The sequence below is a fragment of the Amborella trichopoda genome, chromosome 8 (genome assembly GCF_054954075.1).
Source record: "Amborella trichopoda isolate Santa Cruz 75 chromosome 8, AtrichopodaSantaCruz75HAP2 v2.0, whole genome shotgun sequence".
NCBI lineage: Eukaryota > Viridiplantae > Streptophyta > Magnoliopsida > Amborellales > Amborellaceae > Amborella > Amborella trichopoda.
In genome coordinates this window covers 29,939,107-30,049,303 of record NC_142343.1, presented here as the reverse complement: position 1 = coordinate 30,049,303, position 110,197 = coordinate 29,939,107, and the positions used below count along the sequence as shown (strand labels likewise).

The following is a 110,197-nucleotide window of genomic DNA, read 5'->3' as shown; positions in this document are numbered from 1 at the left end:
CCGGGAAAAAAGTGGTACGCTGTGGAGGATTTTATTAACCTCGCTTTTAGGGTCTTTCTAAAATAGTATTTCCAAAAAAGATAAAACGTAGAGGGAAAGGTTTCTGTACTTTCCCCACAGTAAAAGATACATGCGTCCTCTTCCCTCCAGTCGTTCAAATTAGATTAAATGAGCTACACACCGTTTGATCTAGATTCGACGTTTAAGAGTATTTGATTTTTAGTATTTTTCTATAAATTGTATGAATATGAAATTTGGTACGTATTATCTTCTCAATGGATTTCACTTAAGAAATAATATTTTTTTATATAAAATATAATAACTAAAATACCATTTGAATATTTTAGGGGTATTTTAGTCATTTTATTTTCTTGGTAATATATTTTACCCGTGCGAGTTTGAGAGAGGAGTGGGCACCAAAATTTTGGTATTAAAATAATTTCTAATAAAAAATAATGTTGAGACATGACATTGTGATGGAGGTCACCGCCTTCCATTCAAAATGGATAATGTAAGTTTTACGCTCTAAGGGAAGCATAGGGAGCTTGCCCAAAAGTAAAATGTGAGTTCTTAAACTCACAGACATACCATCCAAAGTTCACTGACCCTTCAATGATTTCATGCTTCTTAGAAACGTTCAGGAGTACTTATAGATTCTTCAGTGAAAATATCAATTATATGGTTAAATAAAATCACTCACATTCTTAGCAATTTAGCGACACTTTTAAAAAAAAAAAATTTATATATTTTTAATTTTATTAACTCAAGTGCCTCTTAGAAAATATGATAGAAACTTTTTGAATTGGCCTTCTTTATAATAGTGGGAACGATGAAGAAGTAGGGCATTTAGAATTTAGCCTCATTCACATGATTCGAGTCAAATGATGAAATGCTTTACTTGTTTAATTTAGGCAAGTTGAAAATACCTATGTTTACTTAGGATTAGCAAATGAAAAACTCTTAATTATAAAACCATTGTTCTATGAAGGTCTGCCAATGGGTGGGCCCCACCCCAATCAAGAATATTGAGGCTCGGCTAGGCCTAACCCAGCTCTATAGTATTAATCCTAAATAATCTGGGGTATTTTTATCATTTGGCTTAGATTAAAAAATACGATTGTTTATTCAACATTCTTAATTGTGAGCAATTTGGCAACTTTTTGTATATTCTTAAGGAGGTATAAATTCAAAAAATAATATTCTTAAAATTAAATGGGATGATTTGACTACCTTAATAATTTAATCAAGTACTTCATTGACTTCTTTAAAAAAAAAACAAATTTGAGGTTGGGCCTAGATGGAGAATGTCAGAAATAATATTCCACCGAGATAGAGTGAGAGGGAGTTACAAAATGATTTGACCATCTAAAATTGATATTATTATTTTTCTAATTAATTGAAGGATCTTATATCCCCAATCCAAACAATACTCCTGTATTAGGGGCCACAATGAGTGAAGGGAAGATGGGGAGCATGTAATGATATATTCTTCAGTACTCAAGTCCTGCTTTTCTCTCTCATTCGCGTATACATAAAACAAATTAAGCTTTAATCGGTAAACCGAGAAATGTTTATTATCTATTATCTGTCTATATCCATCTATACTATATTATATTATTAAAACATAGTTAAGGGGTGGACATACGTTACAAAAGTAAAAAAAAAAACTGCAATGAGAGATGATAGGGTAAGGAGTACTAGAATTAGGATGTGGAAAATATGTAGAGATATATCTATTACTTTAAATAATCTTCCAATACTTGCTCACTTAAATAAGGGATAAGGGATAGGCAAATGCAAGCCCCCCTATTCCTAAATGTATACGTGCAAGTCCGGGGCGCAAGTTCTCCGAAAATTATTTCCATATATTTTAAACGTATGAGAATAAGTCCATTTTTGCCTAAAATTTGGGCATGCAAATACTCCCCAAAATCTTTTTCCTATTTTTTTTGTTTTGAACCTCCTAAACTTTGAACCTACTAGATCTTGCTTGTGTTTTATCCCATCCTTGCCTCAAATTTATGGGTGCAAGTCCTCCCATTTCAAAAATTTGAACCATTTCTAAAATTTTGGGCGTACGAGTTCTCCCCAAAAAGTTTTCTTTTATGCATTAAACTTCCCAAAATAAACCCCAAATTTATGCGTATAAGTCCATCCCCAAATTTTTTTTTTCATAATTTTCTAGATATGAACCTTCCCTAAAATTTGGAAGTGCAGATCCTCCCAAAATTATTTCCTATTTTTCAATTCAAAACTCCAAATAAAATATGGAAGCGCATGGCCTCCAATATTATTTCCTATTTTTTTAGTTCAAACCTTCTAAAACTGATACCTACTTGATTTTGCCAATTTTTTAATTCTAAGATCAATCTATCATCTAGGTGAAGATTGTCTCTCTCACCCACAATCCCTACGTAGGATCTCTCTCTCTCTCACTTCGTGGGTGGAAAATTATAACTGTGTTATAATCACTTATGTATACTTATGCAATTATATTTTAGTAAGTATAAGATTACTACGGTGGGGTTTTCTTTATTATAATTATGATAGGATTTAAGGTTATAAAAGATTAAGTGAAATATTGATAATCTACATTGCAATATTACTTTCATAATTATAAAAATTTATATATAATTATCCATTTTTTACAATATAGCTCATCAATAACAATTAATTTATGAGGATTAATATATTTTATATTAAGCGTTAGTATTCATTTTTATGAGTTTTAGTAATAACTAATTTAAGAACTAAATATGCTTATAAGAGAAAGGTTCTATACTTCTCTTACAGCATAGAAGGTCTATGCTTCCCCTACCATCCATCTATCCAATTTTGATCAAGAGAGCCACTTACCGTTTGATCTTAGATTCGATGTCTCAAATTATTTTATTTTTATTTTTTTATACAAATTGTGTGGATATAAAATTTGGTACATGTCATCTTCTCATTGGCGCGCACCCATAAAAAAGATTAAAAATAGTTTTTTGATAAAATATAATGACCAAAATACCCTTTAAAACTTTCAAGGGTATTTTGATCATTTGATTTTATTGAAAATATTTTTTTTATATATTTTTCTCTAATACGAGTTTAATAGAGGTTGAACGTACAAAATTTGGTGCCAAAATAGTTCATAAAAAAACATTAAAAATAAAATAGCGTAGAGACGTGACATTATGACTGGGATAATCTTAGCCCTCCATTTAAAATGGACGGTTGGATAAAGGGGAAATATATAAGTTTTATGTTATAGAGGATGCATAGAAAGCTTGCCCATAAAGGGAAAGGTTTCTATGCTTCCCCTACACCATAGAAGTTCTATCCTCTCCCTACTATCCTACCATCCTATTTTGATCAAGAGAGCTACTCATCGTTTGATCTTAAATTCGATGTCTCAAATTATTTTATTTTTAATATTTTTTATACAAATTGTATGAATATGAAATTTGGTATGCGCCATCTTCTCATTGGGGTCCACCTATAAAAAATATTAAAAATAATTTTTTGATAAAATATAATAACCAAAATACCCCTTGAAGCTTTCAAGGGTATTTTGGTTATTTTATTTTATTGAAAATATTTTTTTTTATATTTTCCGCTAGTGCGAGTTTAATAGACGATTAGACGTCCAAAATTTGGTGTCAAAATAGTTTATAGAAAAAATTAAAAATAAAATAGTACCGAGACGTGACTTTGTGATTGGGACAATCTTAACCCTCCATTCAGAATGGACGGTTGGATAAAAGGGATGATAGAACTTCTATGCTGTAGGGAAACAGAAAAAGCTTGACCGTTTATAAAACTTATAAATCTCTCCTCTATATCTAAGCATGAGTGAAAAATCATTATTTTTTATTTTATGTAAAATTTATTTTAATCGTTTATAAATTTCATGACTTAGAGTTTGTAAATTTATTTTGGTAAAAAAATATCATTAACATAAATAGTACGTTATGCATGATGTTTAAATAACACATGCAATGCAGGTGCATGCTACTAGGAGTGAGTTATGTTCGGAACCACGTGTCCAACAAGTTTTGCTTCGTTGGTTCGACATCTACCCGAACCTAATATATTTTTGGTGTTCTCGTGGGTCTATGTATATTTCAATAAAAGTATTTTTAGGGGAGTTTTATTGAATCTATTTCGTGCTGCTGTTCAATTTATGAAAATTTGATGTATTACTGTGGCTTTTGGGACCTGCTTTAATGATAGGCTGTATGTACAATATGTGCCAACGGTCGTACCAAAACATCTCAATTTTTAGCAAAGCACGGGAAGTTTTCTGTCATCGAAATTTCATTGAAATTTTAGTAACAAAAGTTAAAAAAAGTTACGCATGCATAGCGATTTTCCCCTTATATAATATGGTATTATTATATTGTATTGTTATTATATATCATATTATATTATATCGAAAAAAAGCAAACAACCTCACGTGAGGCTCACAGGACGACCTCGTACTATTGTGTAATATTATATATTACATAATGGGTGCGGTTTATATAGAGCCGAGGCTCTAAACAATCAAAGTAAAGCCTACCTTTAAATAGTATTGAAAAATATGGTTTTTATACTAAAAATCTTTGTGATAGGCTTAAAATATATTTCTATATTTAATTATAAAATTTAAAGCTTCAAAAATAATAATGATCACATAGATCTATGAAAACTTGAAAATCTTGAAAATTGATGGTCAAAAAATATGTTGCAAGCTATATTATTCCAAAACTTGAAATCCATTTTTTTAATCATGTTAATGCATCTTGATGTCAAGATGATTAATTTGAGGATATTTGGGCATCAAACCAATCTCTTCTAGTAAAATTTTTGAGGTAGGCTATTTGATTGTTTAGAGCCTAGGCTCTATATAAACTTCTCCCTTATATAATATGCATTATATTATATAATATCATATAATATGATATTACATAATATGTATTATATAATAAAGTAATGATCCTATGAGACCCTCCCATACCCATGTGTGTAGGAATTCAAAAGATCACCAATAAATTTAGCATAGATCTCTAGAAAAGTTCTCATCGTAGGTGTAATATTTACTCTTCTAGAGATTGAGACAAAATTAATAGTGATCCTTTAAGGTCTTACATGTGTGGGAGGGTCTCACAAGGTCATTTCTCAATATAAAATTATATACATTGTATATAATGTATTTAATTTTATAAAATATCTTACTAATTTCATATTTTTCTAGAAAAAGATTTTGTTTTACAATATCCCTATTAATCAATAGAATTTTATAAAAAAAGGTATATTTCTAGAAATTTAAAATATTATTCGAATGATTTCAAAAATCAAAGTAGTATTACCAATCAATAGGCAAAACTAATTCTAAATCATAGTTATCTCCTAAATAGATGTTATATCTAAGAGTGCCAAATGTACAATGTGAACCTATTGGAGCACTCATTACTTAAGAAAAATTTTTGAAACTAAAATTTTAGGATCCAATTAAAATTCACCAATGAGTAATGCCTAACAAAATTTGGTTGGTCAAATCTAATACTATATTTTTGTCTTTTTTTTTTTTGAAATCACTATATTTTTGTCTTCTTTAATATAATACAATATAAAAGGACATTATATTATATAATATAGTATTAAGTCTATACTTGTCTAGGGAGCTATACAAATCGACATAAATCAAGTTAGGGTATTGGTTAGGGTTCTTGAATTTAGGGATGTCAAATGATACTAGAATTTATGTCTTAATTTATAAAGTGTCTTATTAATTTCATATTTTACTAGAAATAAGCTTTATTTCACTATACATATTTTAATAGACCAAATTTTATATAGAAAACTATACTATGAAAATCGAAAATATAATTAGAATAATTTTAATAATATGCAATATTATTAGTCAACATGAAAAATTAAATTCAAAATAAAATATCTCATAAATGGATTTTATATATAAGACTCTTAAAATAGTGCGTTTGGAGTTTAAATATCGGGTGCATTAGCAGTCGCCGCAACTCGTGTCAGCTCCATTCTCCTTATCGCCCCCATTGCTCTAAATCTCAGAGAAAGCCAGAGTAAGTCTTCTTTTTTTTATTTTTATTTTTTAGAGCTCAAAGAAGATAATTCCAGATCTAAATGATATATATATATATTTCTTTAAGCTCAAACAAGATGAACCCAAGTCAACAAAGAGCTTTTTATTTGATTTTTGGTTTCTTTTTTGTTTCCCCCCCTGGTTATGCTCAAAGAAGAAAACCCCCATATTCACGTAGTTTATTTATTTATTATTTATGTTTTTATTTTTCTGGTCAAGCTTAACAGAAGAAAACCCTTGGTTCATTGCTGTTTTCTTCTTCTTCTTCTTTTTTTTAACTGGTTATATATGTATTTTTTGTAGCTGGTTATATGAGTTTATTTATTTTATGGCTGGTTATACGAATTTATTTTTTTATTGCTATTTATACCACCAATAAATTTGATCACCGCGTAATTGGGCCGAGCTTCTGGATAAGGCATTCCCAATCGTGAGCAATATCTAGGTTTTTATCACCTCTCTCCCTTTCTAACATCTGTTTGTTCCAATTTTATTTCATGTTTTGATAAATGAGTCAATTGCTTGTTTCTCAGGTTCATGTCTTCATATTTTCAATATTGTTGCATCCATAATCTCTCTTTTGCATACTTTTTATTCAATCTTTAAATTTTCAGGCTAATCAGGAGCATTTTTCTGGCTAGATTTGGTGCTGATTGATGAAAGATTGATCAATTCACACACAAAAATATTAATGTACTTCAATAAAATATACTCATTTCAGATTATGTACTCTGTCCATTTATTCCTTTTCTCTTTAGTAACCTGTTTCTCTTGGGAATTAGAGCTTATGCTTCTTATTATAACCATTATATGATTTGGGCTTGTTGTCTCTTTGTTTTAATATCGAAATGATTATCATTGGGAGCATGATTGTCTCAGAGATTCAGAGAGAGAGAGAATAAAGAGAGAAAGCCATTGCTTCTCTTTGCTCCAATCCAAACATGTTGTCACAGGGGAGCCGAAAATTGGTTTTAGGGTTAGGGTTAAGGCAAACTCAAGCCCCTGTTGCAGGAGGAGCCCTGAGGCTCTATCATGAGAGGGTGGTGGATCATTACAATAACCCTCGCAACGTTGGATCCTTTGATAAGAATGATCCAACAGTGGGTACTGGACTTGTTGGTGCCCCTGCTTGTGGTGATGTGATGAAGTTGCAGATCAAGGTTGATGAGAGCACTGGAAAGATTGTTGATGCTTGCTTTAAGACCTTTGGTTGTGGCTCAGCTATTGCTTCTTCTTCTGTTGGTTAGTATGCTTTCTTTCTGTTTTTTTGCTCTTGTTTTTGCAAAATTTTCATGGGTTTTTGATGGTATATTGAAAGGAATTGCATAATATGGGGTTACTGAATTTGGTTTTGGGGGTATTATTAATTAGGTTGGGGATGGGTCAATGAGTGGATATTTGATTAAAGAATTCATGTATTTCAGTTTGGTTTGTATTGATATTCACACGCAAGGTTTCAAAAAACGCTAGGCGGCCCCTAAGCGGCCTGCCTGGCGCCCAGCGCCTAGGTGGGCGCCCTGCTGCTCAAATTCTTAGTTTTTTTTTATATATTTGTTATCCAAGTGCACATATATGCATATATTTATGTCAAAATTTGTAATTTATTCCAAAATTTGAACCATACAAAACATTTAAAAGTCTAATAAGCTACTGTAAGGTCTCCAACTCTCAAATTCAGAAATTCTCCATATTGGCATATTCCATATCCATAAAATAAACCATAGTAACATCCAAGATTCCAAGTCTTCAACTCTCCAAGTCATCAACAAATTGACTTCCAAAACTATAGAAAAACCAGTAAACCACACAACGAAATAGTCCAAAAAGGCAAAAAAATTACAAACCACATAACTAAATAAATATCGTTCAAACTCCAACTGTCTAAAGCCCAAACCAAGATGGTGCAATAAAGATTAAAGTTACTTCAAAAGAAGAGAGAAGACAATCAAGACATCAATAAGAATCAAAATCATCATCTTCATTGCCTTCCTCTGCATCAGAATTGAGGCTGTCATCATCAGAATCATCACCCTCTTGAACATATTCCTCTTCTTCTAGAGATTCTTCTGAATCTGTCTCCTCTTCATTTATCTCCCTCCGCGAAGTACCAGCAGAAGAAGTTGCTCGAGTGGCCCTTCTAGGATCAGAAGCTTGCCCTGAAGCCTCCTCGACCATTTCCCATGTCAAACCCTCCCCAGGGAAGACCTCCTCAGTACCAGGGTCACTAACTAGCCAATCTGAAGCATTCTCCATATCTTTCGAAGAGATAGGGTCCTTCTTTTGCTGGTTTTTTTTCTCCTTGAGCCTTTGATTCTCTCTAACAAAAACCAAGTCATTGAGCTTCCTTTGCTCAAGCTTATTTCTTCTCTTTGTATGCACCTATAAGGAAAAATAATGCATAAGTAACTATTATAGGTCTATGATCTTCTTACCTTTTATGAATCTATATTACAAAATGAATATGAACTTATAAACAAAAAAAGCATATAAAATTTTATTCCTTTAAAATAGTAAAATACCATCTCAAACGAACTCCAATTGCGCTCACAACTAGAAGAGGTAGTTGTCAAACTCAAGATCCGCATAGCCATCTTCTGGAGGTTTGGAGCGCTACTCCCATGTTGTCTCTACCATTGGGCTGCAATATGTGGGCAACCTTTATAAGTAATTTAGGTATTTAGCGTTATCAGAACTTGAAAGAAAATTATAAATTTATAAATTATCAATTTATATTTTATAAAAAAAAAGTACATAAGTCAAAGGAATATTACCTGGTTCGTCTTTGTTTCTTTGCCTTAATGCCATATCTTTCCCAAATGACATTAAAGAACACTTGTACGAAATTAGCTCTTCAATTGATATCTTATCTTGGATATTTGGATCGGGAACTAATTTCTCAAGGCACTCATTAAAGCCATCCATAATTACCCCTTTTGACTAAATATCTGCATCTGCATAAAAGAATTTGGAGTTCAAGTAGTACCCCGCTGCATGCAATGGTTTATGGAGCTGCCGATAATCCCATTTATCATCTATAATCTCCCAAATTGGGGCATACTTCACTGCATCATTGCCCACATTCTTTGCAATCTCATTCTTAGCCCTTTCCATTGCATCATATATAGAGCCCATGGAGGGCTTATCAGCATCAACCAAGCGCAAGACCTTCACCAAGGGAAGAAATACTAATATCGCATGCTTCACCCCACGCCAAAAATATTTCGAAAAACTAATATCTCGTGTCTTCTTTCCCTTGGCATCTCTAGACCACTTACACCTACTCCACTCCTCTGAAACAAATATAGACCTTAATGCGATCCTCCTGCGATCCTCCTCTTATACATGCTCTGTCGACTAAGGTAGGCGGTGGCAAATCTAGTGACCCCTGGCCTCACTTGCTCTCTCTTTTTTGTAAACTTGCGCATCATGCTAAGGGTAAGTATGTGACTGTATATGAAGATTGTAACCTCCTTAGCCTTAAAAATAATTCCTTTAATAGGAGGCAATTCACCAACTGCCTCAAGCATAAGATCTACGCAATGTACAGCGCAAGGAGTCCAAAATATGCGAGGCCTTCTTTGTCGAAGCAAATGACCTGTAGCTAGATTGGGAGCAGCATTATCTGTGACCACTTGAATTTCATGTTCCTCCCAACCTCCTCAATACCCTTATCAATGAAAGAAAATATATAATGCGCATCATGAACATCATTGGAAGCATCGATTGAGCGGAAAAAAATTGTACCCGGGGGACAATTTACTAATAAATTCATGTTACTCCTCCTCCTCCTATCACTCCACATATCTGTCATCAAAGAAATCCCAAATTTAGCCCATCTCTCCTTATGAGTATTGAGATATTCATTAGTATACTCGACTTCTTTCTTCAGTAGTGGCTCTCCAATCTCATAAGGAGTTGGAGCTTTCAAACCTAGCCCAAATTGTCCAATTGCTTCCAACATTGTATGGAATCTATTCAAACTAGCAATGTTAAAAGAAATGCCTGCATGATAAAACCACCGAGCAATATACTGAATCACTCTGGCTTTATCTTCCTTTTTAAACCTATTTTCAATTTGTCACCTGTTTTTTCCCTTGCTTTTCTCAATTACTGTCTCAGGGCTAAGTGTAAAGAAACTATCTATAGGCCTTCTCGTATGAGCCTTCTGAGACCCAAAAGCCCTCTTGGTCTTAGAGCTTTGAGTACCAACCAGGGCTACCTCTTCTTCCCCCTCTTCATCATCCTCTTCTTCAGTTTCAGTATTATCATCAAAAATATGAAACTGAAAAAGATCTAGGACTTTCTTACATGGGGCGACATCCTTTTTTTTTGCAATTTTTTTAGTCTTCTTCATCATCCTCTTCTTCAGTTTTAGTATTATCATAAAAAATTCTGCTATATTCTTTTTTTTTGTAATTTTTTTACTCTTTTCAGCTTCAATGTACTCCAAAATTTCTTTCTTTACAAGATCTGGGACTTTCTTGCATGGGGCGACATCACCTCTAATATCAGCAAGATGTTTCTTAAATCTATTTATGCCGGCATTAGAAACATGTCCACAAAAATTGCACATAATTTTATTTCTGTCATTCTTATCAGGGTTAACACAATATTTTCATCCCGGATCTCCACCCCTAGTAGACCCCGCAGAAGACATCTCAAATTGAAAAAATAAATCTCAAATAAAGATTATAGACTGACCTTTTTTACCCAATATCTGATCTTCAATGTTGGCTATCTCAGTCGAGCTACGAATCAACTTAAAAGTCTTCTAATACCACCAATAGCACCCTAAAAATAATTTCAATAAGAAAAACAAACATTTTCAATCCACAAGAAGTATTTTCAATTCTCAGCAATTGCTTTTGATTCTCATAAATAAGTTTAAGATTGAGTATTTCTTGTTTTTTTTTTCAGTTTGGGGTTGAAAATAAACCCCTAAACTTATTTTATACAAACTTGGTGGTCAAAATGACCTTTTTGCACTTTTAGGCGTAGTTATAAAAAAAAAAAAAAATCGTAAACTGTGCCGGGTGCCCGCCTAGGCACCCGCCCAGGTACAGCCGCTCGTGTTGGGGCGCCCAGGTCCAGGCGTGCGGAAAATTTTTTTTGGGCACCTAGGCGCCGGGGAGTCCCGTTTTTTAAACATTTTTCACACGTATTAGGTGTACGAAAGAAATTGACAAGAATTTGTTGTTGAATTTTTTGCATTTTTCCTTCTTATGTGATTAATTTATCATTTCATTTATTTTTCTCACGGTATTAATGTTTCTTTACCTTTTTTGTTTCAGTTCCTTATTAAAAGTTGATTTTGTTATAGAGTATTTTTCATTCATGTTATGTTATCCTTTTGATTTGTGGTTCAGGGTTAAGTATATGATATTAGTTTATTTTTTGTTTGTGTTTGGTTGGAATTTTTCTTTGCAAGCAGTGGTTTTTATTTTTCCCTCTCTTAATGGGCAATTTTGATTTATTTTTGCTGTTGATGTGGAAATCAAATTCCCATTTTCAACATGCCAGCCTTATAGAATTTGTTTTTTCTTTATTTTCTTGGGTTATTTGGTTTCGAGTTATGTTGTCAAGGTCTTGTGTTGGTGGAGTTGGAGCTGCTTATGCCGTGTCTAATTATTGAGACTAGTACTTTGATTAATTGAGCTCTCAGCTGGCTAGTCTTGAGTTGAGGCTACATCTGATATCAAAATACTTGCTTTTCAACTATTTGAGCACAATGAAAAAGCTAGTATCTGTGTTATCCCATGCATTTTCTTGTTGAAGTTTATTCCCTTTTCCCCCCATCTTCTCTGGACCGACAGAAAGTAATTGAAAACAAATGAACTTCTATGTAGTTTGCCTCATCTATAATTTCCTCGTATGCTTCCATGGTGTGGTTTGTGTTTTTTTTGCCCCTTTAATCACCTGTCTAAAAAGAGAAAGAACAAGGAAGTTCTTAGATATGTTACACAGATACAATCTTGTATTTGGAATCTTAGTTCTAAATGGACTAATATTTTTCCTTTCTATTTGTCATAAGGTGACTTTCTTTTTAACATATTTGTGGGTTGGACTCCCTTGATTATCAAAACTTGTTTTAAGCTGATAATTGTGATACTGTAAAAAGCGTATTTTGGGTTAAATTCTTATTTCTGTCTTGATGAGGTTTCTTGAGATATGGTGCTCCTAGGTGGAGTTTCATGTGATATTTTTGGGGAGTAACTGATATGCAATCTTCCTCTCTCTTCTTTATTTGGAGTTTTAGAAATTGGTTTACAGTATGTGCTTCTTTTGGTGTTTTTAAGTTCTGTCCCTACTAGTTTCAGATGGATGCTTATCATTTTATGATTATCAAAATTGTCATAGCTTTTTTTTTATCTATTCTTTTGTCTAACACCTCCACATGCTATCAGATTCATTCTTAGGTGGATTGTCTTAATTATACAGGGAATATATATTGGTTTAAATGGATATTTTTGTAATAAATTGATTGTTTCTGTTCAACATTTATGCTATTACAAGAAGAAGAAATATTCTCTTACACCATCTGGTAACGAGATAAGTATTTAATCGTCACAAAATTCTTAATGAGTAGAATGATGTATGGCTTTTGCCTTGGGAAACTGATTTAAAGGTTGATGTTTTGATAACTGTTTTGCAGCTACTGAATGGGTGAAGGGGAAGCCAATGGAGGAAGTATTATCAATCAAGAACACGTGAGTTCATGTTCTCCTATCTTTTATTAAATGTTAGACCTCTGAGATTTGCACTTGGAGAGAGTGATATGTAATTGCTAATTTCTTTATCCTTCTTAGGGAATGTGTGTGTGTGCACGCATGCGTGTGTGTGCGTGCATCTGTGGACACATCATGCGTATGTTATCCACTTTCTCACTGTTCTCTATGCTTTGTGGCATTGGTTATGTTTGTGATGTCTGTCTTCTATTATTTACACATGCAGATGTCTATAGAATTTCTGATTGTGTATCAACTTCCTACTTCAATGTCTTACTACTGATTTTAAGTTATGTGCCGGTGCTGGATCCTGGGCTAGTAGTTGCAATCTAGTATATGCGATTATTGTTCTGTTACATGCAATAGAAAGTTTTGGTACGTTTTATGTGGTGTTTTTTCTCACCGAGCATTAAGATCCTGTATATGCTCATTTAGTTGTCCAGTTACAATATCATTTAGCTGTCCTGTTAGAATATCATTTAGCTGATTTTGCATGGGGAACCTGCAAAATTGTAAATTTGCGGAAATTTTTGTATGATTAGCAAACAAATTTATTCCAATTTAGAGTTTGATTTAGTGGAGTATTTGTGGGCCATATTGTGTTTGAACCTTGTTATATACAAGATGAACTGTTCTGCAACAACATATACTAGAAAATCTAATTGAACATTCAAAAAACATTTATACAAGAAAACCTGAACCTTTTTTGCAATTGCATCGTGCAATTCTTTGGAATTAGAGTTGAGCTTTGCAGTAGTGCAAAATGCATTCAAGCTTTGCTGCAGTAAGGTGGGAATACTAGAGATCCTATCACGCATTGAAGGACGGGACAATTTTAAGGTGCTTGCAATTTGTTTAAAAATTGATTTCATTTCCCTGAAATCCTTAAAACTTGCGCTGGGCCATGAAGTCATTTTCTCAAATGCGCTGGAACTTGGAGGTGCTTTGTTTTTTTGACTTTGTGCTTTGTTTATTGTTAGGTGCTTTATTTAGTGTTATGTTGGTAATAACTGAATAAATTATGAACTTCAGATGCATATCTACTAAAATTAGCTTCGTATGCATATTGGTTTACCTAGTTTAGGTAATATTAATGACTTCTACCAAGTAAATATATTTATTAGATACAAAAAAAAAACACTTTTGCATGCATGGACAAGTTGACCTGCATACAATCACAATGAAGAATATACTGCTCTCATGTTTTCTTAGGATTATGATAACATATTTTTTTGTATCCTCCCATTTGTGAAGAAATGAACCTTTCTTTGGGATAGACATCCAGTTTAACTTTACATTTCATTGTAGTGGTAGGTATCCCAGTTTGTGTGAGGGAGGTCAAGAGTTTGAATTCTTGAAATGTGTCCCCAGAAAATCAAAACAAGCTTACTACTCCTATCATTTCTAAATTTACTCAAGAAAAGCCCTGTTTTCTTGTGATGGTAAGGAAATATTTCACACAAATCGTAGGTGTGATTTCTAAACTGCTGTGCTGGATAGTGGGTATTTCATGGCCTGAGTGACTACCATTGTCAATATAATGTTGGGAAAACAAAATAAAAGAAATAAGACATTCTCTTGAATTGGTACTTGATGGATAATAAATAGAATGTGGCTTGAAAAATAAATCATAAGTAATAAAGAAGGAGGGAAATGTAAGATAAGAATAATAAGGTGAGAGTGCTATAAATCCAATCACACATTGAAGAATGGGACAATTTTTGTACGGTCATGCAAGGTGATTGCAATTTGTTCAAAAATTGATTTCATTTCCTGTTTGGTGGGATTTGTGCCTGCGCTGGGGCATAAACTGACCCTTCTAAAATTCTGAATCAGATTCTCACTTTATGAAAGTATATTTGAAATAATTGCAAAAGTTTCAAATTCACTAATTTTGCAAAGTTTTATCTTTGTTAATGAATAAATTGCATCATCTTGTTGACTAGCAATGCTTTGATATTAGATAAATTCCTGTTTAGGAGTTTTGAGATAATAAAGAATTAATCTGTGGTTACAATTCTGGAAAATGCATCATCATCTTGTTGACTAGCAATGCTTTGATATTTGATAAATTCCTATTTTAGGAGTTTTGAGATAATAAATAATTAATCTGTGGTTACAATTCTGGAAAATTTAAACCAAGTGAGATTAACTATATTACTTATGAAAAAGAACTTCTAGCCATAAAAAATGGCTTAAAAAGATTTCATATTTTTCTTGCTCCTGAAAAATTTCTTATTAGAACCAATAATCACTCAGTAAAAGCTTTCTTAAAAATAAAAAAGGTGAAGAAAATCCCAGGAGAATCAGATGGTACAATTTTATATGTCAATATACCTTTGAAATTGAACATATTAAAGGTATCAACAATGTAATTGCTGATTTTCTTAGCAGGGAAAGTCCCTAAACAAAGAACTATGGGAGATAAAAGAAAGGGTAAACAACCCTTTCTACCTCCTCAGAAAAAAAGAAAAACTTTATGAAGGGATTCCTAAACCAGGGAACATTCAGTTTAGAGAGCCTAGACAAGCCTCTCAGCAGCATCAACATTTTGCTCAAATCTCAAATTCTCAACGGTTCTCTTTTAAAGATATTTTGAGATTACAAGAGCAATTATGCTTATCCCAAACTAAACAAGTTGCGGATTTTTATAGAAACCCAGATATCACTTCTGAGTTTTATCATGAATTAAATGCTCTATGGAAATCCCATATTTCACAAAATAAAACACAATTTAGAAAAAACATGGGAAAGTTTCTAAATTGTTAGCAAAACAATAAGTTAAAACCAGGAATTCGCAAAACCTATCTTTTCATATGATTAAACAAATGGACTGGGAAACAAAATTTTCTTATGAAATGATAAATAATTTTCTAATAATTTCAGAACAGCTGGATGGCCAATCCAGAGATTCTATTTTTGAAAGAATTAAAAGAATTTGCCTTTATGAAAAACTAAAACTCCCATATGACATCTTTCATGAGCATATTGAAATTAGGCTAAACAAGCCTGAAATAAATATTACTAGAATACTAACCAAGTATGATGGTAATCTTATTTATGAATCCAACAAAAACCCAAAAATTGTATTTTTCCTTAATCATGACGATTGGGAAATTGAACCAATTGAATGGGGACCTGTGGATAAAATCATTCTCGACCATCAAGATTCGATAAAATTTAAAAAATTTTCAAGGATGATCAAAACTATAATTTATGAAACTACCAAAAACTGGAAGTTTCATAATTATATTACTTTAAAAATTTACAGTTCAGTAGGCTGGACTAGCCAAGCAAAGTTTTTTCAACCCTATCAGATTTGGCTTTTGCGAAATGCCACAGATACTGATTTCTCTTTTTGCTCGACAAACTGGGACAAAGCCGATAAAATACTTTTTGATACAGAAAACTATTGTTTAAAAAACCTTGAGATCATAAAAAATAAAGCTCAACAGACAAAAAATTTACTTGAAAATGATGAAAGTTGGTTCAGTGTTGTAGACAGTAGAAGACTGTTCATAACAAATTTTGAAGTATCCTACAAAAGAACTAAACAACAATTGCCTGAAGTCTAATAGTTCTTGGACAATCGTATAAAACACCAATTGAACTTCCAACAATATCTAATTCCTTTTGATGAACCAGAAGGACCAAATAGTCCAATGCCAAGCTTCAGCTTCGGCAGTGTAGTCGAAGCCAATATACAAAATATGATGGAAGACTGACACACGTAAGCAAGATGGGACCCGAGATAAGATTAAACCAGTACATTCCGGATAAAGAAGACAGTATGCAAAGATTTTCTTTAATAAAACATATGCATGTAGTCTGCTTTGTGATGAGTGCTAAAAAAGCAAAAAAGGCCTACCTTGCAATGAATGCAAAAAACCATGAGTTTTTGCATAAAACTATTCAAAAGAAGAAATCTTTGATGAACCCTCTAAAAGACCACTATACAAGTGAGACTTACTGAATGATCATGAGATGGACGATCGACTGCAAACACTATTCAACACACGAATCCATAGGAATAGTATCGAATAGTAAAAATACTATTCTTTTGTGATGATTTACCTGACCAAATATTGTAGCTAACAATAACCATCTGAAGAAGCATCAAATTATCTGCAAAGCCCATCACCTTGGCGGAATTAAAACTTTTATTTTAAGTTCAGATCAAGACCTTCGCCTATAAATAGAGGATACCCCTCTCAGTAAGGGACCAGAGTCTCATTCTAGCTCTCTCTCTCTCTCTCTTTGCATTATTGCTTTATGAGAACCACTTCTCAGTAGTTTGTAAACCCATGTATTTAGTCTTTTTTTTTATTGAAGACCGATTGTTAGAAGCCATCTTATTAGTAATCCAAGTACCCGTATTTGGTGTTCCGCAGCCGATTGCGGAACGCTAAATATTTGGAAATTTGGTGTTCCTCAATTTCCAAATATGGGCATGATTAAAATTTCTATTGTAAAATAACGCAGTAGTGTAATTTTCAGGTAAAGAATATTGGGTTAGAGCCAATTCAAATACGGGTTATGCCCTTTGAATTATGCAATGCACCACAGTTTGAACTAAACCACTTTGATACCAATCGGTTGCGGAACACCAAATACGGGCACTTGGATTACTGATAAGATGGATTCTTACAATCCGTTTTACATAAAGAGAAAGACTAAATACATGGGTTTACAAACTACTGAGAAGTGGTTCTCATAAAGCAACAATGCAAAGAGAGAGAGAGATAGAGAGAGAGAGAGAGAGAGCTAAAATGAAACTCCGGTCCCTTACTGAGAGGGGTATCATCTATTTATAGGCGAAGGTCTTGATTCGGACGTAAAATAAAAGTTTTAATTCCACCAAGGTGATGGCCTTTGCAGATAATTTGATACTTCTTCAGTTGGCTACAGTATTTGGTCAGGTGAATCATCACAAAAGAATACTGTTTTTACTATTCGATACAGTATTTTGCATTCATTGCAAGTTAGATTTTTTTTGCTTTTTTAGCACTCATTGCAAGGTAGACTTTTTTGCCTTTGTAGTTTTTTGCATTTGTAGTTTAGCATTCATTGCAAGGTAGACTACATGCATAGTTTTATTAAAGAAAATCTTTGTATATTGTCTTCTTTATCCGGAATGTACTTGTTTAGTCTTATCTCGGGTCCCATCTTGCTTACGTGTGTCAGTCTTCCATCATATTTTGTATATTGGCTTCGGCTACACTATCGAAGCTGAAGCTTGGCACTTGACTATTTGGTCCTTCTGGTTCATCAAAATGAATTAGATATTGTGGGACGTCTAGTTGGTGTTTTATACAATTGTCCAGGAACTCTTGGACTTTAGCCAACTGTTGTTTAATTCTTTTGTACGATACTTCAAAATTTGTTATGAACAACCTTCTACTGTCTATAACACTGAACCAACTTTCATCATTTTCAAGTAAATTTTTGGTCTGTTGAGCTTCATTTTTTATGATCTCAAGGTTTTTTTAACAGTAGTTTTCTGTATCAAAAAGTATTATATCGACTTCGTCCCAGTTTGTCGAGCAAAAAGAGAAATCAGTATCTGTGGCATTTCTCAAAAGCCAAATCTGATAGGGTTGTAAAAACCTTTCTCGGCTAGTCCAGCCTATTGAACTGTAAATTTTTAACGTAATATAATTATGAAACTTCCAGTTTTTGTTAGTTTCATAAATCATAGTTTTGATCATCATTGGAAAATTTTTAAATTTTATCGAATCTTGATGGTCAAGAATGATTTTATCCACAGGTCCCCATTAAATTGGTTCAAGTTCCCAATCGTCATGATTAAGGAACAATAAAGTTTTTGGGTTTTTGTTGGATTCATAAATAAGATTACCATCATACTTGGTTAGTATTCTGGTAATATTTATTTCAAGCTTGTTTAGCCTAATTTCAATATGCTCATGAAAGATGTCATATGGGAGTTTTAGTTTTTCATAAAGGCAAATTCTTTTAATTCTTTCAAAAATAGGATCTCTGGATTGGCTATCCAGCTGTTTTGAAATTTTTAGAAAATTATTTATCATTTCATAAGAAAATTCTGTTTCCCAGTCCATTTGTTTAATAATAAGAAAAGACAGGTTTTGCAGATCCCTGGTTTTAACTGATTGTTTTGCTAACAATTTAGAAAATTTTCCCATGTTCTTTCTAAATTGTGTTTTATTTTGTGAAATATGGGATTTCCATAGAGCATTTAATTCATGATAGAACTCAGAAGTGATATCTGGGTTTCTGTAAAAATCCGCAACTTGTTTAGTTTGGGATAAGCATAATTGCTCTTGTAATCTCAAAATATCTTTAAAAGATAACCGTTGAGTATCTGGGATTTGAGCAAACTGTTGATGCTGTTGAGAGGCTTGTCTAGCTCTCTAAACTGAATGTTCCCTGGTTAGGGAGGTAGAAAGGGTTGTTTACCTCATAAAGTTTTTCTTTTTTCTGAGGAGGTAGAAAGGGTTGTTTACCATTTCTTTTATCTCCCATAGTTCCTTGTTTAGGGACTTTCCCTGCTAAGAAAATTCGCAATTACATTGTTGATACCTTTACCATGTTCAATTTCAAAGGTATATTGACATAAAAAAATTGTACCATCTGATTCTCCTGAGATTTTCTTCTCTTTTTGTCTTTTTAAGAAAATCTTTTATTGAGTGATTATCGGTTCTAATAAGAAATTTTTCAGGAGCAAGAAAAATATGAAATCTTTTTAAGCCATTTTTTATGGCAAGAAGCTCTTTTTCGTAGGTAATATAGTTAATCTCACTTGGTTTAATTTTTCAGAATTGTAACCACAAATTAATTCTTTATTATCTACACATGCTTTTAAAACCGCTCCCCAATGTTCAACACTGGCATCAGTTTCAAGTATTGAGTTTTTCTTCTTTTTTTGGAAAATAAACTGTAGGAATGCTTAATAAATCAGCTTTTATTTGTTGAATAATTGCTGAGTCTTTTTCACTCCAAAAGAATTGTTTATTCCATCTTCTGATGCTTTAGCGGTAGTATTACCCCTAAATTGCTCAAAATGTCTGGCAGACCAGAATTTGAACTTAGAGATTTTGTATATCTCTTCATTTTTTATTATTTTTAGCTTATCTAGCTTATCTTCGTCGATTGAGACTTCTTCCCTGATGACATCTCCTAATTTATTAGTTTCAAGATCTTCTTGAACATTTTTGAAAATTTCATTATTAGATGATGTGTTAAGCATGAAATATTCTTCTTCAGAAGATTCCCCCTCTTCTTCTATTTCATAGAGAATGGATTCTGTTTCAAAGAGATCTTCTCCAAAACAAATTTCAAAACTATTTTCTTCCAAAAACTTAACCATTTTCTTGGTGTTTTGGTTTTTCTTAGGACAATTGGGTGCAATATATCCTTCATTACAAATATAACATCTACAACCTTTTTTTGGTGTAAATCTTATGTTATTTTTCTTAACAACATATTTGTTCTTTTTGAAAGGTTTATTCTTATTTTTCCATTTTTTCCATTTAAAGTGCTTTTTGAATTTTTTCTTTTTGTAATTCTTTGACTGTTACAACCTACTTCCCATTCCTCTCTTAGGACTTTTTTACATATTTTTGGGGAAAGTTGGTTTTTAATTTGTTTTGTTGTCTTAGAAGTGAGACAATGTTCCATCATAATTCTAAGTACAAAAGCAATCCTATTACCAAGCGTATCTGGGCATTTAAATGATTCTACATATGGCTTATATGTAGAATTACATAATTCATCCCAAGGTCGAGGTAGTTTATGAAAAAACTGACCCTTCCAAAATTCTGACTCAGATTCTTTCATTTCATGAAAGTATCTTTGAAGTAATTTCGCAAAAGTTTCAAATTCACTAATTTTGCAAAGTTTTATCTTTGTTAGTGAATAAGTTGCATCATCTTGTTGACTAGCAATGCTTTGATATCCGATAAATACATGTTTTAGGAGTTTTGTAAAATCAGATAGTACATTTTCAAAAAGTGGATTTTTTAAATTTCGGCCTGTTTTAATTGGCCTAATGTATTTTGTTGCCATTTTTTTATAAATCTTAATGCATCACCTTGCAGGGTTGTGCAAATATAATTTAAAAAATTTTCATTTATTCCATTCACCTTTTTTTTGTATTATTATTACAGCTATAGACTGAGCCCAATCATCGATTGCTTGCTCATATTCATTATATGGGATATTTGTTAGATCTAGATAAGTACCCCAACATCCAACTGAATTTTTGTTCATATTTTTTGTTAAAATTTCTTCTTTTATAGGATTTGTTGAAGATGAATTACCAAATGTTGCGAATTGATCTGCATCTAATTTTCTTAAAAATTCGTGGCTAGTGTATGATTTTGTTTCAAGGTCTAATGCCAATGGATCTGGATCCTAGTCTTTCCTCTTTCCTTTTGAATCGATATTTTCTATATTAGATTCACTGTTTGAATCAGAAGTTTTCTTTTGGGTCAACAGTTCATGTAAAACTGCCTGAAGCAATTTCAACACTCTCTTCATCACTTTCTTCTAAAGAAATGATAAGTTCATATTTAAAATTTGTCGAAAGTTTTCCGTTGCTCAAAAAAAGTTCTTGCATCATTTTTTGTAATTTTTCTCTTTCTAAAATATGTGGTTCTTTAATATATCGGGTTTTCCAGTATTCTATAATTTCCTTGATAGAGTTATATTTTTCAAAATCTTTTTCTTTCTTATTTTGCAGAGTTAGTATTTCTGTGCCATAATGGAGTTTTGGAAAAGAAATAGGTTCTGATTTTATCAGTATATTTTTTAGATTTTTTACTTCAATCAATAAATCCATTGTTTTAGGATCTAGATCTAACTCAGTAATTTTCTTAATTTTGAAATAGTTCTATCTATATTTTCTTTTTTTTGTATGAACATGTTTTGATCTACATTTTTTATAGCATGGGGTTTGCTAAACCAGCTATCTGTTAAGTCTATTAATGCATTTATGCCATGACTAATACTAGGTAAATTATTTTCTAATTTTTTATCTGTATGGTAAATATGTTCGAAATAACCCTTTTTTCCTAATTTTTCATCTCCTATGCAGGGAATATCTGCCATCCAAGACTCAACTGTGGCTCCTAAGGCCTCTTGACCAATGATTATTTCACTTCCAATGGATCCAATGCCAACACGCCACTCAGGGCAAAATGGCAAACCCCAAAGCTACTAATCAGTCAAGTGTATGGGATTTTAGGATAGCAAAGACTGAAGTAGATAGTCTCTAATAGAAAAATAAAAATTTTTGGAAATAAAATTAAATGAGCAACTTTATCATAAAAAAAAATTTTAGTGCATAATTTCTGATGCGAGAGTTCGTCGTTAGACACAGTCGTAGAGCATACTTAAACATTACAGAAATAAAAGCATAACATAAATAACTTAATTAAATTATACAGGTAAAAATATCATTACCTTCTTCCTTGGCTCTGATACCAATTGGTTTCGGAACACCAAATACGGGTACTTGGATTACTATTAAGATGGATTCTTACAATCGGTGTTACATAAAGAGAGACTTCTTAGGCCTTGTAATCCCAAAATATTATACGAAAAATATTTTGTATAAGAACTCAGAATACAGGTACTTGGAATGAATTGGTTTACCTGGCATTGTTTTGAGCTCATATTTCAGCATACCTATATTAGAGCTCTGATAATATGTTTACCTGTATATTATTACGTAAAGAATATTGGGATTTTCTTTACCTTTTGATGCAAATATTGAGCTCAGTTTACTTAGGCAGTTGAAATACGTGCATAATTTCCTGCCCTTTGGATTGGTTTTTATAAAAATCCGCCACTTGTTTAGTTTGGGATAAGCATAATTGCCCTTGTAATCTCAAAATATCTTTAAAGATAATCGATTGGTATCAGAGCCAGGGGGGGAGGTAATGATATTTTTACCTGTATATTTTAATTAAGTTATTTTTGATATGTTTTTATTTGTGTAATGTTTAAGTATGCTCTGTGATTGTATCTAACGACGAACTCTCACATCAGAAATTATGCACTAAAATTTTTCTTTATGATAAAACTGCTCATTTAATTTTATTTCCAAAAAAATTTATTTTTCTGTTAGAGACTTTCTACTTCAGTCTTTGCTCTCCTGAAATCCCATACACTTGACTGATTAGTAGCTATGGGGTTTGCCGTTTTGCCTTGAGTGGCGTGTTGGCATTGGATCCATTGGAAGTGAAATAATCATTGGTCAAGAGGCCTTAGGAGCCACAATTGAGTCTTAGATGGCAGATATTCCCTGCATGGAGATGGAAAATTAGGAAAAAATAGTTATTTCGAACATATTTACCATATAGATAAAAAATTAGAAAATAATTTACCTAGTATTAGTCAAGGCATAAATGCATTAATAGACACACAAATAGCTGGTTTAGCAAAACCCATGCTATAAAAAATGTAGATCAAAACATGATCTTACAAAAATTAGAAAATATCGATAGAAATATTTCAGAATTAGGAAAAATTATTGATCTAGATCCTGAAACAAAGGATTTATTGATCGAAGTAAAAAATCTAAAAAATATATTAATAAAATCAGTACCTATTTCTTTTTCAAAACTCCATTATGGCACAGAAATGCTAACTCTGGAAAATAGGAAAGAAAAAGATTTGAAAAATATAACTCTATCAAGGAAATTATGGAATATTGAAATACCCAGTATATTAAAGAACCAGATATTTTAGAAAGGGAAAAATTACAAAAACTGATGCAAGAACTTTTTTCAAGCAACGAAAAACTTTTGACAAATTTTAAATATGAACTTATCATTTCTTTAGAAGAAAGTGATGAAGAGATTGTTGAAATTGCTTCAAGCAGTTTTACAGAAACTGTTGATCTAGAAGAAAACTTCTGATTCAAACAGTGAATCTAATATAGAAAATATCGATTCAAAAGGAAATAGGAAAGTCTAAAATCCAGATCCTCTGGAATTAAACCCTGAAACAAAATCATATACTAGCCATGAATTTTTAAGAAAATTGGATGAAGATCAATTCGCAACATTTGGCGATTCATCTTCAACAAATCCTATAAAAGAAGAAAATTTAACAAAAAATATGAACAAAAATTCAGTTGGATGTTCGGGTACTTATCTAGATCTGACAAATGTCCCATATAATGAATATGAGCAAGCAATCGATGATTGGGCTCAGTCTATGGCTGTAATAATAATATAGAAAAAAAGTGAATGGAATAATGAAAAGTTTTTAAATTATATTTGCACAACCCTGCAAGGTGATGCATTAATATATCAAGAAATGGCAACAAAATACATTAGGCCAATTAAAAACAGGCTGAAATTATAAAAAATCGACTTCTTGAAAATGTATATCCGATTTTACAAAACTCCTAAAACAGGAATTTATCAGATATCAAAGCATTGCTAGTCAACAAGATGAGCAACTTATTCACTAACAAAGATAAAACTTTGCAAAATTAGTGAATTTGAAACTTTTGCAAAATTATTTCAAAGATACTTTCATGAAGTGAAGAATCTGATTCAGAATTTTGGAAGGGTTACTTTTTTCATAAACTACCTCGACCTTGGGATGAATTATGTAATTGTACATATAAGCCACATGTAGAATCATTTAAATGCACAGACACTCTTGGTAACAAGATTGCTTTTGTACTTAGAACAATGATGAAATTGCCTCACTTCTAAGGCAACAAAACAAACTTTCCCCAAAAATATGTAAGAAAGTCCTAAAAGAGGAATGGGAAGTAGGTTGTAACAGTCCAAAGAATTACAAAAAGAAAAAATTCAAAAAGCATTTCAAATGGAAAAATAAGAATGAACCTATCTTAAAGAACAAATATGTTGCTCAGAAAAATAACAAAAGATTTACACTAATAAAAGTTTGTGGATGTTATATTTGTAATGAATGACGTATTGCACCCAATTGTCCTAAGAAAAAGCAAAACACCAAGAAAATGGTTAAGTTTTTGGAAGAAAATAATTTTGAAATTTGTTTTGGAGAAGATCTCTCTCAAACAGAATCCATTCTCTATGAAATAGAAGAAGAGGGGGGAAAAGTCTTTTTCTCCAATGCGATATAACTTGGAGGTGCTTGTTTATTGTTAGGTGCTTTGTTTAGTGTTATGTTGGTAATAACTGAATTAATTATGAACTTAGGATGCATATCTACTAAAATTAGCTTCGTATTGGTTTGCCTAGTTTAGATAATATTATTGATTTCTACCAAGTAAATATAATTTTTAGATACAAAAAAAAAACACATTTTTGCATGCATTGACTAGTTGACCTACATACAATCATGAAGAATATATTACTCATGGTTTCTTAGGATTATGATGACATATCTTTTCTCATCCTCCCATCTGTGAAGAAAGTGAACCTCATTTTGTGATAGACATCCAGTTTAGCTGTAGGTTTCGTTGTAGTGGTAGGTATCCCAATTTGTGTGAGGGAGGTCAAGAGTTTGAATTCTGGAAGTGTCCCCAGAAAATCCAAACAAGCTAACTACGCCTATCCTTTCTAAATTTACTCAAGAAAAGCCTTTCTTGTGATGGTAGGGAAATATTTCACACAAATCGTAGCTGTGATTTCTAAACTGCTGTGCTGGACAGTGGGTATTCCATGACCCTTGAGTCATTCGGGACTCTTCGTATATAAGTTAAATCTGATGAATTTTGTGGACATTGTGATCATGAAATTACTTGTCTTGACCCTGTCATAAACATGAAGTTGGGGGGAATCTCTGGCTTGTTGGTTCTTGTAGGATAGACCAGGCTCGCTATCCTAGCTTTTCAAGTTTACAAAATCGATGGCCCAGTCCTGTTTTGGTTTTATGAATTTGGTTGATATTAAATTTTACATGTGTTTCGTATGTAAACTATTTATCTCATTGTTGCAAGCGAACCATTTATTATTGTTATTACTTCTTTAGTTTAAGGGCACCAAAAATCCCATTTGAAGCTTTTGGCATTAGCATGGTGTTGAGATAATGTTTGGCCTGACCATGTTCTCTCTTTCGTGATTGTTCTTCCATTTGTAAAAAGCTTACTGTATCTCTCTTTATATATCCTTTACAGAGAAATAGCAAAGCATCTTTCGCTTCCCCCTGTAAAGCTCCATTGTAGCATGCTTGCAGAGGATGCGATCAAGGCAGCTATTAAGGACTATGAAGCTAAGAGAGCTAAGTCGAATGGGGATGCTACCACAGTGCCAGAGCAGAAAGCTGCCAATGCCTGATGCGTACGTAAAGTATGTTTATATTTCCCTTATGATGCTAGGATATCAAAGTGTGTCATAAATGACAATCTTCTCAGTTCTGTAAACTTTAACTATTTGGAATAATAATGTGGATAATTGTTTCATGTGGGCTGGGCCGCATTTCTACACGTGCAGTCTAGAAAGTGTAAAGCATCCATCTAAAGATGGATAAGTAGGTATTCTATCTAAAAATAATGGAAACTAACGGTCCAAATGTTTTCTTACTAGAAATATTATTTTATTTTTTAAAATTTATGTATTTTTTCATATTCATGATCTCCATATTAGAAACTACATGTCCTTAAAAATTAAGTCTTAAAATCCATCTCAAAAATAAGTTTATTAAGAGGCCTGCATTTCTACATATGGGCTTGGCTGTTAAGAAACCAGGTCCTAATAATATTTTCTTATCCCAATTCTCCAAATGCCTTCATCATATAAGGAAATGTACCTAATGAGACCGTTTACTTTTCAAGCCCCGCATTTCTATATATGCGGGCTTGGCCGTTTAGAAACCGGGTCCTAATAATATTTTCTTATCCCAATTCTCGAAATGCCTCTATCATTTAAGGAAATGTACTTAATGAGTCTGTTTACTTTTCATACGAAGAGGTTACAATCGTTATTGACCGTTAGATTTGAAATTGGGTGGTTGAGGATGTGTCATTATACGGGCACAAAGCTCAAAATAAAGTTTTTTTGAATGTCGTAACACTTTTATTCACGAAATTTTTTTATGTAGAGCCGAGGCTTTAAACAATCAAATTAGAGCCCAACTCAGAGAGGAGGTTTTGATGCTCAAATATCTTCAAATCGATCATCTTGACATCAAGATGTGGACATGAAAAAAAAAAAGGATTTCAAGTTTTGGAAATAGTGCATCTTGGAACATTTTTTTTTTAAGCTTTAAACTTTATAGTTAATGATGAAAATATATTTTAAGGCTATCACAAATATTTTCAATATTGAAATCACATTTCGCGACATTATTTGAAGGTGTGCGTTACTTTGATTTTTTAAAGCCTCGGCTCTATACAAATCACACCTTTTATTTATTGGATTTAACATCCAATGGCTAAAATTGATTATGACCTTGTTTTCTCAAAAATCAATGGTCTATATTATATACATGTCCATGTCCGCTAAATTTATCAATGGGAGTGAGTGAAATTTGTGCAGTGGCTAATTTTTTTGAAAGGAAAATTTATGTATGGACCTCAAATAAATTAGTATACTTCAAGATCATCCAAATTTGAAGTATTTTATGCTGAGGTACTCATGTCCCTTTCTTATTTGTTTTTTCCAATTTCTCTCTGTTATGATGTTTGCATATCAGACTGCTTTTGTATTTTAATTTTTTGGTTTGTGGGGGTCGGTCCGATGTTCTGATATCGGACAATCCTACATCGAGCGATTTGATATATGGAACAGCGGACGGTCTGCATGCGAAAGTTTAAGTCAGCATTGTAGTTGGATATTTTAAATATCAGACTGCTCAAAACTTCAAAACATTTTAAAATATGGAGCAGCTCGTTATTAGCGATATCACACAATGCCAAAGTAAAGTGAAGTAATTTTCTCAAAAAAAAAGAGGTTTAGAGCAGTATGTTAGACATCCTTACAAAGCAAAAAAGAACAAAAAAAATTGAAATAAAAAATGGTATGATATTGCAAACTCATATTGAGGGGCAAAATTAGGAAAAAAATAAAAAAGGGCACGGTTTGGACCTCGGTGTAAAATACTTGAAAGTATGGATCCTCATGTAGTATCCCAATTTTTAAGCCTGCCAGTGAGAGGAAAAAGCCATTTCTCAAGTGCATGGAGTTCATTGACAAACGTAGGCCAACCTTTGCAGGATTCTGAATGCTTTCATAGTCTCTTTAGAGTTTTGAATGTGTACCTAGCAGTGTAAATTGTTGAATTCTACTCAATTTTTTTAATGAAAGTTCAATTCTTCAAGTGATTGAAAACAAGAAGGTTATGTTTCTTTATAGCAAGACCCGTTACTATGCTTATATGTGCCTCTCTCTCTCTCTCTTGTATTTTTCAGTTTGTTTATTTTTTAGTATTATATTTCAAAATAAATGATATATCATTAGGTTCGAGAACCTTTTCAGATGTGTGTTTTATTTTTGGCACAGAACGTAAGACTCATGGAATGGTATATTGGGTAAGGGTAATTTTTATTAAGAAAAAAGTTTATGTAAGGGTGAGGCTCTTAACAATCAAAATTAAGACGCACCTCAAAAAGACATTAGAAGAGGTTTGTTTCAATGCTAAAAAATTATCAAATTGATAATCTCAACCTCAAGTTGTACGGATATGGGAAAAAAAAATAGATTTCAAATCTTGGAAATAATGCATCTCTTAATGCAATTTTTGGATGGTCAATTTTCAATGTTTTTAAATGTTCTTATATTTGTTAGATTTACAATATTTTTTAAGCTTTAAATTTTATAATAAGATATGAAAATAAATTTTCAAGTCATTAATAAGATTTTCAATATTAAAACATCTTTCGACAGTATTTTAAGGCGTGTGTTACTTTGATAGGTTAGGGCCTCGGCCTTATACAAATCACACCCTTTTATTAATTAGGCGAAAGGAGTTATGTTATATCATATATTTGAGTTATTTCTTTGTAATACATATGATTTTTGAGATTTTTTATTTTGATATCATGTAACTCTTACCCTGTGGGATTTATTAGAGCGGCATATGACGAAAATTGCCCTTTTTTAAAAAACCAAACAACAAAACTAAGTGGGGAGAGAAAATTTTTTGCATAGGGTGTGGTTTGCATAAGTTGCAATTTTAAACAATCAAAGGTGTACTTTCAAATTTTGTCACAAGATCTAAGTTTGGTTGAAATTTTTTAGGATGGTGTGGAAACTAACTGTATTTGAACTCCAGATATCGTCCAAATCAAGCCGATCCATGAAAATCTTGAAAATGAACTGTCCAGATTATGTGTTATAAGATATACTATTTTTAAGACTTGAAATCTCTTTTTCTCCATATCTATATATATCGATGCCATGATGATGAACTGGATGGTTTTCCAATATCAAAATGACCTTTTTCGAAGGAATTTAAGGGTGCACCTTAATTTTACAGGGAAAAGTTTATATAGAGTCTAGGCTCTAACCAATCAAATTAGAGCTTACCTCAAAAATTTCACTCAAAGAGATTGTTTTGATGCTTAAATGTCCTCAAATTGATCATCTTGACATCAAGATGCATGGACTTCAGAAAAACATGGATTTCAAGTTTTGAAAATAGTACTTCTTGTAACACATTTTTGGACCGTCAATTTTTAAGTTATTTAAGTTTTCATAGATCTGATCGATCTACACTATTTTTTAAGTTTTAAATTTTATAATTAAAGATGACAATACACTTTAAGACTAGTCAAAGATTTCCAGTATTGAAACCACATTTCTTGACACTATTTGAAGGTGGGCTCTCATTTTATTGTTTAGAGCTCAGTTCTATACAAACTGCACCCTTTAAGTATCAACCTTATATAAATTTTTTTCCCATATTTATTATGTTTTGAAAATGAAATACGATTGTATACTATGAGATCATCTATCATTCTTACAAGTAGGTTATAGTCACTCCTACACTCAAACTTGATGCCTTTCGGGTGTATTGCGAAGTTTGAGAAATTTATTTTTGAACTTTGAATCTAATCATTAGCACACTTCCAAGTATGTGATTTAAAATCTGATTGTGTCGTTGTACTGTAAAAGTAAAAAAAACGGTTTGTATAGAGCCGAAGTTCTAAATAATCAAATTAAAATGAACCTTGAAATAGTGTCGACTGTCGAGATATGTAGTTTCAAAATTGGAAATTGATATAAAAAGCCCAAAGGAAAAATATGCAAAACATCGTATCAACCATTGTAGGATTGATACGAAAAGCCCAAAGGACACATTTATTAAGTGATGACCAATTGCAGCCACCAATTTGACCCTTCTAGTGGTTGTTGATGATAAGGGTGGGAAGTGGGTCGGGCTGACCCACTGATGTGGTGAGTCAATCCAACCTTGGTTTGGGTCTGTGTTCATCTTCAGGAGCCGGCAAGTTAGGTCCAAAAATATGGACCTGGCCAATTTATGGGTTGGATCCTAGACTAGGTTGACCCTACCTAATAAATATATCATATAATATATTTTTATATATTATATAATATATTTTGTATTATTTGATATAATCATAAACTGCGTATAACATTTGTGCCATTTGATACGCAATAAGATATAGAAAACTAACAGTATATTCAGAGAACAAAAGAGGTGATAATACATCTTTAACTCTACTTTGTTAGGTGAAAGTCGACTCAATTTACATGAAGCAGCAATGAAAAAATAAAGGGCGATGTATAGGCGCATCTCTAAATTTTGTTGTAAGATGTTCCGGTGTAGAAAACCTTACGATGGCTTTAAAATTTATGTTCAACTCTAATTTTATATAATTTAAAATTAGAAAATGATACAAGTCGAGCAGATTTATAAACATTTAATTATCTTGAAAGTAGAGTCTAAATAATTTGTTATAAAATACACTATTTGTAAGATTTGAAATTCTTTTTTTTCTTTATATCATACATTTCAATATCGAAACAATCAATTGAAATGTTTTCCAACTTCATAACACTCTTTTCTCTTGAATTTTTGAGGTATGCCATACTTATATGGTATAATGTTGCAATCTTATTAAACTTTTCCCAAGAATAAAAAAAAATTAAAATATAATAAAAGGGATACAAAAAGATGATGAATAATATTTATTATTGAAAGGACTTTATGATAAAGCACAGTGTATATATTTAAAAGAATTCTTTATCCCGACACTGGCAAGATCACTTATAATGTCCAATTATAATCCAACCACACTTGAAATAAATAAAATAAAAATAAAAGCAATTCTCAATTGCTGCCTCTTCAAATGCAATTCTTTATTCAAGAAACAAAAAGCAGACTTTAATATTTTATGGGAAGTGAAATAAATATTTAAAAAGGAAAGTTGCCATAGATTACATCAACCGGGCTTAGTACACCCCACGCCGAGTCAGTCTCCTCCTTCCGATGGTGTTTGGTGCTCGGGATCTATGATCGGTATGTTGATTTTCCTACTATAGCAAAATCCACTCAATGACTTAATCTTGATCAAGCCTCTTAGCTTGAATTTAAAGAGATGAGAGATGAATATGAAGATAGAGGGAGAGATCTACTAGCAAAAGGTACCACATCTTTGCCACCCATAAAGAACAGAAGTGATGCACACCAAAACATGGTGCAACATGGAGAGAGATAAAAATTGGTGCAACTTGGAGAGAGATAAAAATTGGGGCATGCCTATCTTTGGTAATCCAAAACCCTTTCCAGAGAAAACTAAATTTTAGGGTAGGGAGAGAGAATTCTTAAAGAGAGAGAACATAATACGTATCTCATTTTATGAGGGGAGACCTCATTTTATAAATTTTCTATGTCATAGATTTTACCTCAATTCGTAGGGTCAAATCTCAACTGTCGATTGAAGGAGATTGTGACGTGAGAGATTTGAGCCATCAGTCTCTTTGATCCACCATCAAGATTCAAAAAGATGAGCTAGAGCCTTCTCCTCCCTTTCCTAAATCTATTCCCATCAAATAATGAAAACTTATATTTTAATATATCCAATCCTTAATTATTAGATCAACCAATCTTGATTCAAAGATTTAGTAAATATCTCAAATATTCAAATTTATCATATAAGTCGGCTATACCTAAAAAGATAAGCCAACCAAGAAGATAAACATTATTCCCAAGTGTGCCACCCTTTTGATGGCTGTGGCCCTACCTAATCCACATCATCTTTTTAAATTTTGAGCCTCATATTTTATGGAGGTTCCAAATACTTTTAGAAAAAAAATTTATTTCATATTTAGAATTTTTAAAATTTATATTTTATTTAAAACATTGAAAAATTAATTTCTCTTAATTTATAAATTCAAATGATAAATAAAATATCAGAACATTCACAAAAATTCAAATAAACATTCTAAAAATCACATAACATAAAATTAATTAATTTTGATGGGAATCAGATCCGTTAGATCTAGGAAATTATCAATACATGGGAGTACTCCACCTTCAACTGCGAATCACGATCCGCATAGCTTTCTCAAACTGACCCAGCAGTTCCCATGAGCCACAATCCACTGCAGGAGTTCATGATTGGACCACCAAAGTAAGCCAATAGACTAAGGGACGCAATCCCAGTTTAGGGATTTCAGGTTCTCCCCTAGAGACAAAAATCATAGTCCTCCAGAGCATGATGCAACCATGACTCTATGGTGCATAGGGGTAATCTCTTGCACATGTCTACGCTTCACCCTCATTGGTGAATCTCAAAACGGCTATTTATGTACATGCCGTGTGATGATCTAACGATGAGGTTTTAGTCATGTCTCTAAAGGCTATTCATCACACGCAATGGCCACACAGTCCCTTGGCTCTCATCTGGGCATACTCCGACCTCATCAAGGGATAACCCACTAAACCCTTCTTGATAAATCCCTATGCCCAAGTCTCTTTGGTTTTTTCAAACCTCGGCTGGCCTAGCTCGTCCCGCGTAGTCCGAGTATCAGCAAATAACATTTGCCTAGTATGGTCCATAAAAGGACCACACTCTTACTGAGTTATGTTCCACTATATAAAATGCTCATACAAGCTCTCATAAGGCCTTTAACGGCCATATAAACCCAACATCTTTCACTTGGCCTTTGAAGGCTTTACATTCTCTCTTCCTCACTTTCTCTCATCCCCATCTGTCTCTCCCAATAACAATATCTCTCAATACATTAATCATGGCTTTCGCCATCAATCCTTTCACAAAAAGACTCATAGAGGCAGCGCCTCTTTCTCTTTGTTGCTCGGATCTCATCCTGAAAGTGGTCGTGGTCCATTTTTCATATCGCATCGGGAATCATGGACCTGCTGTCACAGAAAATCATCACGTATCCTCATTGCATGAGATCGTATCTTCATTGGCTTAAAGGAGTTCTTCAAACAAGCCGCTTCTTTTTGTAGCCATACAACCAGCGGCACACATCTGGGTTCAATGGGTGAAAAAATCATAGTCTGTTGTTCCAGCTGGTCTGTCAAACACTAAGTGCTCCCACTGGAATATTTAATTTAATATGCTTGGAGTCTTTAATTATTATGGAATCCTGGCTCCCATTTATAGGCATATCGCCACCGTGTTGTCGCAGAAAATCTCATTGCCTCATAATGCACGAGTTAAAAGTCAAGTCGATTCAAAAATTTCTTAATCCATACGGCCTCCTTGGCCGCCAAATAGTACGCCATATATTCTGCCTCTAGAATAGACAATATTACCGCATCTTGTTTCTTTGATTTCCAAAAAGCTGTTCTCCCTCTAAGCATGAACACGTATCCAGATGTATACTTCACATTATCTGAATCTTTGAGATAGCTTACATTTGTATATCTGAATATCCAAGCAGTTAAAAAAAAATGTGGGACTGTAGCAGCTCCCACTCAATTGTTGCACATACAATTTATACATTCTCAACATTCTTATATCTATATCATGAGGTAGCATAGCAAGTCTCATGCAATAAGTAATTCAATGCCCATTGGTTTCACAATATGTAAAACCTTTATAAACCACAAAGGTTCAACCACACTAGTCATCTTGATAGTAAATCCATACTAACCAAGTTATTTAATCAATATAACATGTGTCCAGGAAGCCTAGCAAGATAGCCTTCCGACAACATTCCATATGGTTTAAGGTTTTAGGTAATTGAAGATTCTAAATAACTACAAACATGAGTCAAGGCATATGGGTATTTAAAAACCTATGCATGACAGTTTTTCTCCCAATTTTATAAATACCTTGAAGACATAATGGTTTTCTTCCTTTTAAAAAAAATTGACTTGGTATATACAAGCAATGGTTAGATAATAGTATAACAGTATAAAATGATTTTTCATAAAGAATTAATGGATCTAACATGACTATTGGGTTTTCTCAAAACATCCAATTTAATATTAAAATATATGTTTAGTCTTCAAACATCATTTTCCCGCATTCACCTACCAAGTCATGTTTACAGCTACAAAAACAAGTTATAGAGTCCATATTACAATTATATCTAAAACAAGCATGACTAAATAATAGTTATCAAAATCTTAACAAAAATTTCTTTTTGGCAAATATGTAGACTTTATGAAGAGATCATCATCACATGCAACACATCATATTACTGGACATTATCGAGAGGATGGTCATTAAGACCGAGTTCTATCAGAACACTCCCTTCGTGCTTACATATTTGAATGAGTCATACTCATATCTTGTGTTTCATACTTATGACTCAAAGCCATTGATCAAATCACATCTCCATGTGTATCACGACTTTAAGTAGTTCGTACTCTTAGCACAAGGAGGCACCATAACACATGGTATTCATAAACAGACTCTTTCAAATTTGTTAGCACATATCACTCAAAGTCCATATATTCCATACATATTCACAAAACCATTAGCCAAAATATAACCAAAGTATATAAATTTTTTTTTTATTGAATTCTCTTTCCCTATATGACATTTCTATGTAATGTGAGATAGATTTCATACCTCAAAATCATGTAGCGTGGTACCTGAGCTTTCTTGATTCATTGCTTTTATTTGTTTGATAAACTTTTGTGATCTTGAAAGAGCACACAACCGATGGAGAATATATTGGTCATCGGTTTCACATGTCACGAAGTGTGCATCTCTTCAGCACTTGGATTCTCCCTTTCTCACACCATGAAGAAAAATCTTCTTCATCCCATCATTTCAAATATCACAAATTTGATTCTTCCACTAATCTTTTGCTTTTCTTTGCTACCTCCAAGTCTCTCTATGTATCCCTTAATTTCTAAGAAACTAAAATGTTGTTATAGGTATTGTGTTTCTTCTTCTTTTTGTTGTTCCCAGATCAAACACTCTTCATATAGTGTGTAGTACCTTACCAGCTCCATATTACCTCTCTATGAAGTTTTATTATAATAAATCATACGTATGACACACTATAAAACCACTTTATTGAGCCCTAAAACGGTCTTCATTATTGAGAATCCAAAGATGTACCTTAACATACCACATCTTTTAATTTATTACATAATAGAACGTGAGCATCCCATGATAAAATATGATATCTCTCAACTTATAAAGAGTTTCTCTCCGAATCCTTTAGAGTACAGAAATAGACTCAAAATTTATAAAATAGTGATCAGTTCTATCCCTCAATCACACCATTTAGTGAATCTACCTTTTGGTGACTTTTTACATCACATTACAATTTTCCGCTGAGTATCTCTCAATAAAAAAATGTTTCTCTTAAACCTCAAAGAATTTCTTCTTGAAATCTCGTGTTGAAAACTAAACTCGAAACCAAATCATAACATTATGGTGTGAATGCCAAATAATATCTTCCTTCAGATAAATAAATAAGGTGACATACACTTCACAAAATAACTCATATTGCAGAATTCTAAGATGAACATTGTTCAGTAAAATTGTATTTTATCTCTATCATTGTGGAGTTTTCCTTTCAAACTAATTTTGTTTAAAAGTAAACACATAATGGTGGCACATATATTTCCATAAGCTTCATATCACTCTGTTAAGTATGCTTGATAATTATAGTTTTTTACGTCTCAATGAAAAGCGCACCATAATTATAAAAAATTCAAGATGACCTCTCTTCAATCCAAAATTTTTATTCCTCTCTTTCTAAAGATATTTCTCTTTCAAATAAATTTCATTAGAGACTAGACTCAAAATTGAAATTTAAAAACTTAGTGTAAGCCATAAAACATTCTGTTAAAAATAGAAATAAAATCTTGACTTCCAAGTCATGGAAATAATTTTTGTTGCAGAAAACAACACTTGCGCACCTATCAATAAATCGATCATATCTTTCAAACCACAGATGATTTCTCAATGAAATTTTTTTTTTGTTTGAAAGTATACTCAATTTTATGAGTCACAGTAAAATTTCAACAAGAAATAAAATCATATCATTGGTGGGAAAAATCACCGAACTCAATGGACAGTTCCTGGATTTTTCACGGTCAAAACTGACACGTTTCAATCATTAGCCCATAACTCTCAATTCCCTTAGCATCTCCCACTGAAAGTTTGTAGGTAGATCTTACTCTCAAAGACACAAAATCACTTCAGTATATAACAGAGAAATACATCATGATTGTCTTCGTATAACTGCTCCAAAATAGTATAGAATACTCATTCTGCAAAGTATCTTTCTTGGTGTTTTGAATATTTAAATAATTTTTAATTGGGGTGTATTATTTGACCACAAACATTGTGTTCCCAAGCTTAATCTCGATTAAATAAAGGGAAAAGACATCCAATGGCTTCAATTATCAACCTTGCTTTGATACTAATGAAATGACTTTATGATAAAACACGGTGTATATATTTAAAAGAATTCTTTACCCTTACACCGGCAAGATCACTTACAATGTCCAATTATAATCAAACCACTATTGAAATAAATAAGATAAAAATAAAATCGATTCTCAATTGCTGCATCTTCAAATACAATTCTTTATTCAAGAAACAAAAAGCAGACTTTAATGTTTTATGGGAAGAGAAATAAATATTTAAAAAGGTAAAATTGTCGGAGATTACCTCAACCGGGCTTACTACATCCCAAGCCAAGTCTCATCCTTTCGATGGTGCTCTGGGATCTATGATCGGTATGTTGATTTTCCCACTATGGCAAAAATCCACTCGATGACTTAATCTTGATCAAGCCTCTTAGCTTGATTTTTTATTTTTGATTTTAGAGAGATGAGAAATGAATATGAAGAGAGAGGGAGAGATCTACTAGCTAATGATTCCACCTCTTTGCCACCCATAAACACAAAAGTGATGCGTGCCACCAAAACATGGTGCAATTTGGAGAGAGATAAAAATTGGGGCATGCCTCCTTTTGGTAATTCAAAACCCTTTCCAGAGAGAGCTAAATTTTGGGGTAGGAAGAGAGAATTCTTAAAGAGAGAAAAGATAATACGTATCTCATTTTATAATGGGAGACCTCATTTTCTAGATTTTCTATGTCATAGATTTTACCTTAATTCATAGGCCCAAATCTCAACCGTCGATCTAAAGAGACTTGTAGGGTGAGAGATTTGAGCCATCAATCTCTTTGATCCACCATCAAGATTCAAAGAGATGAGCTAGAGCCTTATCCTACATTTCCTAAATCTATTCTCATCAAATAAGAAAAACTTATATTTTAATATATCCAATCCTTAATTATTAGATCAATCAATCTTAATTCAAAGATTTAGTAAATATCTCAAATATTCAACCTTATCACATAAGTTGGCTATACCTAAAAAGATAAGGCAAAAGGATAAACATTATTCCCACGAATGTTACGTGAATGGGTGGGGACGTGTCACCCTTTTGGTGGCCACATGTGGGCCCTACCTAATCCACATCTTTTTAAATTTTGGGCCCCATATTTTATGGAGGTCTCAAATACTTTTAGAAAAAAAATTTATTTCATATTTAGAATTTTTAAATTTTATATTTTATTTAAAACATTGAAAAATTAATTTCTCTTAATTTATAAATTCAAATGATAAAAATAAAATATCAAATGATTCACAAAAATTCAAATAAACATTCTAAAAATCACATAACATAAAATTAATTAATTTTGATGGAAATCAGAACCGTTAGATTTAGGAAATTAGCATTACATGGGAGCACTTCACCTTCAACTGCGAATCACGATCCGCCTAGCTTTCTCAAACTGACTCAACAACTGTCATGACCCACAGTCCACTACAGGGGTTTATGATTAGACCACCAAAGCCAGCTAATAGACTAGGGGACGAAATCCCAGTTATGGATTTTAAGTTCTCCCCTAGAGACAAAAATCATGGTCCTCTAGACCATGATGCAAGCATGACTATATGGTACATAGAAGTAATTTCTCACACATGTACACGCTTCATCCTCATTGATGAATCTCAAAACGGCTATCTATATGCATGTCATGTGATGATATAACGATGAGGTTTTAGCCCTGTCTCTAAAGGCTATTCATCACACGCAAGGGCTACATAGTCTCTTGGCTCTCATTTGAGCATACTCCGATCTCATCAAGGGATAACCCACTAAACTCTTCTCGATAGATCCCTATGCCCAGGTCTTTTTGGTTTTTCCAAACTTCGGCTAGCCTAACTCGTCTAGCCTAGTCCGAGTATCAGCAAAAAACCACACTCCCACGAAGTTTATATTCCACTATATAAAATGTTCATACAAGCTCTCATAAGCTCTCATAAGGCCTTTAAAGGCCACATAAACCCAACAATTATATCAAATTTGAAAATCTTATAAATCTATCTTAATGAAAATTTATGGTAGAAGTTATTTTAATCTTCTATTGATTTAAAGATTTCCAAAATTGTAATGTGTGTGTGCTGCATTAACGTCAGTTGAATGTAGAAATGTAAGAAGATATAAAAGATAAAATATATTAAAAGAAAAAAAAGAAATCAATAATATAGTTTGAACATAGTTATGTAATGTTAGATGTTACTGTAGAAATTGTAAGAGGATATAAAAAATAAAAGATACTCAAAGAAACAAAAGAAATCAATAATATATTTTGAATATAGTTATGTAATGTTAGATGATACTCAAATTATCCATCATTATTTGCATATAAAAATTATAGCATAGTACCAGAGTTTAAAAATAAATGGAAAAAGAAAACATGCATTTAAAAATATTAAAAATTATAAAAATGAAAAATAAATTGAAAGTTAGTTTTGATGAAAACTTTAACCAAAATTTGCCATCTTGTATTAATAATTATTCACAATATGGCTTCTAACTTTCTATTTTTGCCAAAAAGAAATATTTTTGTAAGTATTTAATAATTTATTATGGAAATACCAGAAATTGCTTAAAAGCTATTTTTAAATAATTTAAATTTAATGAAATGGTAGCAAGTTTTTACAAATGTTTAAAATATCTCAAAACTAAAATTAGTAATAAATGTAATTAAAAGTATTAAAAAATATAATGGAATAACAGATAAGGTCTTGAAACCGATAATAACTTTTGTGGTAAATAAAACAATTTTATTTTAGTGATTAAATAAATGTTAATAAAAAATTATTTTCCATGAAAATCCATTACAAATATTTTTCTGAAGCACAAAATATTAAAATATAAATTTATTTAATTAATCCAAAAAAGGAAAAACTATGGTTTTATATTTCCCATTCTTTGTGGAAAGATCAACATGATTTCTATGAAAGGTTTGCAAATTAGTGGTAAACTATTTTCAAAGAAAAAGAAATACATTTGAAAATTCTGTAGAAAATGAATCTTAAATGAAAAATTAAAGTATTTAAATTCTAAAATGTAAAATATAAAATATTCTAAAACTACTTGAAATTTGCACTTGCAAACCAAAAAGTAAACAAAGCTCGTTCTTCAAATTTATTTCAAAATTAAAGTATTTAAAATCTAAAATTTGAAATATAAGATTCTAAAACTACTTGAAAGTTGCACTTGAAACAAAAAAATAAACAAAGCTCGTTCTTCAAATTTATTTCTTTTTATTTTTTTTAATGAAAGATTAAATTTTGTTGGTGAAGACAACATTTTACTTTTTAAAAGATTTTAAAATAGTAAAAAATTCTAAGAATAATCTCTCAGTCATTATGTTGGGATAGATAACCGAGTAATGCAAGAATGGACAAGTGTATGTTAAATGAATATTAGAAGGATGCCAAAATTAAGATTATTTCAAATGTTCACTCATTCTTTATCTGTAAGTTTTTTCATATTCTTCCATTCAACAAATATAATCAAAATTTGGCATAGGCTCTTAGGAACATGATAGTGAGAAAGGTATAAAATATGAAACTTCAAGCAACCAAACAAAATTAGACCTACTTTTCTTTCATTCAAAGTATAGTCAAATCATAGTATAGGACGTGAATGACATCATAGAGAAAGAAGAAAGGAACAACATATAACAATCCCTCAAAATGGAACAATAAAATAAGGAAAAAGTTTATGTAGGGATGCTACCTTATAATATAGAACTACGGATGCCCCTCAAAAATCCATCGGAAAAGGTAGTTTCAATGTTGAAAAACCTTTTGATTGATCATCTCGATATCAAGATGTATGACTGTGAAAAACAAAAAGATTTTAAGTCTCAGAAATGTACATTTTACAACCATATTATCTACACCGTCCATTTTCGAGATTTTCATATGTTTATAGATCTACTTGATTTTAACCATTTTTTAAATTTAAAATTTTATAATTAGATAAAAAAATAAATTTTGAGATAATTTTAAAAACATTTTACATTAAAACTATATACCATGATAAAATTTGAGAGTGCGCCTTCCCTCTAGATGCATCCGTATGCAAACTGCACCCAACAAAATGGCACACTGTTTCTTGAGAGATGGTTGAGGCAAAAGGCATGTAGTTCAAAGATGAGTGTAAGTTGAGACAATAAGAGATAGGGTGATGGTTTTAATAGGGCTGAGAGCAAGTTGACGCAATAAGAGATAGGGAGATGGTTTTAATAGCGCTTAGAATTTACCCAGTTCGGATTCAAAACTTGAAATTGGATTTTATTTCAATCTGAGTATGGATCCAAGATTTGAATTTGGATCTAAAATCTAGACCCGAATTGTACTTTGGGTCGGATCTTGATATAGGTGGATCCTATCTGGATCTGACCCGATTTTTAAAATAATATATATTATTTTATATATATGCATATATGTTATAACTTATGTATATATAATAATTTTAAGTTTTATAATTATATTTTAACTTTACAATATACAAAATTGGAATTGATCCAAATCTGCATCCTATATATAGTTTTGAATCGAAATTTGGATCTGAATATTTTGGATCCTATAGGATCTGGATCCAGATCAGGATCTGATATATACTAGATCGATCCGAAAAATTCTCAAGCCGTAGATTTTAATAGTGAAAAAATTGGAGGAGCGAGGAGCTTCCCATAAGAGGAAGGAGAAGGGATTGATTTTTTTAATATAATATTATCTAATTTACAACTATAACAAAGAATAATACATTATATAATTTATAAAATAAATATATTAATAAATAAGATATAAGATTTGATTATATAATTATTAATTATATTAAATGTGATTCAAAATACAAGATAGCCCTTGCATGTATATTTTTGAAGAGTAATGATCCTATGAAACCCTCCCACACCCATGTGTGTAAGATCCCAAAAGATATCCATTAAATTTGACACAAATCTCTAAAAAAAGTCAAGTCCCACACCCATGTGATAACTTTTATGAAAATTTGTACCAAATTTAATGGTGATCATTTGGAATCCTACACACATGGGTGTGGAAGGATCTCACAGGATCATTACTCTATTTTAAATTACTTGTATATTTTTTATAACAGACAATAAGTTTAAAAAAATACTTTAAATTGCTAGTATATTTTGTAAGCAATATTTGAATTCCTACTTTAATAAAATGTGAAAATTTAAAAAATAAAACATAAACAAACAATTGAAAAATACTTTTTTTGATTTTGATATGGAATAGGTCAGATTAAAGTTCTCAATAGCAATGTTAAACTCAGTATAGAATCTACCAATGTAATAACTATTAATTTTTTATTTCATCTTTTTTTCATCTTTTTGTAATTTATGATTTAGTTGTGATTATAAACTTACATAAGGAAGCATTATAATCGCTTACATGCCTGTATTGCCCGGTTGACTAAATCACCAATGCACAAACAAGAGTATAGAGGTAATGGAAGTTGCATATATCCCACATCGATGGGTGGGCCCGTCTCTACATTATTTATAACATAATTGTTCAACGGAGCCTCTACATTTTTTACAGCAGAATTGTTCAACGATTCCGGTTCTCTGCATTGATTCGCCAGGTCATGACCGCATAGCACCTCACCGGGTCATGACATAATCAATCCAATTTTATGTAGCAAATCGTATGAATCATATTTTATTAACAAATTTTATGTAGCAAATCATCCCATTTTATTGACAAAATTTATGTAGCAAATCGTATTAATCCCATTTTATTTAACGGATTCAGAACAGTGCCATTGATATTCGATCCAAATCGCCCGATTCCATATCGGGTCACCGATTTTTAAAACACTGATTGGTATTTAGTCCATAAAAAAAGCAGATGAAAAGAGCAGAGGGAAGCAAGGAAACCAACTACAGAGTTTTAGAAAGCAAAAATTCACAAAACAAATCCATCTTCAAACACCTATGAGCTATAAATTTTTGTAGTTTTATTATATCAAACCTTTTTAAAACCAAAACAAGGGAGAAATGCATTTTGATGGAGTAGTCATGTGGGTCCAATCCTCTCTACCATTGTCTCTTAAAATCTCTCAATCCCCATGCATTTCTGTATATTATATTCAAAACCCCATTTAATCTCTCAATCTTTATAGTAGGAAGATAAGTCTAAAGTCTAAACATATTTTTTTCGAGTAAGAGTAGATAAGTCTAAACATATTAAGAGCATACATGATATATGGTCCTCTAAACTCAACTTTAAAGGTAATTTGCCCTAAAAGGAAAAAGACAAATGTCATAAAACAAAGATGATGCACTTTTGAACAGGGAGACTTCAATTCGCAAATAGAAAGCATAAGTTCTTTCGGAGGGGATGCAATAATTCTGGTAAGCAGCGCTGCAAATTGAGGAATAAAAGGAATCCCAATCAAGGAATCCTCAGCACCATACCTTGGCAGCGAATGGTGTTTATATCTGGTCCAGCCACTTCGATTCCATTGTCAGTTTCCAATGTAATTCCTGATGAGGACACAAAATATGGGAATGCCAATGGTGGAGAAATTGGCGATTTTGCCACCTTAATAAACCTCTTACCTGAAAAATTTAATATCAGAGCTTTGAAATACATTCAAACCCAAACATAATATCAGAGCTTTGAAAATACATTCAAAACCAAGAAATATCGTTTGTGAAAAATTTTGTTGTCAAGGTAGCAAGTAATAGAAACTGGAACAGCTCCATATATCAAAATACTGCTAGCTTTTCTTACCAAATTACCATATATGAGGTAAAAGTAGCACAAATTAGATCAGTGTCATACTCTTATCAACTAAATCCAAAGCTTTGCGCAAGCGTGAAGCGTGAAATCCAACCTGAATGAGCTTCGAGAATAAGGCGGATGTTTACAGCATGAGCCCAGTTGAACCCCAAAGCACCAACCAAATGAGATTCAGATCTCTCCGAATTCCTGATTGACTGATCCCTTACATGTACTGCAATTTGAGAAACAGATAAACCTTGCACATGCACAGTATTGATAATTGCACATGTTTATGCACATAAGATATATTTCTAGATAGAGAGAGAATAGATAGACATATATGCACATAGACAGACAGATGGATAATAAATACACACGCATGTGCATGCACGCACATACACACATACATACACAAACAAAAACACACACATAGCGGGGTCAGGGGGGTTGAGAGAGAGAGATCTCAAACATATCTTGCCATTCTCAATCTTAGCATCACACCTTGAAAAGGATAGCTCGAGGCATAGTCACTGCTCTGTGCCCGCACTTGGTTCGTAACGACAACAGGTATTCTTGAGAATTCAGAAAGAGATCTGCGAGGAGAGTTTTTGCTAATTAACGCAAAAAGTGTCAAGCTTATTAAAGATGAAAAATGTAGTAAGTGTAGAACTCAAGCAGTTTTAAACCTTCAAGAATTTATTCTTACTTGAGGAATGACATGTGCCAGCCCAATGAGTCCTGTCTGGATGCTTTCTGATCCCACTCACACTCACTACAGCATATAGAGTGTTATAAATCAATCGAACAGTAAATAGTGTTGATAATCCCTGTTTAATTATGAAACTAAAGTATAATCAGAGAGGGATCTGCTAAGTAAGGGATCTATAAGTGGAAGCGGCCATGGCTATCACATCAGAATATCGAGTACTCACATTTTTTTCAGGTACAGATATATTTAAGGGAAAATTATAAAAACCCCCCCCAAAATGTACTTTGTAGATATCTTGCCCCCCAATATTGTTTTTTCTTGTATTTAACCCTCCACTCAAATAATCAAAAAAATTAAGACTAAAATGCCCTTTCTCTCTTACTCTCTACCTGCCTTCTCTCTACACGGGAGATCTCTTACTCTTTATTCTCTCTTTCTCTCTTTACCCACCCTCCCTCTCTTTCTCTCTCTATCTGCCCTTTCTATTTCTTTCTCTCTTACTCTCTACCTGCCTTCTCTCTACACGGGAGATCTCTTACTCTTTATTCTCTCTTTCTCTCTTTACCCACCCTCCCTCTCTTTCTCTCTCTATCTGCCCTTTCTATTTCTTTCTTTCTTTCTCTCACTTTTTTCTCTCTACCCTCTCTCTCAATCTAGGATTTGCAAGTCTCCAAGCTTTGAGAGTCGCAGGGGCAGAGGACCGACCAGAGAGCCTGTTTTTGGAGAGATCAAGAGCTTGAAGGTTTGAAGGTTGCCCAAACTTGCCGGAATCTTACTCTTTAATTGGTTATTGGAGAAATATATATCAGTGAGAGAGCTGAGATTGCCTAAACTCTCTGGAATATCACCAGAAAGCATGTTAATTTAAAAAATCAGTCTCTGAATATTACCCATCTTTCCAATTGATTCAAGCAAGGAACCAGAGAATTGGGCACCAGGCAAGATTTGATAGCGTTCCAATGGAGTAAGGGATGAATCCCGAAAGCTTGTTTTCTGATAAGTGTATTTGAGGTTGGTTAGGTGCCCAATTCGAAAAGGAATTTCACCCAAAATATGGTTTTCATGGAGATTGAGACTAGTTAAGCTTAAACCCTATTCATCAGAGAGAGATTCGAGGTTGCTGAAATCAAGAAGCTGCAAATAAGAAAGGTCAGAAAGAAAATCTCGATATCTCTTAACAGAAACAGAGAGAGGCGGGTAGAGAGAGAGGAGAGAGAGGGCAGGTAGAGAGAGAAAGAGAGATATAGCGGGTGGAGAGAGAAAGAGATATGGTGGGCAGAGAGAGAAAGAGATAGGGCAGGTAGAGAGAGAGAAAGAGAGAGATGGCGGGCAGAGAGAAAGATAGAGGGATGGTGGACAGAGAAAGTGAGGTAGAGAGAGAGGGTAGGTGGAGCGAGAAAGAGAGGTAGAAGGAGGGTAGAGAGAGAGAGAGAGAGGGTGGGTAAAGAGAAAGAGGGAATAAAAAAAGTAATATGTCATATATTTCCCGTGTAGAGAGAGAGAGGGCTAGTAAAGAGAGAGGGAAAGAGCATCTTAGTCTGAACTTTTTGACTATTTGACTGGGGGTTAAATACAAGAAAAAGTAAAGTTGGGGTTTATGGTGTGATACTAAAAGCATTGTGGGGTAGGATGTCTAGAAAATTCATTTGGAGGAAGGGGTTCTATAATTTTCCCTATATTTCATATATTATTCAGATATGCATCACCAACATCCATCCTTGTTGCTTATCCATGGCAGTGGAGTTAGATAACTGTTCCCAATAAAAGAACAGGGAGGCTATAAAAGTGGGCTGTGACCATGATCCATTGTTCTTGGATGAACATGGATGGTGGGTTTGCTTCTGAGTACCCTTAACTCCCACAGGTTGCAAAACCCACTTCCTTTAGCTTCTCTCAAACTCCTCTCTCTCTCTCTCTCTCTCTCTCTCTCTCTCACACACACACACACAAACACACACACACACACACACAGCTCCTGCTTACAAAACCCACCCTCTCCTAACCAATAGTCTTTCTCTTGCATCCATCGATATGGACCATCTCGAAACCCACGAGTCCACTTAACCACTCTCCCTCACTCTCTCTATGCCCGTAGGAACCCAGCCCCACCACTACATGTTCCAACACTGCTACATCCCTTAAAATAAAATAGTGTAGAGGTGTGACATTGTGATTGTGTCCATCTCAGTCGTCCATTCAAATCAAATGGCTGGAAAGTATATAGTAGGGGAAGTATAGAAAGCTTTCCCCTTAGAAATTATGGAAAATATGTAATATGAGCTACACTATGAAATATGCTTTGCAACCACAAGTTGGTGGTGAGGCGGGTTGAAAATAAACTCCACAACTAAAAAATGGGTTATCGATAATCCAGAAAAATGGAGAGATTGAGGAAGATGTCGTACATTAGAGCTGAGTGGGTGAAGTGGAGATGTGCAACCAAAATTTTATGTGAGAGCCGCATTCCAATGAAGTTAAAGGGCAAGTTCTATAGGACTACTGAGAGACCAGCTTTGCTCTATGGGGCGGAATGTTGAGCGGTCAAAAAACAATACACCATAGAATAGTGTAGTGGGAATGAAGATGTTGAGATAGATGAGTGATAAGATAAGAAGGGATAGAATTCAAAATGAATACATTCAGGAAAATTTAGGTGTGGCACCAATAGGCGATAAGATGAGAGAGAATAGACTTAAGTGGGTTGGCCAAGTGTGACATAGACCCAATACAATTCCTATTAAGAAGTGCAAGTTTGTTCAAGTGGAAGGCTCAAAAAGAGCAAGAGGTAGACCTATTAGGACATGGTTGGAAGTAGTGAGAAAATATATGGGGACTTATGGCCTCATTGAGGGTATGGCCCTTAATAGAACAAAATGACGAACCAAGATTCGTGTAGCCTCGACCCCAATTAGTTGGGAAAAGGCTTTGACAATGATGATGAATCATCTCCACTGCTTAGTTGTTATGAAACAGGTTGTCATTTTCATTACCTTGGTAATTTCTTTTATAGTCTTTTAGACTCATAGAGGTCTAGGGACCGCTACTGAAGATGGTACATCACGCTACCCTTCCCAAACCCAAATCGCAGAGAGGATTACATTATATATGTAAGGCACCTTGACAATTGTGCATATGCTTAAAGGTAATTTCCTCATGTTGTATGTCAGAATTTTTAGAAGTTCATGAAGAGCGTGGTGGAACAAAAATAATGGCACATCGCTTGTGCGAGTTCCCAAGCAACTATTCTCAACAAAATAGTAAACAGTGCACAGGAAGCAGAAACAATTGAACACAATTTAGAAGTTTCTAGTAAATATCTGGCATCTTGATATCATTATCAACAATGGATTGGCATTAATCACGTTACGGCAATAGCGGGGTATCTTAAAACATAGAGCTGAAATGTTGCTTTCAAGAATCATCAATATCAAGAAGCAATTTTTATCTGTACAATAATGTTTTTTCCATGCAGTAAGGAGTATCTAGTTCCCCTCCATCTCAAAAAACCATGCAAAAAGTCATCATAATTTGACCATTGGAGAGAAAAATTGTTCATTACCACGTTATGGAACCAAGGACAGAAAAAGCACATACTTCGAAAGAAGAGCAGCCATGCTATCTATAAGAAGCAACTTTACACGATGTTGGAGAAGTGACAACTTTATTTGCTGCAAGCTGTTGAGAAGAACAGAGCCAAGATAAACAACACTTTCAAAACAAAAAAAAAAGAAAAGGAAAAGAGCCAAGATAAACAACATTAAGCAAGGTGCAGAAAATCATAAACCAGATGTTTGAGATTAAAGATGAACACCACAGGGAGAGCTATAAACGGCAAATTTGTTTTTCTATAGGGACAGTGTACATTTCACGAAGCATAGGTAGAAATTTTCAATATCCACTTACACCAAATTTTATGTCGCTAAGGGTAGGGGAACTAGCCCATACAAGTTAGCAGAAAGCAATATACATTTCTATCATCATAACTTTGTGGTGCAGTGCACAGCGTATGGTTTCAAGAATCAGATAAAGAATTTCAAGTTTCCAGTTTCCAATGGCAGAAAGTTCCCTCATAATGACAACTTATTATCCCACTAAATGATCCAGTGGGACATCAAATTTCAAATAATTTCTAATTTGCTTAAGGGAGCTAATCCTTCTGTTTAATCACAAATTATTGCTCAAAGCTTCTTCTCACAATTATTAAATAGAAACCCGCAAGAGACTGATTAATGTAAGCATTTATGAAGGACGATGGAGAGTATTAATAGCAGGCTATGGATAAGAAAGTCATGAAAAGCAAATGCAAATGATGAATTTGTAACTCAATACCAAGTAGTCTGAGACGTGTTTTTCGCGACAGCTGCCATATATTTTCACTACATTGTTTGTTATATTCTCTAGGAGAAATCGTGTCTTTATCTAACGCACCTAACATGATAGATCGAAAAAACTTTGGAAAGTACAGATTTGGACGCCTAGGCAGGCGCCTAGTTCACTAGACAGCCCGTCTAGGAAACTTAGGGGTCTAGGCCCCAAGGAAGCTGCTTAGAGGGGTTTGGTTACCCCAAAATGATCATAGAACTATAGTTCTTGGAAATACTACCAAAACACATTATCTAGTCCCTGACATACCAAATTTCATAAATCTATCAAATGTGAACTTGCCATTGAATTAGTCTAAAAGTCAAATAGAGGCAAAAAAAAACAAGAAAAAGATGCCCAATAGGCACTACCCATTTCCCAAAATCAACATTCCACAATATCAGTTCATTCTAGCCCAGTGAAACAAAGAAAAATGAGAAAAAGTCCAGCTCCATACTCCCAACATTACATCAGATGTGATCATGATGAACTCAGATTGGTGATTGAGTTTCATCATCACTACCAACAGTGTCTCGATGTCCACCACCAAAGCCACCATCTAATGATGGCAATGCCATGCCATCATCATCAGAGCCACATTAACTTTAAGAAAAAAGAAGAAAGAAAGATACAAGAACAAAAAACCAATCAAGAAAATCAAATAGAGATAAACCATTTCAATTAAGTTTAAGAGATTTTACTAAGGTTGGGTAACCCAATCTTTGTAAGATGCCATTAAACACAAACAAAAACCCATTATGGAATATGGGGCAGAAATCCAAACATAAACTCAAAATAAAATACAAGAACAAAATCCAAACAATAAAAGAAAGACATTATTGGTATTTTTTCAATCAAGAATAGGGGCTGCAAAAACAATTCTAAACTTGAAATAATTGACAAGAATAAAAAAACAAAAGAAGAATAAAAAAAAAAACAATACTAAGACAAACATTCATGAATATCATATAAGCCACAAAAAAAAAAAAAAAATATCATCATCATCATCTAAGCCTTATCACAATGATTTGGGGTTGGCTACATGAGTCTTATTCCTCCATTGTTCTCTATCAAGGATCATACCCTCAGTAAGGCTAAAAATCACCATGCATTTTCTCACTACTTCCATTTATATCCTTTTGGGTCTTCCCCTTGAACCAAATTGTACCTCCTAACCGGTAGTAGGTCTACACCACACACCAAAAAAATGAAGTATACGAAACAATATATATATATATATATATATATATATATATATATATATATATATATATATATATATATATATATATATGGGCAATGATTTCATGCAATCGTTGTACAATAATATGATGCAACAACCTTTAAAAACCATCTTATGGCCATTTGTTTGATCCAAAATTTGAAATATACACTCTTTTCATTCTAATGAACAATCATAAAAAAAGAAAAAATTGAAAACACAACCTAGAAAGTATTTTTTAGCCCAATTAACATAGGTCGTTCATTTTGGTGAGATGCTTAGATCTAGGCCTTAGAAGGATTTTTTTCATTTCCAATTTTTTTTGGATGGCTTTATTATCATTAGATGAAAATTTTTAAAAAGGAAAAAAATGATTTTGAGTTTATAAAGGCTAAGATCTTGAAATTCATAAAATGAATGGTCTAGATTCGTTTTTGGAGGGGACTCATTTTGACCATATCTAGGGTTCAAATTGAATCTTTTTTTGGGGGGGGGTTGATTATTGAGATGAAGAGAGTGTGTGTGCAAAATTTGAGGTCATACAAATACAACAAACATGGTTTTCTAGAAGTGTCGTTGCATTATACTATGATACAACCGTTGCATTGGATCATTGCTCATATATATACATATATATATATACGAATCTTTTAATGCTCTAGATCTTCGAATCGATGATCGTTGAGAGTCAAAAGTCTTCTCTCACAATCAAATTGACCCACAAAAAGTATCGGTTGATTACTTTTTGATTTCGTAAGAAATCAAAAAACTTCTAGAAAAATTTCAATCTTCAAAATATCTTGTTTTGGGGGAGTTTTTCTCTCTCATATGCAAGCAAAGTAGTTTTTGGGGGGTTACAATGCCCCCCTACACCAGTTCCCCCCACTTTGAGGTGGGAAAATGACATGTTTTGCCCTAGGCAGAGGGTATATTTCTGCCATCTCATCGAAGGGCACTGGGCGCCGCTTAAGAGGGCACTCAGGCACAAAATGCCTAGGCATCACCCCTAGGCCCTTATGCAGGCGGGAAAGGCCTTTGGCTGCCTAGGCGGCCAGGCACTGAATTTTTTAACACTGATTAAAAAAACAATTAGCATTCTTTCGACAAAAAGCTTTCATGGTTTCATAGCTACAGTGTAAAATCTACAAGCCACGGAGCAAAAGCAAGACAGCCAAAGATCCTCTCTTCTATAAATCAAATTGTCACAAATCCCAATCTAGGTTAGCCATTCTCTCTTTAAAAGGCACTACTCTACGTCCCCCGCCACAATTTCTCCCCAAAGAAACCAAATCAGCAACAAAAAAAGAACCTCTCCTCCCTAAAAATTTTAGGACCAACAGTTGATCACTTTCATTTTATATCTCCCAATGATCTCTCCCATCTTTCTACGCCCATCTCCAGTTTCCCTCTCCATTTTCTTCTTATTTACCTGTTTTGAGCATCAGTCAAAACAAGATCCTTATGTCCAATAATCGAGAGAAATGAAAGGGCCAAAATGCGGTTTGTGACATTATTGCAAAACCTTAATGCACTTTTGAGTTTTGAACTCTACATTTACTGAAAGGGCCAAGGATAATCTGGCTAAAGCAACACCATGCATGATCGCAAGGTAACACTGCACCTTGAAAAAAAGAGTCTACCAATGCGCAATGCTAAATACCATACATAGCAGCTGAAAGTGCGAAGGAGCATAGAGGGAATGATCTCATTAGGAACCAATAAGGGTCCCAACTCTCAAACAATTAAAAAGGGGATGAATTTGATTGCGAAGAAGTATAAATAGCCAAAATGGCTTGGCCCACTGCGTAAAAGCGATATTATCCAGTGGAAAAGAAAGGAAAGAGGTGGTGGTAGTGATAGTGGAAAGAGAGGTGGGACTGAGTTTTTTTTTTTTTTTTCTTCTCTTTTTTTATAGATTAACTGTTGCATTCGTATATAGTAAAATAACAACTTTGGAGTTGTCAAAATGTACAAAACTGTTAGAAAGATCACGGTATAAGTGAGATAGTTTATGCAAAATTGTTCCAAAGGGGGGGCCATTCTATGGATGAACAGATCGGTTTGGTTGACCCCTCCTTTTGGTGAAGGCGTAGGCTTGGAAGTAAGAGTCTCCCCACTCATGCTTGAAGGTGACATGAATGGAGTCGTTTATCTCAAAAATGTAGCCCAATCTCCAGAAGGAGGGGGTAGTCTTATTGACCCAGTTTATGACAAATTTGGAGCTTCCTTCAACAAAGAATGTTTGAATCCGACTTTTATTGAACACCTCAAGCCCAGTTAACAAGGAAAGGGCTTCGGCATAAGTTGAACCACAACTCCAGCCAAGCCTGAGTAAGTAGAGATTATTTCACTCAAGTGGTTCCTAAAAATCCCACCTTTACCTCTTGAACCTGGGATGCCGAAGGAACCACCATCTAAATTTAGATCGATCATGTGCGAGTCAGGTTAGAGCCATAGCGATGATCCCATGTGGTGTGAATGGCTGGCCAAAGAATTTGCTCACACCAGTTTGCGAGGAGAGCTGAGAGCTAGAGGCATTATTCTCTCCTTGAATGAACCCAAAAAATGATAGTGAATGTCAAATTTACCTTATTCGTGATGTGACATAGAGTCTAGGGTGTTCTTTGAGCAAAACCAAAATGACAATACAACTCAAAATTTTCAATAAGCGGTCTCGCTTAAACAAGCAAATAAACAATTACAGCCACTCAAATCAGATGTAAGAACATCTTAAGACATGAATACCACTTACAAATGAGTCTATAACAGTCCCCTTTGCCCACAAATCAAAACTCTCACAGAGCATACATTTTTACAAGAAATGAGCTTATGCTCTTACATAACCAAATGACATAATATAAACACTTGAAACAAAAATTATATACCTTTTCTAGACTTGTAACAATGATTTGAGTGCCAATATTAAGTGGGGAAGCCAATGAATTTGAACCCTTATGCCCGGGTCAATACCGGACCTTTTAAGGACTTAATATGGTCCTACATGTGAGTGCAAGTGTGGTTTTGTAATCACAAGATGATCAATTCATATGAGAAGCTTGAAACACTTTTAAACAACTAATAAAGCCCAATGAGAGAGACTCAAATGATGGAGATCAGTTTGCAAAAGGAATGAGAGAGATCAGACTCAAAACGAGCCAAATATGAACAAACTACTACATATGGTCCACCGGTCCACCAATGTTTTTCTCAATGTAAAAAGAGGAACTCTAACTCAACAAATGAACTTTTAAAACGGATATTAATTCTCTGAACTTGAAGATTAATGAAGGATATACTCAAGAAAATTTGGATGAAAAGGATTTGAGAAACTAGACATGATTCATAAAGCAATCAAGATATTGAACTCACGATCAAGGTTAAGGAGCACAACTTATAACTCTAGCTTAAAGATCATGTAAAACCAATGATAAAATGAAGAAACTTCTGTGAACATGAATTTACAACAATTTAGATCATGAAGAAGCGAAGCAATGAAGGAGAAACTCAAAAATAGATGATGCCTTGATGGTGACATATAATGGATATGATATTGTGGAAGGAAGGAGCACCATTAAAGATCATCTTGTGATCAAGAACATGAACTAAAAGGAGCTGAACGTGGAGCTCAAGTTTTGATCTCTTTTCTCTCTCTTTGATTCATGAAAAGTGTTTTCTTAAGGTTTGAATTTGGGCTTTAAATGTACTTATATGAAGTGTATAAGTTATGAATTGATCATAACCCTTAATCACCTCATCAATGGCACATGAGAGGCTAATTATCCTAGCCACTCATCCCCATCCAACCACTAGGATAAAGGGATGAGATTTAAGCACCTTATCACCTCATAAACCCTAAATCAAAGCCACATTACCCTTTTGTCCTTGTCCCTATATATTAATTCCAATCATATCCAAAAGGGCTTTACATAAAGACATTTAAATTTTAATAAATCTATACGTATAGAGAATGGTCAAGGGTGTCAATCACATGGGAAAGGCAAAAAGGGCTTACGACACCATCAATAGAATTAGCTCAACCCACACCCTTCACATGCACCTCACACTCTTCACATGGGTCACACCAATGGGGCACATCCACATGAAATGTTGACATGACATATGTCCCATGTGGATAATAATATTTTAAAACATTATTTTATTTTAAAATAGCTTTGGCTCTACACAAGCCTAGCATGTCACATGTGTAACATTTAAGCATGTGATTAAAATCCAACGTTGAGTCATAACCATAAATAATATATATATAAGTGCACAAGTGTCATAGGGTCTCCCATGAATGGGAGTCTGCGCCCAAACAAGGGGGGCCCAACGTGAGGGGTCAATGGTGCCACATGGCCACCCTATGGCCACTCAAGTGCCACATGGGATCCACTTGGATGTCCTCACATGGAAATAAGCCCGATCAATTTTGAAAAGCACATTTTTTGTGATTTAAAAAATCCAAAAAATTCTTCAAAAATTCCAATAAATATTTAAATTATATTTAAAGATTTTTACATCATTTCTCATTACAATAAAATCGGACAAAAGGCATGTGAGATCTCGAGGCTTTAATTCTAGGTATCGCAGTACTCCATTAGTCTAGCCTCGAATAATATTCCGTAGTGTCTCAAGTTGACCCAATGCACCTATGCTCCACAGTCTATGGCAGGGACACATAATTTGATACATCAAAGTTATTGAGGCAAAGCTTCCTATCATTGGGTTCTCAATGGATTACAGGCGCACCCTTGCGGGACATATTCCTACTTAAATACAGGGGTCCTCTCAAAGCACATGTGTACTGACTCTTCTAAGTCGGATAAAACTTAAGAAGAATGCCTTCCCTTGCGAATGAAAGCACACATGCCATGGAATGGTCTCGTGTCAAGTTACGGACTCATGTGCCATGAGTCTTGACCATCCTATACAGGGCCAACTCTCAACAAATACTCGAGCTCCATACTACTTGATTAGATTCTCCAAGCCCTGGCTAATCACAATTAATCACGAGGCATTCTAATTAAAATTCCTGACTAGGAGGTGACCCTCACACGTCCTTCAGAAATTGATTTCTCAAAATATAAACTCTCAGTGCCTCGTGTACTCAAGGTAAGAGAATTTGGGCCCCAGTTCACAAAGTATCCAGATTCTATCTCTCTCACTCACTCCCACTAAGCAAAAGACTCTTGGCATTAAGGCCTTGAAAGGCCATATTGCCAACAGTTTGGAGTTTGAGTATCGATTGCAACAAATAGGAAATGGCCACTCCACCAACTAGACGTGAAGAATGCTTTTCTACATGGCAATTTGCAAGAGGAGGTGTCTATGGAATTACCACTTGGGTTTTATCCTCAAGGGGAGAAAGGGAAGATCTGCAAATTGAGGAAAGTTATATATGGATTGAAACAATCACCTTGGGTTTGGTTAGAAGCAATATGTCAATTCGAATTTCAAAGGAGTGTTTTTTATCATTATGCATTTGTTAAAAGATAATATTGTTCTACCACAATACCGCTAGTATATGTGGATGATATTGTGATCACAAGAATAATGATCACAAAATTCAAAAAGTGAAACAGTTATTGCGGGTGTTTTTTACAGCAACGATCTTGGTCCATTGAAATACTTCCTCAAAATAGAGGTGGATACAACTAAACAAGGAATTTTTTTGCCTCAAAGAATGTATACTTTTGATCTCCTAAATGACATGAGAATGCTTGGAGCCAAACCAGTATCATCACCTATAGAGGTTAATCATAAACTGTATCATCAACAGTTAGAGCCTCTGAGTAACCCTGGTGTATATCAGAGATTAGCTGGTAGACTTATTTATTTGATTGTCATGTGATCAGGCATTGCATATGTTCTAAGCGTAGTAAGCTAGTTTACGCACACACCATGCTCCCATCACTTGGAGGTTGTTTATCGCATTTTACGATGTTTAAAATTTGCTCCAAGGAGAGGGTTACTTTATACTAGCCATGGGTATCTTGATGTACAAGATTTCTACGATGTAGATTGGGTCGAGTGTTCTCTTGATCGATGATCTACCAGTGGTTACTTTATGATAGTGGGTAGTAATTTAGTCACCTAAAAGCGAAAGAAGCAAAGTGTTGTAGCTCAATCTTCTACAGAAGCCGAGCAATGGCAAATGCTACATGTGAAATAATTTGGCTCCTTTCTCTTCTACAAGATATGGGTGTTAATGCATCAACTCCTATTCCTCTACATTCTGATAATCAAGCGGATATTGATATTGCCTAAAATCCAGTATTTGATGAAAGCAGCATTTTAAAAAGCGGACCGCTCTGCGCCTAGGCGAGCCAGAAGACCTGAGCGCATCGCCCAAGCCTAGGTGGCCAAATTAGGCGGGATATCCCTGGGCGCCCGCTTGAACCCGCCTAGGCCTAAGGGCGGAAATACAGCTCTTTGAGGGCATTTTTTGGTTATTTTTTTAATACTAAAGGGGAAAAATTGTGGGTTTTAGGTTCATTTGAAATCTACAACCCATTAGAGGCTATTTTAGAGAGAGAAAACCCAAAAAAAAAAAATATTTTACTAAGCGGCCCAAGTTCTGGGTGCCTGCCTAGGAACTGGGTGGCCTGGACCCCCTCGACCGCCTAGCACTTTTTGAAACACTGGATGAAAGAACCAAGCACATTATGGTCAATTGCCACTTTGTCAGAGAAAAGGTCGCTTCAAAAATAATATGTACTCTATATGTTCACTCTGAGAATCAATTGGCACACATATTTACCAAGGCATCTAATCGAGTTCAACTAAAGGATACTTCAGACAAGCTGGTTATCTATGATATCTATTCTCCAACTTGAGGGGGAGCATAGCAACTATTATAGGCTCATACCCCTTAAAACTTGTGTAACAAATGTAACTCCTATGCATAATGGGCCTAATATAGTGGCTGTTATGGTAGTATGGCCCGTCACTATTATAGGCTCATACCCATTAAAACTTGTGTAACAACTATGTAGCATGCGAGTTTGTGAGCTCTTTATATCATCTCCCATACACTATAGCTTCTCTGATTGCAGTGCTCTTGAATTTGTTGCTGATGTGCTTTGATCCGTCATAGGTGAGAACCATCACTTTTACTATCTTGTCTATATCTCCTTCTGATCTATGGATCCTCTCAATCTCCTCGGACTCCATTGAGCAGAAGGATTATAAGTCAGGATCAATGTATTCTTCATTTGAGCAAGTCTCAAAGATTGCTTAGCTTGAGCGATTTAGAGTTGGAGGGATTGAGTTGGTCAGGAGGTAGGGATATAATAGGGAGGAAAAGAAGCAAACGCGATCTTGGTTGTTTTGTGACCGATGTTTTGGGTTTATGAGGTTGTGATTAGGGTACTCCCCTTGGATTGGGAGTTGATGGGTAGAAAGAAAAGTGTATGTAAGAACTTTCTTCGCCACTCTACCACATTTGGAGCTCATCCAAGCATCAAGAGTGCTTTTGGCTTCTAAAGAAGTTGTCGAGCCAGTAAAAAAGGTCAGAGCTCGCTGCATGCGTAATACAACCAGGCCTTTAGAGGCCACAAATTCCTTCTATTTCTGGCAAGCACAAAGGAATGGATAGTTTGAAGGTTTGAGCATAAGTTAATTGTATGGAAGAGCATTATATGTGATAGAAGTAAACAACAAGTTTATGAGATGGATACTGGTGGAAACTATGTCATACTCAAAACTGCTTTAGGAGGCTAGATCGAATGAGTAGAGATCTACCCACTACGAGAATGTGCCCGTTCTTTATCTCAACAACTCACATATGTTGAAGATGTGGGGACAAGATCTCTAATGCAAGATCGCATTATCTCTAATGCTTGTTTTGGGTGGACACATATACCCCCTTGAATATAAAAGACGAACTTCTGCGACTAGGTCAATTGGAGTTTTTACCATATTATCAAATATTGAGATATGTCGAACATCAAAGGGATAATGATGTCTTCGTCCATATGCTGGCGAAGTGTAACTTTCCACAGATTTCCTTTCTCTGAGAATATATCCCTTAATGTGAAAGGTGGGCTAAGTAGAATTACATGGTGTATAAATTAAAAATAAATTCTCCTTTTTTCAAATTCTACTGCCTATTACAATGGAAACAAAAAATAAAACCTGCTACAATCTAAGGATCACACTCGTACTGCCTTAAAATGAACTTTACTCATAAAGAAAGAATGAGTTACAAATAACAACTTGCAGTGCCTGATCCAATGGTCCTTGCTGAGTCCTCTAAATGGGAAGCTTACAAACCCAAATTCATACTCGAGCTGAAAGCACATATGAGAGAACTATGGTTTCTTACCCGTTTCTCTAACTGGGCTGGGGGTGGGTGCGTGCCAACCCAGGTGTCTGCCAACCTAGGTGGTGTCCAATGGGTGATGCGTGCAACCCCCTAGAGAGACAAGAGATAAGATGAGAGAGAGAGAGAGGCTCTAGGGCATGGAGAGAGAGAGAGAGAGAGAGAGAGAGAGAGAGAGAGAGAAAAGATGAGAGAGGACCAACTGAGGTGTTGAGAATGATGGATCCCCTTATATAGAGTTTTCTGGGGTCCAAGGTTGTCTCCTCTAATTAGGATTCAGCTTTGACCAAGGAATCCAGGTAATCTGTGTGGTGAAGAGAGATTTAATTTGAGCCATCCAATCCCTAGATCAGCTATCATGATGAAGGGATGAATCCTAGAACCATTATACCTTGAATCCTTGACTCCATGTAGTCCTCATTTATCTAGGGCTCATCATATATTTCTCTACATGGTAGAACTCCTGATTGGGGAAGTTTGCTTCCCGAGAGTTCATTCAATTTTACTTGATTTATTGCCAACATAAGGAGCCATGATCAACAGTAATATATTTCATTAACTGATTGCTTCTTCAGAAGCAATCAACAGTAATATATTTCATTAACTGATTGCTTCTTCAGAAGGTTTGACTATTTTATTCAAAAGAATAGTGAAGCATGAAAAAAGATAGTTTTTCAAGAAGATATCCTCATGATGTTTTTCTCATATATTTAAAAGTAAGACGAGGAAAGGACAATTGTAATCTACCCCATGGATAACTTAGCTGAAAAGTTAAATTACAGAGCCACCAAACGCCAGTAGCTAAAATTCCTTGGGCCTTTTTTTATAGATGACTAGTTAAGTCTCTTGCACATTTGGCTCCGATGACAATAGACAATCCCCATGTTGTTCATGTGGTGACAGGTATGTTTTGACTCCATGTGGTTCTCATTTATCTGAGGTTCATCATATCATTTTCTACGTGGTAGAACTCTAGATCGGCAAGAGTTCACTTGATTCTACTTGATTTATTATCAACATAAGGAGCCACGATCCAGATTAATATATTTCATTAACTGATTGCTTCTTCAGAAGGTTTGCATATTTTATTTGAAAGAAATAAGTGAAGCATAAAAAAGCTAATTTTTATAAAAGATATCCTCATGATGATTTACATGGATATCTTAGCTGAAATGGTAAGCATCAAACAACATGACCGGTGCCACCAAATACCAGTAGCTAACAAAATAAGATTTCGAGTCCAGAAACTAAAATTGTAAAACCATACAGACCACAAAGCAGGAGACCTGTTCTAACTCATACTTTGAAGAGGATCATAATGTCCAAAGGAATGTAAAATTATTTATCTTCTAGTTTAAAAATTATTTATCTTCCAGTTTATTAGTACATCAGCACACACATGCATACATATGTGAATGCACATGCAAGACCCATATGTTGTCAATTGCAATCAACATGCCAGAGTGTCTACAAACGCATACATCGAGGCAAGCAAGAATTGCGCAAAAATAAGCAGCAGAGGTCCAAGACAACAATCCTACCAGCAAGCTGTAAGTGAATTCTGTAAGTGACAATTTATTAGTAACAATTTATTATTTTCAGACCTTTCTGTGAATTCTGTAAGTGATGTTGGTCTCAAAACAACAATCCTACCAGCAAGCTGCAAACATTTGAAATCAGTGTTGGGAAACTTAAATGGTTCCTTGCAACTAGAGCAGAAAAAAGATGATTTTTCTATAGCATCAATACAGTTTTGCATACCTTCTGTGCCATTCCTTTCAGATGAAATATCTCTGGGAAACTGTTCTCTGCAATCTCAATAAGCCTTCAGAGTGATATAGTCATAGATAGAAAAGGCAGTTAAGCGAGGACCAAGAGAATATACATGTTCAAGTTCAAATAACATTGGAGGAATGTTACACAATTACTCTACCTTCTTGAATTAAATTTTGACTCAGTATCAATGTATATAGCACAGCCATCTAAACCTCCATAACTTGTCGGTAAGGCAGCAAGCAATGAGAGCTTTAAGCAAAACTGTCGAACATGCAAGCATAAGTTATTAAGGAACGACTCATACCGCTGATCCAAATTCTGCTGCTGACAATGTAACTGAATAATTAAGAAAAGAAAGCACAAAAAAACCAAACTAGGCGGACTCCAAGTGTTCAAGATGTCAAATGAATATCATTTAATGTTTCAGTTCTGCAACTGTCAGTTGTACAAAACCTCATCTATATGGTTCAAATTTATAAAAGATGAGGCCCCATGAACTAAAAAGGGAGGTTTCCTAACAGAATATTCATAACCAGATTATACGTATGAAACCTATGTCAATAAAATTCATATCCTTGAACACAGAAATCAGGGCTCCCATGCTTGATCTCTTGGTACATGCCAGAGCATATTAGCCAAATTCAAACCCAAGGAGCACACTAATCACAGAAATTTGAATGTTGGAAATTCAAGCAGGTCTGTATAACAAGAAAAAGAACTTCTTACAGCTAGTAGCTATAAACCTAATTACACACACACACACACATGCACGAGCACACATAAAACTTACTACAGCTAGGGTAGCAATAAACCTATATAAATAGGCAAGCTTTCTATGCTTCCCCTACAACATAAAACTTGCATACTTCCCCTTATCCAACTGTCCATTTTGAGTGGAAGGCTAAGATGGCCCCAATCACAATGTCACATCCCTACATTATTTTACTTTTATATTTTTTCTATAAAATACTTCGAGACCAAATTTTGGACGTCCAATCCTCTATTAAACTCACACATCTAAAAAATCTAAATAAAATATTCTCAATAAAATAAAATGACAAATATACCCCTCTCAACTCAAAATACCCCTGAAAGTTGCAAGGGGTATTTTTGTCTATTTTATAAAAAAAATATTTAATATTTTTTGTAGTTGCGCCCCAATGAGAATATGACACGTACCAAATTTCAAATTCGTACAATTTGTATAAAAAAATTAAAAATAATGTAATCTAACATCAAACGGTGAGTGGCACACTTGATCAAAATTGGACGGCTGGATGGTAGGGGAAGCATAGATCTTCTATGTTGTAGGGGAAGTATAGAAACCTTTCCCATATATATACAGAGAGAGAGAGATGGTAGAGTGAAGGTTAGCCAGAGAGAGAGAGAAAGAGCTAAGAGGAGCTTGGGTGAGATTGGGTAAAGGACATAGGAGAAGAGTGAAACCTGTTCAGCAAAAGTTAAGGTAGCGAGAGCACTAGGGTTAGGGAAAGAAGGATTGGGTAGAGGATTGAGGGGAGAGAGAGAGAGAGAGAGAGAGGATTTGAGATGGGGTACCAGAGAGAGAAACAGTATTTTCAAGTTCTCAACCTACTTTTTTGAGAACAAGTAATCCTGCTTAATTTTTTGGGAGAAAGTAGGTTGAGAACTTGTTCTCATGAATGCATATTTTGAGAACAACAATCCTTCTTGAATAGATTGTTTACTAATTTCCCTAACACAACATGCATTTATGATGTATGTGTGCTGTTAAACTTAATAATTAGGAGTCCTCAAATTGACAGTGTAAGAACATAATACATATAACAATCAATAATTTCCCTAAAACAGTATGGATGATGCATGTGCACTGTTAAACATAATAAGTAGGTCTCAAATTGACAGTGTAAAATGTAATTCATATAACAATCAAAGATGTAAAAGTTTTTAAAAAAGAGCCCAGGCTTAATTCGTTAGCATTTGACGATTTGCAACACTACATCCTAGGCTCAATTCCGACCAAGGGTAGGGGCCCTCTCCCCACTGACTCACCCAAAAAAAAAAAAAGTTTTTAAAAAACAAAAATTTGCAAATCGCATCATAGATTTGGCCAACAACCCATCGTGTCAAAATAGGAGAAATACATAACGAACGGAGATCTAACCATGAGTAAACTCCTCGCGAATAAAGAGAGAGTCCACCTCTGTACATTTGCTGCCTCCATGAAAAATAGGACTCAGAAATATAACATTTCGCATCTCTAAGCAAGCGCTGCGCACAATTAACCTCATCATAAGTAGAAGATATTGCCAACAATCAGCATCAATATTGGAGATTGATACACTGGCATTTCACATATTCATAATAAAACAGGGGAATAATCAAGGAATAATGGTTGATGAGTATTTTGGTAAATATGATATAAGAATGAGGAACAAAAAGAGACAGAATTGTCTAAGATTCCTCAAGCATATCAAATAATGTGAGGCATAATTATCATACATAGTCGATAAGGGTCTAAAACAAACTGGCCGACAATGTTACTAAATTGCGATATTAGGGCAATTCATAGTCAAACAAACTAAGTTCCCAACAAGTTTCCTATAGCATATAGAGCTCTACACTGGACGATCATCATTCTTGAGATTATTTGACATTCAACTTGAAGGAGTATCAGCTATCTTTACAGTGAGATGAGTGAGGGTCGATCAGATCCCAAGCATACTTTTTTTTTTGTGAGAATGTTAACGGTTAATATTATTAACAAAGGAGTACAAAAGTATGGGTCGAGAGGACTCACAGACCGGGTCTCTCAACCAAGAAATTGTCACTAAAGAGTGGACATGTACAAAAAGGTCGGGCTAAAACAACACCCGAGAAGCAAAAATTAAGAGCTGTTCAGAGAGAGGGGCTTATAGAATACGCCCATTTACAAAAGAGAAAGTTGCGCAAAAGAGGAAGAAAAAGGCCACCCGCCAAGGCCCAGAGCAAAAAAAGAGATGGACCTACGATGAAACTTAGGAATGCATCCAAGTCGCAGAAAAACGGCGCCTAAAGGTTGATTCCGAGCAGTTTCCTTAGCAAGACGATCTGCGAAGTCGCTCGACATCCTCTAGATATACATCCATGAGACGTCTATGACCCTGCAATTATGCTCAATATCGTCAAAAATGTGGGCTAGGTACCAAGGAGGAGAGGCCTTTCTAGAGGCCCAGGATATAATGTTTTTGGCATCTCTCTCAATGTGCAATTGTGAACCCTAAGAAGGGTTGTCTTTCTTGATACCCAGCAATAGGGCTGTAGCCTCTGCAAACTATGAGTCTGCGAGGCCAAGGTGTTCTGAGTAAGATGTGAGAATATGACCATTATGGCTGTGGAAAACCCCTCCAGCTCCAGCTAGGCCTAGGTTTCCCAAGGAGCATCCATCAAAATTTAGCTTAATGGATCCCATTGGGGGAGGCGTCCAGTTGGATGCTCTTGAGGTGCGATGAGGAGTGAGGTGAATAAGAGTCTCCCAATCCCGGCGAAAAGTCTGTGATTGGATGCCCCAAAGATTATCAGCGAATTAACCTTATGCAACAGAGTTGGGAGTTCGCTTTTGGTTCCACAGAAAATTCTTGAATTTCTTTCTAGCCAAATTGTCCATAATGTTGCAGCTAAAGAGGCTTTCCAGAGGATTCTGCCCGACTTTACATTCAATAAAACTAAAACCAAGATAGAGGGTATACCCTTATGGTAAATTGTAAAATATTTCGGCAAAAACCAAATCTCAAAAGTTCCCTCCATTTTATAAGAGCATGTGGGGTTAATGAAATCATGCCACATAAGCTAGGTGGTTACTAGCAATCAATCCCAACTCCCATTAGCCACCGCTACCCCCCTTCTATTGCATAACCTAAAAAAGCTAGGCATAGAGAATTACTCCAAGGGTAATTTGTCAAATATTCCAGCAAACGACAACTATCAAAAGTTCCCTTCATTTTATAAGAGCATGTGGGGTTAATGAAATTATGTCACATAAGCTAGGTGGTTAATTGCACATTTACCATATACCCTTAGAGTTAGGCTTGTAATTACAAACCCTATACCCCTTCTAGAATTTTCCACACATGTGCACAAACCCCTTGCTTGAAGCATTAAACATGTGACAAAATAATTTTTTCAAAAGCTCAATATTTCGTAAAATGCCATAATTCAATATCCTTAAGTTACAACAACAAATTACATGAAGACATGGGTGTCCCTTGTGAGGTTGACATCCCCTCCACATCATCTCAAAGTGGAGGGGACATGGAACCCCCCAATTCCAACACGTGGACACTCATTGGCCGTTTGGATCTCCTGTGTGGGTCTCGATGGACTGTCTTTTTTTGTCATTTCTTCCAAACAATTTCGAAAAATGGATTTTCTTTCCCAGAAAATTCCAGAAAAATTATCATAAATCCATAAAAATCATTTTAATGATTTTCCATCAAAATAAATCATTTTGGAAGTGATTAAAAACATTTACAAGGGAAATTAGGATCCTTGGAGTTGAATTACGAAACGAAGCACTCCACTCGGCTAGATCCAAAATCCAAAGCCACCTTCTCAATATGACCCAACAGACTCATGACATACAATGTATAATCAAGGGCTCAGGATCTCAACTTATAAAAGTCAAACCGATGTGCGACTCTAAATCCCCCAGTATAAATGGATTTCAGGGGCACCCCCTAGAAGGGGGACACACGCACACAAATGGTACAGGGTTCCTTTCTTAGCATATGTGTATAACTCTAACCAATGGATCCCTAGAAGAACAGCTTCCCATGAATTGTGACTGCATATGCACATGCTACAAGAAGGTTCTATGATTCAGAGATTTAGACCAATGTCCTTTATTGACCCTAACCTTCTTGTACAAGGTTTTTTGTCATCAAGCTTATAAATAATTGTATTGCCCTGGCACATCACTCAGTCATGAGGTACAAACATAACAACCGACCCTGACTAAGAGGTAACCCTCAACCCTCTCGATATCTCCCATACATATAAATCCTCCTCATGACTTAATCGAGGTTCCATGACCATTGGTCCCAGTGCACCAAAATCTTAGAATCATGTCGCTCTTTTACTCCCATTGAAGTTAAGAGCCATTGAAAATGGCAGAATTTAAGGCCTTGAAAGACTTAATTCCAATATTTTTGTCATCAAGCTCATGCATAAATTATATTGTCCTTGCCCGTCACTCAGTCATGAGGCACAAACATAATAACCGACCCTGACTAAGAGGTAACCCTCAACTCTCTCGATACCTCCCATGCATATAAATCCTCCTCATAACTTAATCGAGGTTACATGACTCTTGGTTCTAGTGCACCAAGATCCTAGAGTCATGTCGCTCTATCACTCCCATTGAAGTAAAGAGCCATTGAAAATGTCAAAATTTAAGGCCTTGAAAGGACATAATTTCAACGAAATAAACTTAGGTGGGCTGGCCATTTGTAGTGCAATACAACACTGGTTAGGAGGTGCGATTTGCTTCAAGTGGAAGGCTCTAAAAGGGCAAAGAAAAGGGCAAGGAAAAGGCCCAAAAGGCTCTAGTAATGATGATGATGATGATGATACTTGAAAATATTAAATACTTAATTTATTGCATCAATACATTAAATTTATGAATTTATCTAGCTTTCATTTTGTATATTAATAAAGTTTTCCAGTTTCCGTTATTAAGTTCAATACTTGACTTTGACTGGGTTATATGGGTAACTGAATTTTTCTTTTGCAGATTCATCTGGAGTTATAATGTATGTATTCAATATTAATTTTGGTGATTTTGTGAAATTTTTCATGTTTAGATGACAATTGAGACTGTAGGTGACAATGTCTTCTTTAAGCTCAAATAGATAAATTTATCCTGGTTGAAAACATGGATTATGTCTCAATTCCATGACAAGAATAAGTAGCCTGTAAGTATTTCTAAAAAAGTGTAATGCTGGCATTAATCGATTGAAAAGCATTTGGCCAGATTTACAGGGGATGTAACCCCATGTACTCAAATGTCTACAGATGTTAGTAAAGATATGTTGGACTATTTACATGGGGATCCAAAAAGAAAAATGAAGCAAGGCAAAAAATATGAAGACATCACAAGATTTATAGATATTTTGGAGCCTTACAAGAACTTAATCATCGAGTAATCATATGCATGGTTTTCTATGGAGGTTGAGGCATGTCAACCTCTCCCTTTCAATCCAACCATCATGTGGGAGCCAATGCCCCATTACTATAAAGGTTCAAATGATGGTCAATATGCATATTGAAGCAAACATCTCATCACAATTGGAACCAGATTATTGGTAGATCCCTAAGCAAGAAATCATGCATATAATCTATAATGATATTTCCATTCTATGTTATCAGAGTTTACTTACAGGTTTATCACTCGTTGCACAGGAATATGGAAGGAGCATAACAATAGGATCTTGAGGACAACAAAGCCAATGTGCCTTCTTGCCAAACTGAAGCATGTTACTACATTATAGCATAGTCACCAGCGAGGAAGGGACTAAAGGACCATCACCTCAAGGGAATCCATCATCCAGAGACCTAATTCACTGTATAGCCAGCAGGTCAATCTAGATTATGATGTGTAGCTCAACCCAAGACCAGCGATGGGGGTGCTTTCTTCTTTTCTTTTTCCTTTTTTTTTTGTCAAAAACAGCAATGGGGAAGAGTGATATGTATGTACTCAATGGGTGCCATCAGAAGGGAATCTCAGTCCGTTATTCCATGCATTGTCGTACAAGGTTTTGCAGGGAAAGAAGAGCTAGGCAAGTCCTGTATGTTTCAGTCTACCATTCCCTATATGAGGTGTATGAGATGGCTGCCCATTCAGTGAAGAGGTTCAATATTTCATCCCATAGGAGACTCCTTCCCTCAACACTACGAGATGCTTTCTAACCACCACCCTTGCCAGGATGCCTCAGTTGTTTATTGGCTTCCCTTATTCCTCTTGGCCTCTAAATTATATCATTTTATTCATGAATGAACAATAAAAAAATAAAGAACCTGGGGCAGAGGAGTGTTATGAACATGAAGATGGAGAAGATGTGATCTACGAACAACTAAAATGCTTACAGGGAAGTAACCAGTTTGAAGTTTAGATACCTTTTCTTTGTAAGTTCAAATTACGAATTATTGTGGGGGAGAAAATTTTATTGTGATAGAAGTTCAGTGAAAGGAGCTAGAATGTCATTTTTTTAAATTGGTTGAGTTATAGTGTTTTAGATAGTACATAACCATTACAGATGGCAAGTAATACGTGTTTTCTTCATAGGGAAGAAACTGAAGTTCCGGACATTGTATCATTCTATAATGGTTATGCTTGGAAAACTTAGCCAAGTAATTTTTAACATTTTTTAAGTACGATGGTTTAAACTGGAGATTCCAAGTAAGGGGTTGCAAATGAAGGAAATATGATGAATCTCTTCTTAGGCTAATCCGCACTATGATGCTGATTTGTACAAATTTTTAGATGAAAGCAGCATCCTGTATTTAGAGGCCAAAGTTTGGACTAGTAGAAATGATTTGTGTATGTGCAAAATAAATCACCAATATGTGGGTTCTCCAAAGGTTAACAAAGGGCAATTCTTCATTATGTGGTTCCTTTAAATTGAGTCATATTTCAATTTTTTTCAAATTGTGCAGTTGAATCACATGTTCAATCACCTTAGTTCATAAATCAGTTTTTAATTAACGGAGAGTATTACAAACTATTTATATAGGTCACGTCAGAGGTTTTGAAAGATCCTGGCCGAAGGTATCACATATCTCACTTCTTGCTTGATCCATAGCCGTGGGATTCCCTTGCTAGAGATGCTTTAAGCTCAACTTCAATGGGAGCTTAAAAGCAAATATGGGCCAAAGTTGAAGCCATGTTTAATCAATGTATATTATACTGGCAGCTACATTGCATCAGCAATTATTGATAATGATCATGTTAGGAACAAAGAAATTTGGACAGAACTCTCATTGATTAGAAGTAATGATTAATCAGATTCATACAGATGGTTGGTTTGTACAAATTACATGACACCCCTGTGCAATATTTTGACAAAAGTACCCTCAAACTAATTAACCAATTACACAAACTACAATCCAAGATTAATTTACATCTTAACCCCCACCCCCTGCCCACGCTGGTGAGCGACAAGTAGCCCACAAAATAATCATGTTGCTCTTTAGTAAGTGCTTTGGTAAATACATGGCAAGTCAACTGTCAGGGGAAATATAAGGGAGAGCAAGAAGGCGATGAGCAAATCTTTCTCGAATGGAATCGCACTCAGCCTCGACACAATTGGTGGCAATCCTGATCGCACTAATATTATCCCCATGGAGAGGCGTAGGTGATGAAGGAGGGACACCTAAATATGAGAGAAGCATGTGAATCCACAGAATCCCATCAGAGGTAAAAGACATAGCATGACATTCAGCTTCCTCAGTTGCTTTAGAAACAACATTGTTTCTTGCACCGCCAAGAAACAAGTATACCACCAAGAGAAATACAACACACGGTAGGCAATCTGTGAGTGTCTAGAGAGCCAGCGTAGTGTGAGTCAGCAAATGCAACTAGCTGAAGATCAAAGGATGCTGAGAGAGAGAAAACAATCATGTATGTACCAAATACATAGAATGATGTGATGCATAGCAACCGTATGAGTTGGGGAACGAATCTGTGTAAACTGGCTAACAGAAAAAACTGCATAACTGATATCTGGACTGAAATTAGTGAGATATTGCACTGCACCAACTAACTGCTAGTATGGACTGGATTGGTACCGGGTCCCCATTAAATAAAGATAACCAAGTATTAACTTTTTGTTGGGTGTCTACAATCTTAGATTCAGGGAGTTTGGCTTTGGAGATAAAATCATAGGATATATTTATGCTGAATAACAATTATCTTTTGAGCAAACTGAGTAATCTCTAAGCCAGGAATATATGATAAAACTTCATGTCATCATTTAAACTGACTGTAAACTACGTCTTATATGAGAAATACTATGCTTATCATCGCCTGGAAGTACAATGCAATCGACATAGACAAGCAATCTGAATGGCACAAAAATGAGGAAGAACCTGGAGGACATACTACCCTTCCAATCTGAATGGCACAAAAAGAAGGAAGAACCTTGAGCACACTGAGTGAATGCCCCTTGAGTGACAACTAGTCTAAAACAATCAAACCATGCTTGAGGAGCTTTCTTGAGGCCATAAATGGCTCTATTAGGCTGACAAACTAAACTAAGAGGGACCATATATCCTGGTGGAGGATGCATATAAAACAATGCCATTAGGAAAAGCAATCCTCACGCTCATTTGATGCAAATTGCAATGTCTCAGTCCCAACTGACCAATAAACGAAAAGTCAATTGCCTGCCCGCCTAGGCAGACATTTTCAAAAAACACCAAGGCGTGGTCAAGGCAGACTATATTAGGCAGAAAAAGCTAGGCGCCTGCCTAGGCGGTGTAAAAGGCAGGCGCCTAGGAGCCGCCTTGAAAATATTGTAATTAATTTATAATTATTAATTTGTAATTTGCATGTAATGATAATGATTAATTTATTGGTAAACCAAAAGATAGTATTTCGTAATTATTAATTTATCGAAAATGCTTTTTGCATTTAACATTAATTATTAATTTATTGATCAATCAAAAGATAGTATTAATTCATAATTATTAATTTATCGAAAATACTTTTTTGCATGTAACATTAATTATTCATTCATTGGGAAATCAAAAAAATAATATTAATTCGATATTATTAATTTATCGAAAATGCCTTTTGCATATGATAGTAATTAATTTTTTAGGAACCCAAAAATAATAATTACAAAAAATGCTTTTTGCATGTAACATTAATTATTAATTTATTGAAAAACCAAAAAAATAGTATTAATTCATAATCACTAATTTATCAAAAATTCCTTTTGCATATGAAAGTAATTAATTTATTGGGAACCCAAAAATAATAACTACAAAAATACTTTTTGCATGTAACATTAATCATTAATTTATTGAGAAACCAAAAAACTAGTATTAATTCATAATTACTGATTAATCAAAAATACCTTTTGCATGTGATAGTAATTAATTTATTGAGAGCCCAAAAATAATAACTACGAAAATATTTTTTGCATGTAACATTAATTATTAATTTATTAGGAAACCAAAAAAATAGTATTACTTCGTAATTACTAATTTATCGAAAATGCCTTTTGCATGTGATAGTAAATTAGTAATTAATTTATTGGGAACCCAAAAATAATAACTACGAAAATATTTTTTGCACGTAATAGTAATTATTAATTTATTGATAAATCAAAAAAATAGTATTAATGCGTAATTATTATTATATAATATATACAATAAATGGGGGTAGGTGTTGGGGATCCAACTTAAAAATAAATAAATAAATACTATAACCACCTTAGCGCCTAGGCAACCGCTTCCGCCTTCTTGAACATTGCAACTGACAAAATAACACGACCTAAAGTAATTTTGACGATCAGAGCAATTGCTTCCCATAGTCGAGACCAATGGTTTAAAAACCGGATCGGTGACCCGGATCGGGCTTTTCAAAAACCGATCCGGATCGGCGAATCGGCGATCCGGATCGGAATCGGGTGAATCGGTCAGAATAAAGCTTCAAAAAAATCCGAAAAAATTATTAAAATTCATTATAAATATTGGTTTTTAGGAATTCAATAAAAAATGAGGGTACTCCATTAAGAATTTTCATGTTTTTGAATGAATATGCAAATATTGATATGTTCTTTCCCTGCATGAACCGCCATTCAGCATTTAATTTACAGTATTTCGTGCTCATCCCTACACTGTTGCTGTTGGGACTCGATATGTGAATAATATGGTTGGGATAGGGTGGCCTCAGAATCATCATCTCTCTCGTTTTCTCTTTGAATAATATGGATTAAAAAAAAAAAAAAACAAATTTTCAAAAAAATCTATCATGGATTAAAAAAAAAATCACAAATTTTCAAAAAATTCTATCATGGATTACAAAAAAAAATTCGATCATGGATTAAACAAAAAAAATCACAAATTTTCAAAAAATTCAATCATGGATTACATAAAATTCGATCATGGATTACATAAAATTCGATCATGGATTACAAAAAAAAACAAACAAAAAAAACAAAAAATTCAATCGTGGATTACAAAAAAAGAAAAAAATAGTTCGATCATGGATTACAAAAAATTCAATCATGGATTACAAAAAACTCTATCATGGGTTACAAAAAAAGCAAAAAAACAAAAAATTCAATCATGGATTAAAAAAAAACAAACAAACATTTCAATCATGGATTACAAAAAAAAAACAAACATTTCGATCATATATTACAAAACATTCGATCATGGATTACAAAAAATTCTATCATGGGTTACAAAAAAAAAAAAAAAAACAAAAAAATCGATCATGGATTACAAGAAAAGAAAACAAACATTTCGATCATGGATTACAAAAAATTCTATTATGGGTTACAAAAAACCAAAAAATTCGATCATGGATTACAAAAAAAATCTATCATGGATTACCAAAAAAAAAAAAAAAAAAAAAAAAAAAAAAAAAAATCCGTACGGAATCGCCGATTCACTGTTCGGACTCGCCGATTCCGTACAGTGAATCGGCGATTCACTGTACAGAATCGTCCGGTTCTCTCTAGAACCGGACGATTTCCGATTTTCGGGGCGATCCGGTTCCTTTTCCACTATTTCCGAGTCGAACCGGGCGAGTCCGGTTCGACTCGGCGTTTTTTAAAACGCTGGTCGAGACCATACTCCAGCTGGCGATCAGAACAATACTTTCACAAAAACCCCATCATTTGGGTCACATCATGCAAGGGGCAGCTGCCTAGGTACACAATACGGTGCCTAGGCAGACAGACTCCCCTGGGCACCTAGGCGCTGCCTCCGGTCTTTTAATGCATTTTAAAATTAAAGATGCAATTTCCCCAACCAATCAAGATTATAACCACAAACATCAATAACTAATTGAGACTTCAGTCAAGCTGTGAAATTTATTCAATATTAGATTAGAATATGTCTACTAGAGGCCAATATAAATTGCTCGGGTAGAGAAATTGTCTATTTACTATAATAAATAAAAAATTTATTCATTATTACAATCTGTCTACTAGAGACCAACATAAATTGCTCCAGTAGAGAAATAGTCTATTTAGTATTATAATAAAACAAATAGATAAGCCATCAAATACTTCCATACTTGAGTTTTACCGATTCCTGCAGGACCAACCAACTCAGTCAAAGCACCAAAGGGTATTCCTCCGCATAAGGCATCATCCAAACCTTTTAGACGAGTGGGAAGATGGCCACCCAAGTAGTCATTTTTCACATGGTTCTCCATAAGCGATAGTGCCTGGAAAGACAAGAGGAGCATGGTAGCTAGATTACATGGGCGTTGATTGAGTATGCTATCACCTCTGAACCATCGGAATCAAATTAGCTGAAACATAAGAAGGGTACTAAGGATACTAAGGAAAATAATAGCAGATATGAATCATTAAAATCCACCTTTGCACACAATACTTACTGTTTGACAAGGCGGACATGCAATTTCACTGATATGTGATATAGCGGAAGTAACAACATCCATCGCCACATCTAGCAACTCCATTAACTCAAATTCAGTTAAAGACAAAGCATCCTGAGAAAGGAGGGTCAGTTCATGTAACTCTAACAAGAATACTTAATAAATTTGAAACCATAACTCACAAACTTGCTTCTAGAATCCATGGGTCATTAAAATGGCAGCAGTTGAACCATTTCTAGCAGTACAGAGTATTCTAAGGCATATATAGGATATAGATATCAGGGAGTTGCAGTGTACATTTCTGCTTTAAAGTTTGTTTTCCTCTCTGTATATGCACCTCCAAATTAACAAAATGGGACATAAATTTTGTATATAGTTTATTACTTTATTACCTTACCACAGTAGCCCCCACAAAAAAAAAAAACACACCCCAATCCTAAAGTCATGCATATTTTGTCCATTTTATTATATCAATGGTGGGATTTGAGTGTTCACAATTACACTCCAAATTTTCAAATTTAAAAAGTTTTTATTTTTGGGAAATTTAACGAAATACCCAAGAGAGATTATCAACTTAACATTTTACTCAAATATTTTCAATTTAATTTCAAAATTACTCATAAAATAACATATGGTCTTGAGTTGGAATAGTTTCAAAAAGGTAAATTGTTAAATAGTTCATCTTGTGCAGGTATTATCACATTTATTTGAAATTTTGAGGGTGTGTGCACCTTGGTAAGGCACACCTAAAAAATATAATAAATTAAATAAATCTAACAGAAAAAGTGACCAGAACGCCCCCACAAATATTTTACGGGTATTTTGGTTATTTTATTTCTTCTTATTGTTATTTCTTTTATATTTTTGGGTGTGATGGTTAGATGTATACCGCCCTCAAATTTCAAATGAATGTGATTTATAGAAAAAAATTAATTTCACACGACACAACCATTCAATGAGAATTTAAAATTTTGAGTTTTTGGAATTATTCACAATTACACGAATTTCCCTCCAGTAATTTGTTAATAATGAAAAACTTAGCGTAACTTTAATTAATATAAAGGCAACCTATTTTCAAAAATTTCAGGGGCAGAGGTTTCTAAAATCACCATTAAGATGGTGCATGCTAGAATAACCACACACACACACACAAGTAAAAATAGAGAGAGAGAGACAGACAGACAACGAGAGAGGCTGCGAATAAGAGCGGAAAGGATACCACATAAGAAGAATCATTTCAGCTGGCAACTATCACAAGAAGCATTTCCCTAGAAACTATAGCAAATGCAATATTTCAAGTTTACAAGCAATCGCATTTTCTTGAATAGCCATGATACATATCATTTTATAAAACTCATCAAGAGTTCAAGAGAACTCAACGCGCCTTGTGTGTGAGTTAATGCACCTTAAGACGAGAATGTCCCATACAATGATCAAATTCCATCTTACACACTGTGTATCACATTTCTAGATTTTAATAAAAAATCAATTGTTACTTTTGCTAATGGATTTGACTCCATCCACCATCTTATCAGAACCTTCTCTACTGATGCTTTATTAGAGTACATGCTGAACCATAACCCACTATGCATCAACGGTATTGCTACAGCATGCAGAGAATAAAAGAGAGTGCAAGAAAGAGAATCATGGGTAAAGGACAAAATCCAATTCCTCCATCTAGATCTCTGAGATGAGACAATATAGACAAATTAGGATATAAAGAGCCTGAAATGACATAAATATATTGATTCAGAAATGAATGTAAGCATAATCAGGACCTTGCATGACTTGTATAAATAATTTTATGATATATTGAAGTTCCTTCTGCACTCCACCTTATGTGAGAGGATTTTTATCCATCATTCCCAGGTTGCACATGGACAATTGAAGCTTATCTCTTCAGAGTGCCATGCCTAATACATCGACAAGTCGAACTCCACATTTGATGATTCAGGGCTTGATTGCCTTTCTGGTAGTATACTCTCTCACACAGTGCAGTCCAATTCCATTCACTTGGTGCACCAATAATATTCAAAGTTTGAAGTGGTATGTATGATACTCCACTTATCACAAAACATGTCCATAGCACTTATTATGTAAAGTCCCAATTTGGACATTAAGTACTTCATCCAAAATTCCAAATTAATTCCCATTATAACAGACGCCAAAGTTTGATAATTTGCCACTGATCTAATCAGCTTGAGAAAGCAGGAACACCATGGTTCTTACATTTCCAGTGCACTGGATTCTCTCCCGTGTACATAAGATATCTAGCAGTAACCATCTATCACTGGGGCTGCCCAAATGTGAGAAAACAAGAATTTCTTTACCAAGACATCTTTGATGCATCTCAAAATCCTGAACACGGTACCCATATGAGACTTTCAAATATCATGCATAAACTGACTGCCTGATCCAACTGCAAATTTATACATGGTCACTATCATGATATGTAGGCAACATTCCCACAAATTGACAGAAAAAGAACCAAGTCTTCAGTGGCTTCTAATTTTTTAGAAACTTAAGATATTTCACATGCCACGGCTCCATGGCACATCTGCACTGAGAGAAATGCACTCACCTTCTTTAGATTGATTTCCTTCCATACCAAGGAAGGACTTTAATGGTGCATGATCTTTAAAATCTGAATGAGTTTTTGAAACTTTTCTTGAGTGGATTTATGTGCGCAATCGACCAGTAATCACCATATCATCCACCTATGCCAAGACAATAGTTATTCTGCTACTTGAAGTTTCAATAAGCGCAGCATATACACAAGTAGCCTTCTAAAGTGTTCAGACCAACTCTTTCAAAAACTTTCTTAAGCGTATATAATCTAGCATGGGAAGCTTCCACAAACCATGTATATTGGTCTTGGGTAGACATACCAAGTTGGAGGAGTTAGGTGGTTCTAGTAATCCAGTCCCAAATGCAAAAGGACATATGGGACATGTAATTGATGGAGACTCAAACTCTAAATGGCAGAAATGAATAGATGGACTTTATGTTTTATTTTGGCTAAAGTGAGGAATCTCTTAGAACTGGCTACAATTCCTGCAGAAACTCTTTAATCAGCAATCTACCTTTGCATAAGTCAATGGATCCATCTGTACTTAGTTTAAATTTCGGAAGTGATTTGCACGTACAGGATTCTTACCTTTGGCAAAAAGGGACTATAGAAGCCTTTATAAAAGATGCAGGCTCTTTAATTGTGTGAGTGAGGCAATAAAGGATCTATGAGATTTGGACAAGGATGCATACAAAACAAAAAAGCAAACACACCAATTTAAAATTTAAAAATTTGAGAAAAATGTAGCTTATTGGAGTCATAAGCAGAAACAAAGAATCAATGTATTAACCTAGAGGTGCCTTCCCTAATCATCCTATGAACCTAGAAGTGCCTTAATTTATCCTCTGAACCTAGAGATGCCTTCCTGCATGGTGAAGGTATAACATGTGCTTCGGCAGCAGATGTTGCCATCACATCAAAAATTCACTCAATTTAAAAAATCACCATTTGATTTGGAGCCCAGGAGGAGGCTGTTTGGAGCTTGAATAAACATATTCTCTAAATGTAACATAAATAAATAAGAACTTTTCTTCTGCAAATGCCAAAACATATATATCCCGTTGAGTTCAGAAATTGTATGGCTGATTGGATTATAATTAATAAGAACTCACTACAAAGACTTTTGCATTCTTTTATTTGAAAAAGTGTGGCACTGGTCACAACAAGAAGATAAAGATTTTCGTCTTGGGCTTCACCATTTTTCAGAGGTGCAGAGATTTTTCTCTCGGCTACCCAATTTTTCAGAGTTGTATATGGCCATGAAAACCAGGAAGTGCCCAAAGCCATGTTGTGAGTGGGGTTTCTTTTGTAGGAGACAGTGATGGGACTTCCTTTACTTCTTAATCTTCTAACTGTGACTCTAAACCTGCTCATAGGCATGCAAACCTTGGGAGCAAAGAAAACCAAAGGAGGAAAGGAAGGATCCAGCACACATATACAATTAACTGAACTTGCCTCTTGCACCACCATATACAGAACATGTAAAGTGAACATGCAGGAAAAATAAGAACAACTATAAATGCCACCAACAAGCAAGAAACTGAACCCTCCTCCACAATTGCTCAATCTCAATTTTCTTTTTTCTTCTTCATGGGTATAGTTCCACAGGAATTTAAACTTGGGATGCGGTGTCACAATCCAAAACATCTTAACCAATCAAGCCCAGGCTCGATTCATAGCTCAATCTAAACCTTAGCTGGAGGAACCTCACGCTTGAGTTGAGTTCCCCTAGAACAAATTCATGTTCCTATGATCATGCCCAAGTAATTCCTGATAAAAATCGACTCTTTGCCTGCCCCCTCCTCCCAGGTAAGGTGTTTTAACAGATAATATCTAAACCAATTAGCGCACTAGAAAATGTCAAACCCTTCAATATCAGTATTCATGCTGGCTCTTAGAGAGAGGTTTGCACTGCATAGGACTTGTTTTCAGTTCATCAGATTCCGACATCCCAATATTTTGATTAGGCTTGTCTCAAACTGGCATACAACAACTGATTGTCTTCACCCTACACAAATCAAAGGATAGATATCCTTTTGAGAAATGAGCAACTCTATGTACAGTATATACTTATCCTATGAGCGACATCAAATCAGTCTCATCAAATTTCCCTCCCAAAAAGACCTATGGTAATGGTAGCTACCCAGTTTGCAAGGATGTTTAAGTTTCAATTAGGAACTCATTGAATTGGTGCTAAATCCAGAAAAAGAGTCATAAACTTCACAACCCATGAATGGTCATCTGAATCACATATCCATGTAGAAATCACCACGAGATATAGCATAAGAAATAAGGTATGGGATGCTCTCCAACAAGTTAATCGGATAAATGAATGCCCATAAACATAATTTATTTACACATCATTTTGTGAAATACTAAATTTCATACACGAACCAAAAAAAAGGTCCATGAGCATAAACAAAATAAGTCAATCATAGCATCCACATATAAAAATAAAACTGAGCACTCCTCTATCACAAGAAAAAACATGACAGAAGAAAGCGGCATATAGTGAACAAAGCCTTTGACACTAGAAACCCTATAACAAGACATGGTTGGGACAAGTGTCTCTCTTTGGAGGGCCATTTTGGAGCATTTTGGCATATATGCAATTGGGTTATATGATTCCCAAGAGCATCAATCTATATTTGCTTCTATGACAATGCTTAATAGTAACATGACCACCATCAATATTCACTGACATAATTAACAATCAGATCACCAGCGATCAATATTCGAGAACAAGGCTTGGACTTGGGACTCCGCAGGGTCCTGAATCCGAATCGCCTTGAGTCCGAGTCGGTGCAAAAAAGAATAACAAATATAGGAACTGACCGAGTTTGCCGGGTTCCTTACGGACTCAGCACCCTGCCGAGTCTGAGTAACTTCGATGGGTCTGAGTGGACTTGCCCAAGTTTAGAACATTGATAACGATCAATTGCATATAACAGGGGCCATCAAGACCACCACATAATAGGTCATAGCTAAATACCAAAAACTCAACAATGATCTAAAATAACTCCCGGTAAGCTTTCCAAACAACCAACACAATAGTGTGCGCTCATCAGAAGTCACAAATAAATCCCTGAAAAATCCAAATTCCCAGCAATCTATCATCAATGTGAGTTTCCATAAAAACCGTAGGTTTCACCCTTGGGCACTACGAACCACGGATTATCTTGATCCATTGATAACACAACCTTCTTTGTTTTCTTTATTTTTCCTTTTTATTGAATATGTTAACTGTAACCTTCTTAACTTGGTTCACACCAATTTTGATGAAATAACGACCAATAAAACCCATAAAGAAGAAAACTTAAAGTCTCAGGGAAATCAGACTCCATGTATTCTTGTAGACCAATTGGGGAATACGCAGAGAAAATAAATAAATAATAATAATCATAGTGAATGCAATACCTTAGCAGTGAGTATGTTTCGAGCTTGAAAGAGGTTGGCAATGGAGTTGGGGAGACCCATTTGGCTGATGGGCTTCCCAGCCATTATTAGTTTTACTGCATTTTCTTGCCAACCAGGTTTTGGGGGGGTCTTGGCTATTGAACCATTATAAACTGAAACAGACCACGCTTCGGTTGTGTATGGTAAAAAAATAGAATAAAGAACTCAATACTCCAGATGTGTATGGTGCATGATACGTTATAGGTGGTAATTATCAATGTTTTAAAAATCGCCGATCCTATCCAGAATCGGGCGATCTGGTTCGTATATCGGTGATGTTCCTCCAAACGGGATCCGAGGGATTGGGGCTGTTCCAATATGATTTTGACTTTTCAAATGGATAACTTAGGATCCAAGGGATTCTTTCAAATGGATAACTTCGGGGGATTCGGGTGGTTCCAACGTTCTTTTGACACGATACAACCTCGCTTTTGACTTTTCAAATGGATAACTTTTTTTCAAATGGATTAACTTTCTTTTGACTTTTCAAATGGATAACTTAGGATCCGGGGGATTCTTTAAAATGGATAACTCCGGGGGGATTCAGGCGGTTCCAACGTTCTTTTGACACGGTACAACCTCACTTTTGACTTTTCAAATGGATAACTTTTTTCAAATGGATTAATTTTTTTATTGAAAAATAGCACGTTACCTAACCTTTATAGCCCACAAGAACCCCGACAGCCTCTCTCTGCAAGTGTACCCCCCCTGGCTTTGCAAGTGTCCCCTACCCTATGGTCTTAGGCATCATGCATGATAACTCATTTAAAGCCATGTCTTTGACATTGCAAAGTGCTCCATCATCTATTCGATGTTGGACAAATGTTTGTTGTCTATTGCCGTTATCAAAATTAAATTAAGCTTTTTTTATAAAAACTAGAGAAAATATCCTATCATCATTTATTTTTAACTTCTATATCTCATCAAACCCAATAATTGAAAATATTACTTGTAAGCAAAAGGACTCTCATCTTTTCTATCTTTCAACCCCCCAAAACCATTTCGATCATGTATTATTGATATCAATAACTTATGAAATGACTCTCTATATCTCTCTCTCTAAAACTCCATCTCTCTCTCACATCATCGTCTCTCTCTCTTTCAAAACTTCATCTCTTTCTAAAATCCAAACTCCATCTCTCTTTGTCACATCATCGTCTCCCTTTCTTTCAAAACTCCATATCTCTCCTTAAAACTCAAACGCCAAATCTCTCTCTCTCTAAACTTCATCTCTCTCTAAAACCTAAACTCCATCTCTCTCTAAAACCCAAACTCCATCTCTCTCTCACACATAAGAAGGTGTGCTCGTGTTCGAGCTCAATCTAAACCCTTAGCTGGTAAACTCACTGAGAAGCAAAGAGAGAGAGATGAAGTTTTAGAGATAGAGAAATGGAGTTTGAATATGGTGTCATTTTAGTACTTGTTAGGGTTAAAAATTTATGGTCAAAAAGGTCTAGGGGGTTGTAAGATATAAAAGATGGAGACCTTTTGCTTACAAGTAATATTTTTAATTCTTGGGTCTCATGAGATATGGAAGTTAAAAATAAGGTTAAGGAGATATTTTCCCTAAAAACTAACCATTTTATTAGAGATAAGGCATTAGGTTATTGATTAATAGAGATTAAAAAGAAAAAAATAGTACTAACTCATAGGATATTAGAACAACAAAAAATATTATTAATACTAGTTTATTGACCATTAAAAAAAATCCTAGTCTATAGGACATTCTAAGAAAAAAATATAACATTATCCTGAACCACATTGCAAGTATGATAGTTATTTATTTTTCTAATTTTATTATAATATAATTACAAATTTACATTTCTAAATTCTATAATATTATAGATTTATTTATTTGTAAGGGTCAAAAATATAAAAGGTTTCTTGTAAAAAGAAAAAATGAAAGGTTCTTATCAATTTCGCTTTTTCTCACATTTTTTTTCTTATCAAAAAAATAAAAATTTTCTTGGAAAAATAAAATAAAATGAAAGGTTCTTATCAATTCTTTTTCTTGTCAAATTTGTTTTTCTTGTCAACAAAAAAAAAATCCTTGTCAAAAAAAAAGAAAAGAGTTCTTATTGAGAAAAAAAAAAAGAAGTAATACAACAAGTATTTTTTGTCAAAAAAAAAGAGGACATTGCTAAAATATATTCATACAGGAAAAAAACATCTCCATATTCGTATATTGATGATAAAAATGAAAGTTAATAATGTAGTACCCCCACTTCTTATTGGATTCCTAAAAAACAACATTTATAATGAATTTTAATAATTTTTTTGAATTTTTTATAAGGCTTAATCAGACCGATTCGGTCGATTCCCTATCCGGATCGCCGATTCACCGATCCGGATGGATTTATGAAGTGCCCGGTCCGGGCCACCGATCCGTTTTTTAAACCACTGGATGGTACCATGAGTTACCAGAGATTTTTAAATTCACGGACTCGACCGATAATCGACACGGGAATCGGTCAACCGGTGTCGATTCTAACGTAAAACCGCAAATCGCTTGTGTCCAAAAACAAATCGGACGAATTGGATTCTAGCATAAAACCACAAATCGCCCGTGTCTCGAAAAACAACATTTATAATGAATTTTAATAACTTTTTTGGATTTTTTGTAAGGCTTAATCCGACCAATTCGCGATCTGAATAGGTTTTTGAGGTGCCCGATCCGAGCCACCGATTGGTTTTTTAAACCACTGGGTGGTAACCGTGGGTAAATCCTTGGTAACCCACAGACTCGGCGAATTACCATGGACTCAGTCGATAATCGACATGAGAATCGGTCACCCCATGTCGATTCTAGCGAAAAAACGTAAATCGCCCATGTCTCAAAACAAATCGGACAACGTTACTTGACGACGGTCACCCCGTGTCGATTCTAGCTTAAAACCGCAAATCGCTCATGTCTAGAAACATATCGGTGAATCACTACGGACGACGTTACTTGACGACGGTCACGCCGTGTTGATTCTAGCGTAAAACCACAAATTGCCCATGTCTAGAAACAAATCGGCGAATCACCATGGACTCTGACGATAATGGACTTGGCTAATAATTTACACGAGAATCGGTCACCCCGTATCGATTTTAGCATAAAACCACAAATCGTCCGTGTCTATTGATTCTAGGGCAAAATCGCAAATTGCACCACAGACTCGACCGATAATCGACACGAGAATCGGTCACCCCATGTCGATTTTAGCATAAAACCGCAAATCGTCTGTGTCAGTCGATTCTAGTGTAAAAACACAAATCGCACCACGGATTCGGTCGATAATCGACACAAGAAGCGATCATCCCGTATCGATTTTAGTGTAAAACCGCAAATCACCCGTGTCTATCGATTCTAGCGTAAAACCACAAATCTAACCATAGACTCAGTACGAGAATCGGTCACCCCGTGTCGATTTTAGCATAAAACCACAAATCGCCCATCTGTCGATTCTAGTGTAAAACCGTAAATCGCACCACGAACTCGGCCGATAATCGACACAAGAATCGGTCACCCCTTGTTGATTTTAGCGTAAAACCGCAAATCGCCCGTCTGTTGATTCTAGCATAAAACCGCAAAATCGCACCACAGACTCGACCGATAATCGACACGAGAATCGGTCACCCTGTGTCAATTTAGCGTAAAATCGCAAATCGCTCGTCTGTCGATTCTAGTGTAAAACCGCAAATCGCACCACGGACTCGACCGATAATCGGCACGAGAATCGGTCACCCCCATGTTGCAATTCTAGCGTAAAACTGCAAATCACCCGTCTGTCGATTCTAGCGTAAAACCGCAAATCGCACCACGGACTCGATTGATAAACAACAAATCGCACCAAGGCACGAGAGTCGGGAAATGACATTATTGTAAAACCGCAAATCGCCTGTTTGTCGATTCTAGCGTAAAACCGCAAATCGCACCACGGACTCAACCGATAAATCTCAAATTGCACCAAGGCACAACAATCGGGAAATGACGCTATTGTAAAACCGCAAATCGCCCGTGTCGAGAAATGACGTTATTATTACCGCAAATCGCCCGTGTCGAGAAATTACGTTATTATAACCCAAAATCACCCAGAAATGACATTATTATAACTGCAAATCGCACAGAAGTGACGTTATTATAACCGCAAATCGCCCATGTCGATAAATGAGTTATTATAACTGCAAATCGCCCGTGTCGAGAAATGACGTTATTATAACCGCAAATCGCTCGTGTCGGGCAATGACGTTATTATAACCGCAAATCGCCCATGTCGAGCAATGACATTATTATAACCGCAAATCTCCCGTGTCAGAACGTGTCAGGCAATGACGTTATTATAACCGCAAATCGCCCTTGTCGGGGACGTGTCAGGCAATGACGTTATTATAACCACAAATCGCCCGTGTCGAGAAATCAAAACTGCAAATCGCCTGTGTTGAGAAATTAAAACCGCAAATCGCCTGTGTTGAGAAATTACGTTATTATTACCGCAAATCGCCCGTGTCGAGAAATTTCGTTATTATAACCGAAAATCGCCCAGAAATGACATTATTATAACCGCAAATTGCCCAGAAATGACGTTATTATAACCGCAAATCGCCTAGAAATGACGTTATTATAACCGCAAATCGCCTGTGTCAAGAAATGAGTTATTATAATCGCAAATCGCCTGTGTCGAGAAATGACGTTATTATAACCGCAAATCGCCCGTGTCGAGAAATGACGTTATTATAACCGCAAATCACTCGTGTCGGGCAATGACATTCCACAAATCACTCGTGTCGAGCAATGACATTATTATAACCGCAAATCTCCTGTGTCGGGACGTATCAGACAATGACGTTATGATAACCGCAAATCGCCCGTGTTGGGACGTGTCAGGCAATGACGTTATTATAACCGCGAATCGCCCGTGTCGGGACGTGTCGAGAAATGGCGTTATTATAACTGCAAATGGCCCATGACGACATTATATTATTTATATTATAACCTCAAATCGCTCGTGTCTCGTGTCGAGACGTGTCGAGAAATGACGTTATTATAACCGCAAATCGCCCGTGACGACATTAACATTATATTATTTATATTATAACCACAAATCGCCCCTGTCTCGTGTCGGGACGTGTCGAGAAATGACGTTATTATAACTGCAAATCACCCTTGACGACATTATATTATTTATATTATAACCTCAAATCGCCCGTGTCTCGTGTCGGGGCGCAAAAAAATAAGAGACATTAACATTCATGAAGTCGAGGGACACAAACAAATACGTTACAAATGAGCCGAGTCAGACATAACAACATCTATGGATGTGCACACAACAGTGTCTATGGAGCGCCTGCTTTACACATGTGTGCTATGTAATGTACTACCTGTCAACAATTTATACTTAACGTGCTTTTCCATAGGCTTCGATGTGGGATAATTAGCTACATTGTCTTGAGAAGGTAAATCAATATATATATATATATATATATATATATATATATATATATATATATATATATATATATATATATATATATATATATATATATATATATATATATATATATATATATATGTTTATATTTGTTATACGAAAGTAAACTAATATGCTAAAGTGGTATGATGGGTAGCTCTTTCATTTTCCTCGTTAGGGGTCGTAAGAACCCCCTTGATTGCAGCACATTTTTTTATCAAAAAATAAAATAAAATAAAAAAATAATTTATTAAAAAAGAAGAACTTAAAAAAAAATTAAAATTTTTTTTTTAAAAAAATATAAAATAAAAATTTTATTAAAAAAAACTGCATTGGATTTTTTGTAAAAAAAAAAATTTTATAAAAATATAAAAAAAGGCATTGGATTTTTTGTCAAAAAAAAAAAAAAGTTATAAAAATATAAAAAAAGTTATTAAAGAAAGAAGAACTTAAAGAACTTATAAAAAATATAAAATAAAAAAGTTAAAGAAGTTATAAAAATAAACGGCATTGGATTTTTTGTCAAAAAAAAAAAGTTATAAAAAAATAAAAAAAGTTATTAAAAAAAGAAGAACTTAGAGAAGTTATGAAAAATATAAAATAAAAAAGTTATTAACAAAGATGATGTTACAGAAGTTATAAAAATAAACGGCATTGGATATTTTGTCAAAAAAAAAAAAACGAAGTTATAAAAATATAAAAAAAGTTATTAAAAAAGAAAGTTATAAAAATAAAAAATTAAAAAAGAAGAAGTTGTAAAAATAAACGGCATTGGATTTTTTGTACAAAAAAAAAAGTTATAAAAATATAAAAAAAGTTATTAAAAAAAAATTTATAAAAATAAAAAAAATTTATCTTAACAAAAAAAAGTAGTCATAAAAATAAAAAAAATTTATCTTGACAAAAAAAAAAAAAGACAAAAAAAAAAAAAAAAAGTTATATTGACAAAAAATAAAATTTATTACAAGATTTTTTTATTTTTTTTTTACAAAAATTTTTTTTTGTCAAAAAAATAAAAGTTGCTTTAGCAAAAAAAAAATAAAAGTTATTTTGACAAAACAGGTACATTGACAAAAAAATAAAAGTTATGGCAAACTGAAATAGTCTATAATTCTTTTTATTTAATTTTAAGATTTAATCTTTTTTAACATTAATTATATATTTATTTATTTATTAATTATGATATACAAATACAAAGTACATATAACACTTAATTACATATAATTATAAAAATAAAATGTTATATAATAATTTGCAAAAATTAACATAATTATATGAAATTGTTGTTTGTTTATGTGAATAAATTAAATATAATTACGTTACTTTTTTGCCAATATAATTATTTTTATAGACACTAAATTATTTTAAAATTATGTGGAAGTTTTTTACTAATATTTTTAAATTATTTTGATTTAATGTTATAATATTATATTATAATTAATAGTTATAATTAGGGATTTAAAAAACAAGGAGTCAACTCAGTGGTGGTAATTACATTATATGATAAAAAATAAAAAAAATATTAATAATAATAATTGGGTGTTTATCACCCCTATCTTCAACCAAAACATTCTAAATTTACCTATCCAAATAAAACATAAAAATTAGGCTATTATATGACGAGATTATTTTATTATGTGCTTAATAATTAATTAAGTAGTTAATTGAGATTAAAAATTAGTACTAGCTCATAGGATATTAAAAAATAAAAATAATACTAATTCTAGTTTATTGAATATTAAAAAATATTACTTTAGAAGATATTTTAAGAGAGAAAAATAACACTAACTCATACCACTTTAGAATTTATTTCTACATTAATAACCAAATCTTTTATTTTTTATTTTTTAATTTTACATTATAAATTATGTGATATACTATTTTTTCTTCCAATTGTCAATAATACATTTTAAATTAAATGATATTATAAGATATTTTGGATTTGTTGTTATTTGTATAATAAAATAAACTATAAAATACAAACCAACAATTTTAATTTCAGTATATAATACTATAGTTAGGTTGTAATAATTTGGATTTTTTTTAGCGGAGTAGGGTTTTCCGTCAATTCGAGATTTTGCTGGCCATTTTTCATTGATTTAATCTATTATTTATTATAGTCTAGTATAATTATATACTTCATCCATGATAATTCTATTAAGTTCATACAGGGAAAGAACATCTCAATATTCGCATATTGATGACAAAAATGAAAGTTAATAATGTAGTACCCCCATTTTTTATTGGATTCTTAAAAAGCAATATTAATAATTAATTTCGATAATGTTTTTAAATTTTTTTAAGGCTTAATCCAACCGATTCAGCCGATTCCCATTTTGGATCGCTGATATACGAATAGGTTTTTGAGGTGCCCGATCCGGGGCACCGAGACTAAAATACCTCTTCTTTACTTCACACGCTATACCATGGCGGTCCAGCATTTGGAAGAGGCGGTTCGGTGCTTAAGTCATTGATTTGGAATGGTCCGACACTTTACCATGGCGGTCCGGCACTTCATCATGGCGGTCTGACATTTGTTTCTAGATTAATGAGCGGTTCGGCATTTGTGAGCTACGGTCTGGCAAAATTGAAAATTGTGTTTGGAATAGGCAGCCCGGCAGTGTACAGTTTCGATCCGACAGAATGGATAGGTCCGACAATATACAACCACGGTCCGGTGTTTCCTTTTATTGGGATCTGAAAATGATTTGTTATGTACGAGAAGGGTATTTTCATAAATAAATAAAAAATAATATTTTTGTATTGGGGTATTTGCTATAAAACTTGATTTTTGTATTGGGGTATAGCTTCTAGGATTATGTGGCAATTGACCACCCGATTGAATATACCCTAGTATATACCTGCCAACATAATTGGAACTACCTGAGTTTTACCATAAAGTTGAAACCAAAGGAATCCGAGAAATTTTGAACATCCACGTTTTATGTGAAAAGAGAACTAAGCCAACTAAGCAGAGGACAAAGATGTGACGTTGTTCCTTGGGGAGGGGATCTTATTCGCCTCATTATCTATGCTTCCATGTTGATTTAATCCCCAGAAGGATTCTAAGCAGCTCCCCAGAATTTTCTCCCCAAAATTTAATGATTATCAGTATTGGAGACAAGCTGATATGGAATTCCTGAGGAATCTAAACTAGTAATCCTTGGTACCTCCTCAATGGTTAATGTTAGGGGTGGCAATGGGCAATGGAACCGGACCCGACCCATACCTGCCGGGTATACGCAACATGGGTCTGGGTATGGGTCCAAGTTTTTGAGCTGTGGGTAAAGTCCGGATCCAATAAAGGATACCAGAATAGTCTCGGGTTCGGGTACGGGTCTTGCTATATCCAGATTGGAGGGTACCCAGACCCAAATTTTTAGTTTACCCAAGGCCAAAAGCACAACTCTAAAATTGTTTCAATACTTATTGTCTTCTCCTATTTCCCCAAACGGCCAAACCCCATCACGATCATCCCTCTCTGCAATTTTCCCTCTCTCAATTTCTTGGAGACAACTCTATGGATCTCTCTCTCTCTCTCTCTCTCTCTCTCTCTCTCTATAAGTGCCCACCCCTACAAAAATAGTTCTTTGTTTTTCACTATTGTTGGTTACAAAAAAAGAAGCTCATAGTGAGGGTGGCAATAGACCCGACCAGACCCGAGACCTGACAGATACGGGTATGGGCTCAACTTTTGGACCCAACGGGTCGGGTTCGGATCCAAAAATTGAACCCACATACATTCGGACCCGACCCATACCTGACCCGTTGCCATCCCTAGTTAATGTCACCTCGTTAGTTGTAAGGAAAAATGAATTGGTCAAATAGCTGAACCTCTTTAATAAAGCCTCAATCAATGAAATTTGACATAGGTAATCGCCATGCCAGAAACCCCTTGAAAAGAATGAAGCCCAAGCAGTGGACTCAAATCTTGCTACTACTGCGCTAACTGGTACCATGCTTGAAACCATCTTGGAATAACAAGAGAGCCTTGAACTCCACGAATGTGCTCTCTCATCAAGACACCATTTGAGATATGGATAGCAAGAGAGGGGAAATCAGCGAATATGGCAAAAAGGAACTATATCCTACTCGTTCTCCCTCTTGTTAGTAGATATTGGTGGTGCTTTCTTACGACAACCGGATTAAAAGGTTTTTTTTTTTTTCCTGGCTAATTCAGTGGGGATGACGAGCCCGTACCTGTTTTTTGAAATTGTTAGTGGTTTTTTAATGCATTAGGTAAAGCTTAGACTTTAGCTAGGACACAAGTGGTGCTACCATCACGACCCCAACTCCATTATCAAAATGGTATGTCAGTGGGGATTTGGGCTCCTACCCTTTAGTGAGAATGGAGTCAAAAACCTCCCCATAGGACTCGGCAATACTACCGCCAAGGCCCCTAGCCATTCTCAAAAGGTGGTAAGTGGAGATTGGCCCCCTATCTTTTGGTGAGAATGGAGTCTGGTGCCTCACCATGGGGCTCGACAATACTATACAGTGTTGAAATACTAAAGAAAGACAAAAAAAAGTTATTGGAAACCTAGAGAGAGAAAAATTTAGAAAGAGTGGAGACCAAGATGCTCAAGGTGAATGGAATCTCTCCCAAAAAGGGGTATACATATATAAATTTTAGAAAAAGCTCAGGTGGAATTAGGACTCCTTAAAGGATCAAAATGCAGAATTTTATGTGTTCTGAAAAGGAAACAAATTCCTAACACATGGCGTGTCACGCTTCATTGCACTGGAGCATATGGAGGCTAGTCACGCTGGATAGAGAAAAGTATACGAAAAAACAATGACGAAAAATGAAAATGATGAAGTAGGAAAAAAGAAGGAAAAAGAAGAAGAAGGGAACAATGAAGAAAGAAAAAAGGGAAAATAAAAAGAACTCCTGAAAAGGATCATCTTCCGAATGAAAATAATAGGATGGTCAAGGGAAAATCCCCAGAAATTTTGACCATACTATGCTCATCCTAAAATAAAAAAATGTCAAGTCTCAAGATCAAAAACTCCATGGTGGCATGAGTTAAAACTGCCTACAAAAAATCTCAAGCTAAATCCGAAAATATCAAACTCATACGATCTAAATGAGTTGAGACAAGAGTTTGACTCGTACGATGTGGAAGGATCGGGAATCAATCGCTAATCAAATGTCAACTTGTGTGACATAAAAGAGCCGAGGCACATGTAAAATATTCCGGCATGACATAAAATTTTTTTGGAGGACTCCATGGTTGCATGAGCTTAAAAGCTAACCAAACAAAATCTGTTTTTTGAAATTTCTCTCTTCTCAAAATTTTCCCTTATGTGTCTGTAAGTTTTCAAAAACTTTAATTTCTTTAGTTAAAATTGCAGCTCGAAACCACATGTTGATTTCAACAACTTCTATCCTTGTTTTCAAAATTATCTGAAATATTTTTAAAACCAAAGTAGTTTTTAAAGGAATCGGACATGATGTTTACGCTGCCACCTAATTTTGGATGTTATACTAAAAAGTTAATTGGTAAGTAGATCCTTAGAAATCCCATAGGTTCCCAAAACCTTAGCATAAGGTTCTTCGATTTTAGAATCAAATGTGAAAAGGAATTCAATTAGCCAAATTTTCTCCACCATAATTTACCTTCTAATTCAAATTCTCATTCTACTGAAACCAATGCCCCATAGGCAATGGTTTAATGCTGAAGATGTCTCTTTGCGTCCCAGGTAGCACTGTGGTGGCCTCAACAAAACATAACCATCCTAGAATCAACATGGCTCTTGCTCTTGTTACTACGGATATCAATTGTGGAAAACTGTCAACAAAACTTAACTACATCAGACTTAGTGCAATTCCTAGTTGATGTCTTAAGGATAAAAAATGCATCGGTGTACCAACTTAGGGCACTCGTCGTTCAAGTGAGTGACCCTCATTTCCTTCAATTATGTCTCCGGTATCTATTATCATTCACCATTATCCCAGATAAATGCCAAAGAGGCACAATTGTATACACATCCTCCCAAAATTTTGGGCTAATAAAATTCCCATAAACCACGATTTTGAGCCCTGGGGACCATAATGAGCCTAGTGAACCATAATGAACTTATACCCATTATCATTATCTGAAATTCATATAAAAGTTCAAATGATAGTAGGGCCCAAGAGCTTTCCAGTGGTACAAGAATCACCTGAATCCAACCTACCGTTCGAAAGATATTGGTCGAGAAAAATGGTACAGCAAGGTCCCATTAACACCTCTCCTCAGGTCGTGCATGGATCGCGCAATTCAGAGATGCGTAAGTACATAGGCCATTCACCTCTTCACAAGGCGTAGGCCCATTGGGTTGCTGCGTCCAGATAAGCCTGGCTGCACAGGTTCAACTTAGATAAACCCTATTTTGAAAAAAATTCCTTTGGTGAAATTAAGATTTTTTTTTTTTTAATAAACTGTACAAATTTCAGGTATACCCCTAGTCCTAGTCTATATAAACTCAATAGAAAAACCAAGAAAAATCATCCACAAATTTGCTCAGAAAATCCCTAGGAAATATAGGACATTATATAAATTCCTAAAAATTTAGGAAAAATCCCTAAAAATCTTAAATATATATATATATATATATATATATATATATATATATATATATATATATATATATATATATATATATATATATATATATATATATATATAAATTAATAGAAAATACTAAGAGTTGAGAAATATAAGGAAACCCTTAGAATTAAGAAAAACCTTTAAGAAAACCTAGGCTAGTAGCTTTAGGCCAAAATCCCTTTAAAACGTTGTCTAGAAATCTCCAGAAATCATAACCTTAGGAGTATGATCCCCTAGATCCAAAACCTTTAAAGCCAATTCTTCAAGAAAGGAAGATAAGGCACCAAAGATGTAAATCAACTGGCAGTCCTAATACATGCACCAACTGCGGGTTTCTCGGGTAAGTTATCTCTTAATTTTCTTCAATGATTTTCCTATTTATTTTTTATTTCCTAGTTTAACTTAGAATTGTAGCTTTTAAAGATGTATTTAATGTGAAATTAAAAACTGACGCTCCCAATAGATTTAGAAAGGATCATATCTGTCAGATCTAAGTTCGTTTTGAATCTATAAATCAATCAGTGCCCATTTTTTCTACTGATCTATTCAATTTAACTCGTTTTGCATGATGTTGAAGAGATCCCATTAGAGATCTACTCAGATTTGTAGATAAACATGTAACTATTGTGGGGTGCTCTTAGAAGCCGTGAATATTCAGAGGGCTCTTTCCTGTTGAGGGCCTGCTCTCTAACTGCCTTTCCTCTAGGAATAATGTTTCCCTTCTGAAAATATTAAGCCCGCCAGGATTCGCGAAAAATAATTTGAAAAAGTTTTTCGTGCTCTATAGTGTGTGAATCAGTGTGGAATACACACTTCTACACATGAAAATGTGTGTTGATAGGTGCACACATAATAAGCACAATGAAAGATGGATGTGAAGCATGAGCACTATCCATGCAACTGTGGTGTGCCTCAACTAATATGGGCTCAAGCGAGGTCGGATTCCTGTGATGGGCTGGCAGCATAAATAAATTGGAAAGTAGGAAAAACAACAAAAATGAATAGGATATCTTCTTCTTTTTCTTGACAAAGAAATAAAAAAAAGAGAAACAAAAGGAAGAGAACCATACTCTAGGTAAAAGAAAGATATGTTTTTTTTTCTTTTGTTTTTTAAATAGAAGATCTCAATATACATAGAGCAATAGATCAATAGAAACAAGAATGACTATTACAAAACGCTGGAAATTTTCTGGAGCAAAGAGGGGACAGTGATAAAGATATCAATGCATGCGACAAAAGAAAAGTTGATGACCATGCACCTTTCTAGAAAATCTGGGGACGCAAGAGTCCAGTTGCAAACCCATTGTCATAGGCGACAAACTCTTTGTCGCTCAGTGAAAGCGTTTCTAGAGATTTAGAAGGCTCAAAGGATCTATGTTAAAAACAAAGATGCTACAATCGAGGTGTTCGAAGCAGTGACCAGAAAGCTCTAAAACTCCACAACCGGGTCGAGAATGGACAAGGCACCGAAGAAAATCCGCGAATCAAAGATGGATCTCTGGGATTTGGCAATATAGGGCAGCGTCTTTAAGCTAAACACCAATGCCGAAGGTTTTGGCAGTCTATTCCCCTGTGTACTGCCAAATTCCAAGGACCTAACTTTACTGCAATAAAGGGTTTGACGCTTGACATCATGGCCACTTGTGCAAACTACTCCGGAACTCCCCTTAGCTCCAAAAATATTCTAGGCTAAGGAAAGCAAAGTTCTCCTACACAAGCTCGACAAGCCCTATGGTGGGTGCCAGACTGTTCACACCCAAAGGTGGTTAGGCACAAAATTGCACTTCGAACTTGAACAAAGTCAATTAAAGGTTGAGATTGAGGTTCTATAAAACTATGGTCTTTGAGAGATGATAGCATATGGACTGCTTCTTTCTTAGACCACTGACATTTGCCGTCTGATGAGTTGAAACTGAAAATTTGCAAAGGATAAGAAGTTTTGAAAATTTTAGATAAAAAAGGGGATATTTGGGAAAAGACTTTGAAATAGAGAGGACTAAAGCTGATCTATGCTAAACATACAAATAAACAAAATAAGAAAAAAGGAAAGTGAACTTACTGGGAAGGGACCGACACCTAGAGTCAGTGGCTCAGCTTAGATATGTAGTTGCGCGAGCTTTTATCACTTCTTCGTTCGCCGTCGAGATTGAACAAACTTGGGATTGATTTTAATTCTAACTTAGGATTGAATTGGGTAGAAAGTATCCTAGAATAAGGGAAAAAGGTGACACCTTGGGTCTCAAGGTGAGACCTAGGGTTTAGGTGATGCTCTACGAGCACACCTGGATAAGGTTTATAGGGGCTTAGAGAAGGTTCAAGGGTCTGTAGAGGGCAGGAGTTAGGGTTTGGTTTTAGGGTTATAAGGGTCTAAAGATGAATTTGTAGAGAGGCAAGGATTTACTTAATGCTCTAAGATTTACGCTCCAAATTCGCAGGTAAGGGCAAATAATGGCTCCATGAAGTGGAGGCTCAATCTGAGATATCGATCCTCTATGACAAATGCTTATATTTTGTCTCTCCCTATTCTGCTAAGCGTCCTCCTTTGCAACTTAAGAAGGATGAGGAGGTTCTCTCTCCTTTAACAAGGAGAAGAAAAGAGATTCCTTAGAGCTGTAAGAAAACGTTTCGAAGCGCTTGGTGTCTCATGAAGAGAAAAGAGATGGAAGTGAGAATGAGACAGAGAGAAAAAGGAAGGTTGCTGAAAAGGGAGAATGAATTAGAGAGAGAAAAGAATCAAATGGATTTGCTTCATTCATCTCTTGAGAACGATATGCCTATTTGCTCTATTTTCAAAAGTAAAACATAAATCTACGTGAAGGAGAGTATTGTAATGTGAACGTTAAAACGATGATTTCTTTTGAGGTGAAGAAAATGGTTTTGAAAATATCTAAAACTTTGGGGAAGAGGTGAAGGCTGTTAGGTTTCCTCCAAATAAAAGGAAGAGAGTTACAAAGGAGATTAAAGATAGAGAAAGGAGTGAAAAATGGAATAATGAGAGAGAAATGACTGATGGGATGTTACTGCAAGCAATGCCGAAAAGTTATACCATGAAGAAGAATGAGGTTGCAAATTCTCATTACTTTGAACCAAATTTCAAGAATTCATAACAAAATCAAAAGAAACCGGAACAAAAACAAAAGAATTTAAAACGAAAAAAGTCAGCATTTATCTCAAGGGCTGAGATGTTTAAAGATGCTTGTGTCTAAGTGTTTGTTAAAGAAACTAATGGGCCCCACAATTCAGTAGTATCGTGCCACCTATCACATAGTGTCCATTGGAGCATTTTTGCATGTTAGGGTATGGCCATTGTGCGTGAGTTTTGGTAGAGGTAATGGTTTTAAAGTGGGAATTAAAGGTATTAAAATTAGGTCAATACTAGGGTTTAGTGGAGGTTATGGTGTCATTAGGGTTTGACCTGATTAAGGGTGATAACATTTGTTTAGGTTAGATTAAGAAGTTTTATGTGGCTTAAGACTTGATTAGGTAAAAGTATTCCTATTTTAGAAGGTTTTAAGAGAGATTTAGCCTAAGTTAGAAAGTTTAATGAGGGCTAAGGTCATTTTAAGAAGGTTGTAAGTAAATTTTAGTTCAGTTCAATACTAACTAAAGTAGTTTAAGTTCATTTAAGGGCTTAGGTGCATGGGAAGTGGATTATGGAGTATGTTTGTAGGGTGTACTAGGCTTTATGAAAATAATATGGTCGTTAGTAAGATTTAGGCTAGGAAAATGGGTTGTTAGTGAGGCAAATCCTAGGGCTTAGGTTCAGCATTGGTTTGCTATAGCTTAAATTTTTTAGGGTTTCGACTTCTTGGAATTCCTTCAACCGAGAAATGGGTGTCTACATCCGGTAAAGGTGTCAATACTAGTAGAGCATAAGTACCAAAGGCACCAATCCATTGGAGCCATACATCTTTTGCGATGGGGCACAATATTGTAGAACACACCAATCCACCAAACCATTCAATGGGGCATAATTCGGCGGAGTGCAGCATTCCATCTCAACTTGTGCAAGTTTACTGGTTACATTACAATGATGCTACTATAATCTACTAGTGATTTGTCAATTGTGGCAAAATATTACGAGCCACTAGCCCAACTTGTACTTATGCTTGGACAGCGCCTCATGCATAAAGCGAGCGTGCAAAGTGCGTCATCAAGCACTCTTGCAACCTTCCCTCGCCCTCTCCCTCACCCTCACACTCACATTTACGTCTTTGCACATTGCATGTACTCCGCATGGGCCTTTTCTCCTTTTAGTTCTTAGAATACAAGTGAAGGGGATGTCCACTTTGTTTGCACATATTTTTGATACACCACTCCCCACATGTGAATAACAGAGGCAATGGTTGCAACCATGGCTTTCGAGTGCCAAACACGCCCGAAACAACCGCAAGAACATGTAGGAGCCCCATTTAAGATTCATCCGGGCAAAAAAGCAATGGTACCCCCACCTTTCTACGATCAGGGACTCACCCAATAAAAGCCACGACACCCCTGGGGCCTTTTCAGCCTCTAACCATTGTGGAGCATGTAATAAAGTATGTGTTTTTAAAGTACTCGGATGGTCATGGATCGATGCTAAAAGAAATATGGCAATAGATACTATCGTCTCAAAGGACATCCCCAACGAATATCCAAGCTCAAAGAAATGGTAAAGTCAACACAAGGGAACTGTACTCCACATGCATATGGGTATGAAAGCATGTAAAATCATTAAGAACCCCTAGGGTTTGACCTCAAATAACTTTGGGATTGTCACAGATGGAACCGAGAGGTCCCAAAACCACCCCTGAAAATTGGGAGTATGACATATTATATCAAGATTGTAATCTAAGAACACTACAAAAAATGGTAAATTTCTTAAACCATGCCCCACTTGAGTAAACTTGATGATGATGTAACTTCTGATCGGCAAAGTGGATCGGAGTGAACTTTAATATGTTGTTTCCCCTTGCCGAGCACTTCCATTTGGCATGGGTTTCGCCTATGCTGAACGATCGAATCATAAGTGATCTTACACAAAAATTCTCAAGTTACATGGTCATGCCAAATACAATCATTGCGACCTTTCCTTGTTTCTTCGGCCATAACATGACATATGACCATCATCATGGACTTAAAATTGGTTCATTTCGATCGCAACTCGAAGACCTTCAAGATGATAATAAATTCGTGATTGGGGATCCAAATCGGTGGTCATCCGAGCTTGCAAGTGGACACTACTTTATGTGCAACAGAGTTTTGAGTTTCTAGCAAATTGTCGAATCCATATATTGGTTGATTGGAAGGGTTTTTTTTTGCACTTTTGGTGTAAACGAATGAGGTGGTACACCCTTCAATTTTGGTTGGCAAACGCCTAATAAACCCAACATTTTGCGCTAATCGAGTAAGTTCGTGAAGAGTTGGACTAAAGTACCAAAAACTTGAAATGGACACGACTCTGTCGAATCTTTGCCACTTAGTGTAAAGCTTATGTCAAAATGTTCGTGGCAGCACAATCTTTGTTTTCCTCATGATAGTTCGCCCATTTTGGCCACTAAAACTCAAAAAACAAGGCCCCATACCATGTGGTTGAGAAGAGGCCCTCTTTAAGGGACCTAGTTGTCATTTTGGGATATTGTTGATGTCTTTTTTTTTTATATATATACTTGAAGTTCTCTATATTTTTCACATATTCCTTTTTCATCCGGTTCCCTTAAACCTTGAGCATCCACCCATGTTTGGGTGGGGGCTCTATATAAACCCATCCTTATCAGCTAAAAGAAAAAAAGAGGAAAACCTCTTTTTGTTTGCTTGAATTGAGAAACTCTACTTCGTTGGGAGAAAGAGAAAATTTTGTAAAAAAGTAAACTACCCTTCCCCAAACCCTGACCAACTCTTGGCCACACCCTAGTTACCTTAACCTAACACCTTGATTAAGTTTATGTACTCAATCAAAGTAGCCAAAACCCTAACCCAACCCAACTATCCTCTGAACCCTAACCTAAGCCAAGCCTCCTCCTAACCCTACTCGTAACTAAACTCACATAAGCTAACTTAATACATAGAAACCCACCTACATTAACCCATCTAAGCTCACTTGTCTTAACCTACTAAAGCTCGCTTGACTCAACCCATCCAAGCCTACCTAAACCCACTTGACTTGAGCCTACTTGACCCACTTGAGCTCTGCTAGTCCAACCTCTCCGAGCCCACCTAGTCCAACCTATTCGAACCCACTTGAGCCCCCCTAACCCACTTGGACCTTCTCGAGCCTACCACACCTATCTAGTCTGGCAACCCAAACCCATTCAAACCTAGACTTAGCCCATGCCTAGGTCCACCGAAACCAATTATCGACAAACCCATGGTAACCCATCACTATCCATGTGTGCACAACCCTTAGAACTGAGTGCGATTTGATGTACAAGGGAGTGAAATCAAACTATGCTCTAAGTTAGCGGGGATAAACAGAATAAGTTTGGTTGCCCTCCCAATGGTGGTGTTTGGCTCACAAGGCTCACTCAGGGAGAAGTAGAAGTAGGCGTGTTTGGTTCAGGAGGCTCAACCTTAGGGAGAAATTTCTAAGACTAGGCGCCCCTGCTCGCCGCCGGCCAACGAGCGTCAGAAGGCTTTCTGGTACATCAAAAGGTGAGATCTAAGAGGGCTTCGACCTGAACACATCTGAATCCACCTTCATTTGAGGTAATTCTTGTACCTCATACTCTATCACCTCAACAAAATTTAAATTTGTTGGTTTGCCATTCACATTGCACTGCACGTGTTATCGACTCTCACACACACTTGGGGTCATGCAAGCGTGCCCACGCGTGGGTGGGGTGATAAGAGGACCGACTGATCACACTTAAGTAAACAAGGTTTCCCTCTTCCACATCTTCAATAGAGCACAAATAACCCATCACTTTTCTCTCTATATATCAGAAAAAAAAATATAATTTCCAAGGCTTTTACACTTTACAAAACACTATGGAACAAAATGGATATTCTTTTAAAATAAAATAAAGTATCATTCCAAAGTTAAAATAAAATAAAATAAAGTATTATTCCAAAGTTAAAATTCAAAATTCCCTCTGCTAGGGGATGCAATAAGTTCCAAACTTAACGGGGTGTCCAGCTCAAGTCACGTAGGCAATTCGATGAACTTTGGACTTGCTAGAGTTCTTTCCATATTAATTGTAATGTAAGAGGCATTTTACTTTGGGCAAGCTTTCTATGCTTTCCCTACAACATAAAACTTATATGCTTCTTCTAATCCAACTGTTCATTCTATGTGGACGGTTGAGATGGCCCCAATCATAATGTCACATTTCTACACTATTTTATTTTTATTTTTTCTAGAAGTTATTTTGAAACCAAATTTTGGGCGTCCACTCCTCTCTTAAACTCTCACTTGTAAAAAAATATCACTAATAAAATAAAATGATGAAAATACCCTTGAAAGATTCAAGGGGTATTTTGGTCATTATATTTTTATCAATTTTTTTTTTAGATATTTTTCGTAGGTGCGCCCCATGAGAAGATGATATGTACCAAATTTCATATTCATACCATTTGTAAAAAAAAAAAAAAAATGAAATATAAAATACTTTGAAGCGTTGGATCTAGATCAACAGTATGTGACTCACTTGATCTAAATTGGACGGCTGGAGGGAAGGGGAAGCATGTATCTTTTATCTTTTATGGTGTAGAGGAAGTACAAAAACCTTTCCCTTTTACTTTTACCTCATCAAGATCAACACCTCAAGCATGTCGTGCTTCTTGCGACGTGAACATGTAGAATCCTAAATTGGCAAAAAGAAGAAGAACAAACATAAAAACATGATCAATATTTTAATAGATTTGAAAATTTAGGCCCCATTTGGATATTGTTCTACTTGATAATAACCATATTTAAGAGTACCTACTTTCATATTGACTCTAATAAAAACTAAGAAAAACCTCAGACATGGCTAGATGATGTCCAAACAAGGCCATCATGTTCATTTGTACTATTATTAAAATTTGCGTATCTGTAGTTTAAAAATAAAATTTGAGGACATTCTAAGAGTGGGCATCCTATGGCTTATATTTAAGAAAGTCAAAAGATTTTATACCCTCTAGTAATAATTTTACGATTGGAGATTTGATCTCTTCAAAGTTCAAACACATAGACTAAGCCCAGTTAAAAAAGAATTCCATATCAAACTCTACGTCTAGAAAAAAACTAATAACTGAGACAGTGTAATTTTTGAAGGCAACAGCTAAGTGTTAAAAAACTCAAAATTCAAGTTTTTCTTTAAAAAATAATTGTCTAGTGATTCTTGATGATTCCCAAAATTTCAGACTAAAAAAATCTTCCCCCGAAATTTTTTTAATAGTCACCCATCCTTTCCAAAGTCATCCATCTCATTTTTATATCATTTTGTTTCTTACACGTGTTGGCCAAAGTTATGTTATCATTTTGGAAGGAATTAAAATTGGCAAATAATTAAAGGAAAAAGTTTATATGAGGTTGCAACTTTAAAAATGTAAAATTAAAGATGTACCGCAAAAATCTATTGGATAATGGATAATGTTGTTTTAATGTTGATCATCTTGACATCGAGATGTATGAATATCGAAAAATAAAATAAAATTTGAATCCCAAAAATAGTTCATCTTACAACACATTATCTAGACCATCCATTTTCCAGATTTTCATATGTTTATAGATTGATTTGATTTTAACCATTTTTGGAGTTTAAAATTTTATAATTAAATATGAAAATAGATTTTCAGATAATCTTAAGAATATTTTACACCCAAATTACATGCTATGATAAAATTTGGAAGTGCTCTTTAATTGGATTATTTAAGATTGCAACCTTATAGAAACTACACCCATAATTAAAAGAAAGAAAAATTGATCAACAATGGTGTGCAAAAACTCGCATCGGGCTCGAGCCTCAACCCCTGCCCGAGTCATGGATGAGCCCATAAGGGGCTCAAAATTTGCAGAAGAAGAAAAATTATTTAAGTTAATTAAAAAGTCACAAATCATAATTAAAGATATAAAAAAATATACAGAAGTATACTTATACATCATTTAATTATATAGCAATTATATAGTGACAAAATTTTAAATTTTCTAAAAGTTTTGGATAAAGGAAAAGGTTTATATAAGGTGTTAACCTTATATTATAAAAATAAGGCACCCCTCAAAAATTCAGTGGAAATTTTTTTTTTGACACCTAAAAAATCCTTCAATTGATCATCTCGACCTTGAGATGTATGGATGTGGAAAAAGAAAGGTTTCAAGTCATGAAAATATTGCATCTTGTAATTATTATCTACACTAGTTTCGAAACATTAAATTTCATTACTAGATATGAAAATAGACTGGAGGACTATCATGAAGATTTTCGGCACTTGAACTGCATCTTTCAGCATCAATTTGGGGTGTGCCTTACATTGATTGTTTAAAGTGCCCACCAAACCTCACCCTTAAATAAATATGAGGTTGTTAATGGAAGTGGCTGAGTAAGCGTCCAAGCCGACTTGGATAAGTCTTAGAAATAGTGTTTCAAAACCTAGTGATTTTTTATCTACATTGATGATATGGATAGAATCTGTCATAACCGAAATACTTAGATCTTGGTATGGATCTCGACCCAGTTCCCTCCTAAAAAACCCCTCGTTTTTAGTTTGTCTAAGGAGCAAGCCCAAAAGAAAATAGTTGGAAGTAGTGATAAAATATATGGGGATTTTATGGACTTACTGCAGGTATGACCTTTAACATAGCACAATGGCAGATCAAGATTCATGTAGCCGACCTTATTTAGTTAGAAAAATGTTTATGATAATGATTATGATGAAGATTTTATTTATAATTTTTTTTGAATCATCATTTTACACTAAACCGCATCCAACCTATAGATCGTTGAACCAACGATCTAACACAAATATGTAGGCGAATGATCCGTCCTACGGATCCAAGTTTTAAAAAACTGTCGGGAACCCAAACTAAGGAAAGGCAGAAAAAAATGTCAATTGTTCTTTTTAGGGGAATTTTGCTCGTTAGAATCGTGACACGTTTGCATCAAGGCCGTATTTTGGTTCACATGTTTTCACGGAGAGAGAAGTAAGATCCCCAAATTTTTAAGTGCCAGAGAGACAACGATGTGTAAAAGTCATCCGCATTCTGAATCCCTCATTGTTTTTTTTCAGAGAGAGATGTAAAAGCATCCTCATTTTTACGAGAGGGGTGAAAGCCATCCTCATTTTTATTTGAGAGATTTAATTGAAAAATAAAAAGAAAATTGTTGGGCTGGACCGCATTTCTAGATATGGGTCAAGAAAGTGTAAAGTATCCATTTTAAAAATGAATACAAGTAGGTGTTTCATCTAAAAACAATAGAAACCGATGATCCAAATGTCTTTTTACTAAAAATATTTTTAAAATTTATTTATTTATTCATATTCATGATCTACAAGATAGAGATTACATGTCCTTAAAAATCAGGTCTTAAAATCCATCTAAAAAATAGATTTATTAAATGACTCGCATTTCTACATATGCAGGCTTGGCCACATAAAAACCGGGTCCAAAATATATAAGTAAGGTTTGTTCTATAAGTAAATAAATAACCAAACGAACAAATGATTTGCTCTCCTCTTTTCCCTTCTTTGAAATAGAGAAGTCCATTTCTTCCTTTAAGGACATCTTTCCTCTTTTGAAAGAATTTTCTTCCCTTTAGTTCTGGGGTTTTTATTCCCTTTAAGTCTATTTGGCATTCTGGAAAAACATTTCTTAAAAATTCAAATGACAGAGATATTCCAGGATTCGTGGGTGAGAGAGACAGGACATGGGGTTTGCAGGATTCATGGGAAAGAGAGCGGACATGAGGTTTGTAGGATTGAGAGATGGTCATGAATAAAGAAAATTTGTTTTCAAATAATAAATTTTTCATCTATTTAGTAGAAATATCTTTTACTTAAAGGAAAAAGTTTATATAAGGGTGGGGCTCTAAACAATCAAATTAAGGCACACCTCAAAAATTCAATAGAAGAGGTTGTTTCGATGTTAAAAAACTTTAGTTTGATCCTGGACTTCAAGATGTATGGACATAAGAAAAAATAGATTTCAAGTCTTATAAATAGTGCATCTTGTAATGAAGTATCTAGACCATCAATTTTCAAGATTTCTAAGCATTCATAAATCTACATTATTTTTAAATCTTTCAATTTTATAATTGGAGATAAAAATAAATTTCCAAACAATCATAAAAAGTTCTGATACTAAAATAATATATTACTAAACTATTTGAAGGTGTGCCCTACTTTGATTGTTTAGAGCCTTAATCTTATACAAACCACACCCTTACTTAAATAGGTCCTTATTTTAGATAATGTAAAACACCATTGCAATTGTTGATAATTAACCATCATCTAACATGGGGGCGTTAATGGGTTGGGTTGAGTTTAAGTCGACCCCAATCAGGACCTGACAATTGGATCCTACTTGGACTTAAACCCAACTTGGATTTTGTCTAGTCCGAGTCATTGGTCTAAACCAGCTTACCAACTAAAATTGGGAGCGGTCCAACTGAATAAATTCTAGGCTAGACCTATTATAAGGGTCAAATCTAAGTCATTAAGACCTCATGTGATCCGCTGTTTTAATCTTGAATCCAACCCGGACCCTCACGCAAAAATGTTACATGTATTTTTCTCTAGACTCGAACTCACACGCCTCTAGACTCGAACTCACACGCAAGCGCGGATTATTTACACCGATCGCGAGGTTACCTCTGAAACACCTCGGCCAACCAAACCTTTAACTTAATGGTCAACGTTCACACTCCGAATCCAGGAATATCAGAGTAAATATCGTGAAAAGTATATAAATTACACGCTAGTGATACGTACACAAATATAAACCACAAATTTTAGGAAGAGAATAAAAAATTGACAGACAAAAAATAATAAGGGGAGAGCGTGTTACAACGATGCCAATAAATAAATAAATAAATAAATAAATATATATATATATATATATATATATATATATATATATAGTTATTGAAAGAAGTGGGAGTATTATTACTTCTAGGGGATCCAAACCTGATGCACAACTGACCGGGTTTGGATTAGAACCTAGATTTTCGATCAAAGGGGTCGAGTTTAGGTTTATCTGATCTTGACTTAACCTCAGTTGAGTCCACATCTGGGTCTAACTTAGATCTTGTGGGGTCAGGTCGGTGACTACCCAACCCAACGCATATTAATATAAATACATATAATGATATTTAAGTATATAATATAGTAGGTCAAACTTAGGACTAGTTAGGTCTCCCGAACCGACCCATTCCAGCCTTTAGTACTACATTGCCAACACTTGACATATAAATAGGGCTGGCCATGGGCCGGTCCTGAGCCAGGCCAGCCTTATCCTAATCCCATCGGGCTGGAAAATAAAATCAAAATTAATAGTCTAAGAAAAAAGCTAAGAGAGTGCAGCTGGATGAGGCTGAACGGGCCGACCTTGCCGAGGCCAGGCCTAGCCCTACCCTCACCACCCCTGGCCCAAGTTTTTTAGGGCTAAGCCGGGTTGGGGCGGGCCACACTACCCAACCCATTGCCAACCCTAGTACACAAACTAAAGGGACATGATCGTACTTTTTACAAGCATAAGAGGCAATATAAGAAATCCTATAATTTGAAGTCAAGCTATGGCTCAACTCTGATGTAATGCCTGGAGCGGTACACTCCCAATTTTGGTGGCAATTTTGTTTTGTTTTTTTCTTTGGATAATTCAATGGGGGAAGACAAAGCCCTACCTTTTTTTTCCAAATTGTTTAAGAATTGGTTTTTTAAGGTAGCTGAAAGTGTGGTTGCCATTGCTTGCCCCTATTCAATGGCAAAGACCGTAAGACTAAAAAATCCATATGCAAAAATAATATTATTATATAAGTGAAAAGATTTACTGGTCTCAGGTGAGCAAGTCATCCATTTGCTCCTTCCGATAAAACTCAAGCTAAGAGCATTTTTAGGGCCTCTAATTTCAGGGTTCTAACCTTTTGAACCTAGAGACCAACCTTAAAAAAAAAAAAGAAAAAAAAATGCTTTAAATCACCTCGATAAAAGTCTCAAGATAAAACAAAGATGTCTCAATTTTTGATGGGCCAGATCTAAGTATTGAAAAAACTCAAAGTCTCAATATTTTTCATAAATAATCATGTAATGATTCTCACAATTTTAATAAAAAAAACAATTCTCAAAATAACTCTTTTGCCAAAGGAGTTTTTTTGGTTTAATCAATGGGAATATCTCATGTTATTAAAAAATTTATAGCGAGAATGGTGTACTAATGTGTGCATCTCGAAAAGAGTTAATATACAGTAAGCTCCTGCATGCTACATGGGCTGATATTATAAAGAAGAAAACAAAATAGCTACTGAAAAGGAGCCTCGGAAGGAAAGAATGATCCCTTCAACGTAGGAAGGGAGAAATTCTTCGTGGAAAATGAGATTCCATCGCCTTTTCTTCTTTAACTTATTTTCTTTGACGTATGAGAAAGGGGGAGATTTATGGATTTATCGAGAAAATCAAGGGTACTTTTGCCTCCGTGGGAGTGAGACATTGGCCTCCAATAACCGGCAAAAAAATCTTGTTTTAGAGAGAAGTAAAAAGCAGAGAAGAAATCAAGGATATACGGGATCCTAGATCTCTATCACGCACCATCAACTTCATAACAGCCCGATTTTGATCTGCATATGGACTCGAGAAAAAAAATAAAGAGTGTTTTTTTCCTCTGTGTTTTCATTGCCTCCTTACACCAATGTTTTGCACAAATTGCAGAAGCAAATGGGTCGAGAGGAGTTGTCCAAGTGGGTGTGGTTTTGGCTATGGATTCATTGGTTGGGAGAGTGAGCAATATGTGCATAAGCATGGCTATTGAAGATTTCTATAGGGAGCACCACAACTTCAACACTAGACTACATCTCTCTAGGAGAGATTCTGGTAGAGACGTTGTGCAGGCAGCTTCAGCTGGTGCTTTCTCTTTCTTTTTGCTGATATAATCTCTCTCTTCTCTCTCTCTTGCCAGTAAGCTACACGAATGCCCCTGATGAGAATAAGTATCTTATTGTATATAAGAAAAAAGTTTATATATGGTTGCAACCTTAAAATATAGAATTACAGATGCACCTCAAAAATCCATTGGAAAAGGTTGTGTTAATGTTGAAAATCCCTCTACTTGATCATCTAGACATCGGGATATATGAATATAAAAAACCAAAAGATTTTGACTCCCCAAAATAGTGCATTTTGCAACGCATTATTTAGACCGTCCAATTTTAAGATTTTCATATATTTATAAATCTACTTGATTTTAATTATTTTTGGAGTTTAAAATTTTGTAATTAGATATTAAAATATATTTTCAGATAATCCTAATAATTTTTACACCAAAATTACATGTTATGATCGAGGTGCGCCTTAATTGAATTGTTAACCTTATAGAAACCACACCCTATATATAGACCATAATTTATTTGTTATTATTATTATTATTTTTTAACATGATATGAACTTCACTGAGTTACTCAGACTTGGCCAAATGACTCACCTGGGCCAGGTGTGGGTACCCTGGCCGAGTCGATTTTCTGAACTATGAGTTGCACCATTGAGATGATCACGATCACTTTACATGATCCTGCATTTTGGAGGAAGTGGAAAGCAAACTTATACGCTTCACACCTATAACACACACTCCCATCCACCATCTGTCTCATTGAGGATGGATATGGGAGATGTTTCTCACCTCAAACCTAAATGCTTGCGCTTGTGCATCAAGCAGATATGCAGTTCTTCTCCACCGCCCATCCCAAATGATGGATGGTACTCATTACATGTAAAGTAAATCTTTCTCCATTTAATATACCAAAACAACACATCTTTGAAAGTTAGAAGCTTTAGGTTTTGGGGAGTATCAAGTAACACTGTTATTTTATGTATAAAGAGATCACAATCACATCCAGCAATTAGATGTGAGATCGAACAACTAGAAGTGTGCTACACAACCCAATATTTGTCTTTGGTTTCTTTGCGGAAAAATGTTGTTTTCTTTTGATGGATTCTCTAGCTTTAAGCCTCATTTTCGATGAACATAAATTGTAATGACTCATTCATTTTGAGATGTAAACTCTTTCATTTTTAATCAGCTTTGGACCTCATCAACAATGTAGAGGTGCAAGCGATAATTGGGCCTCAAACATCAACAGAAGCACAATTTTTATCAAATGTTGCCAACAAATCCCAAATCCCCATTATGTCCTTCTCTGCAACCTCTCCTTCTCTCTCCACAACCCACACCCCTTATTTCATTAGAGCAACACTCAGTGACTCAATCCAAGCCAAACCCATTGCCTCTCTCATCAAATTCTTCAAATGGAGACAAGCCATTGCCATATGCGAAGACACCGATTACGGAGCCGGCTTCGTACCATACTTAAATGATGCTCTCATAGATATTGGCTCTCACCTTCACCTTGGAGGCCTTATCCCCTCTTATGCAAGTGATGAACTGATAAAAAAGGAGCTCCACAAAGTCATGACCATGCAAACTAGGGTTTTTATAGTCCACATGTCGTCGCCTCTCGCCTCGCGCTTCTTTCGACATGCTAAACAGCTCGGCATGATGAGCAGAGACTATGCTTGGATCATAACAGATGGGCTTGCAAGCTTGTTGAATTCTATGGATCCTTGGATCATAGACTCAATGCAAGGGGTTTTAGGAGTGAGAGCGTACATTGAAGAGACTAAGCGTTTGGATAACTTCTCATATAGATATAAGAGATATTATAGGAAAGAGTACCCAAATGAAATTGAGATCCCTCATGTCAATGCATTTTGTTTAAGAGCCTATGATGCAACTAGGGTTTTGGCTTTGGCAATGGAGAAATCCGGCGTCGAGAATGTCGGCTCCCGGCAACCTATCACAGGACAAACGGCTGGGAATTTGACTGGGATTTCGTCGACGGGCCCGCGGCTATTAAGTGCCCTATTAGACATCAAACTCAAGGGCTTAAATGGCAATCTCCTGTTTGTCAATGGTGAAATACAAGGCTCATCTTTTGAAATAGTGAACGTTGTGGGCAAAAGTGTGAGAGAAATTGGGTTTTGGTCGTTGGAAACAGGAATTTCAAGGGAGATTAACAGGAAAAAGATCGATAAGATGGTTGATGATGTGGCAAATTTGGGGCTGGTGATCTGGCCCGGGGAATCGACAGTGATCCCCAGTGGTTGGGTGGTCACCACTAATGGGAGCAAGATGAAGATTGGGGTTCCAGTTACAGAGGGGTTTCGTGAGTTTTTGAAGGTGGAATGGGGGCCGTTGGATGGGAGATCGAGGGCTATGGGGTTTTCAGTTGATGTGTTTGATGCGGTTGTGAGGGCGTTGCCCTACAGACTGGAGTACGAGTACGTTCCTTTTGCTGACAATCAAAGGAAGACAGCCGGCACTTACAATGACTTGGTTTACCAGGTATTTCTTGGGGTAAGTCGACTTAAAATCAAATGCTTTGCCATCTCTCTATGGGACTTGACTTGACCAGACCCGATTGGTATACCCAACCTCGGGTCCGGTTATAGGGCCAAAATTTGGACCCAAATACTATTCAGGTCTGGGCCGGGGTCTAGCCGAACCCGAACCATATTCGTAGTCATAAGGTATACGATGGCAATCATGTATCTTTAGGCGAGCGTTAGTGTTCATATTGTCACAATATTGGGACAATTTTATAGTATTTTTGGCAATTAAAAAGAAGCTCATAGTCATAGGGTATATGATAGTAAAAAAGAAGGGAAAAAAAAGAAGAAAGAATCATAGGGCAGGATTCGACCAGGGACCCGATGGATCTGGGTACGGGTCCAAATATTTGACCCAAATACTATGCACGTCCGGGTCTAGCCGGACACAACCTATTGCCACCCCTACATCTCTCTCCATCTCTCTCCATCCATGAAATAATTGCTAAGCCTCTTCGTTTTCTCTCTCATTAAAATTGTTTGTAATCTTTCTCTCTATTCATTAAAGGAAAGAGTTTATATAAGGATGCTAGCTTATAATGTAGAAATACGCGGATGCCCCTCAAAAAATCCATCGAAAGAGGTAGTTTTAATGTTGGAAAACCCTGTGATTGATCTTCTCGACATCGAGATGTATGACTATGAAAAATAAAAAGATTTTAAGTCTCAGAAATAGTGCATTTTACAATATATTATCTACACTGTCCATTTTCAATATTTTCATATGTTTATAGATATACTTGATTTTAACCATTTTTTAAATTTAAAATTTTATAATTAGAGATAAAAATAGATTTTGAGATAATCCTAATAACATTTTACATCAAAATTATATACCATGATAAAATTTGAAGGGCACCTTACCTCTACACCTACGGAGGCGTCCATATGCCAACTGTACCGTTCATTAAAGGGTGTGGTTTGTACATCAAGGTAAGGTACGCCTTCAATATTAGAAATCTTTGTGAAGACATGAAAGTATATTTTTATATCTAATTATAAAATTTAAAGCTTAAAAAATAGTGTAGATCGAGCATATCTATAAACACTTGAAAATCTTGAAATATATTTTGGAAAAAAATAGATTTTAAGTTTTGGAAATAGTTCATCTTGTAATACATTTTTGGACCATCAATTTTCAAGATTTTCAAGTTTTTATAGATCTGCTCAATCTACACTATTTTTTAAGCATTAAATTTTATATCAGAGATGAAGATATATATATTTAAGGCTATTACAGAGATTTCTAGTATTGAAACCACATTTCTCGACACTATTTGAAGGTGCGCTCTACTTTGATTGTTTAGAGTCTTGGCTCTATACAAACGGTCCCTAAAAATAAAAAGGTGTGATTTGTACGATCAAAGTAAGGCGCACAATTTTCTAAAATAAAATACTTTTGAAAAATTTATCAAAATACACCTAATCTATCAACTACTAAAATTGTTAGGGAAAATTATAGTTACCTCAAAATGAACTTTGTAGACATCTTCCCCTAATAATTTAGTATCACATCTTGTTTTTTCTTGCTTTTATCCCCCCAGTAAAAAAGGCAAAAATATTTAGTACTAAAATGCCATTCTTCTCTCTCACTCTCTCTACCCACCTTATGTCTCTTTCTTTCTCTCTCTACCCACCCTCTCTCTCATTCTCTCTCTACCCACTTTCTCTCTCTCTCTCTCTACTTACCCTCTCACTCTACCCACCCTCTCTACCCCCTCCCTCTACTCGTCCTCTCTCTATGTCTCTATCTCTCTACCCACCCACTCTCTTTCTCTCTACCTACCCTCTCTCTTTCTCTCTATCCTCTCTCTCTCTCCTCTAGGTCTTTCTTTCTATCGACAATCTCTCCTCTATATTTTCTCTCTCTACCTGCCCTCCCTCTGTCTCCTCTGGATCTTTCTCTCTCCCCATCCTCTCTCTGTCTTTCTCTCTCTACTTGTCCTCACTCTTTTTTCTCTACCCTCCCTCTCTCCTCTGAATCTCTCTCTATCTACCCGCCCTCTCTAAGAATAGAGATTGGAAGATAGATTTTGGGAGAGAGTGAAAAAAAATGGGCAAAGGGAGATTGGGAGAGAAGGATTTCGAGAGAGTTGGAGAAAAATGGGCCGAGAGAGATTGGAAGAGAAAGATTTCAGGAGAAAGGGGGAAAAATGGGTTGAGATAGATTAAGAGAGAGAGGATGGGTAGAGAGAAAAAGATCTAGAAGAAAGAGGGCGGGTATTGAAAGAGAAAGAGAGATAGAGAAGGTAGGTACAAAGATAGGGCAGGTAGAGAGAGAGAGTGAGAGAGAGGGCGGGTAGAGAGAGGGGGTAGAGCGAGAGAGGACGGGTAGAGACCGAGCGGATAGAGAAAAAAAGGTGGGTAGAGAGAGAAAGCGGATAGAGAGAGAGGACGGGTAGAGAGAAAAGAGAGAGGGCGGGTAGAGAGAGTGAGAGAGGAGATGGGCATTTTAGTCCTAAATTTTTATCCGTTTGCAATAATTCCAACTCATGTTCAGGATCATGTGCATTTTGATGAACCTGATGAAAAAAAATCAAAAGACATGGGAAAATATTAATTATTAAATTTCTTATGTATTTTGGTGAACTTCTCAAAAGTAAATAATAGTTTAAAGAATTTTGATTAGATTTTATTTATTAGAATATAATAAAAAAGTAAATATTATTTACCCAAAAAAAACCTTTTCCCTTCTAATTTACCCCCATACCATGTTCTTTAAGTGTGTCACCCACCATTTTGGCCAAGTGTGAAACAGCCGACTTTATAAAGTGGGCAACATTTAGATTGTTATGAACAGCACGCTAGACTACAAATACATTTTTCGCTTTTTTTTTTTTGTCACTATTTTTTTTGCTACTTAAACTTTATTTTTTTACATGCTTCTTTGAAATAAATCATTCCCTTTCTCTGTTTTCCTTTTTTTCTGATATGTTGGTAATTTGGTTAATGCTCATAGAAATATGATGCTGTCGTGGGTGATGTGGCGATCATCGCAAATCGATCGAATTATGTCGATTTCACGCCACCCTACACAGAGCCCGGTGTGTCGATGATCGTGCCAATGAGGAAGAAGAGGGGAAGCAACGCACTGGCATTCTTGAAGCCACTGACATGGGAGCTATGGGTGACTGCTTCATGTTTCTTGTTTTTCATGGCGTTTGTGGTCTGGTTTCTAGAGCACCGGATGAATGAGGATTTTCGAGGTCCTCTGAGTGAACAAGTAGGCAGAGCTCTGTATTTCTCCTTCTCAACGCTCATCTTTTCGCAGAGTAAGTACCAATTAGCAAAAATCATTATGAAAAATCTAAGG

The 110,197-nt window shown here is 35.0% G+C and overlaps 4 protein-coding genes across 20 annotated transcripts in view; 2 read left to right on the top strand and 2 right to left on the bottom strand.

The window, feature by feature from the left end:
• Positions 1 to 6,961: 6,961 nt before the first annotated feature.
• On the top strand, positions 6,962 to 26,197 carry LOC18423664 (iron-sulfur cluster assembly protein 1). Its single transcript, XM_006828262.4, has 3 exons — positions 6,962 to 7,327; positions 12,738 to 12,792; positions 25,913 to 26,197. The coding sequence occupies exons 1-3, from the start codon at positions 7,027 to 7,029 to the stop codon at positions 26,070 to 26,072; spliced, it is 516 nt and encodes a 171-aa protein (XP_006828325.2). The 5' UTR covers positions 6,962 to 7,026; the 3' UTR covers positions 26,073 to 26,197.
• LOC148781005 (uncharacterized) lies at positions 8,039 to 8,687 on the bottom strand. Its single transcript, XM_088873928.1, has 2 exons — positions 8,605 to 8,687; positions 8,039 to 8,464 (listed from the first exon to the last, which is right to left on the bottom strand). The coding sequence occupies exons 1-2, from the start codon at positions 8,674 to 8,676 to the stop codon at positions 8,039 to 8,041; spliced, it is 498 nt and encodes a 165-aa protein (XP_088730054.1). The 5' UTR covers positions 8,677 to 8,687.
• On the bottom strand, positions 9,069 to 78,360 carry RAD51B (DNA repair (Rad51) family protein). 17 transcript variants are annotated; one of them, XM_088873910.1, is made up of 14 exons: positions 78,252 to 78,360; positions 72,266 to 72,379; positions 71,939 to 72,091; positions 59,828 to 59,931; positions 59,656 to 59,719; positions 59,499 to 59,554; positions 47,582 to 47,662; positions 43,985 to 44,050; positions 43,780 to 43,871; positions 43,391 to 43,510; positions 42,969 to 43,112; positions 40,551 to 40,601; positions 40,250 to 40,352; positions 30,904 to 31,235 (listed from the first exon to the last, which is right to left on the bottom strand). In XM_088873910.1, exons 1-13 carry the CDS (start codon positions 78,333 to 78,335, stop codon positions 40,303 to 40,305), a joined length of 1,179 nt encoding a protein of 392 aa, XP_088730036.1. In that variant the 5' UTR covers positions 78,336 to 78,360; the 3' UTR covers positions 30,904 to 31,235; positions 40,250 to 40,302. The 17 variants fall into 17 exon arrangements, with proteins under 17 accessions (XP_088730042.1, XP_088730047.1, XP_088730044.1 ...); XM_088873912.1 differs by having other exon boundaries at positions 30,904 to 31,232; XM_088873913.1 differs by lacking the exon at positions 40,551 to 40,601.
• Positions 78,361 to 103,921: 25,561 nt separating this feature from the next.
• LOC18423666 (glutamate receptor 2.7) overlaps positions 103,922 to 110,197 on the top strand; it is an 11,931-nt gene continuing 5,655 nt past the window's right edge. Inside the window, exons 1-3 of the mRNA XM_011629541.3 lie at positions 103,922 to 104,346; positions 105,519 to 106,852; positions 109,844 to 110,156. Coding sequence (XP_011627843.2) covers positions 104,070 to 104,346; positions 105,519 to 106,852; positions 109,844 to 110,156 — 1,924 coding nt within the window. The 5' untranslated portion in view covers positions 103,922 to 104,069. The remainder of the gene's footprint in view (positions 104,347 to 105,518; positions 106,853 to 109,843; positions 110,157 to 110,197) is intronic.

Coding starts and splice junctions, on each gene's coding strand:
- RAD51B (XM_088873910.1), bottom strand. CDS start 78,335: ATGGCTGGGAAGCCCATCAGCCAAATGGGTCTCCCCAACTCCATTGCC. Junction 59,720..59,827: donor TCAAAATTTAATTCAAGAAG/GTAGAGTAATTG, acceptor ATCACTCTGAAG/GCTTATTGAGATTGCAGAGA. Junction 43,872..43,984: donor TGGCACATGTCATTCCTCAA/GTAAGAATAAAT, acceptor CTCTCCTCGCAG/ATCTCTTTCTGAATTCTCAA.
- LOC148781005 (XM_088873928.1), bottom strand. CDS start 8,676: ATGGCTATGCGGATCTTGAGTTTGACAACTACCTCTTCTAGTTGTGAG. Junction 8,465..8,604: donor ATTGGAGTTCGTTTGAGATG/GTATTTTACTAT, acceptor TTTTCCTTATAG/GTGCATACAAAGAGAAGAAA.
- LOC18423664 (XM_006828262.4), top strand. CDS start 7,027: ATGTTGTCACAGGGGAGCCGAAAATTGGTTTTAGGGTTAGGGTTAAGG. Junction 7,328..12,737: donor TATTGCTTCTTCTTCTGTTG/GTTAGTATGCTT, acceptor ACTGTTTTGCAG/CTACTGAATGGGTGAAGGGG. Junction 12,793..25,912: donor GTATTATCAATCAAGAACAC/GTGAGTTCATGT, acceptor TATCCTTTACAG/AGAAATAGCAAAGCATCTTT.